General features: G+C 40.8%; 1 protein-coding gene across 5 annotated transcripts; it reads left to right on the plus strand.

Moving 5' to 3' along the window:
* The first annotated feature begins 15,154 nt into the window (after positions 1-15,154).
* On the plus strand, positions 15,155-120,719 carry GLS (glutaminase). Of its 5 annotated transcripts, XM_077830485.1 has the most exons (19): positions 15,400-15,520; positions 15,771-15,857; positions 29,133-29,229; positions 31,659-31,780; positions 40,840-40,969; positions 42,612-42,691; positions 45,677-45,840; positions 54,891-54,949; positions 64,078-64,110; positions 64,394-64,452; positions 66,537-66,603; positions 67,243-67,293; positions 70,701-70,877; positions 71,622-71,753; positions 73,543-73,635; positions 112,041-112,102; positions 115,012-115,088; positions 115,176-115,239; positions 117,430-120,719. In XM_077830485.1, the coding sequence occupies exons 3-19, from the start codon at positions 29,137-29,139 to the stop codon at positions 117,584-117,586; spliced, it is 1,620 nt and encodes a 539-aa protein (XP_077686611.1). In that variant the 5' UTR covers positions 15,400-15,520; positions 15,771-15,857; positions 29,133-29,136; the 3' UTR covers positions 117,587-120,719. The 5 variants fall into 5 exon arrangements, 4 of the variants coding, with proteins under 4 accessions (XP_077686609.1, XP_077686610.1, XP_077686611.1 ...); XM_077830483.1 differs by lacking the exon at positions 15,771-15,857 and having other exon boundaries at positions 15,155-15,520; XR_013347555.1 differs by lacking the exons at positions 15,771-15,857; positions 112,041-112,102; positions 115,012-115,088; positions 115,176-115,239; positions 117,430-120,719 and adding exons at positions 74,805-79,419; positions 79,637-80,319 and having other exon boundaries at positions 15,155-15,520.
* The last annotated feature ends 2,710 nt before the right edge of the window (positions 120,720-123,429 follow it).

The following is a 123,429-nucleotide window of genomic DNA, read 5'->3' on the forward strand; positions in this document are numbered from 1 at the left end:
GTGTGGACTGGTCCAGGCTGAGGTTGATGGTGGGATGGAAATTGTTGAAATCATGGTGGAATTCCTCAAGGGCTTCTTTTTTATGGGTCCAGATGATGAAGATGTCATCAATATAGCGCAAGTAGAGTAGGGGCATTAGGGGACGAGAGCTGAGGAAGCGTTGTCTAAGTCAGCCATAAAAACGTTGGCATACTGTGGGGCCATGCGGGTACCCATAGCAGTGCCGCTGATCTGAAGGTATACATTGTCCCCAAATGTGAAATAGTTATGGGTGAGGACAAAGTCACAAAGTTCAGCCACCAGGTTAGCCGTGACATTATCGGGGATAGTGTTCCTGACGGCTTGTAGTCCATCTTTGTGTGGAATGTTGGTGTAGAGGGCTTCTACATCCGTAGTGGCCAGGATGGTATTTTCAGGAAGATCACCGATGGATTGTAGTTTCCTCAGGAAGTCAGTGGTGTCTCGAAGATAGCTGGGAGTGCTGGTAGTGTAGGGCCGGAGGAGAGAGTCTACATAGCCAGACAATCCTGCTGTCAGGGTGCCAATGCCTGAGATGATGGGACGGCCAGGATTTCCAGGTTTATGGATCTTGGGTAGTAGACAGAATATCCCAGGTCGGTGTTCCAGGGGTATGTCTGTGCGGATTTGATCTTGTGCTTTTTCAGGGAGTTTCTTGAGCAAATTCTGTAGTTTCTTTTGGTAACCCTGAGTGGGATCAGAGGGTAATGGCTTGTAGAAAGTAGTGTTGGAGAGCTGCCGAGCAGCCTCTTGTTCATATTCCGACCTATTCATGATGACAACAGCACCTCCTTTGTCAGCCTTTTTGATTATGATGTCAGAGTTGTTTCTGAGGCTGTGGATGGCATTGTGTTCTGCACGGCTGAGGTTGTGGGGCAAGTGATGCCGCTTTTCCACAATTTCAGCCTGTGCACATCGGCAGAAGCACTCTATGTAGAAGTCCAGTCTGCTGTCTCGGCCTTCAGGAGGAGTCCACCTAGAATCCGTCTTTTGGTAGGGAGGTCTCTGTGGATTAGTATGTTGTTCAGAGGAGTGTTGGAAATATTCCTTGAGTCGGAGATGTAGAAAATAGGATTCTAGGTCACCACAGAACTGTATCGTGTTCGTGGGGGTGGAGGGGCAGAAGGAGAGGTCCCGAGATAGGACAGCTTCTTCTGCTGGGCTAAGAATATAGTTGGATAGATTAACAATATTGCTGGGTGGGTTGAGGGAACCATTGCTGTGGCCCCTTGTGGCGTGTAGTAGTTTAGAAAGTTTAGTGTCCTTTTTCTTTTGTAGAGAAGCAAAGTGTGTGTTGTAAATGGCTTGTCTAGTTTTAGTAAAGTCCAGCCATGAGGAAGTTTATGTGGAAGGTTGTTTTTTTATGAGAGTATCCAGTTTTGAGAGCTCATTCTTAATCTTTCCCTGTTTGCTGTAGAGGATGTTGATCAGGTGATTCCGCAGTTTCTTTGAGAGCGTGTGGCACAAACTGTCAGCATAGTCTGTGTGGTATGTAGATTGTAATGGATTTTTTACCTTCAGTCCTTTTGGTAAGATGTCCATCTGTTTGCATTTGGAGAGGAAGGTGCTGTCTGTCTGTATCTGTACAAGTTTTTTCACGCAGTTGATAGATTTCCACTCCATACGGCTAAATGCAGTGCCTTGCATAATGACAGGTTTCAGAGTAGCAGCCGTGTTAGTCTGTATTCACAAAAAGAAAAGGAGTACTTGTGGCACCTTAGAGACTAACCAATTTATTTGAGCATAAGCTTTCATGAGCTACAGCTCACTTCATTGGATGCATAAAGTGGAAAATGCAGTGAGGATGTTTTGTACACACAGACCATGAAAAAATGGGTGTTTATCACTTCAAAAGGTTTTCTCTCCCCCCACCCCGCTCTCCTGCTGGTAATAGCTTATCTAAAGTGATCACTCTCCTTACAATGTGTATGATAATCACATATCTATTCAAGGGACACCATCACAGGGCCTAATAACATCAGCCACACTATCAGAGGCTCGTTCACCTGCACATCTACCAATGTGATATATGCCATCATGTGCAAGCAATACCCCTCTGCCATGTACATTGGTCAAACTGGACAGTCTCTACGTAAAAGAACAAATGGACACAAATCAGATGTCAAGAATTATAACATTCATAAACCAGTCGGAGAACACTTCAATCTCTCTGGTCACGCGATTACAGACATGAAAGTTGCGATATTACAACAGAAAAACTTCAAAACCAGACTCCAGCGAGAGACTGCTGAATTGGAATTCATTTGCAAATTGGATACAATTAACTTAGGCTTGAATAGAGACTGGGAGTGGTTAAGTCATTATGCAAGGTAACCTATTTCCCCTTGTTTTTTCCTACCCCCCTCAGCCCTCCTCCGTTCCTCAGACGTTCTTGTTAAACTCTGGATTTGTGCTGGAAATGGCCCACCTTGATTATCATACACATTGTAAGGAGAGTGATCACTTTAGATAACCTATTACCAGCAGGAGAGTGGGGTGGGGGGAGAGAAAACCTTTTGCAGCGATAAACAGCCATTTTTTCATGGTCTGTGCGTATAAAACATCCTCACTGCATTTTCCACTTTATGCATCCAATGAAGTGAGCTGTAGCTCACGAAAGCTTATGCTCAAATAAATTGGTTAGTCTCTAAGGTGCCACAAGTACTCCTTTTCTTTCTGCGAATACAAACTAACACGGCTGCTACTCTGAAACCAGTAATGTTATAGTAATGTTATAGGTTATAATTTCATGTATGTAGTTATGAGGCTGAAAATGTATCCTCATGGCTTAAAATAAGCCCAAGCAAAAACTCTCCAAGAGCAGAGAGGCAGTTCACACCTCATCTGGACACGTATGGGACAAACCCTGCCCAGCCTCACAGGAACAAAGGACGCTGGCCTAGGCAGCTACAAAAGGATCTGTTAGCAACAAAAAGATCTGTTAGACTCTTGAGTGAGTCACCCGCCCCCCCACTTTCTTTGGTCCGTTTGGGACTGTGATGAGGTAATGTTCACCTGACTCTGAAGGGGGTGGGGGAGCAAAGCCAACAGGGAAGAAAGGACATGATAAAAGGGAGAGACGTTTGCCAAGCTCTCTCTCTCTTCCACCTACATCTACTGACACCACACCAAGCGACTGAAACGCTGATCAAAGGGGAGAGCCTGGCTGAAGAGCAACTAGCCAGCCTGTGATGAGAAGCATCTAAGTTTGTAAGGGCATCGAAAAAGATAAAATCAGCTTAGAATGCGTTTTGCTTTTATTTCATTTGACCAAATCTGACTTGTTATGCTTTCACTTATAATCACTTAAAATTTATCTTTGTAGTTAATAAATCTGTTTGTTTATTCTACCTGAAGCAGCATGTTTGGTTTGAAGTGTGTCAGAGACGCCCCTTGGCATAACAAGCCTGGTACATATCAATTTCTTTGTTAAATTGACGAATGCGTATAAGCTTGCAGTGTCCAGCGGGCACAACTGGACACTGCAAGATGGAGGTTCCTAGAGTTGTGTCTGGGACTGAAGATATTGGCTAGTGTCATTCGGTTGTAAGTTGCTGGGAACAGCTTACATGCCAGAGGCTGTGCGTGAACAGCCCAGGAGTGGGGGTTCTCACAGCAGAGCAGGGTAAGGCTGATTCCCAGACTCAAGGATTGGAGTGACCTAGCAGACCACTGGTCCAGACAACACCAGAGGGGAACGTCACAGTGATATGTTAAGGGCTATTACAAAGAGGACTGTGATCTATTGTTCTCCATGTCCACTGAAGATAAGACAAGAAATAATCTACGTAATCTGCAGCAAGGGAGATTTAAGTTAGATATTAGAGAAAAATTCTAACTATAAGGGCTATTGGCTTCCAAGGGAGGTTGTGGAACCCCTCACTGGAGATTTTTAGTAACAGGTTAAACAAACATGTCAGGGATCGTCTAGCTATGGTCCTGCCTCAGTGCAGGGGGCTGGACTAGATGACCTTTTAAGGTCTCTTCCAGCCCTACATTTTTATGATCCTATGATCATCATCTTTTGCTACTTCTAAAAGCCATCTTATACCATGCTTTTCATGGCCGTGGCCTAGAGTTACGTGTGTTGGGTTTTTATTTAAAATATTAGTAAATGGTGGTTTCCCATTGACACTGTGCTAGCACCTGTTGTGCTTGACAAGACAAGAGAAAAAACAAAATCTGAGGAAGAAACCAGTTTCATTCTAGAGATTTTACATGCAAACCTTCATATTCTTGCTGGTGATCTTGCGATACTTCTGATGGTCCCTGTGAAATATACCTCTTAAAATTTCAGACTAAGGGCCTTTAGTGTATCCATGACTGTGTGTGAACCCTCTTGTGCTTAATATAGTGAGAGCAAGTAGTGATGGCCTGAAGAGAAGTATGTAGTCTGGGGTAAGGCACTCAGAGTGGGAAGGGAGTCACTACTGCCTGGTGCTATGTGAATCTGAAACCTGAAATTTTATTAAGTGTATTGTTACTGATCTGTACATTTACGCTGTATGTTTACAAACACAGAGGAACTTGCATTCTCTGCTCTCATGACAAATACAGGAAAACACAGAGAAAGAAGAGGTCAGGGGGATTTTTAATGCTGAAAAGAAAGGAAGCAGGGATTTCTTCAAGTGAATCTTAAGAGATCTGATGGTGAAAATAGAGGATAATTGGTAGATGAGGTAGGAGGACTGTTCCCAGTATATGACGTAGAGGAAGGGCACAAAGCTGATAGCAGAAGGAGATAAGGAGAGGAGTAAGGTGAGAGGATTGGGAAGAGCATAAGTAGTAGTAGGAAGACTAGGGGGAAATGAAAGCAGAGATAAGGGGGCAAGATTATGTGCAAGACTTTATAATGTAGATGAGGTGAGAATACCTTGACCTTTAGTATAGCTGTTGTATGGTATGTTTCCTTCCCACAATCTTCAGACTCTAAGATCTGAACAGAAAACAATATTCAGAGGAATGATTAAATGTTTCTGGGAGAACCTATTCCAAACTATTATATACTGCAACATCTCACTTTCTTTCACACATATAGTAAAGGAAGTGATGATGTAGACAAGTCTTTCAACCTCATTTGCTGTTCAGCAGCTGGTTTGCAAAAGAGTGCAGCTGCCACAAAGAGACGTCACCTTGACAATAGAAATCAATGGGGAATTTTGTCAGTGTCTATAGGACCGTATACACGTTTAGCCCTTGTCTACACTAGAGGTGGGATTGATCTAAGTTATGCAACTTCAGCTACGTGAATAACATAGCTGAAGTCGACCTACTTAGATCGACTTACCGTGGTGTCTTCACAGCGGTGAGTCGACTGCTGCCGCTCCCCTGTCGACTCCGCCTGCGCCTCTTGTGGAGCTGGCATATAGGAGTCGACAGGAGAGTGCTTGGGCGGGAGGGGGAGGGGGTCGATTACTAGACTAGACACGATAAATCGATCCCTGCTGGATTGATCACTGCCCGCTGATCTGGCGGGTAGTGTAGACATACCCTTAATGATCAAATGCACATACTGGAAATGTTATCCATGACTGCGACCTTGAAGTGGGAGATCCTGTGGAGAGAATGCAAAAGGGTATAATGCCTCTCTTTCTGAGATATGTCTTGCCTATAGTTAGAATGGTTTAAACAACGGAAAGTTTTTTGATGCTCCTTTAGGGAGCAGAATAACAATGGACAGGAGAATTTCATAGCAGTTGAAATGCCAGTTGATTGGGGAGAAGATAAAGAGCAGGTGAGGCCTTGGTCAGGAGCTTGAGCTGCTGATGAGGGGTGATAGAGATGGTTAAGATAATCTAGGAAGTTCAAACTTTCCACTATAGAAAAGTGTAAAAGAACAATATACCAGAAGAAGCAATGGCCTGTCCAGAAGTGAGAATCTGAGGGTCAGATTCTGCTCTGTTAGAGCAGAGAAAATCCAGAGCTGCTCCACTGAAGCCAGTTACAGGACTCTGGATTTATACTGATGTAACCAAATCAGAATCTGGCTCTGGCTTTCTTGGCCTAATGGAACTGAAATGGCCCTGGAGTTTGCCAGAGACTGAAGAATTTACCCTAACCTTGAAACTAATATACTCATTGGGTATCTTTGAAACGCTGAAACTGTTTCTTGCCTACCAAACATCACAGAGAGTGGGACTCAATAATTGGTTACAGGGAGTATACTGGGTAATTTTAATAAAAACATTAGAATTGAAACTGCTTTGCATTGTTTTATATGAACTAACCTTAGGGCTACATTATACATCTCTAGTGATATTTTAAGTGTGTCTGTCTAGTAATGGGTGAGACCACAGAGGCCTATTTTATAGGCACAGTTTGTCAGGCTAAAACAAGTTTAAATTTGCTTCCAAAAAACTTATATTTTATTTGCAGAGTAACTGGTGTTGATGTGAGTGAGAGTTGTAAGCAATGAGCAAAGATTGTTCTGTTGTTTTGTGTGCTTTGATCATCTAAAACTTTAGGCACATACACAAACAATTTACAAAAATTGCCCTCTTTGTTTTATGTAGTCCTACGGGTGCACTTTGCTATAACAAGGCAAGTAAAACTCCCATTTGAAAGGGGAAGAATAAAATATCAATACCTTATAATAAGGCATTTGTAAGAAATGTTCCTAGAAAGGTCACCTTAACCCAGAACTACCCCCTTCTCCTCAACCACGGCTCAGTGGGACAGCTGAGCATGCCCAAGTCAGGACAGACTGATGAGAAATAGGGCAGACTCACCCCAAACTGTCTCTCTGGTTATTTTATCATTAGATTATACCAAGCCAGTGACAAAAGTGAACTTTTGTATCACCACACTGGTTAACAAGAAGTCAAAAATGCAGTCTCCTTCAACATTCCAACACTGGACTTTATGGTGAGTGGTTCCTGAAAACCAATTTAATCAGAGATAGTGTCCTTCCAATACTAAGGGATCAGCTAATTAGCCAGGTGAATATATAATTCAGATCTTACCCAATAACCATGCTGATGCCAATCCATTAGTAGCTAAAAACTAAAGATTTAAAAAATATAATAAAGAAATAAAAGGGAGTTATTGAATCATTAAATGATCATATACATACAAATTATTTTCACTGTTCATAGATCAGGATTACAACTGTAATAGAATACACTGCTAGCTTACAAAATTCTCTCTGGAATCACCAAACAGATTGGGGGTCATCAGTCCTTGTTTAGAACTTCCTTGTTAGAAGTCCAGTCCAGAGAAATGAAGCAGGAAATGAAGACAAACTAGAGATGTCTTTATATATCCTCTGCCATGTGCTTGGAATTTTACTGTGCGAAACAAAGCCCATAACCCGTTTATGGAAAATTACTGGCCCAAGATGGAGTCCAGGGTCATATGAGCATATCACATGTCCTTACATGGTTTGCTGAGTTACAGGGGTTGGCCATTGGCCCCTCAGTGTCTCAGGCACGCTGAGAGAGAACTATCTGGGCAGGATGAGTTTCTTCTATGGACCTTTGTTAGAGTGAAGTGTTTTTAATGGGCCATCAACACAGAGCTGTCTAGTCTAGGTGGTAATTGTCTTCTCTTTTCCCCCAAAAAGAAGTTAGGTGTGATAGGCTTAAATGTTGTTTGTCCAATCCCATTATCTTCAAGACAAACACAAAAAAAAGAGAAAAAAGAATAGCAAACATAGCACATGCAGCATCTCTTTCTGGGGCTGACTACTTGCAACCTCACTGCAAGAGAAACACAGGCACAGCACGTGGTCTGATTAGCCACTCCAAGACCTGACAAACTTGTTCAAGCATTGGGCTGTTTAGGCCACTGCTTTTTATCTGCGTCTCTGGTCATAGCTCACAGCACTCTTAGAAAACATGCAGTCATGGCTAGCTGAGCCAGACTCTTATTAAACAAAAGGCAAAATGAGAAAGATAAATAGTAAGATGGGGAAGGAAAAGGACACATCAGGGAGGGGGTGACAAAAGGAATGCAATTCTTACATTTCAGGTATTGTGCAATACTTAGCTGAAGCCAGTGGAGGTGGTGATGTCATCTGTTCTCTGACCCTGTCTCAGGGCTGGCCAGGATACTGAAGGTCTACTGCTGTCAAGGTGGATTGTGGTGTTTCAGCCATGATGGGCTTCTTGGGATTCTTTAAATTCACATGTTCTCCGGTGCTTTGTTTCCCTTCCAAAGAGTCTTTTAAGGACCCCCAAAAGGGGGTGATAGATAGAATAGTACATCCTGTGATTATTTTGCCTACTAATTAGACCTAATTTCTGACCCACCATTAATTTCCCATTATTTTCTCCTTTTGTTTACCATTCATCATATCAACACAGTCCTTGGGCATTATCACTAGACCTTTTTGTTAGCTTTAATTCAGTCTGTCTCCCTTTTGTACCTTTTCCTAAACAATTCTATATAATAGTCTGAGCTGGACTTTTGATACCTTGGACAACTTAGCATATAGGCCTCTGAACAACAGTCCTGTCACAAACTCCAGATTTGCTTTGTCTTGAATTTTGATTTGAAATCGACAGACATTGGGAATTTTTATTCTTCTCTCAGTCAGTAGTTTCTGAAAATACATATTCATTTGTAGTTGAAAGCCCATGCTGTTGCTTGAGTATTTCATAAAGGCATCTGAGTTTAAAAAAGGAAGAAGCTGAAAATGGCTGACAGTTTAAGAAATTGGATGGTAACAGACTGCAACTCCCAATGATGATTGAACCTGGTGATATCCTGAACATAAAGAGCCCACTACCAGTGGTTAGCTGTTTCCATCTTTTCAGACATAACAGGCTTCAGATTCCCATACAGAGTAATCCTGGACTCTAATTTCATAGATTCAATATAAACAAAATACTGTACTTAAGAATATCAGAACATAAGAACAGCCATACTGGGTCAGACCAAAGGTCCATCTAGCGCAGTATCCTGTCTTCTGACAGTGGCCAATGCCAGGAGCTTCAGAGGAAATGAACAGACCAGGTAATTGTGATGTTGCACCCCATAATGATTTATAGAAATATGCTTATGAATGTAAATAACTGGACATAACTGGAATATGTTTTATGCTACATGTGCCATGTAACATATCTTTGCAAAGGTTATGTTCTACTGCATGTATTCATCCTATTCATATGCATGTATCATTTTTATAACTGAAGTTATGAGCATTGGCTCTGTGCTTGTATTTAAAGCGTGTGCTGTAGAAAGCACCTAAGGCAAATTTGATCAACATAGTGTGAGGGGGTTATTCAAGTAAATGGAAGTAATTGGCGAACAATGGACCTTGATAAGACGCCAGTCCACATCTGAGCTTTCCTGGGAACGTTCCTGTAGAGAACTAAGTCATTCATGGACGTGTGACTTGCCTATTCCACCATGATTTCAACAATTTCCATCCCACCATCAACCTCAGCCTGGTCCAGTCCACACAAGAGATCCACTTCCTGGACACTACAGTGCTAATAAACAATGGTCACATAAACACCACACTATACTGGAAACCTACTGACCGCTATTGCTACCTACATGCCTCCAGCTTTCACCCTGACCACACCACACGATCCATCGTCTACAGCCAAGCTCTGCGATACAACCGCATTTGCTCCAACCCCTCAGACAGAGACAAACACCTACAAGATCTCTATCAAGCATTCTTACAACTACAATACCCACCTGCGGAAGTGAAGAAACAGATTGATAGAGCCAGAAGAGTTCCCAGAAGTCACCTACTACAGGACAGGCCTAACAAAGAAAATAACAGAACGCCACTAGCCGTCACCTTCAGCCCCCAACTAAAACCCCTCCAACGCATTATTAAGGATCTACAACCTATCCTGAAGGATGACCCAACACTCTCACAAATCTTGGGAGACAGGCCAGTCCTTGCCTACAGACAGCCCCCCAACCTGAAGCAAATACTCACCAACAACCACATACCACACAACAGAACCACTAACCCAGGAACCTATCCTTGCAACAAAGCCCTTTGCCAACTGTGCCCACATATCTATTCAGGGGACACCATCACAGGGCCTAATAACATCAGCCACACTATCGGAGGCTCGTTCACCTGCACATCCACCAATGTGATATATGCCATCATGTGCCAGCAATGCCCCTCTGCCATGTACATTGGTCAAACTGGACAGTCTCTATGAAAAAGAATAAATGGACACAAATCAGATGTCAAGAATTATAACATTCATAAACCAGTCGGAAAACACTTCAATCTCTCTGGTCACGCAATCACAGACATGAAGGTCGCTATCTTACAACAAAAAAACTTCAAATCCAGACTCCAGCGAGAAACTGCTGAATTGGAATTCATTTGCAAATTGGATACTATTAATTTAGGCTTAAATAGAGACTGGGAGTGGCTAAGTCATTATGCAAGGTAGCCTATTTCCCCTTGTTTTTTTCTACCCCCCCCCAGCCCCCCCCGTTCCCCGAACGTGTGGACGTTCTGGTTAAACTTGGATTTATGCTGGAAATGGCCCACCTTGATTATCATGCACATTGTAAGGAGAGTGGTCAGTTTGAATGAGCTATTGCCAGCAGGAGAGTGAGTTTGTGTGTGGGGGCGGGGGGTGAGAAAACCTGGATTTGTGCTGGAAATGGCCCACCTTGATTATCATGCACATTGTAGGGAGAGCGGTCACTTTGGATGAGCTATTACCAGCAGGAGAGTGAGTTTGTGTGTGTATGGGGGTGGGGGGGTGAGAAAACCTGGATTTGTGCTGGAAATGGCCCAACTTGATGATCGCTTTAGATAAGCTATTACCAGCAGGAGAGTGGGGTGGGAGGAGGTATTGTTTCATGGTTTCTGTGTACATAATGTCTTCTGCAGTTTCCACAGTATGCATCCGATGAAGTGAGCTGTAGCTCACAAAAGCTCATGCTCAAATAAATTGGTTAGTCTCTAAGGTGCCACAAGTACTCCTTTTCTTTTGACTTGCCTATGTGACTCCAAAACTCCATCTTGTAGAGGGGATTCTACACAGGGGGAGGGAGGGGTTTAGACCCACAAGGATAAACTATATAAAGCCTTGGGAGACCCCTCCATTTTGTCTTCAGCTGGCTCAAGAGGTAGCCTCTCCACCTCCAAAAGATACCTGAAAGAAACTGGAACAAAGGACAATAACCGCAGAGGTGTGAGTGATTGCTGGACCCAGACTAGAAGGAGGCTAGTCTATAAAAGAAGCTTACTGGAACATCTCTGAGGGTGAGATTTCATCTGTAATCACTTTCTTACTGTATTAAGCTTAGATTTGCATGTTTTATTTTATTTTGCTGGTAATTCACTTTGTTCTATCTGTTATTACTTGGAACCACTTAAATCCTACTTTTTGTATTTAATAAAATCACTTTTTACTTATTAACTAACCCAGAGTGTGTATTAATACCTGGGGAGGGGGCAAACAGCTGTGCATATCTCTCTATCAGTGTTATAGAGGGCGAAAAATTTATGCGTTTACCCTGTATAAGCTTTATACAGGGTAAAAGCGATTTATTTGGGGTTTGGACCCCAGTGGGAGTTGGGTATCTGAGTACTGGAAACAGGAACATTTCTTAAGCTGTTTTCAGTTTAGCCTGCAGCTTTTGGGAGACATGGTTCAGACCTGGGTCTGTGTTTGTAGGAGGCAAGCGTGTCTGGCTCAAACCAGGCAGGGCACTGAAGTCCCAAGCTGCCAGGGAAAATGGGCTTAGGGGTAGTCTCAGCACATCAGTTGGCAGTTCCCAAGGCGTTTCTGTGATCCAACCCATCACAGTAATCATCAAGTGATCCATCCCGTCACCCTTTCCCAGCTTCTGGCAAACAGAGGCTAGGGACACCATCCTGCCCATCCTGGCTAATAGCCATTGATGGACCTATCCTCCATGAATTTATCTAATTCTTTTTTGAACCCTGTTATGGTCTTGGCCTTCACAACAAACTTAACTAAGTACAGTGTCTACATGCTATTTTTGTATTGCTATTTACTGATACTTCCACAATGCAGTGTCTGGTATATTTAGCCATTTGGGTTTATATCAGAGGCAGGCAAACTATGGCCCGCGGGCCACATCCGGCCCGCGGGACCCTCCTGCCCGGCCCCTGAGCTCCTGGCCCCGGAGGCTAGCACCTGGCCCCTCCCCCGCTGTCTCCCCGTCCCCTCCGCACCTCAGCTCACTGCGCTGCCGGTGCAATGCTGTGGGCGGCGCAACTGCAGAGCCCGGCCTGACCCGGTGCTGTGTGCTGCACAGTGGCGGGGCTGGCTCCAGCCGGGTGGCGCAGCTGTAGTGCTGCCAGCCACCGGTGCTCCAGGCAGCACAGTCAGGGGGCAGGGGGGGTTGGATAGAGGGCAGGGGAATTTGAGGGGGTGTGGGCAGGGGGCGGGGCGGTGAGACAGTGGGGAACAGGGGGGTTGAATGGGTGCATGGGTTCCGGGGTGGGGGGCAGTCAGGAATGAGAGGAGGGGTTGGATGGGGCGGCAGGGGGCAGTCAGGGGCAGGCAGTCCAGAGGGGGACAGGGAGCAGGAGGCGGTGGATGGGGCAGGAGTCGTGGAGGGGGCCATCAGGGGACAGGGAGCATGGGGGGTTGGATGGCTTAGGAGTCCCGGGGGGCCATCGGGGGCGAGAAGCAGGTGGGGTTGGATAGGGGTCAGGGGCTGGGCCATACCTAGCTGTTTGGGGAGGCACAGCCTCCCTTAACCAGCCCTCCATACAATTTTGGAAACCCAATGTGGCCCTCAGGCCAAAAAGTTTGCCCACCCCTGGTTTATATACACAACTGGTGACTTCTGTGTAATTACACCTGCTTATACCAGGTCTGAATCTGGATTTTTATGTCCATAAATTTAGAAAAAGTATAACTCCTATTATAACCCATTTACTATTATAAATAAATTCAGAGCTGGTTTAGCATGCAGGAGGATAAAAGTTGTGCTTCAAATAGAATAGATTTTAAGGATGACAGACCAAACATATGCCTGTAGAGATGCAAAGAACTTTACCACTGAGTCTGTAGCTACTATAACTGGATTATTAACCACTTCCTGTACTACTGTTTTCCTTTTAATCAATCTTAATATTTTCATAGAAATTCCTGTATTATGTATATGATCACAGTAAGTATCTAGAAAAAGGCTTACTGAAAAGCACTGAAACCTAACTGAATAATTAAATTAGGTCGTTGACAAAAAATTAGTCCAAAGGCACTCAGTATGTTGTTCTGGTACCATGGTGAGTCTGTAATCCATGTCAATCTATTTGCCAACTATTTTGTCTTCTCTCCTCCATTAGGGGGCAGTACAGTTGATATTTCATGGAAGTCATTTGTACCCATGAAGAAAAGGAGTACTTGTGGCACCTTAGAGACTAACCAATTTATTTGAGCATAAGCTTTCGTGAGCTACAGCTCACTTCATCGGATGCATTCAGTGGAAAATATAGTGTGGAGATTTATATACAGAGAACATGAAACAATGGGTGTTACCATACACACTGTAAGGAGAGTGATCACTTAAGATGAGCTAATACCAGCAGGAGGGTGGGGGGTGAGAAAACCTTTTGCAGTGAAAATCAAGGTGGGCCATTTCCAGCAGTTGACAAGAACATCTGAGGAACAGTGGGGGGAGGGGGGGGAATAAACATAGGGAAATAGTTTTACTTTGTGTAATGACCCATCCACTCCCAGTCTCTATTCAAGCCTAAGCTAATTGTATCCAGTTTGCAAATTCATTCCAATTCAGGAGTCTCTTGTTGGAGTCTGTTTTTGAAGCCTTTTTGTTGAAGAACTGTTACTTTTAGGTCTCTAATCGAGTGACCAGAGAGATTGAAGTGTTCTCCGACTGGTTTCTGAATGTTATAATTCTTGACGTCTGATTTGTGTCCATTTATTCTTTTACGTAGAGACTGTCCAGTTTGACCAACTGCCTCCCCCGCTGGTATTAGCTCATCTTAAGTGATCACTCTCCTTACAGTGTGTATGGTAACACCCACTGTTTCATGTTCTCTATGTATATAAATCTCCCCACTATATTTTCCACTGAATGCATCCAATCAAGTGAGCTGTAGCCCATGAAAGCTTATGCTCAAATAAATTGGTTAGTCTCTAAGGTGCCACAAATCCTCCTTTTCTTTTTGCGAATACAGACTAACACGTCTGCTACTCTGAAACCTGTCATTTGTACCCATGGTAACTTCCATGTGACATTACATAACTCCCTGCTACTTCTAGCGGAGAGAAGCTTCTTGCTTGGCCTTGGCTAAGATCAAGCGTCGTATCCATTTCTAACACGTCGTAAAAGAAACCGGAATAGAAAGTGCTGCAACCAATGTTAGCAGAAAGCCATTAACTCTTTTTATTTCCTCTTCGGTTTACAATGGAAACCTTCCCCCTCTCTTACTGTAAACTTTCCTACGCTGAGCTCTTTGGGGGTGGAAAGGAAGAAGGCTGATTTAGGTGGTAAAGTTTTTGCAATAGAAGCTTTCTGTAGCTCTGCTCTCCCTGGTGCTGCAGCAGCAGCTATCGTTCCAGCTCTGCCCCTCCAAGAAAGGTCTCAAGCCCTGAGTTTTTATGGGTATTTGTGCAGAGGAGAGGCGCTCAGCTCTCCCACCAGTTTCACCCTTCAGCTGTCTGCGAAGGCCCATCTCCCTCCCGGGGGGGAATGGACTGCGCTGTAGCGCTCACGAGGGGGCGAGGGCGGCTGTGAACAGCAGCGGCGGGGCTCGGTACGGCCGCAGTGCGCCCGTCTACGTGGCGACCTGCCCGGGCGTGGGGCCGAGACCCTCCCGCTTTCCCGGGGCTGCTCCCCTTCCGCCCGCAGCTGCAGCTCTCCTCCGTCTACAGCCCCGCTGGTCCCCACGCTGCCCCCGCGGCGCTACCGTCCCCGCAGCCGGCAGCCCCCGCCACCCTCCGCGCTCTGAGGGAGGCTCCTGCCACACCCCTCTTCCTACTCCCCAGCCGGGCCCGGCCGCTCCCCGCTCCCCCCCAGGCTCCGCCGTTGACTTCAACGGAACAACCTCAGACACCAAGTGCGCCACAGCTTCGAGTCCGCTCTCTGAGGGGGCGGGGCGGATTGTGAGTGGCGTCTCCGGCGGCCAATGGGCTGGCAAAGCGCCTGACAGCTAGGCGGCGGGAGCCAACAGGCGCGGGGCGGGGCGAGCGCGGGCGCCTCCGAGCTGGCTCGCGGGCGGCTGGAGCGTAGCACTCGGCGGAGGCAAGCGAGGCGGGAGGATGCGGCTCTGGAGCTCTGCGCTGTTCCGGGAGCTGCTGCGGCTCAGCCAGCCCGGTGGGGCCGGAGGCTCCGTGATCAGGCGACCGCCAGCCCCTTTCGCTGCGGCCGCCTGGGGCGTCGGCTCGCTCCCCAGCCCCGGGCGGCTGTCGCCGCCGCCCCCCGCCCGCAGCGTCTGCACCCGCTCGGAGGGGGCCCTGCAGGAGCCGGGCAAGGGGCCGCCGCTCTCCGCCAGGGCGCCGCCCGCCGACACCGGCAACAACAACAACCACAACGGCGGCCAGGAGCTCGCGGGAGGCGGCGGGGACAAGTGAGTCTCTGGGGCGGGAGGCGGGGGCTGGCGGGCGGCGCCGGGCCGGGCCGGGGCGCTGGCCACGCGGGGAGATGCCGCTGGCGGCGGGCCGTGCCTGCGCTGTGTGGCGGGCCCCGTCTTGCGCGCGGAGCAGAGCGGGGTCACCGCTCGCGGGCCCGGCAGAGAATGAAACAAAATTCACTTAAACACTTTTTTACCATCGTCTTTGTGTATTGACTCCTGTGCGCATCTCTCTCTCTCCCTCAAGGGCGGAAGCAGATAAATGCTGCAGACACGCCGAAAGAAATCTTGCAGTGTCCATCAATATCAAGGAAAAAATCTCAAAATAGTTCTGGTACAGGCTTCTATTCTGAATGTCTGGTGTAAATTTATTTAATTCTAGTATTAAAATAAGATATTTTAATGGATCTTTCTGTACTGAAGTGCAGTGGATTGCATCAGCAAATTTCATCAGGATTCAGCAGATTATGAACATGCTATTTTTAATGGCCTATAAATTATCTGCTGTAATCCGAATGGGGGGAATGTCAGAATCTGTAGTCTGGGGGAAATGGTTGCTGCTATAAACTGGAGACCAGTGATAGTCTTGAACATATTGCCTGCTTGAAGATAGTTGGATATTTTTCTGTAAAAAGCACTGTAGTGCTGTTGAGCAGGAAATACATACATTTCAGTTCAGATAAGACCATAGTAGTAATGCTTTTTTGTTAGAATGGTATTTTGTGTGAACAAAAGTACTAGAAGTAAAGTTATGTACCTTTTGTACTAATTATTAAAGGTAACCTCAGTACTGTCAAGTACAGTATGGTCAGTTCTCTAATGGTGTTCTCAATTACACTGCTATATCTGGTGATTTTTAGCAGTTAACCATTAGATTATCTGATGTCCAACCTATAATTAATAGAAGTAGAATTAATGTGAATGTTGATTATAGATGTTTACATTGATTTCCATGGCGTATGGCTAGAGGAGTAGCTAGGTGGATTGATCGGAATGTGTGTGTTGGTCTCATGGTCCTATGAGGGTGGGGAATTGAAAATGACAGAGAGCAGCCAAAAGCTGATTTCATTAAACTCATTTTCATATCTGAGAGGGCTTAACATTTATCGCTCACTGAGCTAAACGTATTAGCTAGGAAAGGGTTCAAACCACAAAGGGGAGTGGGACTTTCATTATTAAGGTCTAGGGAACAACACATTCATTTAAAAACTTGAGCACCTCACAAATGCCCTGACTGCTGGGAAAAGAAAAGATGCTAAAATGTCTATCTGAAGGACTCCATCTTTCATATCGGCCTTTAGCTTAGGGGTGGGCAAACGTTTTGGCCTGGGGGCCAAATGGGATTTCCAAAATTGTATGGAGGGCTGGTTAGGGGAGGCTGTGTCTCCCCACACAGCCAGGTGTGGCCTGGCCCCCGCCTCCTATCCGACCCCTTCTGCTTCCCACCCTGATGGCCCCCTGGGACTTCTGCCCCATCCACCACCCCCGGACCCTCCACCCCTGACTGCCCCCCGCCGTCCCATCCAACCCCCCATCCCCGGACCCTTGCCCCCATTCAACCCCCCTTTTCCCTGCCCTCGGACCGCCAGATCCCTATCCACACCCCTGACCACCACCCCAATTCCCCTGCACTCTATCCAAGCCCCCCTGCCCCCTTATCGTGCTGCCTGGAGCACTGGTGGCTGGCGGCGCTACAGCCGCACTGCCAAGAGCACCGGGTAAGGCTCTGTGTGTTGCTTCTCTTTCTCCTCAGGCTTTAGCTTATGTGAGGGCAGGTCATCCCCAGTACTGGGTGTATGAAATTTGTGCTAAATTAAACTCCTATTATTCTTATGCACACAATGTGTATGCATAGTATATTTTGTGCACAGGCAAAGTTTGCTATTTGGGTATAGTTTCATGAATGATTGTAAATATAAATTAATAATGTAACATTAATTTCCATGATTGTTAGTCTCTAAGGTGCCACAAGTACCCCTTTTCTTTTTGCGAATACAGACAAACACGGCTGCTACTCTGAAACCTGTCATTAATTTCCATGGTGGTTCTAAATGCAGTTCATAGAATTATTGAACTTTAATGTCAAGATAATATTTCATATTTCAGTGAGAGAAACGTACGCCGTATGGTTACGGATGCAGAAAGGGCAGCATCCTAACTCCCTAATTTGAATTCTTATTCCAAAGTAGTTATATTATTTTACAGACTTCACCTGTATAACCTGTATCAATGCAGTGCAATTTACTAGTGCAAATTGTAAATAATAAAATGTCTAATCACTTTGATATGACTTAAAAAAAAAAAAACCTGTTTGATCACACGTGGGGCTAAAAAATCACAAGCCACATTTTAAAAATCATTCTCACTGTGTTCTTTGAAGCATGGATGTATCTAATAGTCAGTACGTACTTCAAGCTTTAGTGCTTAATGCACAGAGAGTAGTTTCTTAGAATGGCCAGAATTCAAGACAATTACGCAGTGATTTATAAATAAATAACCAGTTTCCAAATACTCTTTTTCCAGCTGAGTAGGCGGTGCTGGAATTATCACAACTTTTCAGCCAAACTGCTCAGTGCTGGATGCTTCTAGTTGGGAATTTCTTAATGCATGATTTCAGAAGATTGATCTATTGCACAAGCATCACAGGCATACCAAGCTCGGCTTTAAATATTTCTATATATAAATAAGCAAAGAATGAGAAATTAAAAAAAAAAAGGGTTTAACTGTTCCATAAAAATTTGTTGAGCCCCAACATATGTAAAGTTTCAGAGTAGCAGCCGTGTTAGTCTGTATTCGCAAAAAGAAAAGGAGTATTTGTGGCATCTTAGAGACGAACAAGGTTTTAGGTAATGTTTATATAGAATGTAGCTCTGTGTAAAGTGCAATATAGAAAATTTTTGTGTGTGTATAATACAAACAATTGTCTCCTGCTCTGATTCTCTTACATGCTGCCTTGGTTGTTTTGAGGATGTGGGCTGAGGTACTGCTAGTCTGTGGATCCCACCAGTCTTTTTTAGGTTATCTGCTGTTACTGAAAAGATAGCAAACTTTTCTTTTTCTTTCCTCATAAAATAAGATCAAGGGGACATTTAATGAAACTAAAGATGACAAATCAAAAACATAAAGAGATGTGCTTTTTCATACAGTATAGCTTGTGGCACTCACTGCTGCACAGTAACGGAGGTGAATAGCTTAGTGGGGTTCAGAAAGAGATTAGGTGCCTACATGGATAACGAGAAAATCCAGAGTTGTTATAGTAGCTATTTAAAACAAATAGTAGTACCCACTGTAGGAGGCAGGACGCTGGACGAGGTGGACCAATTATCTGATCCAGTATAGAACTTTGTTTTACTGAATGGCTCCAGGGTCTGCCTTTACTGCTGCTCATGATTTTGAAATGCACAGCCTTCTGCTCCTGTCAGCTAGTTAGTTCTGTAGCTCAAGTGGGAAAAGTTTGTGGTGCAGTGCTGAAGGTTTAGAATAAGTATGTATGAAGCCTATGTATGAAATTACATATTAAAAAAAAAAAATCATGAAAAGAAAGGTTATTTAGGCCAAGCACTTGAAAGTTTAAAAAATGCCAAATTTATAAGTACCTGTTCAACTTTAATTCTTCCCTTTTGTGCATATATATATATATGTGTTATGGTAGTCTGATTACTCGATCATATTATTTGTTTTCCACACGATCCTTGTCTCATTCAGTTCACAGGATGGATGCACAGGGGGGCAAAATTAAGGTTGAACAACTGTAAATTTGGCGTATTGTAACTTTAGAGTAGTTGACTTTGCAATCTTAATAACTTTGAAATGTAGTTTTTTGTGTATTATATATAATTTTCAATCAAATATCTTTGTACACCAGAAACAGGGGGAACTTCTTTCAGAAATAGAGAAGTTCTGTCATGTTAGAAACATACATAGTTTCTCGGCTTGTTAATTTGTAATTTTTTTCCTGTGATAGACTGAGTGATACTTCTTTTTAGGATTTTGTGTAAATTCCTATTTATAAAATCAGAAAAAATATTTGTGGGAGAAGTGTAGATTTGAGACAACTGGGCTGCATATGAAACAGCTGTAAAATAATTTTTTTAAAATGTCATATTTTTAGGGTACAAGAATCTGCAGAAGTTGTCATGGCTGTTTTAGTCATTCAGTCTACGTCATGGGCCAAAAGCAGTATTTCCAGAACTTCTGTACTTGGCTGTGTCTAGCCTGAATGTACTGAGATGTTTCCTTGAATTCTATTTTCAGCATAATGCACATGATTCTTCCTACCTCTTGTATTTTAGAGCAGGGGAAAGAAAATCTTTTATTGACGTGAGACCACTGTGGCCCTGGTCACTAGAGGGGCCACACTGAGAATACTCAGGGCAAGCTGCAAAGACTAGGGCAGATGATCTGCAAAACTGGTGGTTTGTTCTATAATTAGATTTTACCAACCCAGGGATGAAACAGATTCTGTAATACCTTACTGATTCTCAAGAAGCTAAAATACAGCTCCTCTTAAGCAATCTAGCTTTTGGCTCCCACCCAGACAGCCAAGTCTAACGTAGTGAGCATTACTTAAAATCTTATTCACCATATATGATAGTCTACTAGCCCCAAGAAATCAGACACATTACCCACCAGGTCAATTAATATTTCAGATCTTGCCCAAATACATACATACAGCCAAGTCTTGTTAACTAATCTAAGATTTATTTAAGAAAGAAAAGAATGTTATACATACAGATAAGAATAAAAGCTTTGGGTCAGTTTCATAGCGAGATGACATGCTGCTGATTTGTAAAACTCCTTCCAGAATCAGTTCAATTAGGTTATAGTCCAATAGGCAGTCCATGTGTAGAGTTTGTTCAAATTTTTCCATGAGAATTTGTCGGGGTAGTCCAGGGCACACCTGGAGATCTCAGTCTTGTGACTGGAACTTCCCCTGACAACGTTTAAGCAGATCTTAGATAAAAAAGGATTAGGCCCGAGACCTTCTTTTCAATTCCCAAGCAAGCTGAGAAGCCTCTTGTCATAGCAGGACAGTTGGAAGAATGGGTAATATACACTGTTGCTTTGAAGGAAATCTCCATTTCCTAGGCATACACTGATAACTAGTTGCATTGATTAGCATAAGGCAATTAACATTCAAACGGTTCATAAGTAGTTTACTACAAACGTCAAAGAGAAATAAGGACAATGATATTACACCACAAGTTTCATTTAAATGTTAATATCCCCTTTTGATCTCTGGCTCAATATAATATAGTGATGAACTATCATAAGAACAGAAGTTTAACATCTACAAGATAATTAAATCACATTGTTAAATTTCTAACAGATGTAGGTAAACACAGACAAATACAATTAGTCTAATTCTCTAACAATACAGACCTCTCATGTTTAACATGGCTTTGATAACTATCTACAAGGAATGGCCCCATTTACCATTTCAGTACCTCTTTAATATGTCCTTAAAAGTTGATTTTGGGTCACTTAACCTGCTGGTTGCCCAACCGTCACTGGCTCTGTGCCACAACCACTTTATGCATAAGTTATCTAGGTTCTTTATTTTAAAAATACCAAAACACTGTGAGCAGAGCTGACTTAAAGTCATAGGTAGATCACAATAGCCCTGACCCAGGACACTGGTTTATGATTCTGAAATACAGTAAAATAGTTACTTAGGTTCTCTATTAATGGTGCTTTTATAACTTTCAAGGCCGGTTTACAAGTGATGTGGATGGTTTTAAAGGGTGAGATTAGACTCTAATAATATAGTGTATCTTTACCTAGTTAATTTATTTTCAAATCCAGCCCAGGTTACATAGAAAGTGCCATACAGGAACAGACCAGTGGTTCATTTGATCCAGTATCTGACAGTGGTCAGTACTGAAGGTTCAAGAAACCCAATTATGCAGGTGTATAGGAAAGCCTTTTTCCTAATCCCTGTCAGTTAGAAACTGGCTCATGCCCTCAAATAGCAACTTTTGAACCCTCCCAAAACTCTGGTTTTTGGGGTGTGGTTTTTTAATAATGTCTTTACTGCTACATCTCTCTGGATGTATATACATATTTAGTCCTCTTGAATCCAGCTAATCTCTTAGCATCTATAATATGATGAGGCTACAAGTTTCACAGGCTAATTTTACTTGGCGTGGAAGAGATGTGTGTATCAATTTAAAATTTGCCACCTTTCAGTTGCTGTGAGCTCCTTATTCTTGGATTATGCGAAGGTGAATAGAAGTGATCAATTCATACCAATTTATTTACCTTATTGGTTATTTTATAAACTGTTTTGTCCCCTGTTATCCACTCCCCCTCCAAAGTAAACAGTACCAGTTTTTCATAAGGAAGTTTCTTCATGGCTCTAATCATTGTTTGTCTGGTAGGTAGTGGTAATGACAAGAAAGTTAACACCAGATTAAGGTGGTTGAGCATCCAATGTGAAATGAATTGATGGTCTCAGTCAGTTTCCTAGTGGGTAGGTGTCTATGGGTATGTCTACACTGCAATTAAAAACCTACAGTTGGCCTGTGGCAGCTGACTTCACCTTGGGCCATGGCACAGTTTAATTGCTGTGTAGATGTTCAGGCTCGCGCTGGAGCCTGGGCTCTAGGACCCTGAGCGATTGGAGGGTCCCGGAGCTCAGACTGCAGCCCAAACCCAAACTTCTACACCTCAGTTAAATAGCCCCTTTGCCCAAACCCTTTAGCCCAAGTCAGCTGACACAGGTGAGCCACGGTTGTCTAACTGCAGTGTAGACATACCCTCTAGGACAAAAATCAACAGCGCATTTGACACTTCAGTTTTCTATTTAAAAAAACAATCTATTAATTTTGTGTGAGATTGACTCTTGTGAACAGCCCTGCAGTTCTGTAGGTTGGCTCCATGTTGGGGTAGAGGGGAATAAGGGCAAGGTTGAGGTGGCTGGATCCTCGCTCACATGGTCTGTATGTTCTAGAACCTTTTTGTTAAGTGGTAGTGTGGGGCAACCTCCATTATTCCAGCCCATCGACTAGAACAATATTTGTGAAATCTACTTCAGTCTTTCTTGCCTAAAATTAATTTACACCTACTCTTTTCCTTGTTTTTCAGAATATGGTATAAACCATAAAGCAGGGAATAAATTGGATATTCCACTTTAAGCTAACTATGGCAATAGCATGTTCCCTCCACTTCGGTATCTTAGCTCTATGCAACATATGCTGAATAACACTTTCTTGCTAAGTGTGTTAGTTACCGTGCTAAAATATTGCTTTTAGGTTAAGCAAATGTTATGTACTAACAATATTGAACTGATAAAAAGGGCAACATCTTATTCTACACTTTTAACTGATAAACTTTATTGAAGGGTAGTCTATTTGACAAAGCATTTTCTGTAAATATTGAATAGTAGCCTCATTTGCTTTGGCAGCTGGTGCAAATTTATTGTTAAATATTGGGTCAGTCAGCTTGATTTAACAGCAATGGATGTGAAAGATATGATGGGAATTTAAAAAAAAATCTTCAGTTGTGAAATAAGTGTAAATGTTACAAAAGGTAGGGGTAAGAAATTTACTGTCAAATATTTCAATGTTTAAGGGCATAAATCTGCATTGCTATAAATAGGACAGGTGCAGTTTTCCTGGGTCATAATTATAAAGCTTGTGACAGAGCAGATTCATGGATTTCAGCTCTTTTTGCACGCTATAAAATATTTGTAAGTATATCCATTGCCCAAGTGACAGCAAAGATTGAAATCTCAATTTCAAATTTCCAGAAATCAAATTTTTTTTTGTTAAGGGAAACATTGTATATAATTCAGAAAGTTTATTGGGAAATTTACTGAAACTCTGTAAAGTTTGAAACTCTGTAAAAAGGTCAAAAGTCGATAACACTGGACTTTCGAATGTATATAGTATTGTAACTCCTAAAATATATGAAATAAAAATTGCGTACTTTTGGGTTATTGAAATGTAGAATTACAGCTTTAACAATGTATAACATTTTGAAGTCTAGAAATAGTCTTTTCAGAAGCTAAGTGCTTGGCTTTTATAAAAATGCAAAATGTGGCATGGAAGAAAGTTCTCTAACTTTCCTGGTGTAGTTGCACGTATTTGTCTTTGTTGAGTTGCCAGCCTGTCTGTACACTAGCCAGCATTGCATCATTTAAAATAATGTTAATTTTCTGAAGTGAAAAGAACAGTAAAAGTTCTGTTCGTTTACAAGTCTTCGTCTTTTCTTAGTGCATGAATAAGTACAGTGTTTTTCTCTGATTTATTTAATAGGAAGTCTGATATTTACCACTGGTTTGGGTAGAGGGAAGGAGAATTTAATACGGTATGAGGCCCATCATTAACATTAAGGATAGGATTAAATATATTTAGGTCATTGATTCATTATTAATTTTTAATGAGTAAGCTGAACTACCATTGAAATAGTTTAAGCTAATACTGAATTTAAGTGTGGATCTGCAGAATTTTACTGGTCGACATGGTTTATGTGACGACCAGCAACAATTATTATTGCAGTCTTAGGGTGGGGTCCTGCAAGTCATCTTTAAATATAACTCAGAGAATTCTTGGTAATCTTGTGAAAGAGAGCTTTTATAGCCAGGCAACAATTTTTCAAATTTTTGCTTGTTTATATATTTTGTTTTGTCTGAAGGCTTTCATTTCCAGGAAAGAATATGACTTGCAGAGGTGACATATAGTAACTAATTTGAAGATCATTTTCAAATTACAGTTTATGCACTTATTATTTTTAATGGGTAAATTTAAAACAATAAGACTACTTACCATCCCTTTTTGTAGGTGGCAGTTATCTTTATTTACAGACTCCCAGTAGTAATGCTCTGTTACCTTGTACTAAATTTGTCAAATACCAAAGAGCATTGATTTTAAGTTGACACTAAGTCTAAAAGAAAACTGAAGCACGTACAAGACAACCTATTGTGGGGGGGAAAGGAAAATGATTTGAAGCCCATTGTAACTTTGTTCCTAATAGTTCCGAGATGTAGGTCCGTCAGGTAGAACATCCACAGTCTATTACTGTGCCAGTCCAGAGAGCAGAGTACAGAAAGCTGACTCTAAACCTGAAATTCCTGGCATGCTTTTGGAGGTGACATTGTGAACCTTCAAGAAAAGACTGTTGGTTCTGGTATTTAATCGTCATCTAATTTGGGGAGGAGCTGGGAGGGAAACCAATTTTGTCGTGCTACCTGTTTCTGTTTCAGAACTGATCCTGCAACATTGCATTAAGGGTGGAACATCAGAGAGAAATACCAGTTTAGAGAGGCAAGGAGAACAGGATAAGAGGTGTGCAAAATGAGTTATTTAGAGAAGGTGAATCTGGCTCTTTGATTTACACCCTCATATAATATAAAAATAAGAGGACATTGAATAAAATTTAAAAGCCACAGATTTAAAACTTATAAAGCATTGTGCTTAAAAAAACCAAAAAGTTTCTTCTCTAACTAACTTTTCACAACATGTAATTGATGGCAAGAACTGATTCAGATTGAAAAACTGCTTAGATGTGTATATGAATAATGAAAGCATCCCTAGCTATATTAGGATATCATGCCTAGGCGGTATAATTAAAAAAAGAAAAAAAAGTATATAAACTTGTGCTTACAGGCATGAGCCAACTCCTAGCCGATGGGGCAGGGAATAAACTTCCATAGAGACAAGTTACTTTATAATTATCTACTCCTGAGGGAATTTGGCACCTAAAAGTTATGCGCACAGTATTTTAAAATTCTGCAAATTTTATTTGTCCATAAATAAATAGGCTACAGCAAGGCAGTGGGGAGTACAGGCCACTGGCTGCATTGAAGTGGGAGATCACCCTGAAGCTCCCACCTCCCTCAGTATAGGGACTCTGCAGTGAGGTTGCATCTGACCCCGAGACAGTGCAAGGGCTGGGCCTGTATCAGAAACACCTCAGCACTCTGCCCCTCTGTGCCAGGTGCGCCACGTATGGGTGGGGAGGCTCAGCCCAGCAGGATCCAAGTGTGGAGAGGCTTAGTGTGGGAGATCCAGATGTGGAGTGAGAGGTTTCTATGTGAGGCCATCTGGGTGCGGGCTGCTCAATGGAAGATATGTATGCACAGAGGCTCTGATATTTACTACTGGTTTGGGTAAAGGGAAGGAGAATTTAATACGGTATGAGGCCCATCATTAACATTAAGGATAGGATTAAATATATTTAGGTCATTGATTCATTATTAATTTTTAATGAGTAAGCTGAACTACCATTGAAATAGTTTAAGCTAATACTGAATTTAAGTGTGGATCTGCAGAATTTTACTGGTCGACATGGTTTACGTGACTACCAGCAACAATTATTATTGCAGTCTTAGGGTGGGGTCCTGCAAGTCATCTTTAAATATAACTCAGAGAATTCTTGGTAATCTTGTGAAAGAGAGCTTTCATAGCCAGGCAACAATTTTTCAAATTTTTGCTTTTTTATATATTTGTTTTGTCTGAAGGCTTTCATTTCCAGGAAAGAATATGACTTGCAGAGGTGACATATAGTAACTAATTTGAAGATCATTTTCAAATTACAGTTTATGCACTTATTATTTTTAATGGGTAAATTTAAAACAATAAGACTACTTACCATCCCTTTTTGTAGGTGGCAGTTACCTTTATTTACAGACTCCCAGTAGTAATGCTCTGTTACCTTGTACTAAATTTGTCAAATACCAAAGAGCATTGATTTTAAGTTGACACTAAGTCTAAAAGAAAACTGAAGCACGTACAAGACAACCTATTGTGGGGGGGAAAGGAAAATGATTTGAAGCCCATTGTAACTTTGTTCCTAATAGTTCCGAGATGTAGGTCCGTCAGGTAGAACGTCCACAATCTATTACCGTGTCAGTCCAGAGAGCAGAGTATAGAAAGCTGACTCTAAACCTGAAATTCCTGGCATGCTTTTGGAGGTGACATTGTGAACCTTCAAGAAAAGACTGTTGGTTCTGGTATTTAATCATCATCTAATTTGGGGAGGAGCTGGGAGGGAAACCAATTTTGTCGTGCTACCTGTTTCTGTTTTAGAACTGATCCTGCAACATTGCATTAAGGGTGAAACATCAGAGAGAAATACCAGTTTAGAGAGGCAAGGAGAACAGGATAAGAGGTGTGCAAAATGAGTTATTTAGAGAAGGTGAATCTGGCTCTTTGATTTACACCCTCTTATAATATAAAAATAAGAGGACATTGAATAAAATTTAAAAGCCACAGATTTAAAACTTATAAAGCATTGTGCTTAAAAAAGAACAAAAAGTTTCTTCTCTAACTAACTTTTCACAACATGTAATTGATGGCAAGAACTGATTCAGATTGAAAAACTGCTTAGATGTGTATATGAATAATGAAAGCATCCCTAGCTATATTAGGATATCATGCCTAGGCGGTATAATTAAAAAAAGAAAAAAAAGTATATAAACTTGTGCTTACAGGCATGAGCCAACCCCTAGCAGATGGGGCAGGGAATAAACTTCCATAGAGACAAGTTACATTATAATTATCTACTCCTGAGGGAATTTGGCACCTAAAAGTTATGCGCACAGTATTTTAAAATTCTGCAAATTTTATTTGTCCATAAATAAATAGGCTACAGCAAGGCAGTGGGGAGTACAGGCCACTGGCTGCATTGAAGTGGGAGATCACCCTGAAGCTGAACCTCCCTCAGTATAGGGACTCTGCAGTGAGGTTGCATCTGACCCCGAGACAGTGCAAGGGCTGGGCCTGTATCAGAAACACCTCAGCACTCTGCCCCTCTGTGCCAGGTGCGCCACGTGTGGGTGGGGAGGCTCAGCCCAGCAGGATCCAAGTGTGGAGAGGCTTAGTGTGGGAAATCCAGATGTGAAGTGAGAGGTTTCTGTGTGAGGTCATCTGGGTGCACAGAGGCTCATTAGGGGTGCAGGGGCAATGGGACTGTGCAGGGGATCCAGGTGAAGGTGGTTGGGGAGTGGGGGGCTCGGTGTGGGGAGATGGGGCTCAGTGTGGGGATCCGGGGGCTGGGCGAGCGGGCTTGATGGGGTGGCGGGTCCAAGTGCAGCTGGTTGGGGATCAGTGGGGTGGGGGTCTGGGGGTTGGGGGCTCGTCGGAGCTTTCCAGGTATAGGGGGTAGGGCTTGTCAGGGTGAGGGTTCAATGGGCTTCCTAAACAGGGGAGCTCCAGCTGCTGCCGTGGGGATGCCGGGCTCTTGCTTCCCCCTGCAATTCCCCTTTCCGCTTTTTCTCCATCCCCCGCCCCTCACTCCCACAGTCTCCTCACCTTGCCCTATTTCATCCCCGCTTCTCTTCCCCACTGCCTCTTACCCCTCACCCCTGCTTCCCTCATTTCCTCCCACGCCTTACCCAGCCTCACTGCGGGCACTAAGTGTTGCACAGAATAGAAAACAGGAAGGCTCCCAGCACACAGAAGGGGAGCACGAGTGGGCTAGAACGCGGGAGGCGGCATTCAGCTTCAGAGTCAGCCAAGCCGAGAGACAGCCTCAATCAGCTGGGCAGCTCTGTGCTTGCAGAATGGGATGCGGGGGGCACTGGCATGTAACCCCATGTGTCCCCCCCCCATGCCTCACCTCTGTTTGGGTGGGGGGCAGTCCCCCAAAGACTTTACCCACGGTTCTCTTTTCCCCGCCCGCCCCGTGTATGGCTTCCCTTTGCTTCCCTGCTGTTTTCTCTGTGCGGGAGGGTTTTCTGCGGGTCCGCAGTCTCGCAGAATCCTCTCAGGAGCAGTTATCCTACCACAGGATTTTTGCATCTTCCCCTGAAACTTCTGGCACTAGGCCACTATTGGAGAGAGTGGGTTAGATAGATTGCTGGTCCCAACCAGTATGCTAATTTCTGAGGTTGTGAAAACTGTCTAGCAGTTACTTTTTGTTGTTTTCATATCTCATGCAGTTTAAATATTTTAAACTTCAGATTCATCTTGATGTATGTGTTCAGGGAAAGTGTGAGGTGAAGAAAAGAGCGTAGGTTATGAAAATGTAATGCACATATTTGTTCTTGTGAAAACCAGTATCTTCTTTACAGTTAGGTAGGTAGGTCTTTATGATCTCTAGACAAATTCTGCCCTTCTGCATGTGTAACTCTCGCTGAAGTCAGTGAGAAGTCTGCTTATGATTTCAGGTGTGGAGTTAAGCCTTGTGAACAAAACAAAATTTATGCTTCTTCCTCCCCTTTGTTTCCCTGATATATTGGGCTTTAACTTGACCTTTTTGTCTAGTGATGCAACCTTTTTGTCCATATGCATTCTCATCCTACAGAACCTCATGAACAGTAAGATGTGATGTAGCAGTTTCACAAAGTGATATTAGAATAAATATTTGTATCTCTTCTTTCATTTTTTAGTTTATTGCCATATACAAAACTGATTGTAATACCACTAATGCAAACTATTGTACATCTTAACTACAGTTTTAAAAAAAAATAAAATTAAACATACATGGTGTTTTTTTTAACTATCAGTTTTTTGGTGAAAGTGGAATTAAAATTTTGAAATAACCGTTCTGCAAATGTTTCCAAGTTCTCTAGTAGCAGAATTGGTCTACATTGCTTTTTTTACGTGGATACATTGTAAATAATGCATGTGTACTAACTCTTCTGTGACTTTCTTTTTATTCCTAGTAAGATGAAGCAAGGTCTCTTGCCTAGCTTGGAAGATTTGCTGTTCTATACTATTGCAGAAGGGCAAGAAAAAATTCCAGTTCATAAATTCATTACTGTAAGTTTCAGAGTGGATAAAAATCTGACATACACAACACCTAGATTTTTTAAATTTGAATTCATCTTCCTTTAAAAAAAAATAAATTTTAATTACATTTGTAATTATGACAGCTTGTGTTAAGGCCAAAACGTATTGTAGTAAGATCATATAAATAACAACAACAACAAAATCAAGCAGTACAAGTATACTGACTTTCTAAAGAAAGTCAAACCATTGAACTGGTGGAGGTCACTGGCTAAGCACCTGAAGCCAGAGTATGTTGAAGTCCTTTTGATAGCAAGTAGCTTTTTCTGCAGGTGCAGAGAATATTTTCTTCATTTCTGTTTGTTCATTTCCATTTTATGTAACTATTCAGCTAGTTCATTCAAAGTTCAGAAATAATTGGGAGTTGAAAAAATAGGAAAGCTTGTTCTCTTCCAGTCTGTGAATAAAAATGAGGTGTGAAAGGATGAGCTCTATTAGTTCTAAAGTGTTAAAGGACATGGTGATCAGAAACAGTCAGTTCAGTTCATTAACTGGTATTAATACTTGATTTGTTCAGTAAATCAGTTTTCAGTGTACAAACATGTTTTGATAAACTTTTTTCTAATGTATCCAGCACATTTAAGGTAGTTATTTAACTAGCAAAAACAATTTTGAAGTGCTGTCTTTGTGCCTTTTTAAGTGAATTCGAAATTCCATTTGTCTGCAGCTTGATACTGATCATGAGTTTCACACATTTATTTATTAGATTTTTTTAAATCACCATTTTCTAACATAATAAAAACCATGAAAATTAAGAATCTAAATAAATATACGTGAAGCTATATAATTACTTACATAAATGTGTATAGGTTTCAGAGGGGTAGCTGTGTTAGTCTGTATCAGCAAAAACAATGAGGAGTCCTTGTGGCACCTTAGAGACTAACAAATTTATTTGGTCATAAACTTTTATGGGCTAGAACCCTCTTCATCAGATGCATGGAGGTATAAATATACAGCACATGAAAAGATGTGAGTTGCCTTACCAAGTGCTAATGAGGCCAACTCAATCAAGGTGGATGTGGCCTATTTCCAGCAGTTGACAGAAAGGGTGAATATCAACAGAAGGAAAATTACTTTTTGTAGTTACGCAGCCACTCTCAGTCTTTATTCAGGCCTAATTTGATGGTGTCAAGCTTGCAAATTAATTCCAGTTCTGCAGTTGCTCATTCAAGTCTGTTTTTGAAGTTTTTTTGTTGCAAAATGGCCACTTTTAAGTCTTACTGAGTGTCCAGGGAGATTGAAGTGCTCTGCTACTGATTTTGAATGTGACAGTTCTGGAATTAATTTGCGAACTTGACACCATCAAATTAGGCCTGAATAAAGACTAGGATTGGCTGGGTCATTGCAAAAAGAAATTTTCCTTCTGATACTCTCCCATTCTTGTTAACTGTTGGGAATGGGCCACATCCACCTTGATTAAATTGGCCTCATTAGCACTGACCCACCACTTGGTAAGGTAACTCGCATCTTTTCATGAGCTGTATATTTATACCTGCCTACTATGTTTTCACTACATGCATCTGATGAAGTGGGTTATAGCCCACGGAAGCTTATGTCCAAATAAATTTGTTGGTTTCTAAGTTGCCACAAAGACTCCTCATGGGTGTTTTTTTTTGATAAAATGTATATAGATATGCTGTATCTTCCTGGTTAGTAAAAAGAAGTACCAAATTATATCAGCCTTTCTTTAGGAAAATTACTGAAGTATAAATGCACCAAGATTAAAGTTGATTAAATCAAGGTTTTCTTTCTGATTTAAATCATTATTGAGATTGGTGATTTAAATCCATCTTGGTGCGTTTTCTACTTCCCAAGTTCTGTATAAAAGCTAGTTGGTATTCTGATAATACATTTTATGCTTTAGCAAGCAGCAGTCAGGAATATTAATTTAACTTCTCTGTTACATGGTGGGCAACAACTTCGTGTGACATTCCTTGCTTTTACAGACTTATCACAGACTTTTACAGACTTATCACTGAAGGCACTACAAACAGGGTGAGGCTTTTCATAGTCATTAGACTGCACACAACTTGAAAGGATTCACTTGGAGGATTCTTTGTGTCTATCATTTAAGAATAAATACTATTTTCTTGGGAATAGTCTTTTTGTACACTCAAATTCCCCAAGAATGTGTTATCTTCTCTCCAAGTTATGGCCCATTTAATCAATTCACTGATCTTGTTAAATCTGTGGCGGTCTTTTGAAGCCAGTAGTAGGGTGGCGTGGCAAGAGATTGGGGTTTTGAGCCCGTGTATAATTCAGTGAAATTTTGGTAGGCTGATTTATGTTTCAGTTGGAAGAGGAGAGCAAATAGGGTTAAGCACTAGAGAATTTAATATTATTTCAGTAAAGGTGTATTTTTCATATTTGTAGTAATTCTGACTTCTCCTTTATTGTAATAGGCACTCAAATCTACAGGATTGCGTACATCTGATCCACGGTTGAAAGAGTGCATGGATATGTTAAGACTAACTCTTCAAACGACCTCAGATGGCGTCATGCTGGACAAAGATTTGTTTAAAAAGTAAAATATTTCTGATAATATTGTGATGTGGTTGCTATATTATACAGTACTAAGATCATACGCCTTATTTAAGTCACATTCTGTCATGGAATATATATACTGTGTATAAATCTAATATGTAGTTAAAATGAAAAAGGAGTGAGACACCCATATTTAATTTAACTTACATTAAAATAGTATTTGAGAATGTTTCACTATCTCATGAAATACAGCAGGCTAGGTTCATGTTGTTACTCAAGGAATAAAATCCTGCATCTCTCTTACCTAATTGTTCACAAAATGAAAAAAAGCTGTTGTTCTTAAAATCAGCTACTTTCTGTGCACTAATTAGTGATGCAGAAACTCAACTTATTTTTGAGGGGAAAAAAACACCGGAAACAGTTATAGTATTGTTAAATGTGCAGTAAGATGCAGCAAAGAATTAAGTGTGAATCTACATTTATAAATGAAACTTGTGTGCCTATTCCTGCACTAAAAACTAACCTCTGTGACATGCAGTCATTGGATAGGTTTTTTAAATACCTTTGTATGATACAAGGCCTGCTAAATGATTTGGTTCAATTAAGTGTACATGCATATTTTCTAGTCTTAGTTATGGAAAAGCTTTATACAATAGTACACAGTGTAAGAGTTATAAAATATCTGCAGCAAGTTAGCTAAACAATATCCGTGCCGTTTACAAAGTTCAGTTCATGCCAAGAGCTCTCCTTTCCCCTATTTTCAGTTTATTTTGGATGTTTAAAAAGGAATGTAAACTAGTTTCTATTTAGTTTTTCAGTCTTGGGAATTCTTAAATCTTGAAATGAGATTCTAGGCTTGTGTTAAGAGTAGAGTGTAACTTCTTTTCATTTTTATTCTGTGGCATGGTGATTCTGCAAGCAAAACTAGATCGGATGTAGAAGTTTTTAAAATATACTCTTGAAATTCAACTATTCTGTCAGTGTTGTGTATTTCCTGCTTCTCTTTGTGCTGGGTGGGATACTCCTTGCATTTGTGAAATGTCATTGGGGTCTATAACAGAGCAGGCTGGGGAACAGTAATGTTATTAGCAGTGATAATTCCTCCTCCTTTCTTTCCCCCTAGCTTTGCTAGTTAAAATAAGTGAAATGTTTACTTAGAAGGTTTTTTTGTTTTGGTTTGGTTTGGTTTTTTTTTGAGAATGGGAAGAATTGGGATATAACCTGATCAAAATCACTCATGTCAGAACAACAAAGCATTTCACTTCTAGATCACTCTGTTGAATATGGGATGAATCATTAGGCAGTTGAAACCTACCATGTGAATGGATGAGAAAAATCAGTAGCTTTGTCCAGTTACTAATGCGTGTATGTTCAAGACCAGGTGTCCACTGAAACCGTTTGCAGGTATAGTAATCATATATTAGGTAAGGGTGTGAGATTTGTTGACAACATTTCTCTCCGGGCAGAAACCCTAGTGTAAGGAAGTTATACTGGATAAAAAGTGCTTTTGCTGATATAGCTTATTTCTTTCTGGGAACTGGTATAAGTCATTGACAAAAGAACTCATGCCCGTATAATCTGCTCCTACGCTAGAAGGGTTTGTCTGTATAGCCATAGTGGCAAACCTTTTCTAGCAAAGACAAGATCTCCGTGTCAAAATCAAATGATATCTGTTGGGGCACTTTTAGGTAACTCATTCAAAGGCTGAAGATTGAGCATGGAGACTGAATAATCTCTTGGGTTTGCTCCTCCATGTTAAGACAATGCACGTTGGCAACATAACTTGGGGAAAGCTGGCTTGATTGCTCTTCTGTGCATAAGACTGACTATGCTGAAGATTGGAAAAAACACTAGATTTTCAACACTAAAATAATTTTATGGAAAACTGTAGGAGTTGATAAATTTTTATAACTAAAATCAATTTCTGTTACAGGTTGTCTATACCCCCTGTATTTGCCACGCAACACTGTTTTAGGGGGTGATGAGCTATTTCGTGTAAAAATGTCAAAATTAATACAATATTAAGCTTACACACTTAACTCTCATGAAACAGGAAATGCAAAAGTTAGGGTCCAGCTGACATGCTGACTTCCCCACTGCACAAATGTAATAAATGGTACTGTTGAAACAATATCTATATTTCTGATTTCATGTAACCTGTAACTCTCCAGCTTAAAAATCAAATTCTGTCTGAAAATTTTCCTTGCTGTTAACTTTTAACATCATGGATTACTAGTGAAAAAGGATGAAGGGAATTTAAACATAGCCCAGGAACAACTCTTGTAAATATACTAAGTTTAGCTATTTTTGAGTCCCCGGTTTGGTGGTGGTTGGGGGCATGGGGGGAGAGGAGGTTTCATGGAATATAGGAAATGTTGCTTTTCCCATATGTCTCATGACTCAACAAAACTAGGTATTTTGAAAAACAAAATTGATTCTAGGGTGAAAGGAACATGGAAAATTTCAGCTAAAACAATTCTGGAAAGCTGTGAGGGACTCAAAATGAGATTATGGAAAGTGTTTTTTCCCTTAATTATAGTAGCAGCTGCTGAGCAACAGCTATAATATTGCTATATCTGAATTTAGACACTAATTCTCTTTCAGAGTAGGTGACTTGGATATTTAGCCTTCATATGAAAGAAGTTTTGTCTTTGTCACAAGGCACTTTGTCCCACTTTTATTGACCCGGAGTGACACTCTTTTCAGCCTGATCTCCTCTGATCTGCTGGTAGAAAGCAGCAATTTGGGTATATTCTATTGTAAATGTAAATCTAACAATCTGCAGTCTGGCCTCCAGTGGTCTTTTCTTTTTTCTTTTTCTTTTTTTTTAATGAAACTGATCTTCCTGTTATGTAAATCAAGATAGCAAATTCCTGTGAAATATTCCATTCTAGGCTTAGTCACACTTACCCTTAAATCCTCAAGTTACAAATGTTTTTATTCATTTGGATGGTCTGAAAGCTTTTGTGACAGAAGGTGCATTGGAGTGTTTGGAATGTTCATATTAACATAAAAGTATTTCATTTACCACAAATTATTAAATTTGCATTTGTTTTCCTGAGGTGATTTGTTGCCCAGGCTTTCAGATGTCTCCACTCTCTTTTAAAAGCTTTACTAGAAGAAGTACTACTACTTACATGTACTGGCATAGACAAATACCCCCAAATCTTGTTGAAATTGGTGTTAGTTCAGGTTTGTAACTGTAGCAGGATCAGGACCATATTTTGAATACTTTCCCAGTAGAAAGACTGACAAACAGGCTATGCAAACTCAAAAAGGTAGAGAAGAAAAACACCTTGGAAGAATTGTGAAGATAAGGGATATAGTAGGGAGGATGAAAAATAACCCTGACTTATGCACCCCAGTATTCTGCCTTCCCAAAACTCTACTCCTGGATTGTACTATGGGTGGTGAAATGCCATTTGCAGCCATATGGTGGAAGTTTGGGGAACTCAAGGGGGATCCTGTTTCTTACAGGTTGGATAAAAATTCATTTTTTTGGAGGGGGGGGAATTTTGATTTAAATCAGATTTTTTAATTTGTTTACATTTTAAAAAATCTGTTTAAAATGAAATCTGAACTTAATACAAAAATGTTAAAGCCTAAATTACTTATAATCCCTTAAAACATTTTAAATAAAAACTGAATGTGCTGAATCCGTGAGCCTCTATTAAAAACATGGAATTAAAGGCTGCTTGTCTATATAAAGAGACATGGTTTCCCCTGATTCTTTCTTTTGAGGTCAAGCTTTGTCCTGATTATCAGGGGTGATTGGTATTGTAAATTCTGTATAGTCTTCTTACCTTCCTGAGTTATGTGCATATGTATGCTAGAGTGTCTGTCTAGAAGTTCATACAACAGAATAAAAATAATTATTTTATAATCTCTCAAAAAATAGAAAATGGATGATGGTGCTCCAGTTACTGAGTTTAGGGGTGGCTCTGAGGTGACCTCTCCCTTTTCTCTTTACCGTACACCTGATTGTTGATCAGTATTTTTGCTTACCAAAATCTGCCTGATTTCCACTCATTCTTTATCTTTAGAGCTCGGGGGCTGGAGGGAGGAGTTATTTCAGGCTTCACATATTCTTTACAATTTCTTACCTAGCTGACAGCTAGGAAATAATTTATTCCTCTGATTAGAACTCACTGGACTCAGACTTTGGGTGTGCTGTTTCTGTTGCCATAAGCAAGTTACTTGGTATGGTATAGAGCTACCACTCCCTTTGAGTTATGCACTCCTGATTCTGGGTTCCACATGCACTTGTCTTACAGTGACATGAAAAGAAATAGCCTAAGGTGAAGCGTGGTTCAGATCCACTTGTGGGCCATAACCACATCTTCTCCATCTTGCTTGATCCTGAACTATTGTGCATATGTGCAGCAGCATGAAAATGGCTCATATAGTAATGGGCATGAAATATTTCTCCAATGCATTGGATGCATCCTTAGAAAGTTGAAAAGGACAAATGTTGATATGTGGGGAAAAGGGGATTGACTGTTGGTTCGAGAGGATCTTTTAGAATGAGATTGCATAGTCTTGGTCACTGGAAGAATTTTAAAAAAGGGAAGAATTTACCTCTTTCATAGGGCAATTAATGGGAGTAGGAGATAATGGAGGCTGCAGTGTTTTTACAATTGTTGACTTTGGGGAATAGCTGACCAGTTATCCTCCCACACGATTTCATATGCCTTGCAGGTTGAGGCATTCTCCATCAGCCACTCTCCTCCTAAACACTTGCTTCTATTCATCTGTCTCTCCCTCTGTGGCCCCTGTGACTGTCATCTCTGAGCCCCAAACATGGCTCATACTGCAGATCCCTTTCAAGCTGCGTTCCTCTATGATAGGAGGATCTGGGGCATAAATCATATGTGATTTGTGAGAGAGGTGTTAGTTACAGCAATCTAAGCCTAATATATGCCCCTGAGAAATGTCTGAATTATTCTGAGTAAGCACACTAGGACTGGTGTAAGTCTCTGAGGGGGTGAGTACACAACCTGTTGTATAAACCAGTGGTGCCCAACCTAATTACGCAAGAGGGACACATAAACCTAAGCACAGATGTGTGTGGGCCAGACACATTCTACATATTTTAAGAAGGTTTCAGCTAACAGCAGGAGTCCCAGCATGGGCCTTGTGAAATATTCTGGGGAGCTGTAGATTGGGCACCCCTGGTATGAACCAAACTTCCCTATTACAGAGACAGAAACACCATGTGGAATACAGAGCTCCATGTTTTCTGAATTCTGCCTTGGGATTGTTTGTTCAGGACAGGGGTCGGCAGCCTTTCAGAAGGGGTGTGCCAAGTCTTCATTTCTTCACTCTAATTTAAGGTTTTGTGTGCCAGTCATACATTTTAACATTTTTAGAAGGTCTCTATAAGTAGATATTATGACTAAACTAGTGTTGTATGTAAAGTAAACATGGTTTTTAAAATGTTTAAGAAGCTTCATTTAAAATTAAATTAAAATGCAGATCTTATCAGTTTAGTGCGGTGGTTTTTAACCTGGGATGCACACACCCCCTGGGGGTGTGAGATGCCCTTTCTGGGGATGTGAGATATGAGAGTTTTTTGGGTTTTTTTAGAAGGTAAATCATCGAAAACCCAAATTAAGAACAGGCACATAAGTACAACTACTTGGTTTCATCAAACCTATGTGTGTGTTAACCTTATACATTTTTTAACCATTACTGTAATATACAAAGTTTTTAAGTGTTCAAAATTATAGGGTAATTTTTGATAAGGGCTGCAGAGCTTTGGGCCTAGGCCAGGAGCAGAGCCCTGGGCTGGGTGCAGGTACCCCAAGCCGGCAGGAGGGCTGAGCAGGGCCGGAGGCCCGGACCCCGACAGGCAGGGGGCCGGGCAGCTGGAACCCCAGACCAGCAGCGAGGTGAGCGGGGCCAGCGGTTGGTATCCCGGGGCTGATGGCCGGGACCCCAGCTGGCAAGGGGCCGGTGGCCAGAACCCCAGACCAGTGGCGGGCTGAGCAGGGCCGGCAGACAGAACCCCAGGCTGGCGGACAGAACCCCAGACCAGTAGCGGGCTGAGCGGGGCCGGCGAACAGAACCCCAGACTGGCGGCGGGCTGAGCGGGGCTGGCAGATAGAACGCGGCTGGCAGCAGCATGCCAGTAAAAATCGGCGCACGTGCCACCTTTGGCACGCGTGCCGCAGGTTGCCGACCCCTGGTTCAGGAGCACCTTGAAGCCTTGGGAGACTTCCTGGTACCTCTCATCATCGTGATAGTACAAACCAGTCACAGTGCATCTGAGAATTGAACCCATTGAGTGTGCATATATTTCTTCTGAGTGCCCAGTTGTCTTAACTGTTGTTACTTAATTGATTCCAAAAGGGCAGGGATCCCCTTGATATAGGTAACAACCTCTAAGGGTGACTGGTCATAGAGGTGAAATAGGTCTATGAAAACTACATGAGTATCTACCAAAAAGGGATAGATTGTCATTACGAACTATGTCAGAAGTATGCGCAAATTGACAGGGTAACAAAGTAGGTCCCCTATACAAATTTGGCAGGTTGCAACCAATAAAAACCACTATTTTACGTATCCTTCAGAGAGGGCTGGTTCTATTCTTTTCTAGTCTTTCTCCTTCACTGTTGGAGAGAGGTACCTTCTACTATTTGGAGCAATCTTGTCAGATGAATTTAGGGTGAATTTCACAAAGTGTGAAGTGTCAACATGACTTAAACCTGAACTGGGGCTTCACAGAAAAAGAATGTGTCACAGATTTAAGGGGAGAATAGATTTATTCAATAACCTGCATACAACCTTATTTTGAGCTGTTAGTGATGCTATAGTACAGAATATTTGGGAATATCCTTTTTTTGTTCTTCATTGTTTGTAATTAAATGACATATGTAAGGGATTGCAGAAGACTTCGTTACGGCCTAGCTAGGGAACTTCCACTTTCTCGAGGCCACCCGGTTACTGTAGGACATGGAGAACCAACTCTAACCGGCTTTAGGCCGGTTCTGTCTGCCCTGTATGGCCCTTTGCCAGTTTGCGGAAAGACCCCTGTAGGAAAGCACCTAATTCTATATTCATGAGCTGTTTGTGTGTACTGCTTATTAGGGCTCGCTGGTCACTCCTTCGTCGGACTCCGTCCCAGGCGAAGCTCCGGTGTGCTGGATTCTCTGCCTCCGTGACGGCAACGCTGGGAGTCCCTGTTGTGGGTGTGTCGCTAACCTTCAGTAAAGCCAATAACTCGCTTAGCTGCATGTGGGTCTCGTTTTCCAGAGTACCTCTGCCGGCCTGTGATGCTTCGAACACCTTGGCCCAGAACAACATGTTTCCGGAAATATCACCAGTTAAAATGTTATAATTTTGAACCATAATTTAGTCTTAATTTTTCTGAAGAAATATCACTAAATGATATCAATTGTAGGAAGAATGCGTCTCTTTTCAACAAAATTCTTGCAGCTCTTAACTTGATTTTGTGTGTTAAATTTTTAGTGTGTGCTACGGTTTTAGAGGCTTAAACAGACTGATAGAAAGTGTGCTGATTCTGTATCAGTGTTGCAGTAGTTTCCAACCTTTTTTGTGTTGGACCCACTCCTCATTGGAATAGAACTGTTCCTGCCCCATTCCTCCATATGTCCCCTCATGATATGTCTGACATATTTGTTTCACTTACGTATCTGTTGTCTTGTTCTTGTCTGTTTTCTTGCATACTCTTGTTTTTTCCTTCTTGCAGCATTTCTCAGTTACCTTTCTCTGTTCTGTCATCTTCCCTTTCTTCCAGCTTCCCCCATTTTTGCTTTCATCTTCTTGCACCTAATTTCCACAATTTCCCTGGCCCCATGCATTCCTGGCTCTCAGATTTACCAGAGGGGGTGGTGCTGGGGGAGGAGTGGGGAAGGATCTGTTGGCTGTTGTGGGAACAAGGGAGTAGAGAGGTGTACTCTGGGTGGGTTGGTGGCAGCTTGAAGGGAAGATGTGTAGGTGGCTTTAAAGAAGCATCCAGCTGCTTGCTGTCCCCCAGTTTCAGCATTTATGGAGCACTTATACAGTTTGGGCTAGAGCAGGGGTGGGCAAACTTTTTGGCCCGAGGGCCACATTGGGGTTGCGCAACTGTGTGGAGGGCCGGGTCCGGAACGCTGTGCCTCCCGAAACAGCCTGGCCCCCCATCCACCCCCTCCCACTTCCCACCCCCCTCAGAACTCCCGACCCATCCAACTCCTCCTGCTCCTTGACCCCTGACCGCACCCACCCAGGACCCCCTGGGACCCCACCCCTTAGCCAACCCCCCTCCCCTCCTGCTCCCTGTTCCCTGTCTGCCATGACACCTATCCACACCCCTGCCCCTAACTGCCTCCTGGGACCCCACCCCCTATCCAACTCCCCCTGTCCCCTGACTGCCCCTCATCCAACCCCTCCCCGCCCCCTTACTATGCCGGAGCCAGCCATGCCGCCGCGCTGCCCGACAGGAGCGGCAGGCCAGAGTGCTGGTGGTGCAGTGAGGTCAGGCTGCAGGGGAGGGGGGACAGCAGGGGATGGGGCGGGGGAGAGCCTCCTTGGCCAGGAGCTCAGGGGCCGGGCAGGATGGTCCTGCGGGCTGTAGTTTGCCCACCTCTGGGCTAGAGTATAGCCATTTCCTCACTTTATCCTACTTCCTGACACTTTTTGCAGTTCAATCACCAAACTCATAGAGAGGATCCCTTAGAAGTGGGGCTGAGGGAAAGAGCCAGCCCTGTGGAGCTCGGCGACTCTGAGTATGTGTCAGACTGAATGGAACTTGTGGTCACGTACAATTAGAAATGCAGTGCACCCCTGCAGTTGAAACCTTAAATAAGAAACTAAAATAATTAAAGAATAAAATGGATCAGTATTCAACTGCTGTAAACAATCAATTAAAAATTTCCCTAATACCTTTGTGCAATGGAAGCTTCTTTCTAATAAAGAATATCTTATGCCTGTAAGAATAATTAAGGGCCCAGTCACCCAGTCCTTACTCATGCACATAATGCTGTTTACTTCAGTGAATTACACATAAGCAAGGGCTGGATTGGCCCTTTTTTAGTCTTCTGAGAGAAATAAAAGGCAGCTGGAGTATTTACTTAACATTTTTCTTACATTCCGCAGGTGTGTACAAAGCAATATTGTGTTGCTTACTCAGGCCTTCAGACGAAAGTTCGTCATTCCAGATTTTATGTCGTTTACTTCACACATTGATGAGCTGTATGAAAGTGCTAAAAAACAATCTGGAGGACAGGTAATTTCTTTGTAAGGGGGCATTTTATTTTTTTTGTTTTTCCCTTCAAACAGCTCAGCCTAAAAGAGAGCCACAGTTTGTTAAAAGTGGAGCCAATGGTTTTTATATTATATATTTTAAGAAGACTGTTTTAGGGGTGGGAGGAGATTAGAATCCATTACAGACGTTTTTTGAGTTCTTGCAACCTAGTAATTTTTTTATACTTTTGGTTTAAATTAACCTAAACTGCATTAAATGTAGTATAGTCTCATGCTTTACATGCCTTCATCTGAAAGCATTGCCAAGCTTCTAATGATTTTTGGAAATTAAGCAAACTCTGGGTTTTCTTCTAATTGGAGAGATTTCCTAATAATTTAATAAAGCCATGGAAATACTGTCTTGCAACTGATGGGCTCTGAGCTAACTCATGTCTGTGACCATATAAAAATAATTAGATAGTATATGTTTAAAAAGACTTCCATTTAGTGAGGTAGTGGTAGGGGTTTGTATGCCAGTAGGGGTTTTTACGTCTTGCGATCTGAGTTCAAATTCTGTGTTGGACTAACAAGTGAAAAATTAGTGTTGTTTCCTCATGCTTATTTGTATAAATAACAGAACTGCCATATGTTTGGCATGATTCAACTTACCTGCAAGAGAGCTCTAAGCCTTGGATAATAAATCGTTTAAGGACAGCATCTGAGACACTCTGGCATACCTGTGTGGGGGAAATTGTATATTTATCAATACTGTACTTCTGTTAGCGTACTGCAATTAATCCATTGCTTTCACTAATTTTGTTTACAAGATTTTTTTAAAACTCTGTTTCAAATTAATTATCCTTATAATTGGAAGTTCCTGAATGCATGAAAGTTTGGATGTTAATTACTCCTAGACTAAGCTGAAGGTTGTTGTAGGTCACTGGAAAATACTTTTCTGTAAACTTGCAGTAAGGTTTTGGGTTTGATCTGTGATGATTGGCATGTTAATTTAGTCATTCTCAGCATATCTCACATACAGTATGCTCCTGTTTATCCAAAACCCTATTATCTGAACCTCTCTGTTATCTGAATCCCTTCCTTGTCCCCTCCCCAAAACATCAGCATGCTTGCAACCGTCTGGTGGAACCAACTGGCACCCATGCACTGCTGCTGGTAATGCATATCCCTACCTCCTCGACTCCTCCCCACACCTCCGCTGTGGAGTTGCTCTTCAGCTGGTTGGTGTCATAGCTGTGGCCCTGGATGATGCAGCACCGAGGTGCCCAGCCTCCATGCTGCTTCCTGGGCGGTCCGCAGGACCCAGTGCTGGGTCGTGCATGCACCGAGCAGCTGCAGTAAGCCTGGGTGCAAGAGTCTGCTACCTTATTGTTACTGCATACACGTAGTAATAATGGTAAAGTCTATTCCCTGTACAGCTATTTCTGACTGTAAGGGAGAGCGCTGGTGGGGATTGGTGCAAGAGACTGTCTTCTTGCTTATCTTAACTCCTGATTATCTGAATAAAATCTGTGTCCCCCAAGCTATTCAGAGAAATGGAATATGCTGTATTCCACGGCATAATATCCACACACATTTATGCCTGTTACAGTATGTTGCTTAATAATGAAAATAAACATTTTAACAATATAATGAACTGTATAATTTCATTTCATATTTTTGGGTAGGTTGCTGACTATATTCCACAACTGGCCAAGTTCAGCCCTGATTTGTGGGGAGTGTCACTTTGCACAGTGGATGGACAGAGGTATATTTTTAGCATGTTGAAGATTTTCACTATTGGTGTAACTTGAACTACAGCAACACAACTAATTGTGATGTTATATTGCTCAGTTAAGTTTTATTGGTATTGCCCATACAGTAGAAACCACTTCATTTTATTTGGAGCAGTAGCCACCAGATCTTGTCTTTTGATATTTGGCAGTACAGCATCCGTGGCCGTAGCATTCAGTAGTGATCTTATGAATGAACTTCAGTAATAGCCCAATGACTTTTCAGCTGCAGTAGATGACTTCTGTTCTTCGCAGCTACACAGTGAAGATTGGCTGTAAAGGGGACTTATTTTGGAGGCAATCTTTGATAGGAGCTATCTTTTGAGAAACCCGCTCCACTTCTGAAATCAGAATATATGTATTATGACAAAAGGTCTGGCCTTCCCGTGAGTTAGTATGCCAGTTTTGATGTGTAATATGTTATTCTCTTCTCTCATCCATAGTAATCAAATAACTATTTTCTTAAGGCATACTGTGTGTATAGTAGATGTGTTTTGGAAAACAAAGGGAAAAATCACAAACTCTTGCTCAGTCTGTGCCCAACCCAACCCCATCCCCCCCCCCCCAAGCTTTTGGATCAGCTCTTATTTTGAAGTTTGGGATTGTCCTAATGCTTGGAGAGCTTACTGTGAAGAAGAAGACAGTAGATATAATTAGGGAATTTCAGAATTGATCCTTACTGGAGGATATGAGGATGGGGCTTGACGCCACTTGGCCACTGTTAAGCTGAAAATCATGGGAGGCTTATCTTAAGTGTTCTCTGGCTTCAGAACTGTTGAAACTCCTTCTAGTGCTGTGTACGCTAAGGCTCTGTTAGGCCTCACCTGCATTTAAAACTTACAGCATCATAGCTATGTCAGTTAGGGGTGTGAAAAAACACATTTCCTAGAGGCATATGCTGACAAAACTGCATCTACACTGGGAGGTATGCCAACAGAAGAGGGCATAATTAATGTCATTCAGGGAGGTGGTGGTCCTTTAACGGGAGGAAAAACTCCTTTTGTTAGTGTACTCTGTATGTCCACGCTAAGGGGCTGTGCCAGCATTGGCTCTGTAGTACAGCCTAATAGCTTTAAGTCATGCTCATAGAATCCATGGAGATTTTTCATATCTGTCTTTTGAAAGGAAATGAATACGCAGAGACTGACATAAATTAACAAGACCTATGTTTCACATTTATTAAATGAAAGTTTCTCTCAAGAGCATATACTGGTCTGGATATAACTGTTGCCTGGGTGATCCTCAGTGATTTGGACTGTCCTTTTCTCCAGTAACAAAATGGTTGAATACCACCATTCAGGGATGCTTGAATGTCCGAAAGAACGGAATAATTGACTGTAGCATCATTAGAGCTGTGCCTCGTGGCAGCTGGCCAAGAATGTTGATTTATGGTCATTTCAATATCAACTTAGGTATTTTTATCATTTTAAAATATTTACATACATATGAAGGGGAAAAACGGTAAAGCTGGAAAGCTCTTGTGCTCTCTAAGTCTAGTTATTTCCTTGAAGCAGGAGTGGTAAAAATAAAATCTCCAGACCAAGAGAAATTCAGTTTGCAGCCTCACCTATACTTATTGAACCAAAGATAGGAACACAGCACTGCATTATAAACAGCTTCGTCTTTCAGTTGTGCAGTTATTCTTATTTTAACAAAATAAATATATTAATTCAAACTAATCACACAACAAATATGTTCTGATGAGAATATGGCAATTCAAAATATTTATTAATTTAGTGTGTATTCATGCAGCCTCTGAAATGTAAACTCTAAAGCTTTAACTTTATTTAAAAAATACATATTGCGTATGGGGCCAAAATGTGTTTTGACTTAATTGCAGCAAATAAGAAAAATGAATTGCATGTCTAAGTGCCCCATCCAGCCAGCTGTCCCTTGCACTCCAAAAGGGTGAACCCTCTGGAACAGTGTTGAGGCACACCACAGAGGCAGCTGTAATAGTGTGTTTTCTGTGGCTAGAGAATTTCGGGATCCAGTTCAGTCAAACTGGCAAGCATTGAAATGAAAATACTACACAATTTTTTTGTAAAAGTGATTTACCAATGTTCCAGTTCAGAAGCTTCCTTCACTGGTACATGAATTATATTTTGTTTGTTCTTTGCAGATTAGTTTTAAAATGTTGACTCAAGATATTCCTGTTTGTCATGCTCCTAAGGTTAGGATTTTGCTTTGTTAGGAATATTACAAAATATATTAATGAAAGACCATCAAATATATTGTTAATGCCATCAAAGGGGTTCTGTGAGCTCCATTAAAGGCTTCTTAAAAGAATCTCTTTTTTGCAAATATAACAAAAAAGTGTACTCTTAAAACTCAGCTGACAGACAAGGACTTGATAGGTTTGGAGACCCATATTTTAGGCAGATTCAGACTACTTTTGCTAATCCATCCTTGCTTTTACAAACATTCTGCATTAGTTGTTAAAACCTACTAAGCAATACATTTTATCGAATTTTGTCTTTCATAATCTCATTACAGAGCAGATGTTTGCACTGAGACCCTTTTGAAATGTAAATCTTAATGCTTGAACGCAGGTCTGGAAGCTCAGATCCAAGTTGGATTGCTTTAATTATCTAGACACGAACAGGTGTATCCATTCTGGATGCAGGTTGTAGCTTAGTGACTTGAGCACAGGACTAGGATTCAGGAACTCCTGAGTTTTAGCTCTGACACAGATGCCGCTCTCTAGACTTCAGCAGCTCATTTATTTCGGTTTTCTTATTTATATGGTGATTGCCAGTGTTTGACTTCACTGTTGCCTTTACAGATGTTGAAAAACAAAATATATTGAATTGATCAGAGACTTCTGTTCTTTTAAAATCTAATTTAACAATATTGGTAGTGCAATAAATAATAGTCTGAAGAATTAGTGGAGCAATTAATCTTGGCACAGTGATCAAAAAAGGAAAAATATTAAATAATTTTATCTGTTTCTCTGCTAGGCATTCTGTTGGAGATACCAAAGTCCCCTTTTGTCTTCAGTCCTGTGTAAAGCCTTTGAAATATGCTGTTGCTGTTAATGACCTTGGCACAGAGTATGTTCACAGATATGTTGGTAAAGAGCCTAGTGGATTAAGATTCAACAAACTGTTCCTGAATGAAGATGGTAAGAATTAAATATTTAATAATGAGAATCTTCTACTTCTTGTTTGAGATCAGAATATCATAAAGGAAGATGCTATGTTTGTTTGTTTTGTTTTTTTTCAGTACATCAGATCTCTCACCAAGCCGATTATTAGGTTCAGTGCCCCCAAAATACTTTTCCCCCTGGAATTGTTTCACCCTTTGATTATAACAGTTACCAGTTTTGTCTCACTTCCAGACTTGGCATAGTAAACTTCATTGGGTTTTTTAATTGCCTATGTACAATTTTGTAAACATTAGTTATGGAGATTATTGTAAAGTACCTTTCATAATGTATGTTTTTAAAAAAATATTATGGAATTCGACTCTTTATTTCATTGAGTAAGTGGAGCTGGGTAGCTAGTCTTGCCCTCTGCAAAATGGTTTCTTGATTATAGAATGATGTGTTAAATTGATTGAAAGAAATGTGATTATGAGTCATCCTCTCCATTCTCAGAGAATTTGGTGCTAGTGCCAGATACAAATGCTGGTTGACGTCCAGATAATAGAAGCAGAAGCTGGGACTGGCTCCCCACAGATTCTGTAACACTGAAAAAGTGTTCTGCTTCTGATTCAAAACAAATGTTGTTTGAAATAGTTTTTTTTGTTTCACAAGAGTGTTTTATCTAAAATGATTCTGTATAATATTTTATCTAGACTGCTACTGCATATAATAATACATAACCATAAAAGTGCTGTTTTTTAAAAACAGTGCTAAAATTTTGGAAGGATGACTCATTTAACCTTGGAGGAAACACTGGATTTTTGTCTCTGAAACAAATATTTCTAGTGGATCTTGCTCAGTAAGAGGTCAGACAAAATTTCTGTTGCCATGGTACTGCAATTAATATTTAATAGAATTTGATGATGAAAGATGTAACCCTTTTAAGAACATAGTCTTTGTGTTGAGGAATGTATTTAATTCTTACATTTGTCATACCAAAAGATGAACATGAATTTTCTATTACTGAGATGTGGAAATTAGCATTTTGTTCCATTGTGCATAGTGTTTGGTTTTTTTTGTTTTGTTTGATAGTGTCCACAAATGCTGAGGTGCTGTACAAACATAAAGGAGGAGGAGCGGTCTCTGCCTTGGAAAAACTCCCAATCTAAAAAGTAGGGATGTTACTGAAAATCAGCCAGCTTTATGTTGTATCATCAATTTAACATAGTTCCTATTGCTGTAATGAGGAAAGGCATAGAAGTTACTTTTTTTTCTTTTAATACAGGTTTAGAACAAAAAAAATCCAGTTAAATAAGGAAATTAATTAGTAGTCAGTTCATATTGATATAAATAGTTTAAACAAACTAGCAAAAAGAATTATAGAATAAGAGAATCTGTTTTTTTTAAAATACTCTACTGCATCAAATTAACTGAAAATGTATGGCATGTATATTACAATGTTATTTTTCTGCTGGCTGACATAAAGCTAAGGACAGAGGCAAAATAACAGTAAATTACAGAAGTTTGTCTGTCATAATTGAAATGCAAATCCATAGAACAGATGCTGAAAATCAGGAGCTAGGCAGACAGTGTAGTTGCATAGAAAGAAGGAATATTTTTTTCGTATATAATGTTTAGCTATAAATTAACCCATATGTGTCGTCTGGGTGCAGCAGAGCACCTGGCACACATTTGATCTTTCTTGAACACATGTATTCATCTTAAATGAGCAGGTTTGTAAACAGAAGTTATACGTTGTATCCTTAAGGACTGGGGAGTTTTATATTTCTCCACCTATAATGCTAGTATTAAGAATCCCGCTTAAAAGAGGGACAGGGAAAATTGTAAGTAAAACTGGAAAAAAACAAAAACAAACAAAAACTCTCTAAAAATGAATTGAACAAATTTTTCTAAGGATAAAAATGTCACCATTAAATGTTAAGGTATCTTAGAAACTTCAAGGGCATCAGGCTTGGCTGTGTCCCCTTTGGAAAACGGGCAATATCCTTTTTTCAGAAATAGAAATCTCTCATTTTTAGCTCTGCAGCATTGTGAAATATCCCACAAGCCTTCTCCTAAACCACAGGAATGAATCCAGAACTGACTGTCCATCCTGCATCTCAGACCACTGTAGTTTGTTTTTTTGGGGTGGGGGGGCACATTTCCATGACGCGCACGTGTGGTTTTTTGTTTTTAAACAAACAATTAACCTAGTTGCTTGAAGCAAATCAGGAATTTCAAGTGTTAGAATGTGTCTCTGGACTACATATTAATGGACTGACTGTAGGTGAGATGTTTTTAAGGGACTACTGAATGGCTCTGCAACTTTGTCACTTGTCACTGAGTATATGGGTGTGTATGATATGTACCTATGTAGGCAAGACTCCCGGCACAGTTCAGTCTTTAATTATATACGTCCTTTGCCAATATAAAAGTGACTAATTCTTGGTAGAATTTTGTATGACTTGTTCGTACATTAATGTGCCTTAACTGTGCAAGAGAATGGCGAGAACTGGCTTACCTTTATGCTTGCAGAGGGGATGTCCTTAGCTAAATGTTGAATTGTGCTGGATACTTTGACATCCTTTATTAATCATTATAGCAGGTCAGTACATGAAATTGGTTGGAATTCAGTGCTTTGCATTAGACTCATAGACTTTAAGGTCAGAAGGGACCATCATGATCATCTAGTATGAAATGCTGCACTTTGCTGGCCACAGAACCTCACCACCCACTCCTGTAATAGATCCATAACCTCTGGCTGAGTTACTGAAGTCCTCAAATCGTGATTTAAAGACTTCAAGTTACAGAGAATCCACCATTTATTCTAGTTTAAATCAGCAAGTGACTTGAGCCTTTTGCTGCAGAGGAAGGTGAAACAAATCCTCCCTCACCCCCGCCTGTGTCTCTGCCAATCTGACCTGGCAGAAAATTCCTTCCTGATCCCAAATATGGTGGTCAGTTAGACCCTGAGCATGTGAGCAAGACCCACCAGCCAGACACCTGGGAAAGAATTCTCTGTAGTAATGCAGAGCCTTCCCATCTAGTGTCCCATCATCAGCCATTGGAGATATTTGTTGCTTGAAGTTGCAGATCAGCTATATGCTATTGTAGGCAGTCTCATCATAACATCCCCTCCATAAACTTGTCAAGCTCAGTCTTGAAGCCAGTTAGACTTTTTTTTTCTTTGCCCCCACTGCTCCCCTTGAAAGGTTGTTCCAGAACTTCACTCCTCTGATGGCTAGAAACCTTTGTCTGATTTCAAGCCTAAACTTGTTGATGGCCAGTTTATATCCATTTGTTCTTGTCTGCATTGGCGCATCACTTAAATAACTCTACTTCCTTCATGGTATTTCTCCCTCTGATGTATTTATAGAGAACAATCATATCTCCCCTCAGCCTTCACTTGGTTAGGCTAAACAAGCCAGGCTCTTTGAGTCTCCTGTCATAAGGTAGGGTTTTCTGTTCCTGGAGTCATCCTAGTAGCCCTTCTTTGCACCTGTTCTAGTTCGAATTCCTCTTTCTTAAACATGGGAGACCAGAATTGCACATGATATTCCAGATGAGGTGTCACCAGTGGCTTGTATAATGGTACTAACACTTCCCTGTCTCTACTGGAAGTATGTTGCCTGATGCATCCTACCCTTTTTCATAGAAAAAGAGGACTTGTGGCAGCTTAGAGACTAACCAATTTATTTGAGCATAAGCTTTCGTTATGCATCCGATGAAGTGAGCTGTAGCTCACGAAAGCTTATGCTCAAATAAATTAGTTTGTCTCTAAGGTGCCACAAGTCCTCCTTTTCTTTTTGCGAATACAGACTAACACGTCTGCTACTCTGAAACCTTTTTCATGGGTGCATCACATTGATGTCTCATAGTCATCCTGTAATCAATCAGTACACCCCAGTCTTTCTCCTCCTCTGTCACTTCCAACTCAAATGCCCCCAGCTTATAGAAAAAATTCTTGTTGTTAGTCACTGAGTGCATGACTTTGCACTATTAAATTTCATCCCATTTCTATTACTCTAGTTTACAAGGTTGTCCAGATTATGTTGTATGATTTTCTGGTCCTCGTCTGTATTGGCAATACCTCCGAACTTTGTGTCACTGCAAATTTTATTAGCACACTCCCACTTTCTGTGCCAAGGTCAGTAATAAAAATGTTAAATAAGATTGGTCCCAAGACCAATCCTCCATCATCAGCTTGAATCCTCTTAGAAACTCAACCATAGTTTTCACCTGCATTTCCAAACCTCAGATCTTCTCTTCCATCAGCTCTATCAGGCAGCACTTAATGAAGCTCTTCTCAGGTAACTGCTCCAGGATGTACATTCAGCAACTTCCACATCTGGGCATCTTCATTGTCTCTTCCAATGCTTGGGTCACAGCCACTGTTGTTTCTGTGTCTGTCATCGCCTTCCCACCTAAAGTTCACTGCCCCCTAAGTACCAGGGGCTTGCCTCATCCTGCCTCCTCCAACAGTACTCCCACTCAAACTCCCCTGTTTACAGCTCTGTTTGCTGGATCTTATGGATTGCCATATTAGTGTTCTCTAAACTAGATATTTTTTATCTGTAAGCTCCTCTGCTCCTGTAGCACTTCTTAACATGGTTTTGCTTGCGTGCAGAAATTTCACTGAGGTAGGGAATCCCATGGTAATTTTAGATGTAACAGTTGGCTTATTTTTCCTTTGGTTGAGACATTTTCAAGTGACCTCTAAGACAGAGGTTTGCCAGTTAGACATGATCCGTAGTTTTATATCTAATAGTGTTATATTTTTCTCTGCTAACTTGGGATGCAGCCATGCAATCTTTAATTTATGCATGTGTATAACGTTACTCATGTACATAGTGTTTGTAGGGTTTTATCTTAAATTTTAGAATTAAGATTTCTTCATCATGTTTACTCATCTCATTACTACATAAGAACTAATATAGTGTCATATCCTTGGTATTGTTCCAAGTATGTAAGTGTCTGTAGTCTGAGCCAAAGGCAAAACGATTCAGCTGTTAGGTCTAAAAATTACAATAGTACACCAGCTCAATATTTATACGGCATAATATGCATATACTTTTAATAGGCAGGCAGTATTCCTTATAGTGAAAATTGTACACTACAGGGAACCATGTTAAGTTCTATGGGAGTAGAAGTCTGTATAAAACAAGTTGGGATATTTAATGCTAATCTGATAATCATAAGTAACCTGAAGCATCAATATGATCTTTATTTAAATATAATATAATCTGTATGGATCTGACAATGGCTATGAAGCACACAGAGATAGTGATTCACACAGTAGTGAAGGTAGCTGAATTTTCAATAGTTCAGTATTGAATTTTCTCCATTTTGTCATTTATATCACAACAACTGTTGTTAATGTGGTGTTTTATGTTAATCCACTCTTTAAAAAATCCTGTCCATAATGATGTGAGAACGCTCATATAAGAGAAGACAGTGTAAGTAGCACTCTAACAATAAAAAGCCAAAAAACTCCTTAAATCAAGTCTGTGGAATATACATTTTTTTCATTTCTTCTCCAAACAGTGGCAATTAGATGACTTATTTGGGCTTCCTATTTGCACAGTTTGCGTCTTCAAAAATATTTTGGTGTGTTCTGCTCATAATTCTTTGCATTAATAGAGTACCTTTCATTTAAGTATCTTAAATTGCTTTACAAAAGTGTGTATTATCTCTAATTTACAAATGAGCAAATTATTGCACAGGGAGGATGAGTGAAGTTTTTCCAAGATACGATAAGTCTTTGTATTAGCTAAGATTAGTGTTTTGGTTTCTTAATGCCCTGGTGCTACATACGTGCACATTGGGATGTATGTTTATAACTTAGGGCTTGTCTTCACTACCAGGGAGATTGACGCTGCTGCAATTGATGCAGCCGGTGTCGATTTAGAAGGTCTAGTGAAGATCCACTATATCGACGGCAGAGTGCTCTCCAGTCGACCCTGGTAGTCACTCTTCTCGGAAAGGTGAAGATAAGTTGACCAGAGAACAGGGTGGATAAAAATCAGTGATTTAAAAAAATATTAAAAATTCAATTTTTTTTATTTCAATCGGATTTTTGATAAAATGCTTTTTGAGGGGAAAAAACCTATCTAAAGATAGTTTTAATTAAGCTACATTATAGCTCGAAGATATCTCATCATGGAATAGGGATTATAAATTATAATTCTGTAGTATGAGACAATATATTCATGTAATGCTTAAGAAAAGTTTTGTAAATGAGTTTCAATAGTTCATGGATTAGGGACCCAATCTTACGGGGTTCCAGGGGCTTCTGTATAGATTATTTAGGCTAATCTTTCTATCTACCCAATGGGACTCAGTGCTCAGTCTAGAAGATACCATCAGAGATGCTTAGTTTTGGAGTTCTCAAACTGGGGATTTGTGTCTCCAGAGGTAACATGCTTGTTAACAGCAAAAATGCTTTTAAATAAATAATATATAGAGGTGAGAAATAACAGACCTCAACTGTATTGTCCCTCTGCAAATTTGTGTAAATAGAGTCAATCCCTTACCTCTCTAAAACTACAAAGTTTCAAAAGGTTCAGTGAATAGAAGATTGTTGGGGGCGGAATAGATCTGGACAAGGAGAAGAAGTCTGGAGTTAAATGTGAGAAGCAAGGGACATGTGCTCGTTTTATTAAAATGTATTATGTTTGCTGTTGAAGGAAAAACATCCAGAATACTTAACGTTGTTGTTTTAGTTAAATAAAACAGTTTAAATGTCTGTCTGGTGGTGGTCTTCTAATACAGCGTGGCAAGAAATTCCTCCAAATATTAATGATTAACCTGTTGAATTGGAGATAGTTCATCTCCCAATGACTTCATAAATATCTGCTTCAATTACCTTTGGTAAATGAAATAACAAATCTGTCATTTATTTTCTGATATAGCTGTAAAACTAATCTGAAAAGTTTTCAAAATAAATCACTGTTTAAAAATTTATAGTGTGTACCTTCTAAAAATGAAATCTCTTTCTGAGTTGTAAAGAATATGTATTAAGGTTATAACAGCCAACAAGAATGCACTTTTGTGTAGAAAACCATGATTAGAGTCTTTCTGACTAGTGATTTACATCAAATCCACCCAGCCAGAGAATATCTCCTGTCAGTGCAGCGCAGTGAAGAAGTTATTCACATAGCTGGAGTACCGTAACTTAGGTCGACTTACCCTGGTATGAAGACAAGCCCTTGCTTAACAGGAGCCATACTTATCTGTCAGTTACACCTGTTTGTACTTGGTTAAACACATGTTGTGGACTTTATGGAAAGCTTCTTTTGAAGGCTGAAAGTAAAGGCCTGGCTTGATCCTTGAGAGTCTAGCACTAAATGCTTACATGGGTCCTCTTGCTTCCTGAGTGAAAGGACTGTCTGTAGGACTCTCTGCACTCTTATTCCTGTCTCTTCCCTTGTGCACCTGCCCAAAGGCATAGCATGCCTTTTATGTTTTGGGAAGTGTGACATGTATTTGACCTGAGCTATGATCTTTTCAAATGTACATATATTTATAGTCTGTGCAAGGGTTGACCTTTTTCTTTCTCTACTTGGAGTTTGCAAGCCAAATAGCTAGGGAGTCAACACAAAAAGGGCAGAAGGTCAGCAGAGGAAAAGCAACTGGGAAAACTGGCAGAGAAGAGATGGTGTAATTTGAGTTTACTAGGGGAAAGGTCTGTGTTGCATATGGAGTAATTGTATGGATGTAGGCTTGAGCAGTTATTCCAGCAATGCAACAGTAATGAACCATTAGAATAATAACTTCACCGTTGTACAATATGGTTCTCACTGAGGCTCCATTGTAAATACACATTCCTCCAATAAACAAATGACTCTTCTCCTATGGACTACTTATTTTCCCTTTGGGATGGAGATATTTGATCTGCATGACCATGCTAGAGAAAAGAGAATCCATCATGGATTGAGGGAAAGAAACATGCTTCTTATATGCTGGAATGTAAATATTGTACTTTATACTTTATGCTGAAACATAATATAAAACAAGCCACTAATGAAATTTTAGTTTGTACTGACTTCGCTAGTGCTTTTTATGTAGCCTGTTGTACAATACCCCCAGGGGTACGTGTACTCCTGGTTGAAAACAACTGCCTTACAACTACTTTTTGAGAACCATTTTTTTAATCCATTTTTAGTATGGGCTCCACTGGTTTTGTTTAGTGTTAATTTTTATTAGAATGGCTTAGTATTTGTCTAATTCACGTCAGAAGCCTACGTATGTTATGTCAACTTAGTCTGTATGACACTCGGATTTAAAAATTAAAAAAAATAGGCTTTTGTTCTGTCCAGGGTATTAACATACTCACTTTAGAAACTAGTATCAGTAGTACATAATTTCTCTCATGAAATGTGCTAGTTAGAATAAATTTATATGAGCCTTCCCTGCATGGTTAGTGGGTTTATAAATAGTAGGAAGCTAACTGCATCTGCCTGTTAAGGATTTTAGTTCTCTTACAGCTAACTAAGAGATTCACTAGTAAAATCGACCATGCATGTACACCACTTGGGTTTGACATTTGCTTGGGAGACTTTGGGTTCATACGTGAATTAATGTGTTGTTCATCCACCTATTGTTTCCTAATATAATAGTTAATGTACGGATAATGGATTCATTATTCAGTTAAGACTATAAATATAATTCAGGACAAGTTAGGAATAACCTTTTCACATAACTGTTTCAGAGCACTGTATGTAGTAGAATAGTAACAAATGAAAATGACAAATTCAGAATGTAGAGGCTGCAGTGTTGTAAAGTCAGCTAGTGATGTGTCTCGCTTCATGGACGGAAATATGCTATAGGTTCTAGAGTGATGCATTTGTAAATACAAAAAAAAATGCACTACATATTGCTCAAGTATATAAAGTTGGATTATAGTATTGTAATTTATTATTACAATCAAATTAAACAGCCATAGCTTCAAGAAACTTGTGTATAATTTTTACTCAAATATGTGTTGGCTGACTGATTTTTTTTTTATTTTATTTTTTTATTTTGTTTAAAACAAGTGTGAACTTCAGCCCTAAGGATGTATATATAATTGAAATTTTCTTATTTCACAGACAGGCCTCACAATCCTATGGTGAATGCTGGAGCAATTGTGATCACTTCCTTAATCAAGGTAAAACGTTCACACTTAGTTTTGTTTTGAGTATTGCATTTGAATGTGGAAAATTAGCTTAGCAGTCAGTAGTGTTGTACATTTGATGTGTGTGTATAGATAAGCAGTCTAATTGGAATTTAGTAACTAGTGTACAGAAGCATGCAAACAAGCCGTATAACTTGCAAAGTACGCACTTCAAAACAACGGTAGTACTAAAACTTCCATTAATGAGATTTCTGAAAGAGACCATGATCTGACCCAGAGTCATTCGGTTGAAACACTGTTTACTGCTTCTTCTGTTTAGAATTTTATTTTTACTACTTTACCCATCTAGTTAGCCTCTTGTATGCTGAGTGAAGCAGACAAATAGGTAAGATTGGTACTATCTCATAGAGAGATTGTTTAGTGCAATTTTGTTATGAGAAATGTCATTTAGTTGTCGTCAGAAGCTGAGTACATCCTCAGAAATGCACTAAATCTTCTCTTGCCGAATGAGAAAGAGTCACAAGTGTGCTCCTGGACTTAGTCTCCTATCTTGCATAAAAGTAAAATAGGTTTTTTTTCCTTCTGAGGTAAAATTAGAGTGCTTTACAATTTAGCTGTCATTTATAGGAGCTGCACAACTAAATTCCATGCTCTTATATTAAACTTGCCCATAATTAACCTTCTGTGTAGCGAAATCATTTATTTAGTAATTACTTTGTATTTATTATTACTTTGGACATAAAATGTCCACTTTCTCAAATAAGTGGTTGGAAACTAACAGCTATGCATGTTTCCATGAGTAAACATTAGATTACATAGCAAATATTGCCCTGTTAGGCCATGATCCTGCATAAATGCATGTTTGTTTTTGAAAGGCAGGGTTTTGCCCTTAGTATGGGTGTGCAGGTGTATTGTTAAAGTTGTAAATGTAGATTGTATGCTGACTTACTCAGATCTTGTCTACACTAGACCTTATATCCGTATAACTTTTGTCGCTCAGGGACATGAATAAGCCACCCTCGGAGTGACGTAAGTTATACCGACCTAAGCACCGGTGTAGACACCGCTATGTGAGTGGGAGAGCTTCTCCTGCCAACGTAGCTACCGGTGCTCTTCAGGGCTAGAGTAATTAAGTTGAAGGGAGAGCTCTTTCCCATCGACTTAGAGTGTCTGCACTAGCAGCCCTAAAGCGGTACATCTGCGCTGCTGTAAGTGCTGTACTGCAGATGGAGCCCCAGTGTTAATCATACCATTGCTGCAATACTTAGAATGAAAATCTAGTTTTGTAATGGTGAATTGCTATCTAGAAGTTACTGACTTTTAGTGAATATTTCAGTCCTCCATAGTTTTGATGTGGAAAATTTAAAACTAGATTATGTAATTTTTCCAAGCATGACTTCTTAATTTCTGTTTATATTGTGTTCATTACATCTGGAAACTCATTTAGCCTGTGGTGTATTTCCTAGCTCCTGCCTGCGAAGTGTTAGTTATGAAAGGTTCTTTCTTATTTTTCCATCATGAATTTCTGTTTTATATTAAATAAGGTGTAAAAATTCCTGCTTAAAGACCTTTATCTTTAATAGCTATAGGTGAAAGAAAATGGCCATAAGTAAGACAGGTAAATGTCATGATTTGTTTTTCTAAAGGTTGAGCATTGAAATTCACGTTGGTAATAGTGAGTTTTAAAATCTGCATTTGTCTAAGCTGTCAAAATGTCACTCCTACTATAGTGTCACTTACTGGCCATTGCTCTCTGACAAAAGCACAGTGTGAGACTATTTGGAAGACACCCGTGTAGAGTTCTTGATAAATGGTGTAGTTAAATTGATACAACAAATCTTAATATTAGTGCATGTAACTGTGATATTTGTTTTAAAAGTGCTGTGACATTTTTATAGACCAAATTGCATTGAACTGACATGTTTGGCTGTAGTAACTGCACATCTGATAGACACATACCATACTATCGCTTCATTATTTGTTTTCAGAGTGACAATATCTAGATCCTTTCATGTACTGCTTCCTCTAAAATGCTGTTTAACATTTGAATAACTAATAATAAGTGTTACTTGCGGAAAACTACCGGTATATTTGGGATAAACAGGTACAAAACATTAACTAGTTATATTTTGTGCAGATAACCTATAGTCTGCAATTTAGCTGTCTTACATATGAATTGTGTAGAAAATTTGGATAGACCACTGGCGAACTTAAGTTTGGATATAATCTATATATACAGATTTATCATTATTTTCTTACACACTGCTAGATTAAAACCATATGGTGCCCTCAGTTCACATGCATTCACTATCATTGGGATCCATGGGAATTGCTCATATTTATAGAGGACCATGCATAGCCTTGGGAATCCAGCAGTTAAATGTCTTTTACATTATCTTAAATGTGATCAAATATATGAATCTTATAACATAGTTTTATCAAATGACAGCATGTCAAGAAGTATGGAGAGACTATTGCTATATTTTAAAATTCTGACCAGCTTTTACCTTTTTGGTGAAACTATTACTTCAGTTACACTTAAGAGCTCCTTGATTTGATCTGTTAATTTTCTGAACAATTAAATTAAGGGTATTCTAAATATAAATAAAATACAGTACGCTGGATGTATTAGTTTAAAAAAAAAAAAGTTGAGTGTTGCCTCAAAATTCTTGTGCAAATTATCATTTAATACCTATGGTAGTATGGGTACTCGTGGCACGGAGAAAGTATCTCACGGTGAATTTTTCACTGGACAAAAGTTGTTGCTGACATAAGTATCTTAACACTTTTAAGGGGAAAATTTCTGCCCTTGGGATCACACACAGCACTCTGACTACAGTTGGAGTTATACATATCTTGGAAAAGAATACGAACTTAAATTAATTGCAAAACCCAATTACATATTATTACTTATTTACTGTTAACTTTCATATTGGTTTTTCCTACTAAGCATAACTATGTAATGTACTTTTTAAAAGCTTGCACAACACCAGTAATATACTGGTGTATTTAAAATTTGGTGCCTTAATTTCAGGCTCTATTCTAACTGTACTTACACCCCACATAACTATTTCAGAGATTTAAACCATGTAAAAGTGCTTTAGTTTTGGGGTTCTGAATCTCTTTCCTGCTGCTGACTGGATCTTAATAAAAAGGCTTTTAGACCATTTCCCCTCTCATTTATGATTAGGCAGCCACTTTCCCTTACATGCACAATAATATAACATTATTGTGGTAATTACAGCAATTGTTCACATGGAAAAGAAATTTTAGGAAAGTATTTATTATCATTTTAGCTGTCTTCAGTGAAATACAACACTTTGAAACATGGAGATGCAGCACCATGTAACCAGCCAGTTTTTTGCAAACTACCAATGGTGCATTGTTGGGGAGATATATATTTATCTAGTATAGGTGACCCTGTCAGTATTTGATCTGCTGTTGCCATCTGAGGCCTTGACCCTGATTGTCAAAGCTCCTAATGTGTAAGCATTTATCTATATCAGTGACTGCATCTCCTTTTGTAACGTACCAAGACAGCTGTACTTCTTTAGGAAAACAACACATGGCACCCAGGACAAACCTCATGAGAGCTTGAGAGGAAGAATGGATCTTTCACTAAGGGAGTGGGAGGACAGGATAGCTGTGGAAGGAATTGCCAGAGGAGAAGAAATTGATTCAGAATCTGACCACAGAGTAGGATTGCCAGGTGTCCAGTTTTTGACCAGAACACCCTGTTGAAAAGGGACCCTGGCAATTCTGGTCAGCACCGCTGACTGGGCAGTTGAAAGTCCAGTTGGCTTGTGGCTGACAGGCTCCCTGTCCCAGCTTCTCTCAGCTCCCAGGAAGCAGCTAGTATGTCCCTCTGGCTCCGAGGCATAGGCCGGCCATGGGGGCTCCATGTGCTGTCCCTGCTGCAAGTACTGGCTCCGCATTTCCCATTGTCCAGGAACCGTGGCCAATAGGAGCTGTGGAGACGGTGCCTACGGACAGGGGCAGCACATAGAGCCCCCTGGATGAACCTATGCCTAGGAGCTGGAGGGATATGTCACTGCTTCCTGGTAGCTGCCTTAGGTAAGCGCTGCTCGGAGCCTGCACCCCTCACCCCCTCCTGGGCCCTCTTGCACACTCCGAACTCCTCAGCCCCACCCCACCCCACCCCCATCCCAGAGCCCCCTTGTGCACCCTTGCTCCACCCCAGAGCCCACACCCCTACTGGAGCCCTCACTCCTTCCCACACCCAAGCCCCTGCCGTAGCCCGGTGAAAATGAGCAAGTGACTGAGGGTGGGGGAGGGGGAGCGATGGAGTGAATGGGGGCAGGGCCTCACAGAAGGGGTGGGGCCTCATAGACAGGGCGAAGCCCAGGGCAGGGACAGGGCAAGAGAGTTTAGTTTTCTGTGATTCGAAAGTTGGCAACTGTACCACAGGGCATGTTGCAAGACCCCCTCTGTATTGATAAAGCTTTCCTGCCATAATGGGAAGGACTTAAATGCACAAAATGTAAAAACAAAGACATCTTTAGTAGAAGGTTCCGCAGTTAAGGAAAGGAGAAGAGTTGGATGCTCCATGAAGTGCAGTTCTCTCTTCCAGTTGAAATGGGAAGCATTTAGATACTACAGTAATGAGTGCTATCAAAAGTCCTTGGGGGGGGGGGGGGGGGGAGAGTTGCAAAGGATTATCAGCATAGGGGTAAAAAATAAAGATCAGGATAGAAGTAGTGCATGCACATCCTCAGCTAAACTTAAATAACCTTGCAGAAAGATAAGGTGTGCAATTAAGCTGCTTCAGACACTTTTTTTAAACTAAGCATATAAATTAGTGTCCTCCAGCAGTTTTACATCCTTCATAGTATTCTGACATTACCTTTGTCGTGAAGTGCTGTGACTCACAAAATTAAATGAGATTGCGAGTAAAGAGAAATGACAGTGCCGTGGTCCTGTTGAGTGCCACTACACAACCTTTAGGTTCATAGAAGTTTAAAGATGGTTTTCATACTCCATCTTCATACCACTTGATAGGAAAAGTCCCTGCTTTTCATCCAGTATATCTAATAATATAGGTACATAAGCACATGCCATCTTTTTTCTTAATTTATCTTCTGGTTGTCTGACACTTAAATAGGTGTATGCATATGAATTTGAAAACGTACCAGCGTGATTATAGAAATGCCCAAGATTTTTATTTCCTCTTTTACTTGGGTGTTGGTTCATGCTATTTTACCTCTCGTCTGTTACTCAAACTTGTAGGATTTTTCTTGTTTCTCAGTTCTTTATATTATCTGATTCAGTGATTAGTAAATATTCACATTCTTTTGTCTGTTTTTTATTATGACCTATTACAACTGGAGTAAATTTCACTTAATGTTACACTAGCTGGCATAGAGTCTGTTCTGTAGTGCACAGTGTCCCAAATTATGTAAAGAATTTATAATCTCACACAGTATTCAATACTTACATTAAGGACACAAGAAAAATAGTTTATATATAAACATATATAATTTTAAGTATGTCAGTATTGTTCTTGGTGGATCAAATACTGTCTGACATTGTGCCCCCAAGTATTTCAGAGGTGAAAATGTTATGCTAAGCAGCCAAGACACCAGTTTTCACAGAGCATGCACAGATTAACCAAAAAAAAGGGTGTAAGTACAGAAAGCTAGAATAAAGCCATTAAGAGATAAATTGATGTATTCAAATGCAAAAATTTTGCTGCTGTAATTAAAATAATGTCAATATTTGCGTTTTCTGGGGGCTTTATAAAACGTAATCCTAGCATTCCGCTTTACTGAAATTTGTCAAATAAAGTCTTCACTCAAGGGTGCATTTTTTGAAGATCTAAATAAAATTGTTAGGTATGTTGAAGCATCTTGCTATATTTTTACCACATTGGGTTGCTTTCAAATTAAGAAATTATTTTGATTACATTATGGTCTGGTCAACTACAACTCAAATGTTAATGAAAAGTTGCTTTTCATTAAGTCAGTTTTACATGGGTTTATTATTGCATTCCTTGACAAGTATTTACAGCACTCTGTTTTGCTATGTCAAATACATATGCACTTGTATTCATATGCTCTTCATATTATGGGAACAAAATGCTACCGTCTTACTCAATTATACCAAGTCGGAGAATGTTTATCTTAAAATAAGAACAAACTTCCACAGAATAATTTAATTGCTTTTAGAAAGGAAAAAATAACACCCCCCCCACCCCACCTAAAAACCTCAGCCTATTTAGAAACCACTAAGGTCCTAACATAAATTGACAAGCAAAGAAATTCAAAGTTAGGATTGCGAGCCATAACTTTTTCATTATGTTTAAATAAAAATGCATATGAGTTTTAAGAGCTGCATGTCACAACTTTTGAATTTCCTATCTCTCATCAGATTGTTTGTCTTAGCATTTTAAACTATTGTGTTCATTTATAAATGTTTGTTCATTCATGTGTGTATATACACAACTGCATATACAAAAATATACACACAAGCATGTCTACAATAAGTGTGTATATGTATATATATTTTAATATATGTAATATTAGTGTTTCTGAAGACGTTGCATGGAATATTTCCTTTCATTAGCATTCTAGATAGATGGATTGCTTATGAAGCTTTTAAAAATATCAATTAATTAAAGCCACAAACTGGAAAACCAGGCTAAGTCAAATAAAACTTTAGAGGCCAAAAGCTGCCCTGGCTTTAGTTCTTTAAATTAGCAAAAATATCTTCAATATTTCCATAGAAAGTCAAAGTTAAATTTTAGTATCTATATTTGAACTTCAGTCATAAAATATGTGTTGTCTCTGTGTCCTGTTGATTTAGAAGGTGGGTGGTATGCTTCCTTCGTCTGTAGAAATAAAAAGGGACACTACTGTAGTTATCAACACATAATGGAAATAAAACTTTTTGTTCTTTTTCTGAATTATATTGTGTATATATAGGCTCCGATCATGCAGTCACTTATGCATGTACTTTAAGCATATAAGTAGCCTCATTGACTTCAGTGGGGCTACTTGTATGTTTAAACTTAAGAAAGCATGTGTACAAGATCACGACCTAAGTGTACAGCTGATCAACATGCTTGTTAGTACCTGTATACAGAAGATGCTGTGTAAAAGTGTTTATCTTCCCCCAGTGTGAACTCAGATGGTGCTTACAAAAAGAAAAAGAAAACACTGAATTTTTTAAATGCTGAACGAAAATAGTTAGTACTCATATCTTAATCGTACATCTGACTTTTGCCCATCATGTTTATATTTTGTTAGTAAAATCAGTTTAATAAAGTGTACAGGATTTTTTCACTTGGGCAAGAAAGAACCGAAATACAATGTATTTTTGTTTTTTCACAAAGCATGATCTTTCTCCTCCCTTTTTTTAACAAAAGCATAACTTATTTCATTTTATTTTAAATGTCTAACCCTATGATTATTGATGCAGCATCCCATAACTAATGCTGACCCGATTTCCCAAAAAGATGTTCATTGTGCATTTAAAAGGTTGAAAAGGTTTTTGTGGTTTAAATGTTGTTACATATTTTACAGCATTAGGATCTATGGAATATTTTGACAACTGCAACAGTTCAATGAAGTTGGTAATTTCTTTTTTTAATTATTTTTCATTGAACAGATTTGGCATTACATTTTTAAGGCTTGTATTCTGGTATATTATACAAGACATTTTGATGAAATGTATTGTGAATTTTTTTTAGCATACCTGTTTGTTAGATATTGTCTAGCTAGAGATTATTGGCTCTAAGAGTAAGATTATTGATTAGCTTTTATTTTATAAGCGTAAGGGACCATTGGCACATCATTTTGGCACAGCAGTGTGGTATTCCTTTCAGCTAGGAATCGTACACGTGTGACTGCACATTCTCTTGTAGATGAGTTGATGCGTAGGGCTTCACAGGTTATGTGCAACACCTTAATCCACTTGTAGAGTGGGAAATGAAACTGGCTTTATGCATTTCATTAAGTAAAATGCCGGTACATGCAAAGCTTCCGTTTTTTGTTTTCCCTATACTAAACATAGTGTGAGTAATGTTTCTTGATTTGTTTGAGGTAATATGCTAGCCAAAAATATTTATCTAAATAGAATATCTTCAATACTGAAGTGGTTTATAAAACAAACCTCTGATGTATTGTCTATTAGTTTATACGATGCCAACTGATACGATTTCAGATTTTTAATCCATTGTTTTGTGAACTTTCTCTTAAATTAAAATGAAGCTGCTTGGCTGTTTTGAAAACAAAGTAAAATGCATGAGCTTTTTTTATTTTTTTGGGCCCCCCCCATAAGAATTTATGGCAGGCCAGTTATCAGAAATTGAGATAAGGGCCAATACATCTTTCACTGGCATTTACCAAATTTAAGAAAAAATCCTTTAAAAAAATTGCCTGAGAACTAATTTTAACAAAAACATTGCTAGCAAAATGTTGATGTAGTTTTAGTGTTTTGTCACTTGAGGTTTTAAGATTCTAAAATTGTAGCTTTTTAATAATACCGTATTTTGCTAACCCAAATAATCAGTTTCTTTATATAGGTAGGATACTTACCTTAAATCTGAAATTAAGTGAAGTTATTTTTATAGTAAAGGTAACACTTTATTTTAAGTCGTCCATCTGAATTAAATTTTTAGCATGAACACTAACCATAGGAAACAAATTCAGACTCCAGCCTATAAAGTTTCTGTGCTCAGCGCTAATATAAATTAAGACAAGATCTTTAACCTCTTATGCTTGTAATCCTGTGTTATGTTCATTATAGGAACATTGATCACAATGAATTTGTATGTGTGTCACGTATATTACTATATACTATTCTTTGTCAATATGTTGTGTTGAATAGAGAGCGCTTAAAATAAAGCATACCTTTCTTTCTGATTAAATCCATCCCCTATATACAAGGTATTTGATAAAAACATCTTGTAGCATTCTTTGTATGAATGTTATCTGAGCTATTTACTCTCCTAACTTTTTAATTTTTTATTGTAATTATATTAATATACAAAATGATCGTAGTAATTTATATTTAAATATCTTTATACATTTACGTCTTTATTAGTTATATACAAGTAAAAAAACTAATTATATTAAGTGAACTTCTGACTACAGTTTTTTGTATGTTAACAATTCTTGTAAATATTTTTTCTTTCCTTTCAGCAAGGAGCAAATAATGCAGAAAAATTTGACTATGTAAGTGAATATTAAAAAATTCTGGTGCTGTTTATCATATTTAGAGTTGATGATACAGGGGCTCACATTGTCCTCACGGAATTTTTGCCTTCAAATCGCAGGTGACACTTGAGCTGTTTGAACAGCTATCTGATTTGTAGGTGCAGTTTGGTATTTAGACATCCTAATGACTTTCACTGTATGCCCCAAAACAGTCTCAGTTAAGGCCAGGTTAAAAATTTGGTCTGAGTTATGATGTTATCAGATTTGAAGATTTTGGGATGCTTTTTTTTTTTTTTTATAGATGATGCAGTTTATGAATAATATGGCTGGTAATGAGTATGTTGGATTCAATAATGCCACGTGAGTATTTTTTGTTTTTGTTTGAGGTTTGGTGGTAAAATATCTAGGGTGAAAGCATGGCCCCCTTTAAGTCAGTGGTAAGGCTCCAGTTGACTTCAGTGGAGACAGGATTTCACCCTTTATATTTAAGATCTTACTTCAGTCCTAATATGATTTACATTTTTCTGATTTAAATATATGTTCATTTTTGTGGTACTTAATGTACGACAGTCTCTTTGATAATAGTTTTGATTAAATCTTATGTACAAGTGGTTCCCTCTTAGGTGTTGAGAGTCTTCTCCCTTTGAGTGCTGTTTATGTGGGAACTACAGATCAAAACTGTGTAAGCCTGGCATTCATACCAAAAATGAAACCGCCCACTTTAACATTAGTTGTACCAAAAGGATTATAAATCATTCTTTTACACAGTTGTTATTGCTTGGGTTTTTTATTTATTTATATAATTTTTTTACGATGGGGAAACTCCCCTTATGGAACTCTTAGAATGTAGGGTTCCTGCAGGAAAACTAGGCTTTTCTATTACAACTGCAGGATTTCCACCATTCTGAGGGCTGTGTGAGGCAACACTCCTATGGAAACCATAAGTGTGCTCCATAGTCTTGGGGAATTTTGGATGCTGATTGGTTTGGGTGGAAGAGAGGTGATTGTAATTTACCTGAGTATAGTTGATACAGGAATGCTTACTGTGGCAGCTGATAGCTTTCATTAAGACTTCTTTAACTATGAACATAAATTTAATGGGAGAAGAGTCTCATTGCAAATGTGAGATTGTCCACGTGTTCACCCAGACCTTCTCTGTCCCTGCACCCTGTTCAGACACTCAAACCACCACTTCAGTTACATGCACCGCTAGGCAGCTGCCTACCTGTTGACTTGAGCCTCAACCTGATTCCCTTTTTCTAACTGTCAAATCCCTCTTGATTGTACTTGCATAAATCACAAGGAGGTGTATATTTATTGTATTTCGCTGTCATATGTCCTTCCTTTTCTTTCCTTTTACTGTCTTGCCTCTTTCAGTATTACTTTTAAGAAAAGGGTCTTGTGCTTTTGTTTCAAAATTTACTGGCCTACCTATAAATCAGCTTATATATACTATGTATATTTTATTGGTAACCAGTAAAAGTAGATACTGTTCAACTGTTTAAAGTTCAGTTCTGAGCCTTATTGTGTTAGATTTTGCGCTGATAAAAGCATAGTTATTTACTCTTCTACCAGAGAGAGAATGTTATTGAATTAGAGTAAACTTTAATTAGGACTTAAAATCTATTCACACTGTATTGTCAATTTCTTCAGAATTTAATCTTATATTTTAAAAAATGACACTTAAAGTTCTGTGGTTGCCAGGGTAACCTCCATGTGTGAACCAAGTATAAATTAATGCAGCATCTTTCCAAATCTGCAGAGAGAAGGTGCCTGTGTTGTTGCTCGAGTTTTGCTAAACAGTAGTAGAGTGAATGAAACAAACAACACTGGTCATTTTTACTGTTGATAATTAAGACTGTTTTAGTCACGGGTATTTTTAGTAAAAGCCATGGATGGGTCACAGGCAGTAAACAAAAATTCACGGCCTGTGACCTGTCCATGACTTTTACTATATACCCCTAACTAAAATTTGGGCCCAGAGGGGGAGCTGCAGGTGCAGTGTTGTCTAATGTGCTGTATAAACATAAAACACACTCCTTTCTGAGCAGCATAGTCTAATTTCAAGACAAGACTTGACTTGAATGGGTTTAACGAACAGTGGGTCTTTTCCTGAATTCTTTAATTCATTAGGAATTTTACCATTGGCTTCAGTGGGGGCAAGTTTGGAGCAGTAGGACAGGACGAGGGTAACAGTGTTGAGATGGTGTGATTTACATAGACTAGCTAGTGCACAACTTGGTGAGTCCAGTATTCTTATACCTTTTTTAATGCTTGATTTTTAACAAATACAAAATTGTGCTTTTCATTGCTCTCTGCCGGTTTCTTTTTTGTTGACATCTGCCTTTGCACATAAGTTTAAAAACAAACAAACAAACAAAAAAACCCCTCTCACCATTGTGCTTCGCTACAGTCCAAGTATTTGAAAACTTTTTTCTTTTCAGGTTCCAGTCTGAAAGAGAGAGTGGAGATCGAAATTTTGCAATTGGCTACTACCTGAAAGAAAAGAAGGTTTATCTATCTTTTGTTTGTTGGTTTTGCAAGACTTCTACTGCTCATAATATTGACCTCTGAATTTTTGGCATTATATCTTATAATCTGGGTTTTATTTACATGGTTTAGAATACTGTGTGTGTTTTGTACAAGAGTTTGCAAGTATGTTTGTTTTATACAGTTTGGAGAGAATGTAGACATATATTTAGGTAATCTTACAAAACAGCCCAAATCTCATTTCTGCTTATTAGATTATTGATTCTAAAGTCATGTCCTATAACTTTTTTAAAGATTCAGTACAAGTGACTCTTTTTAAAAAAATTAAAAAATAAAAATGCTCTAGGTGTTTTTAGGTGTTGCCATATATAGTTAAAGATTCTATGCTTCAAGTCGTACATAAAGGTGTTTTAGTAGCTAGAGAGTATTAAGCTGTCTAACAGTTGCAGCTCTTTAAACAGAATGTCATTTAATTTTCCTTAACGTTAAAGTTTTCTCTTTAAATATTTGTATAAGTGTTGGCTAGATTTTAAAATTAAAACTAATGTTTTAAACACTGGCTGGAATTTATTTATTTTTTAAATCTTTTTAGTTTAAAATTGATTTACTGTCTTGATATAATCAACATGTTTAAAAGATTACTTTTACTTCTTTCCCCAGTGTTTTCCAGAAGGCACAGACATGGTTGCTGTATTAGATTTCTACTTTCAGGTGACTGATTCTTATTTAATCTTGAGTATTTATAATGGAATTGAAATAAAGTTTTGAAAGTGGAAGCAGCACAAACTGAATTAATCATAGATATAAAGGAGCCCATTAATACCTAATTTTTTTGAATGAACAGAGAACATTTGATGTATTAAACTCGTAAACTAAATTAAAACTAACTTTTGGGTCTCCGTTGGTTATGTGAATTAGCAAGTTTCTGCTGTGAGAGAATAATATGTATACAAATTTTTAATTTCAAGTTTGAGGGTAGTATTCAAAGTGAGGCAACACTTTTGCACCCCTTCTCTCTCTTGTTTAATTAATTCTTATGAGCCAAACAAGAAACTATATTGTGTAAATAGTCAAATAGCCCATTTTTTGCTTTGCTTTTATCTAAAATAATTGCACTTGTCACGACACAAAAACTTGGCAAGCGCGGGTTTTCCACAGATAATCCACTGACCATTCACGCTGTGCATGCTGTAAACTGTCCACAGACTGACTAGATTTTGCCTTTCTGTCATTTCGTCCCTGTCAAATTTGAAGCACTAACAAGTCAAGAACAATGTTTTGAAAAGGAGCACGTTTCTGGTTCATATTACTCCCTCTTATCTGCTTAACTCTGAGCAGAGTATTTCTAAACATTAGCTTTATCTTAACATTCATGGGTGGGGAAGTGACTCCTGTAGATTCTTGACCTATTGACTATTTCATTTATCTATGATAAGCTGCATCAGCACTGTGAGGCCAATTTAGTGTTTGCCTTTATTACCTCAACTAGACAAGGCCAAACTAATATTCAGGTCAAAGAATTGTTGTTAGTAAACAGTAAAAGTGAGTGCAGAATTGTGGTAACATGTTCTGGATTGCGCTAGCATTTAAGAGCTGTAGTATTTATTATATATTTTGATACATTCTAATATCACATACAGGTTTTTTCTTACAGGACCTAAGTCTCATTCAGTGCACGAAATGGACTGTCCTCCCTTGGTGAACAGCTAATTCCATATTTTGTTTTCTCATTGTTCAGTATGTGGTCCCATACCTTGTTTACTGTACTCTATTCAAAACCTGCTCTGAATGTAGAATTTTTTATTTCATCATGGGCTTTTCTGTGATGCTCATCGTAGCGTCTGAGTGCTTCACAGACATTAATTAATTTATTTTCACAACATCCCTGTGAGATGAGAAGGTATTACCTCATTTTACAAATGGGGAATCAAGGCACCAAGAGATTAAGGTCAAAAGTATCCACTAATTTTAGGTGCCCAATTTGAAAAATCCGGTCCTAGGCATCTCAAAGTGTACTTAGCATTATATAGCAATTGATATATTCAAGCACAGCTCACATTGACTTCTGTTGCAGCTGTGAGTGCTCAGCAGTCTGCAAATCAGACCTTATGGTTTCAGTTCAGGCCTCCAGAAAATGAGGAACACATCATTAGTGACCGCATGTGAAAAGTTTGGTGTGACTTGCCCAGCATCCCATAAGAACTCTGTGCCATACATAGGGATAGAATCCAGTTTTCTACTTCAGTATTCATCTGTGTTAGCCGTGAGACCATCCTTTGTCGTCTTACAAACTACATAGTGTATTCACTACACTCCCTTCCAGTTTGTGCAACAAATGAGGCCACGGTCCTGCAGACAACAGCCTCTTTCACTACACAACCCTGTTTCATCCTCAGAGCAGGTCCATCCTGTGCAGTGAATAAATCTGGTACTGTGGAGAAAATAGTAAGCTATCAAGTAATTAAAGACTGTAGTATAATGCAATAAGGAAGGTAAATTATGTTTACACAAGCAGTCTTAATTTTGTCATTTCCTGTCTATTTTGAATGATTGATTTGATAACCTTAACATCTAACATAGTTTTCAGTGTAATTTCCTAGCTTTTTTTTTAAAGCAAACTGAAATAACAAATTCCATCATGTGACATATTTACTTCCACACAGTTTATAAGTAGGGTTGGAACCTCTAGAACTACTACTCAAACCTCCTGCCACTTAAGCTAACAGAGTAATACTAGTTTGTCATTCTCTGTAGACTAGCTCTAGAGGGAATATGGGACACTTTTGCCAGTGGGTTTCACACATACTTGCTGATAGCAGAAGAATGGTGAGACTCAGGAATCTTGGATTCCATTGTAGGCTCTAGAGGAAGCGTGCTTTAACGGACACAATCTTTTGCTCGTTTCCCACCAAGTGTGTGACCTCCTTCTGCCCTGTGCCCTCCAACCTGTTCTTGTCCCAGTCCTGTCTCTGTCTCACTGCTGGCTTCTTGTCTCAGCTGTTGTCTTCAGCTAGCTGGTTACAGTCTCCGCTTCTCAGGCTTCTCATCCCAGTCTCTTTGCCCAGTCCTCTCCCCAGCCCTCTGTTCATCTGATCTGTCCCCTCCTCTGGCCTCCTTTCACATACCACCTCCCCGCCCACATTCCCAACCCCAGTGGCTCCTAATCTCTCCAGTTCCTCATCCAATCTCAGTGTTTGTCTACTCCCCAGCCTCATCCACTGCAGTTTATCTCAGTTTCTTTGTCCAGCCTGACCCAGTTCTTTCCCTGCACCCTAACTCCTTGCTGCATGTATCTTCCCTTTCCCCTCACCTCCTTCCCATGACCCCATTGGTTCTCATCTCTTTGCCAAGCCTGTCCTAGTTGTCATTCCCCCTGGCACCACCTACTTATCCAGTCTGTCATGTCATTGTGGTGTCTTCTCCACCCCTCCTTAGGTTCTTTTTCAGTCTGTTCTCCCTCACCCGAAATACACACAAACAGTTCTGGTTCTTACCCCCTCTGCATGTGAATCAGGCAGTTTCCTTTTCAGTGCTGCCTGTGTTCAGGAGCTGGTCATTGGGAGCACCGGAGAGACAGGTTCTCTGCTCTCAGCTCAGGTGACCTGACCTAACGTTGCCTGCTGCCCAGAGCTGCAGTTTCAGGGAAAGTCCGGTTCATCTGCCACCTAGAGCATGGTTAACACGGATAGAATTTCTCGGAATTATGCTGCTAAAATCTAATAATTTCCTACTGAGCATGTACAATCTGCATTTTTACAAAGGCTTATAATTTGGCCAAATTTGGACAGATTTTCATGCAGCTCGCACAAGACACATTTCTGAAAAAAGCCATCCGTTGCCAAATTTTAAATAGCTGCCGTAAAGTGTGGGGATGCTAGAGCTTTTCAAAGAAAAGCTCACTAGAATTTTTTAAAATGAGCAAAACAACATTTTCCCCAGAACTTGTTATCAGAAAACAGCCCAACCATTTTGACTGAGACGAAAAAATAATCATTATTCAGTGATACAGATCAACTCATGCAATGACGCTAGTATGTAGACCTGCAGTTGTTCTTTAGCATATTGTATGTACATAGAGATTATACATACAAATAAGAATTATTTTTCCCTTCCATTAGCTGTGTTCTATTGAAGTGACCTGTGAATCGGCTAGTGTGATGGCAGCAACTCTGGCTAATGGTGGCTTTTGTCCAATTACTGGTGAAAGAGTACTGAGCCCTGAATCAGTCCGGAATACCTTGAGTCTAATGCATTCCTGTGGCATGTATGACTTCTCAGGACAGTTTGCCTTCCATGTGAGTAACTGTTGGATGCTAATTGTATCTGGCAAGTGAAACTAATCTAGACTGGCTTTTAAACAAACATTTCAGGATTGACCTTTTTATACTTAAGCTGTTATGTGAATTAATCAGAAGTTGAAAACAACATTTTTTTGAAAATCTGTTACTTACAGCATCGTGAAATTAAGCACTTCAAGGTATTTCAGACAAGTACTGTTTTCAGCCTAAAACATAAGTTGGGCTTCAAAGATATAACTCATCTCTTACAAGAGCAATATCTACATTGCTTATTCAATTTAGTTTTTATCCAAACAAATGTTACAACTGGTGAAATCCTAAATTAGGTGGTAAAATATTGCATGCACGCAGGCACACCCAAGTCGTGTTAAGCTGTCACGGTTAAACAAAAGGGATCTTTGCGCTCATACTATTTTGTAGCACTGTCATTGTTGCAAATTATCAATGACTTGTTGGACATCTGTGTGTATGTTTCACTTCTCTGCTGAGATTATCGGGCCTGGGGTATAGTTCTTGCTGAACCACTAATATGCTGTCTGACCTTAGGCGAGCAATGTGATTGCTGCTCTGTCTCTCCGTGTGCCTTATCTGTCAAGGATAATAATGCTTACCCAACTTAGAAAATATTCTGGGAAGGATCAGCTAAAGTGCTATATAATAATTTTTTGTGTGCTAAGTGTTACAAATAACACAACAGACTAGAATGTTAACATAGTATACTAAGTCTTTAACTTCCTGTAGGTTGGTCTTCCTGCAAAATCTGGAGTTGCTGGTGGCATTCTTCTGGTTGTTCCTAATGTTATGGGTCTGATGTGCTGGTCACCTCCTTTGGACAAAATGGGCAACAGCGTTAAAGGGATTCACTTCTGTCATGTAAGGAAGGCTTCCTCTAACTTTCAATAATTTGTCTTTTGCAACCAACATTTACCTAATTGGTTAGCATGGCTAAGGCCTAACTGAACTTAAATGAAATCCTTAAATTTGTTCATGTACATAATTCCAGTCTGACCTGACCTGAGATTGAAAAGCAGTCTTGTTTTCTGACTTTCGTGGCTGTAATTCAAATTAGGTTCATTATTGGACTATGCAAACCTTTAGAAAACATGGTGAAACCAATCTTGGAAAACATGTTCATGAAAAAATTTAAAGGAATAGTGTCTTGTGACATGAGAATGGCACTGATTTCTTTGATATATTAGAACACAAGATCTCTTCCACCTTAAAGAGGCTTGCTAAAGTCCAAATGTTCTTAACGCTGGCATCAAACAGGGACGTGAGTTTTTCAAAGGTCCAGTCTGTAGCAAAGACAAAGCTAAGGGTGGCTTGTCTGACAGTTGTCTTCTGTATAGAGACATTTTGTATGTGTTATTCACAGAAAGACACTAACAAACTCCACTTCGCTCCAATATGTTAGAATAACAATAATTTCATTTACTTAGCACTGCTTACTGGGGCCTTTGACGGCTAATAATAAAATGGGAATGGTGTTTCTTATATTTTGGCCAATATCATACTTGTATGTTTGGGAAGAAAGAAGATGGGTTGAAAGTCTCCACAGAGAGAACTGTCAGACATCCTTAGCTTTGTCTTTTGCTGCAAACATGACCTTTAAAAAATTGAAGGGCCCTGTTTGGTGCCAGTGTTAAGAATATTTGGACTCTGGCCAACCTCTTTAATTGGTAGAGATCTTGTACAATACTTCATTTCCACAGTAGTAATGAATGGTGACACATCACTGGCCTTCCAAACAGAGAGAGGAACATGGCAGGGATGCCTTCTGCCTCTTTCTCTTCTCTCTACAGCTGGTGGCAGTGCAAATTAAGCGGTACTCAGACAATCAAAGACCTCAACAGAGGATACTACAATATTTAGAGCATTGTGCAACATTTAGAGTACTTCATTCACGTGACTTCTGTATCAGAATAATGCATAACAATCCAAGTTTGCACCTCATTCTGGTGTGTGTGTGCTGGTACATTGTCTCTCTTACTATTTTTATTATGTTTGCCTTTAAGTCCTATATGAAACAATACTTTCCAATTAAAATCAAACTGTTTTTAAAAACAACTCTTTTTAATAAAGAAAGACCTAATCACTGATGTTTTGGCAACCTTCACTTTGCTGCAAAATAAATAACTATAAATGTGTATATATATTATATATAAATAAATTTGTTCTTTAACCTGCAACAGCGTGGAAAAACTACTTGCCATAATACTTGTGATTGGCTTTCCCTACAGTGATTCTAGTTTAATTAAAATCAAATGTTGCAGTGAATCTTCCTTGTTCAGCTCCCTATCACAGGTCTTGTGTTACTGTGATATATAGCACCTCGCAAGTGTTTGTGAAGTGTACATTACAAAACCAAATGCTATCATACCTGTACCGTGAAATATTGGTGTAAGTTAGCTTTCTTTCAAAATACCAGCAATAATTCAGTATTGCAACCAGAAAACATGTCTTTATTACCAATGTATGGAAGGACATTTTATGAAGAGAGTAACAAGAGGCTTTTCTTGTAAGTCAGGAACTTAGCCAAGTAAGTCATATTTGTTGTGAAGCAAAAATATTTAAAGTGTGTGCATTATCAACCTCAGTTGAGAAAATTAATAAACTATGCAGTATACAAAGGATGATGTAGTTTATTTTTGACTGTTTTCAGGATCTGGTTTCTTTGTGCAATTTCCATAATTATGATAACTTGAGGCACTTTGCAAAGAAGCTTGATCCTCGCAGAGAAGGCGGCGATCAGCGGGTAAGCTAAATAAGTTCTTTTAATGACTACTTTGTATAGTTGTCAGCTGGAAAATATAAGGTTCATCTGTAAACATAAAACTGCTCAATGACATGTATTGCATCAAGAATTAAAGATAAGTTAAGCTTATCAGTCTAGTTTCACCAGAGCACAGTTTATTTGTGACAAAGACTGTCATATCTGTGATGAGGCTTAAACAGTTACAAGATTTTGTGTAAGATTCATAATTGCTAAAGACTTCAGCCTTTTTTCTTCTCCCCAGCTAGAGTGGGTGTATGGTATTTTAATATTCAGGATGAATTTCACTATTCTACTTACTTTTTAATAAAAATTTGGCCAACTGGTAGCTTAGTCTTTTTGTTCTGCACTGCTGTGCATGAGATCTGGGGTCACTATTTTTCACATTGATCTCACTGAAATCAGAGATGTAAAATCCGGCTCGAGGAGACATACCCATGCTAGCACTTATCAAGCTAGAGTGCTAAAAATGGAAACGTAGCCGTGGTGGTGGGAGGGGCTAGTGCCTGCTGTCTCAAGTGGGGTCAAACTCAGGGCAGCTAGCCCCTCCTGCTGCTCATGCTGCCGCAGCTGCTCTCCATTTTCAGTACACTACCTCAATCAGAGCTAGTGTGGGAAGGTCTGCTGGAGCTGCTGTTTACATCTCCAGCTCCAAGTGTAGACATACCCGCAGAGAGTTGTAGAGGCAGTGCACTCAGCATTTATGTGTGGCTGGGAAGATAGAGTAAAATGAGGCTATATTAGTGCCCCTTATTGAGGAGTACTGTTTTCAGGCTCTGAAGAGAATCACTCCATTTCTTTTGTACTAAAGGATAGTAGAAGTGTTATGGGTGCTTGAGGGTAGAAGGCAAATAGTGAAAGGTTTTCCTTAAGGATTTTACAGGGATATGGAGGTCTCCCAAAGGGAAGATACAGTAATATGAAAGATGTTTGTTTTTATTTGCATGTACATTTCTCTTTATAACTATCTGATATGGAATTTGAACTTTATGTATAGCTGGAAAACAGACCATAACTATTTGTAATAACATGTCAAGAGGTGGAGATGGGTGGAAGTTCAGGCTTTTGGCATTGATTGCAAATATCAGTAACACGCAGATTTGCTTTCTTCAAGTACACTAATAAATAATGTATGTTGCTTGAACAACTAGCATTCCTTTGGACCATTGGACTATGAAAGTCTCCAGAAAGAACTTGCTTTGAAAGGCACAGTGTGGAAAAAAGTGTCACCTGAGTCAAACGAGGACATCTCCAGAACCATAGTGTATAGAATGGAAGGTCGGGGAGAGCAAAACTAAAGGAATGGGTTATAGTTTCATAAATTTCTTCATTTTAAAAGCCCTCAAGCATCTCTAGATTAAACAACTTCAGTTGTGTTGTTTTCCTTGATATTTTTGGTTTATATATAAACTTTTTTCTTTTAATATTGTGTGAATACTGTATATGCTATACCAAAAATAGAATATTGACATTTTTAAAAAATCTGTCAACCAGCTTTCATGGTTCCTTAAAGTAAATTTACTTTAAACAGAAAAATCTAAATGTTTTAAAAGATAACTCCTTTGATATATTTGAGAATTTATACATTAATTAAAGGAGGACTTTATGGAGCTCTGAGAAGATTTTGTGATGTGTCCTCTTACCAGATCTGGAACATAGAGTAGTGCAAGTATTGTATATCTGGAACATAAAGTAAAACAGTACACCAGAATACAGTAAGATGACGAATCCCTAAATAGGTATACCTGAAAGAGAAACGGTTTGTGAATCTTGACATTGGCACCCGTATCTTTTGTTTCACATACACTTACAAAAGCATAAATAGCATCCCTCTGATACACCATGTTAGCAAACGTAAGCAAAGTAAATTACCAAATCATATTTTTTTTTTAATCAAATCATTTTAAATTAAGCATGTTAATATTCGATTAATAGAAGAGCAAGTGGCTTTTTAGCTTGCAAAGCTGCTCTAATTGCTTAGTTAGCTAAGTTAGGAAGAGAAGGATTTCTTACTGAAGTATTGTGAGTGATCCTCTAGGAGCTGTCCTGCCAGGTATGACTCATAAGTCTGCCTTACTAATAATACTACACTCCACTTTTATTTTAAAGAATGTAAGCAATCTTAGTTTTAGAGGGATAGGTGAAGAGAAAATATATTCAAAGAAAAATTAGAAATGTTTATTACTTTTTAAACAGTTTTAAGTCTTACTGAATGCAAATGAAAGTACTTCAGTTGTTCTGGCTGTGTTGGTCCATGGATATGAGAGACACAAGGTGGTGAAGTAGTATCTTTTATTGGACCAACATCTATTGGTGGAAAGAACAAGCTTTTGAGCGACATAGAGCTCTTTTTCTTCTGCGAGCCCTGCAAAGAGCTCTGTGAAGTTTGAAAGCTTGTTCTTTCCACCAACAGATGCTGGTCCAATAAAAGATAATACATCACCCACCTTGTCTTGCTCTGAATTAATTTTAGCAGTTATAATATCTTTTACCTCTATTATATATGCACCCACACACATACACGTAATATAATTTTATAAGTTAATAGAAATAGTTTCCCCCTCTTTTCTTCGTTTTTTGTTTATCTACTTTGCACCTCTGTGTAGTCCTTCCCTAGTAACAAAATTTCTATCTTTTACCGCAAATTATGAGCATGTTAGTCTCAAATAATGCACTGTTCATACTGTGGAACAGTTTGATCTGGTATGAAATGGTCAGCATAAATCTTAAAAGTAGGGCTGTCAAACAATTTAGAAAAAAATTAATAGTGAGATTTTTAAAAAATTGCGATAATCACCGTTTCAATCTCACTATTAATAGAATCCCATTTATTTGAATATTTTGGGATGTTTTCTACTTTTTCGAATATATTTATTTCAATTACTACACAATACAAAGTGTACAGTGCTTGCTTTATATTTTATTACAAACTTTTCCACGGTAAAAAAGATAAATAGTATTTTTCAATTCCCTTCATACAAGTACTGCGGTGCAATTTCTTTATCATGAAAGTGCAACTTACAAATGTAGAATTATTTTTGTTACATAACTACACTCAAAAACAAAGCAGTGTAAAACTTTCGAGCCTACAAGTCCACTCAGTCCTACTTCTCATTCAGCCAACTGCTAAGACAAATAAGTTTGTTTATATTTACAGGAGATGATGCTGCCTGCTTCTTATTTATGTCATCACTTGAAAGTGAGAATAGGTATTCGCATTGCACTATTGTAGCCAGCATTGCAAGGTACTTATGTGCCAGATATGCTAAACATTCGTATGCCTCTTCGTGCTTCATCAGCATGGAAACACGTCTTCTGGAATGGTGGCCGAAGCATGAAGGGGTATATGAGTGTTTAGCATAATTGAAATCAGTATATTAGAAAATGTAAAAAAACATCCAAAAATATTTATAATAAATTTAAATGCATATTGCGATTATTTTTTAATTGAATTAATTTGTTTTGAATCAATCACTTGAGTTAACTGCAATTAATTGACAGTCCTACTTAGTAGTTCAGACTATGTAGGTGGTGATATACAGGGAAGCCATATTTTCTGAATTCTAGAGGCCAAATGCATAGCCATTTTATGTGTTTCTATTGATGCTGATTTTTCTTGTAAAATTCTTCACTCCCTATATAGTTGACCCCCGTTGCCCTTGTCTCTAGCTGATTATGCTTTGTTCCACGCCCCCTTCCACTTAACCACCATACAAAGACCTAATTTATTGTTAATTCCAAAAATCTGCCCAAATAACTTCAGATCAGATCTCTTTCTAAGAGCTACTGGTTTAGCGTTTACATAAAGGTCTCAAACTACATATGTAATTTTCTTTTGGACAGAAAAGTATGTGTAGGGGGGTGTGTGTGTGTGTGTGTGTGTGTGTCTCTCACACACACACACACACACACTCACACACACACACACAGAGTCTGTATTAAACACCACTCTGAGACATGTAGCGCACGTGCTCACGTAGGCCCCCTAGCATGGGTACAAAATAATAGTGTAGCTGGTGAGTCCTAGCTTAGACTAGTAGAGGAAAGACAGGGTGAAGGGTATGGGTATGTGAGTACATACTCTACTTGCCCAAGCTGTGCCCCCCTGTCTACACTGATATTTTTAGCAATGTAGAGTCCTGCTGCCTCCTTGGTGCCGAAGCGTTTCCCCTCTGCAGGAAAAGACTCCTGCATTGGGGCAGACTGTGGCAGGGAGGAGAGAGTGGGGAAGGCTTGGGCAGTTCCCTGCTGTAGAGCTTTTCCATACCATATGGAAAGGCTCTGCCAGCGCCCGGCTGCTGGAGCTTGCTTCTGCCACAAGGAAATACTTTTAGCAGTGGGGAAGAGCTGAGCCTTTCCCAGCTTTCCCCTTGCCAGAGCATTTTCCTCTACGTAGTGAAAGGCTCTGGCAATGGGGAACTTCTGAAGCTTTTGCTGTCCCACTCCTGGCAGAGCCTGTCACTGAGATGTGTAGCTACACACCACAGTGTGGGCACAGCCTACTTTTTACTGTGGCGTTTAGCTACAACAGATGCTCTGTGTACTGCTGGAAGTGGTGTGTAGTGTAGACATAGCCTGAACTGTTAAAAGGAAGGGATGCGCTCTGAAACAACTTGGGATCTTATAAAACAAGAAAATGCTTAAAGCAAGACGTGCCGTGAATGGTGATGAGGAAACCTATCCTGACTATACCATTTAAGGAATGATTATAGCTAACAAGGACCTGTCTCACAAAAATGTAGAAGTACTGTTTAAGATGTTCTATAAACAAGTATGGTTGCAAGTGAATCCAAGTGATCTTCTTGTAGCAATACATTATATTTTTTATAGTTCTGTTATTGGGGCTATTTGCATTTGAAGCATACGATTATAAATTGCTTAGGCAAACCTTTTCAGAAAATTAACATACAGTGGACTTTGAAATCCTAGTAAAATAATGCAGCAAGTACTGTTAAGTGCACTTCAGAAAAATGGCATAAATTACTGAATGAAAACTCAGCATATAATTTTATCCAAGTTGTTTTGCTTACGTTTTTCCAGGGTTACAGTAAAGTAAGAGTAAGGGAAGGTTAGTTAAGGTCTTTAAATGTCCTTAAAATCAACAGTTTTACATGAATAAGAAAGTTACGGTAAAACAGTAGTCACTGCGATACTGCAAGCAAAACTCTGCATGTGCACACCTCAGATGTGCTCAACTGCTGTATTTGGTTAAGTTGTATTGAACATTCAGAGGGATTGCAGGATGGAGCCTAAGGGTATATCTACACTACCTGCTGGATTGGTGGGCAGCGATCGATCCAGCGGGGATCGATTTTATCGCGTCTAGTCTAGATGCGATAAATTGACCCCCAAGCGCTCTCCCGTCAACTCCTGTACTCCACCACCGCGAGAGGCACAGGCAGTCGATGGGGGAGCGGCAGCAGTTGACTCACCGTAGTGCAAACACCACGGTGAGTAGGTCTAAGTACGTCAACTTCAGCTATGTTATTCATATCGCTGAAGTTATGTAACTTAGATTGATCCCCACCCAGTGTAGACCAGGCCTAAGCATCTGTGCCCTCTAGTGAAAAGAACTCACGTTGCTGAATATTTTTTAAAAAGAAAGTGTACCTGTGTGGGGCAGGGTTTACGTAATATAGCTCTCAGTACATTCTTTGCTGATTTCACATTATTTGGAACTAATTTTAAAACTAGCTGAAGTTGGAGAAATTGTTTCTGCTGGATTCAGATCTTAAAATAGTAACCCACAAAGCTTTAAGTATTTAGGTATGTAAGGTTTCAGAGTAACAGCCGTGTTAGTCTGTCTTTGCAAAAAGAAAAGGAGTACTTGTGGCACCTTAGAGACTAACCAATTTATTTGAGCATGAGCTTTCGTGAGCTACAGCTCACTTGCATCCGATGAAGTGAGCTGTAGCTCACGAAAGCTCATGCTCAAATAAATTGGTTAGTCTCTAAGGTGCCACAAGTACTCCTTTTCTTTTAGGTATGTAAATTATACATGGAGTTTTGAGAAGAGGAGGCAAGTCATAGGTGGTAAATGTGGCAGGATTCAAAACGTACAGGATTCAAAAAGTGATTGGACATTTATATGGATAACAAGAATGTCCAGAGTGTTTTTAAGTTTTGGAAGGGATATAAGCCAACCTCTAACTATTGTGGATAAGTTGGAAACTTTCCTTTGGGCCAGTTTATCCCATAACCTGCCATCTCCACAGTTTCTTGCTCCTCCTCAAAAGCTTCTGTTACTGGCGGCTGTTGGTGATAGGTTACACAACTAGTTGGATCATGGCCTGATCCACTATTGCAATTCCTGTACGCTTACTTGTATGTTTTGTGAATAGGGTCCTAAAGAATGTTGTGGTGGGGCTAATTATTAAATGTTTTTATTGAAGATCTTTCTGAGTATATAAAGGATTTAGTATTCATCTGTGTTATGGCAATACCAGTTCTTGATATTCAAGCATTTGAGCTGTTTTTTTCTTTTGTCAGCATCAGCATTTCATTGGAAATGTAAATACTTTTGTAAACTTCATTTTAGCATTTGTGTTATACCTTTTGGCTCAGTTCTTTAAGTTACTTGTCTTGTTTTCCATTTTTCTTTCACATTGTATGTGTTTATGTATGTTGCTCAGGCTTATTTTTGTATTGTGTAATAAATTTATTTTAAGCCAATTTTATTGTATTTTTTTTTTATCGGTGAAGGATAACTTCCATTCAAGCATATTTTCTGAGACTAAATAAGATAGTGAACATATTCCAGAAACGTCATCCTGGTTTAAAATAGGTATGGTGGATGATGCAAGTTAGTTAAAACAGTAATTGAAAACACTTTAAAGAATCTCTCGACTATGTTTTGTGAAATCATTCTTTTTTCTTTTTGTTAGAAATACGATCTTAGAAGCTTGCAAATAAAAATATTTGTCATGGTTCTTTTCAACTTCCCACACTTTTCTACAAAGCAGAAACTAATATGATAGTGTTTTTACTTTTGCTTAAACATTAGCATCATTGATATCATTTTGGAACTACATGGCTGAGGATAGAATTTAAGTTCAATATTTGGTCTGGCAAAATAATTGGGGAAGTAAGCATGTTGGTTTTGGTGCCAAACTAATAACTGTGGCTATCAATAATCATTTTTTTAAATTAGCAAAGTATAACTTCTGTTAAATCTTATTTATAATGTAGAAAACATTCCATACTTAAGGTTGCCAACTTTCTAATTGCACAAAACCCAGCATGCTTGCCCTTCCCCCTTCCCCAAGGCCTCACCCCTTCTGAGGCCCTGCCCCCACTCACTCCAAACCCCCCCCACCCCTCCCAGGTCGATCGCTCTCCCCAACCTGCACTCACTTTCACTGGGCTGGGGCAGGGGTTGATTGTGGGAGGGGGTGAGGCTCCAGCTGGGGCTGCAGACCCTGGGATAGGGCAAGAAATGAGGGATTCAGGGTGCGGGAGGGGGCTCCAGGCTGGGGCAGGTGGTTGGGGTGCGGGAGGGGATGCGGGCTCAGGGGTGGGGCTGGGGATGAGGGTTTTTTGGGTACAGGAGGGGGCTCCGGGCTGGGGCTGAGGGGTTTGCAGTGAGGGAGGAGGCTCAGGCTGGGATTGGGGTGTGGGAGGAGGTTCAGAGTGCGGCCTCCAGGAGGGAGTTTGACTGCTGAGGGTTGGGGTGTGGCTTCTGGGAGGGAGCACAGGGCTGGGGCAGGAGGTTGGGGTGCAGGAGGGAGTTCCACCCTGAGGCAGTGGGTTGGGGTGGGGGGTCTGTGAGGGAGTTAGGGTGCGGGAGTGGGTTCCGATCTGGGGCAGGGGGTTGGGGCACAGTAGAGGGTTCGGGATGTGGGCTCTAGCCGGGAAGCGCTCACCTCAGGTGGCTCCCAGTCGGTGGTACAGCAGGGCGAAGGCAGGCTCTCTGCCTGCCCTGGCTCCGCACTGCTCCCGTAAACGTCTGGCATGTCCAGCCCCTAGGAGGAGGCATGGCCAGTGGCTCTGGGTGTTGCCCATGCCCGCAGGCACCGACCGCACAGCTCCCATTGGTGGCAGTTCCCGGCCAATGGGAGCTGTGGAGCCAGCGTGGGGGGCAGCATGCAGCACTTCCCTGATCACCCCTGCTGCTAGGGGCCACAGGGACATGCTGACAGTTTCCAGGAGCTGAGCGGAGCCAGGGCAGGCAGGGAGCCTGCCTTAGTCCCGCTATGCCACCAACCGGACTTTTATTGGCCCAGTCAGCAGTACTATCTGGAGCTACCAGGGTCCCTTTTCGACCGGACCTTCTGGTCAAAAACTGGACACCCGGCAATCCTATCCATGCTGCATTTTAACATCTTAAAGGTAGGTGGATTTGGGGTTTAAACAGGTTGGTAGTGATTGTTGCAGCTTTTTGGGGCAATAGCTGGCTTTTGAAAGAGCCCTATGGTTTTGGTATATTCTGCATGCTTTGTAACAAAATTAGTGTTGATGTCAATGGAAGTGCACTCAGAGTGCAGGATATTAAATAGAGATCCTTAATGTGAATGGTTTTGAAACAGGATTTAGTTTTATTCCAAATGAATTTATAAAGTGTAATTACTTATAACATGCTTTGAAAAATATTTTTATAACACAGTGAATAGAAGTGTGCTGGACTTTTTCAAAATATAGACAAAATAAATCCCTGATCAGAAGAGTTTAGTTGTCTTCAATCAGCAAGATGAGGAAAGTTAAAGAAGGGGAGTAGCTGTGGGGCAGGTGAAGGAGTTTACAAATACAATAACTTACTTTGTATGTGCCCCTTGTGTTTTGGGTGGTTTTTTTTAATATGTGCCTTTTTATCTACTAAAGATAATTTTTGATGGACAAAAGGACTGGGTATTGTAAAGTGGAAGCCAGAAAAAAGGGAAGAGTGAAAACGGCTAAATCACCCAAGTATTTACTCATCTGCACTGTAAAATATTATTGCTCACATTATTTCAGGTCTTGATACATACATGTCATTGATTATTAATGCATAGCATACTACTTCAAGAATGAGCTTTATTTAAATGGTAGTGTTCTGCCTGTTTCTCATTAGTATCTGGACTGCTGTAGTTTTTTTTTAATTTGGTTTACATTGGGCAAAACAGTGCAAAGTTTCATCTTTCTTTCGTTGAAAAGTTGAATCCACTATTTAAAAATGTTAATGTTCATCAGAGAGAGCTGTTTTTTTGTAATTATACTTGAGTTTATTATTGGAACGATTTAACATGCATCGTGAATTGTATTTTCAGTACATTTTGTTCTGTTGCTTTGTTTAGGGATCCAGATATCACATACGACATTCCACATTTATGCGAGTTGTTACAATGGCAAGAGGCTGTATAACTCTGGGCCTCGCAGTAGTGATTATGCAGTGCCTAAAGCAGGGTTCTCAAATTCGAATAACCATGAGGGCCACATGAGGACTAGTACATTGGCCCGAGGGCCGCATCACTGACACCCCCTTCTTGCTGCCCCAGCCCCACCCCCACTCCACCCCTTCCATTAGGCCCTGCCCCACCCCTTCCCAACTCCTTCCCCGAAGTCCCCACCCCAACCCCTCAGGGGTTGCAGGGGGTGGGGGGTGTGGCGGGCTCAGGGCAGGGAGTTGAGGTGCAGGAGGAGTGCAGGGTATGGCAGGGGGCTCGGGCAGGGAGTTGGAGTGCAGGGGTGTGTGGGTGCGGCAGGAGGCAGGCAGGGAGTTGGGGTGCGGGGTGCAGGAGCGGTTCAGGGTATGGGCTCCGGCCCTGTGCCGCTTACCTAGAACAGCTCCTGGGTGGCAGTGGTGTGCATCGGGGCCACGGCAGGCTCGCTGCCTGTCTGCCCTGGCCCCATGCCGCTCTGCTCCGCTCCAGGAAGCAGCTGGAACCACGTCGCGGGTGGGGCCACAGGGCTCTGTGTGCTGCTCTTGCTGCTCCTTCAGGTACCTCCCCCGAAGCTCCCATTGACTGCGATTCCCCATTCCCAGCCAATGGGTGCTGCGGGGGGCGGTGCCTGGAAGTCCCCCCCACCCTCCGGGGCCACAGGACATGGTTCCGGCCGCTTCAGGGAGTGGCAGGGGGCCGGGCAGGAGGGGAGGGGCACTTGGCAGGCCATGCGAAAGAACCCCGCAAGCTGCATGCAGCCCACAGGCTGCGTGTTTGAGACCCCTGGCCTAAAGCTTGCTAGCTGCTTTACAAAACAAAAAAGACATCTTTGCCCCAAGAGTCTTGCAATAAAAGATGAAATAACATACCTTCAGATGTGTTGATGAGGTTGGAAATCAGGTAGAAATCTGGTGATTTAAAGTCACCTTACAGTAACTGGTTTCACAGTAACAGCCGTGTTAGTCTGTATTCGCAAAAAGAAAAGGAGTACTTGTGGCACCTTAGAGACTAACAAATTTATTTGAGCATAAGCTTTCGTGAGCTACAGCCTTCATGAAAGCTTATGCTCAAATACATTTGTTAGTCTCTAAGGTGCCACAAGTCCTCCTTTTCTTCTTACAGTAACTGTAGCTCTTTGAAATGTGTTGTCTGTACATATTTCACTTTTGGTGCACATGCGTCATATGTGCATGAGATTGGATTTTTTTTTTTTGGAATAGCCGCGTCCATGAAGCCATGCCTGTGCCCCTCCATGCCTTCTTGGTGCCTATAGCAGAGGGGTGGGGGGGCGGCAGCCCACGCTCAATTCCTTCACCAATAAGATTCCTGAGATTGGGCCTCCAGCGAGTGGGAAGAGAAGGCTGGATGCAGAATTTGTGTGCACAACATGTCTTGAACTACAGTTACTGTAAAGGAATCGTAATTTCTTTGAGTGATTGAGGACACAGATTCCGCTGTTCGTAATTAGCAAGCAGTCATCTGAAAGCTACGAGGCAAGTGAACAAAGGCCTACTTGAAGAGTGCTTGTGGGACCGCCCTGCTGAAGCTTGCATCTAACCTATAGGCTTGCGCCAGGGAATAAGAGGAGATAATGGTGTGGTCTGAACTTCATTTAGAAGCTCTTGAGTATTTCAGAAATGGGGAGATGTGCAAGGCAGGCCACAGAAGCCACCTAGGCACAAGTAGAATTATCTCTAATGTGTCAGGGTGGGTCTTTGTTGGCTAGGGTATAATATGCTGTGACAGTTCTCAGGATCTCAAGGGCTCAGTCACCTTGTTGCCTCCTGCCTCTAGTGAGAAGTAGTCTTGCCTGGAGCGGCTGGGTATTAACTCCCTAACACCACCAGCCTTTCAGCCACTCAGGCCCTCTCCTCTGGGTTATGCCAACCTTGTCTTCACTTTGCAGGTTAACAAGGGGAGCCCCTTCGTGCTAGAGTCCCTTTGAATTGTTCCCCTGTGATATCCAGCCCGATACTAGCCACTCTCAGAAATCCCAGATCCTCTGCTCCCTAAGGAGCAGTGTATCCCAGTTTACCAGTTTTACCTTAAATCATTGTTCTTATAACATGCCCAACACTTGTGAGTACGTACAGTAAAAAAAAAAAAAAGGTGCCTAGGGGAGGAGCCTCTACTATGGACTTGAGAGGGAGCGGGAGGAGAGTAATTTTCCTGCAGCTCAAGAGCCCCTCTCTCTGGTGTGCTCTGCCTTAAATTCAGTACTAAAGGGAGACTACCCAGAGCCAATCATAGCTGTGATTGGGTACTGGTCTGGCAATAGGATCCATCAATGCCATATGGGGGCCAGTGCCAAAGATGTGACCGGTGCTGAAGGCTGTGGTACAGTGGTACACAGGACCATCCTGGCTGAAGCCATGGTGCTTGGTGCTGATGTAGGCAATGCCAAAGTGGGAGTGCACTCCTTGTATTTGAATATGACTATGGGTCCCAACTTTGACTTTGTTGCTGAAGGTTCTGTATGGGACTCCATTTTAAGACTTGACAAAAATCTTAGAGGTTCTCCATCCCCATTCCATCACCGGTGTGGCCAATGTGGAGGGCTTATGTGGGGCACTCCAGGAGCTCAGACTGGTGTCGAGGCTAATCTAAGCACTGGAGGTGCCTGCTACTGATGGTTTCTCAGAGGGTCTGCCCAGAACAGAGGCTGCCTGCATTGATCTCTCAAGGAGAAAGAGCTTCAGCTTTGCGTCCGTGCTCTTGTGTGGTCTGAGAGAAAGATTTACAGATGAAGCAGCATGCCGGCATGTGGCTCTGACCCTTGCATATAATAGGCATCAGGTATGGCTGTCACTGACTGGCATGGCTGTATCACAGGATGGGTGGATTAGAAAACCAGTGACTTGGACTCTGCCATCTTGGATTATATACAGGGGGATATGTACCAGCGAAGGAAAGGAATATAGGAAGAGAAGAAATGCTATAACTACACTAAAATAAGAAAAAGGGTGTTTCGAATGCACTCGAAGGCAGAATCTATAGACAGTCTCATTTTAAAATCAGCAGTCTCAATTTTAGAATCAGCATTCCCTTCTCAAATATATCTAGTCTCATGCTAAAGATACTGTCCCTGATTAACAGCAGTTAATTAAAATACATTAACTGATATGTGCAATGTTACATGAATAGGGGATTTATAATGTACAGATCGTGATCTCTTCAGGGCCAGGAGTATGTCCTATGTGTCCAGAAAGCACCAAGTATATTGTGGGGGCTTGTGTAATCTAAATAATAACCTTCTTGGTTTGTTAGAACCTAACTACAGATTGTGATTTATATTTTGCTCAGTCTAGGTATTCTCATTCAAAATCCGAATATCCTATTATGACTTTCCATTTTTAGTTAAATGAAAACTTACTCCATCATTGCTAAAATTTTCATTCCTTGATGCAAAATAGTTTTACAGCTCATTTGAATCTTTTCAACCAAGAAGTCTATTTTTGTCTGGCCTGATCTGCACACACAGTTGCACCATTTTAACCATATCTATTTAAAATATTAGTTAAATCTGTGTAACTTTGTGTGTGAGTAAGGTCTTATGGAATTAATGGATATGCTTTAAATTATAGGTTCAAACTAAACTAATATGAACCAGGTTTAAATATACATAATTGTGTCAGTGCAGAATTTTTCACCGATTAACTAAATTGGTTTTTAACCAATTGTTAAACCAGTGCAACTTGTGTGTAGGAAGGCCCTAAAATAGATGTGTGTATTAAATGGACCACACAGATTCATGGGAGGCAGAGATAATTGTGCGTGTGGGGGGAGGAATCCAGAGTTAAGAACTTTTAATACCTGAACTGGTCAGGAAAAGGGATGAGGGGGGAGGAATTGCACAATTCTTTTTTTCACTTCAAAATTGTCAAAATCTACTTAACACAGATAAATTTACCTAGAATTAGCAACAAACTGTCACTCCCATCAGTCACAACTGTAAATAATTATGAAAGTGTTTTGTAGGATAGTATAAAAGCTATTGGCCAGCAGTATGAGAAGTGTCACTAGTTAGCGTTTCTGGTTCGAGCCAAACTTTGAGAATTGAGTGAGTGTGCTGTTGGAGACACTAAATTAGAAGTTCAATTTGGTTGCATCCTTCTGACAGTCCCTTTCTGTTGCTTGCTTTGCAGTTACCTTTATAAAATGGAAGAGAGGCATGAATGTGAGCATTTGGGCCCCTCTATAATTAAGTCTTTTTTATTATTAGCTTTGAAATCACTGGGGGTTTTTTATGCAGGTGGAGAAAAACTTGTCGGTTCTATGGTAATAGTATCTGCTTTTTTAAGGTCTTTTTCTTCTCTTTTTTGTATTCTTGAGCTACGTGATACCAAGTATTCAAGAATATAGTGCCTTGTTAGTCTCTAAAGTGCCACAAGTACTCCTTTTCTTTTTTCAAGAATATAGTGTTTCCCTGTATCTTCATTACCTTGAAATGTCATTCTGTGGTACTTCTTGCACATATTCTCTTCAGTCTTCTTCTAATTCCCTTCTCTGATCATCTACAGGAAGTTTCTCAAGCTATAAACAGTGCTAGCTGTAAATTATTGGGAGGTGTTTGCCAATACTTCCTCTGTGAAGACCAGGCTATATATTAACTTTAATTACCTGGTTTTCCTCAATCTAGGAAGGTAAACTATTCCTCCGCGTAAATGTTAAGATACCACCATTCAGTCTCCCTTAGGTGAATTGAACTGTGTTAAAGCTTACCAGTTTTTGACACACTGCATACTACTGAGAGCTGAATTTTCTGCATTTTTCTTAGTCTATTTGGCTCCCAGAGTTCAGTAGAGTCACTTGGAATTGATTCGGTTTTTGTTGTATGTTATAATTTTCATAGTGGCAGAAGTGACCTTGTAAGTCATCTAGAACTTTCTCTGCACATTGAAATCTATATATTTACTGGTGTATAAGAATTGACAAGAGATTGCTTTATTTTTCCCTTCCTGGATGTAGATTTATAGTTATGTATAAGTCTTTAACAGTTAAAATTATTAGTGGTACCCTAGGTAAACAAACTGTGTGCACTTTGTATGCAAGCATTCACCTGGCTTTCCATCTTTATACAATATATTTTCTTAGTTCAGGTAAGTCAACCTGTTCAGCAGGATGTTCCCACACTTTGCCTTGCAGGGCACCAAAGGGTCACACGTCATTTGCATTAAATAAAGCAATCTGGAGACATGGCATATGGCCAGACATATGGAACCCCCGCACTCTGGCCTGTTGGTTCAATATGGAGCACTGCATGCTGAGATCTGTTGCCGCTAAAAGTTGCACTTCTGGGTTGAGGGCCACCTTTAACCACCATTGCACTGAAGCATGATTTCTTTCCTGCAAATAATTTGTTGTATTTCCATTTGACCCTAAATTGGATTTCTGAAAAATTTTGGAGAGATGTTATTGTGAATAAAAGGACATGATCTTTTTTTTTTAATTACATTTTCTATTAAAATATTTGGGTGGTGAATGAAAATATCAACTGGAAATACATTACTTGCTAAGGGAAAGATTAGATCAAGGACCACGTGGAAGCCCTCGTCATTTGAGTAATTATTAACAAAACGATGTGAGCTAAGAACATGGTGCTGAGCAATTAGAAGAGGTAATCGTGCTTGCTTCCTGTTGATGTGATTAGCTAGTCAAAAAAATTTTCCTTGAAGTAGTAGACAACTTCTATATGCACGATTACTCACACAGCGTCAAAAGTATTTATTTTAGGTCTTTTAGCCACTTGTAGACTTGGTTTTGGTTAAAATATGTAGAACATATTGGCCTGCTTTTCTGTATCAATACATTAATGTGCATGGTCAGCATATGAGCATAAATTTTATAAGGCTGTTCATAATCCTTGTTTCTGCTTGTCAGTATTTCTATTTTTAAGAACTTATTTTTCAAAAGATTAGAACTTGCCTAACTGAACCCGTAAGTGTTTGAAGATGACATTTACTATTCTCTGAGTGAGATAAATTATTTAATTTAAAATCAATAGGTTTAATATTCCTAAATTTGGTAGAGAAGGGAAAAATCAAATTTTTTACTAGTTTCATGTGTACGATTTATGTCTCTAGACTTAAACAGAAACGTAAGCTCTTGTGTGAGTGCTTGTCTATCTGTTTTCCACTCTTTTTGTGCTCATGTGCCTGAGTTCACATTCTTTTGGCAGTGTCTGTTGGGCCACACCTGCCCCCCAGATTCCTTTGTATGACCCACATAAGGGCATAAAGGGTGGGGCAACCTCAACTGTCCTTCAGTTCCTTCTTAACGCCTCTGGCTAAGTCGGAAACCCTAGCAGTGTCCGAGTCTCTCACTCACTGTGATATTAATCCTTTTGTAGTGTGAGAAATTAGGGGGTTTTTTTTGAAAAAAAAAACAAACCACTGTTTTTTTTCCCCCATGATTTCTCAGAATTCTGTGGCACTGGGTCCAGCCCTTACAGCAGAGCTGAAGTCTCCTGGATTTAAGAACGGTTCATCTGGTGATGTGATGGTCATAAGCAATGTATCTGTTGAGCCTTGGAGAGGGGCATATTGCTGACAAATGTGGCACTTACAGGTCATTCTCTAAGAGAGTTTTAGGGAAGACTGTCTTGCCTTTTGTGTTCTCTTTGTTGGGGGTATTATGGGCCCCTCTGCAGAATCTCGAGTGTTGGATGCTCAAAAGCTTAAGCAAACCTTTTCAGAAAGTGTTCCTGTGAACTTGGGATCTGCTCAGAGCTCAGGGACTTAAGTCTAGAAGAGGCCATCTTCTAAGACCAGTAAAACATCTGTGGTCCAGGGGAGGAAGATCCACTTCTCCAGCAAGGGGTGCAGATCTCTGTCTCCCTTGCTGGTTCCTAACCAACAAACACCAAAAAAAGGCAGAGATCCCCTTGGTCTGCCTCTTTTAAGGGTAATTCAAGGTCCAAGATGGCTCCAACTGGCACCCTGTCAGGCACCGGTCACCGTGCCTCTGTATGGACTGACTCTGAGCTTCAAGTATTGCCTGGTACCAACAACACTGATACCCAACACTTTTGATAGATTCTGTCTGCCATACAGCCTTTTTCAGTGCTGACAGGTTTTATAGTACTGAGCCATCTGGCTGTCTCAGCGCTATGTGAGTCACCACTCCTTTCAACTACGGGGAAGATAACCTCTTCCGGTCTGGTTTTACCTCTGACTCCAATTAAGACTGCTCCACCTCTGGAAGAGGGAGTCTGTCACCTCTTCCTCCTTGGAGCATAGCAAAGAGGCATCACCAAAACACTCTAGAAGTCCTGATCATTTTGATTCTTTGTGACTTTGCGACGGAATCTAGGGCACACTATTACTCTAGAACTAAGAATTCCGAAAGAGAGCACTCCCCAGGTTGCTCTGCCTCATACCCCTACCATCAGCCTTGTTGCTGTTGGGCACCATGAGGCTTGGAGCCAGCCAGAATGCCAATTTCTGCAGCCCCACCTGGGGTTAGGACTCCTTCCACAAAACAGCAGGAATTGCTCAAAGACCAATTCCCCTGAACAGCTGCAGGAACAGACTGTGCAGAAGAGGATCTGCAGGCTGGTGAACAGATCATACCAGCACCCGTTCCCTCTTCTTCACCTGTTGAGACAGTGGTGGTACCTTTGTCATCATGCACAAAGCCTGATAATAAAACATTTCAACATTTATTATGCCTTATGTTAGACATGCTCAAAATTTCTGGGCAGTTGTCCAGGAGAAATCCCATAGACTCCTGGGAATCTTACAATCATCTTTGCATGGATTGTGATGCCAATAAACAAGGGCCTTATGGGGCAAGCCAAACTCCTCAAGTAGATATAGGTTGATCAGTGATATCAAGTCTCCGTGTTAGGATTTGAACATTTCTGCATACAATCTGTTCCAGGTTGCTAGTAGGGGCTGTGGTCCATAGGATGACTAGACAACTGGGATCACCAAAATTCATGTTCAGAGAAGCAGCCTGAGACTTGACCTTATTTGGCTGCAAAAATTATTCTTCAGCTAGTCTGCAGGTGAGAATTCTCAATTATCAGGCTGCATTGGCAAAATGTTCTAAATTGGGATAGTGTACCTAAATTCATGGACAAACTCCCTCATGACAGCAGGGAGGAATATAATTCTCTTGTCTGAGGCTCAGCTTATGACACATACTTCTTTCCAGGCTGCTCTCAACATTTTGGACACAGCAGTAAGATCTCTGGCCACTCCATTGCTGCGAGGAGGTCCTCTTGACTACAACCATCTGGAGTATCAAAAGAAGAGCAAACAATGAGAGAGTTGCAACAAAGTTGCATTTTGTTTAATAGTAAAACAGACAAAGGCCTGCACTTACTAAAAAATTCTAGGGGAACACTGAGGTCACTAGTACTAGTTCAGTCATAGCATCAGTATGCCTTCAGCCATCTTTGAAACAGTCAGGCAGAACCTAAAAATGAAGTACCAAACAGCAGACTTGTTTTTATACTTGTGTGGTTTCATTGGAGAGCTTGGACAAATCAGCTTCACAAGTGGCATATAGTCCTTTATATTTTTTATAATCAAAATGCTTTATATGAGACTGAGAGTCTCAGTCCTCATTTACAGACTGGAAAGAGGAGTTTTAGTCACTTACCCAAGCAGTGATTCAGTGGCTGAATGAGCTAGAACTGAGTTCTCTTGACTCCTAATCCTGACCTTGAGCCACAGCTAATTTGTATGGTTTTTTTTTTTTTTTCTGGGTTTATTTTTGGCTCATTGAAGTGCGTGCTCCTGCCGTCTGCCTTCCTGGCACTAAGCATTTTAAAACCTAATCAGGAAATCTGGCCTTCTCCAATTTTTAAACTCCTGACTTTAAGCATTGTAAAAGCTTTATCTTCTGACACATTAGGGAAATTTTTTTGTTAAACTTTTCTCTAAGACTGAGAGTTTTTATGGATGGCAGGGATGTACTTGTTAAAGCAGATTTTTAAAACCTGTTTAGGTACTTACTTTATCTTGAATAGCTTTAAAAGAATGTTTACTTCATAGTCCCTCTAGGACAGTGGTCCCCAAACTTTTTTGGTTGTGCCCCCCACCCCCTTTGCCCAGCCTGCACTCCTCTGGGAGTTGGTGCTGGGAGACACAGGCAGAGCCGGAGGCTGTGGGGTGGGCCAGAGCTGCCACTGTGGCCAGGGCCATAATCAGGAACGGAGCTATGGCCTGGGCTGGAGCCAGGGTCAGGAGGGGGGAGGCAGCTGGAGGTGGGGCTGGGTGGCGCCTCCACCCTGCCCTCTGTGCGGGATGGCCCGGGCCCCTCCATGCCCCCTGAGTGTTCCTCTGCACCATTGTACGGGGCTGCGCCCTACAGTTTGGGGACTACTGCTCTAGGACCAGAGGCATCTATTACGAGGGGTGTGTTTTGTTCCAGCTCCAACCTGCTTCATAGCTCCTCCAGGTATTGGGTTCCGGGGGAATGGCGGCCACTCACATTCCCATTTTCTGGCTCCCAGGCCTTTATTATATTTTAAAAATTAAAATAAAATGAAAACACTGTTCCGATAAACTCTACCCTCTTGGGGGGGAGACAAGGCACAGGTGTGGCCCAACAGACACTGCCAAAAGAATGTGAACTCAGGGTACATACAGGATTTTTTTATCGACTTTTGGTGAAAGCATAGTACGTCTGTCCAACAGTCAGTAGGCTGTGTCTGGTGGAGAAGATTCTCCCAAAAATTAGTTTAATTTACATTGAAAATTGTAATCATACACAGACAATGGTTCCCAATGTGACTATATTTAGTGGCCTATAGAGGCACATTCCAGTGCAATATACATGATGTAAAACTATCTCTTGTTTCTATAATAACTTGGTGTTATCCTGTGTTGGGGGCTGAATCTTCTGTAGACTTTATTCCCCTTTCTGGTGGCATTTCTGATGTTTTTGTCCCTTTCTGCCTATTTTATCAATCCAAATTTCTAGAACTAAGACAAAGTAAAAAAAAAAAAAAACCTAGAATCTGATTACTTTGTAATTCAAAGATGTTTTCTGTATTCTGACTCTTAAAACTTCAGGCACTGGAAACATTTCACTGATAGATTATATTCAGATTTATCATAATCAGAAGGTTAGGCCAAAACTTTCAAAAATAGGAAGCTAACGTTAGGCTCCTAAATCCATATTCAGTTTGGGTTTAGAACTTCAATGTAGTTTTTTCTGTTTTAGTATAGATCACTGCACCTGGTCGAGATCTGACATCAGCACATCCTGGGATTTAGAATGTGTGCACTGCTGAAGTATCAGGTTTAAACATGGTGCATTTTATTTATTTATTTATTTTTCAAAACAGGGTAACAGGTGATTTAACTTGGGTGATTGTTTTTCTGCATATTAATTAAATGTCTTTTCATAGGGATTAATTTTTATTTTTAAAATAAAAGTAGCAAAGCGGTGTGATTTAGATCTTGCTACATTTGGAATTTGGTACTTTTGAATTGAGACAGTCCCCTCTCTAGGGCTGATTTGAACTTTCTTCAGCAGCAATTTGACCACTTCCACAGACCATCTATTAAACAGATCCCACTGAGAGCTGAGAATGTAGGGAAACCTTGTATCAGTAAACCTCTCCCCTCAGTGTGACACATTAATCCAGGTTCACTAGACACACTCACCTTCAACAGCTCAGAATCTATTTTTTGAGTTTCAGAGTTAATCCAGCTCAGAGATAGATTAATGATGGCATATCCTGTTAACAATAAGTGCAAAAGCTCAGGAAGTCCAACGGCTGTTGCAACATTCCTGTCTTGGAAACTTGCCCTTAATACAAAGTATTGATGCACACGCACGGTCATTTTGCAGCCTGTACACTTGCACATTGTTTAATATGTCAATTTGATTATGGCAGAGCTGCTAACCAAAAATGACTTTCAACAGGCCAGAGTATGAGCCAAGAGTAGGAGCACAGAAGAGAGATCACTTAGTGCTTTGCCATAGTCAGACAATAAACAGATGCAGAATGTGGCATCTCTACCACGACCTGTAGCCTTGAAATAACTTTTAGCAGACCTTTAACACAAATGTGTGGAAGAAACCGAGGTTGCCGTGGCAATGTCATCCTCTAAAAGCCCACCACTGTTGTTCCAATACTGCAAGAAGACAGATGTGACTGTTTAACTAGGCTGCTACTTTATTAATGTATTTGGAAAGCTATCCCTCAATAACTCTTTCAGTGCTGGTCATCCTTCCTTCTATAGTCTGTGCTATCTGGGAGATCTGTCAGCCGTCCAGCCTTTTAACCCAGCACCAATGCTCAGACCCCATTCCACTCCCCTTGTAGGAGGGATGATGGTATGGGGGAAAGGGGTTGGCCACTTGCTGTACTACCTGACATTAGGAGCTCCAACCACTTTCCTCACTTTCTGTAGGGGATGCTGTCCCCTTATCCTGCTTGCAGTTCAGTTTATCAAGGAACTTGGATCCCCTTTTGAAAAAGTAGCTTCACTGGACACTTGCCAAGTTGCAACAACATGAATTTTACAATCACTGTGTCTCTGGGCTACTGAGAAGAAGGTGGAAAAATCCCACTTTGCCCAGGCCAATTTAGCGGTGTGGGGAAAATTTCCTTCCCAGCCCTGAAGTGACCAGCATGATACCGGCAGGCCCAAAACCCCATCCTGTTTTAATCGCAAAGGGTGAGAGCTCTGGTTCATGGGTGCAGAAGAGCCTCCTGGGCAGGGGGAAGGATTTATAAACCTTCCCCTTGGGTGCATGGGATCTAGTTTGCTTTGGCTGCACCCTTTAATCCAGCCCATCAGGTAAGAACCACCTTTTCCCTTGCTACCCTTCCCCTGCTCAAGCCCACAAGGAAACTGAACTCCCACAAGGGTGGGGGACAGAAGGAGCCCCAGAGCTATTTTCCCCCACTGGTCCAGAGAAAACCTTCCCATTTCTGATGCTTAGCAAGCATTCTTTTAGAACATGTTCCATCACATCCTTAATATGTCATCTGTGTGATCAGCTTCTTTCAGTGGGCATAGGAGGGGGTATGTTCCACCCACAATGGTTCAGGGCCTCTACCGTGGGCCAGAAAATTAAGAGTAAGGAACTGCAATAATTTCAGTTATACTTGAAGGCTGGCTAGTAAATGAATTACATTTACATCACACTGAAGTTCAGACACTGTCAAGATGCTGAGTGACAGGCACATTTAAAGAACATTTGCTTTTTCTGTCACTTTTTGAATATCCTGCAAAAGATTGTAACCACTAAGGTTTTTTTTCAAGTGTCATGGGAAGAGATTATGGAGAGAACAGATCTCCTACGCTAATGTAATCCCATCAGCATGTTGCCTGATCTGTTGGTTAGGTAATATTTAGCCTTTCCAATGTAGCACTGTGTGGGTCGGCAGGGTTCATTTGCCCCAAGATCAGCCACATTATTACAGTTAGTTTGGGAGCAAGGATCCCAGTGCATGCAGGAGACACACTTTCTTTCAGGGAAGACCTTTTGAATTTGCAATAGTTTTTATTTGTACAATCAGCAGTATTACAAACACTACAAAGCAGATGAGGTAGTACAAGCATACAGAGCTACTACTTTGAGTGGTGATCCAATAGGTGCTCTACTCTAGATGTGTCTCTGTCCCTGTGCCTAGGATCAGAGATTTTTGGTAGCCGTGCCCATTTGGGTTGCATATGTGCCCTCCCTGTCTCGCGCCGTACTCCGCCATTGTATAGCGCTGTGCGGCCAAACCGCCCAAACAAGAGATCCCCAGTACGGTCAGTGACTTCAGTACTGACCAGTGCACGGCTGAGTACCTTTAAGGCAGTTGGAGCCTCGGGTACTGTCGCTGCCGTTAAGCCGAAGGACTCTAATAGGGCCGGCTCAGACAGACATCCCTGTTGGGAGAAACGAGCGGAAGCGATAGGCCCAGCCTCCTCTTAAGATAGCACCAACAGAACTGCTCAGACATGCGGCACCAAGTAGATCGGCTCTGCAAAAAATTACAGTGCCGCCTACTGGACACTCAACAAAGCCCAGAGTGGCCACGGCGCCAAACCACCATTTAAACTGTAGCAGCAGCGACAGCACATGCTGCCACGGTACCTATAGCCATTACGGTATTACAGGGAATTTGTGTGTCCAAAGGACTGCCTAGTATCGGAGATGCCTGAGTCTCCGCTTCTGGGTACCGATGTGTTTGCGGTACACATCTCATCCTCCGACGTGCACTCTACTCCACCGCCCAGGACTGTTCCTCCTCCTCTAGTGCTGATGACAATGAGGAGGAGGAAGGCATTTATTCGGTATCAGCACAGGGCTCCTCACCACAACAGGGAGCTACCAGAACTGACCCCTATATTCAGATAAGCTACCACCACACATAGGCATTGACTTCTGCTGGCGCTGGTGGATGCTCGATCCCCCTCTATCCCTGGCCCCGCCCCGACTCCACCCCTGCCTTGCACCCACGGAGTTGGCGCCTAAGCCACCACACCAGACATGATCCACAGGGTTGATATGAACACCCATGGATGTCCCCACCCATGCACTTTCCATCGCAGTTGCCTTCCTGGGACCCATGGACTGTATACGGGCAGCAGTTTTCCAGACCCTACAGTACCCACAAAGAGAGAGTGAGACATTCTCCATCAGCCTTGATAGACAGCCTCCCGATCCTCAAGAGGAAACCTTTGAGGAACAGGAGAAGAGACCAGAAAAAGAAGCCACACCTCCAACCAATATTTCTTCATCTTCTCTTGATGAGGCTGTCATGCCTTCTCTCCCCCCCAATAGCAGCAGATGATTTCAAGCATTTTCAGGAGTTCTTCAAAGAGAAAATTATTCTCTACAAATCCCCATTGAAGAGGTTAAAGAATTTCAGCAGAAGTTGCTTGCTATCCTCCAGACATCGGCATCAGCGAAAATTGCACCTCTCATTAATGAGGCACTGATGGACCCAGCTAAAGCTATCTGGTGGACACCGGCCACAATCCCCCACACTTGCAAAAGGGCAGAGAAAAAGTATTATGTACCCTCTAAAGGCATGGACTTTTTATTTTCTCATCCTCTGCTGAATTAATTTGTTTTCGATGCTGTGAATGAACATGGCAGACAGTACCACACTAAAATGACTCCATATGATAAAGCCTAGAAGCTTTTAGATTTATTTGATCACAAAGCATCTTCATCAGCAACACTGCAGTTTAGAATTGACAGCTATGAAGCCCTTATGGCAAAATGCAGTCATACTAATTATTCAAAATTGAGTGAGTTTATTCATTATATTCCAGCTGATAAAAGAGAACAATTTCAAGCAATCATGGCTGAGGGTCATTTCCTGGTGAGTAAAAAGAAAAGGAGTACTTGTGGCACCTTAGAGACTAACCAATTTATTTGAGCATGAGCTTTCATGAGCTACAGCTCACTTCATCGGATGCATACTGTGGAAACTACAGAAGACATTATATACACAGAGACCATGAAACAATACCTCCTCCCACCCCACTCTCCTGCTGGTAATAGCTTATCTAAAGTGATCATCAAGTTGGTCCATTTCCAGCACAAATCCAGGTTTTCTCACCCTCCGCCCCCCCCCACACAAACTCTCTCCTGCTGGTGATAGCCCATCCAAAGCGACCACTCTCCCTACAATGTGCATGATAATCAAGGTGGGCCATTTCCAGCATAAATCCAAGTTTAACCAGAACGTCGGGGGGGGGGGGGGAAACTAGGGGAAATAGGCTACCTTGCATAATGACTTAGCCACTCCCAGTCTCTATTTAAGCCTAAATTAGTAGTATCCAATTTGCAAATGAATTCCAATTCAGCAGTGTCTCGCTGGAGTCTGGATTTGAAGTTTTTTTGTTGTAAGATAGCGACCTTCATGTCTGTGATTGCGTGACCAGAGAGATTGAAGTGTTCTCCGACTGGTTTATGAATGTTATAATTCTTGACATCTGATTTGTGTCCATTTATTCATTTACGTAGAGATTGTCCAGTTTGACCAATGTACATGGCCAGCAATGCCGCTCTGCCATGTACATTGGTCAAACTGGACAGTCTCTACGTAAAAGAATAAATGGACACAAATCAGATGTCAAGAATTATAACATTCATAAACCAGTCGGAGAACACTTCAATCTCTCTGGTCACGCAATCACAGACATGAAGGTCGCTATCTTAAAACAAAAAAACTTCAAATCCAGACTCCAGCGAGAAACTGCTGAATTGGAATTCATTTGCAAATTGGATACTATTAATTTAGGCTTAAATAGAGACTGGGAGTGGCTAAGTCATTATGCAAGGTAGCCTATTTCCCCTTGTTTTTTTCTACCGCCCCCCCTCCCAACGTTCTGGTTAAACTTAGATTTATGCTGGAAATGGCCCACCTTGATTATCATGCACATTGTAGGGAGAGTGGTCACTTTGGATGGGCTATCACCAGCAGGAGAGTGAGTTTGTGGGGGGGGGGGGGGGGAGGGTGAGAAAACCTGGATTTGTGCTGGAAATGGCCCAACTTGATGATCCCTTTAGATAAGCTATTACCAGCAGGAGAGTGGGGTGGGAGGAGGTATTGTTTCATGGTCTCTGTGTATATAATGTCTTCTGTAGTTTCCACAGTATGCATCCGATGAAGTGAGCTGTAGCTCACGAAAGCTCATGCTCAAAGAAATTGGTTAGTCTCTAAGGTGCCACAAGTACTCCTTTTCTTTTTGCGAATACAGACTAACACGGCTGTTACTCTGATTCCTGGTGAGTGTTGGAGACCCCAGGGCATGGCCACTAGTTAAGTCGAGGGGATGGAAGGCCATAAGGGTCAAGGAAGTCTCCCTGCTGAAGGCCTAAGGGCTTCTTCTCAACCCCCCTTAATAGAATTCAGGCCTGGCTGGTTTAAGTAAGCTCTTTTGCTCTTAAAACAATGTTGCAGCCGCAGATAATGCCTTATAGTGTAAGGTTTGCTGACACCATGTTAAAGATAATAGGAGAGAGAGCTACAAGGCCAGACAGAATGTGCTGGTTGTTTAAGTTGCTAGGAATGCTTGTTAGAGGTTGCAGAAAATAAATATTGTTGGAAGGCAGAGTATTTGTGCAAAGTTTTAATTGGCTGATGTGTAGTGCAGTAGCATTAAGGAATATAAAAGTGTGTGTAATGACCTGCTCTGGTGTGCAGGATTTGAGATTCTATTCTCCCTGTACCTTGTTTGCAGCTGCAAATAAACTTTTCTGCTTCTCCACCCCCTTGTGATTACTGAGTGAAGCACACCGGGTAACGAACCCCTGCTGTTGTTTTGCCTCTCAGCACTGGGTGCTGGCAACATGAGGACTGCATTACAAGCTTCCTTGGATGCGTATGACACAGCTAGTAGCTCGATATCGACAGCAGTGGTCATGCGAAGGGCATCATGGCTTCATCTCTTAGGGTTCTCGAGGGAGGTTCAAGCCACAGTGGAGGATCTCCTTTTTGAGGGGTCAAATTTATTTGCAAATAGGACAGATGAATCCTTCCACTCCTTTAAACATTTGAGGGCAACTCTATGGTCTCGAGGTATTTAGATCCCTATATAAAAGAGAAGGAAGATCTGGTAAATACCACAGTGCACAGAGACTCAGTTTCTCCCTCCTCAAAGACACTATGACCCACAAAGAGAAAGAGACAGAGGGCAGCAAAACATAGACTGCCCCATCACAAATATCAGCGTCTCAGCCATCTACATCAAAGCAATAATTTTGATCAAAGCCCCACGTTACCACCCCTAAAGTCACTTGCTGCAACAGCCTAAGCATTTCCATCAGTTTGGCAACAGCCTTACCCTCTTCTCTCAAATGTGGCAGAATATCATCACAGAGAAGTGGGTCTTAGAAATTATCACCATGTATACTCAATCCACTTTACCACCCTCCCTCTTCAGGGACCTCTCTCGTGAGCACCTTTTACACGAGGAAATGAAAAAACTCCTACAACTAGGTGCAATAGAACTAGTTTCAATCCAACACAAAGGGGAAGGGTTTCTATTCCAAGTATTTTCTGATACAGAAAAAGAGTGGTGGGTGGAGACCCATTCTAGACTCAAGGGCACTCAACAAGTTCATGAAAGTACAACAGTTCAAGATGGTTACTTTCGTAGCAATAATCTCATCACTGGACCAGAGGGATTGGTTCTCAGCCCTTGATCTCCAAGATGCCTATTTTCATATTACCATTAATTGATCACACAGGAGATTCCTCAGGCTCACCTGGGACAGGATCACTTCCAATATAAAGTGCTCCCGTTCAACCTGTCATCTGCACCCAGGGTGTTCTCCAAGGTCCTCGCTGTTGTAGCTGCACACTTCCAAAACCAAAGAATTATTATATTTCCATATTTGGATGATTGTTTGCTCAAAGTTCCTTCTCTAGACAAGGCATTAATAGCTATGCAATCGGCCATGGACCTTTTCTTACAAATAGGCTTTCAAATAAATACTCAGAAATCAGCACTGACAACTTTTAGTTCATAGGGGCCTATCTTGAGGTAGTGGAGGCCAAAGCCTTCCTTCCAGTGCATAGATTCAGCACCTTAGTTGGCTTGGTCTCAACAGTTCAGACCAGTCCATAGGTATCAGCCAAAACCTGCCTACAACTACTGGAGCACATGGCGGTGAGCATCTTTCTCATAACACATGCCAGACTCCACATGCGTTGTCTCCAGGAGTGGCTCAAAAACTACCCAACAGACCCAATTTAAACAAGCTTATCTCAATGCCCTCTACAGACAAAAACTTACTCAACTGGTAGACGGATCTCCACAATGTGTGTGCCAGAGTTCCCTTCATCTAACCACCTCCTTCACTAATACTGATTACAAATGCATCCTTATTAAGATGGGGAGCCCACTTGGATGAGTATACAGTGCAGGGCAAGTGGTCCCCTTCGGAGTCAACGTTACACATCAACCTGCTAGAGCTCAGAGCAGTAAGAAATGCCTGCTCACACTTTTTACCAATAATCAAGAACAAACACCCAAAGATAATGACAGACAACGTCACTTGCATGTTTTACATAACCATGAAGGGGAAGAAAGATCACCTTCCCTTGTGCTGAAGCAGTGAAATTATGGAATTGTTGTATCCAGCACAGGATCCATACCTCAGCTGCTTACCTGCCAGGACTTCAGAACATCACAGCAGACACACTCAGCAGGAAGTTCTCCCAAGAACACAAGTGGGAAATAGATACCACCATTCTACACAGAATATTCATACCCAGGGAACTCCCGTGAATAGACCTCTTTGCCACAGCCGAGAACAGCAAATGCCCACAATTCTGCTCAAGAGCAGGTCAGGTCGTTGATCTCTTGTGGATGCCGTCCTTCTCAAGTGGAACAGACATCTCTTACATGTGTTTCCTCCCATTCAATTAATACCTAAAGCAGGGGTGGCCAATCTGAGCCTGAGAAGGAGCCAGAATTTACCAATGTACATTGCCAAAGAGCCACAATAATATGTCAGCAATCCCCCATCAGCTCCTTCCCCTCCGCTTCTAGCACCTCCCACCCACCAGCAGCCCCGCCGATCAACACCTCCCCCTCCCTCCCCGCACCTCCCAATCAGCTGTTTTGTGGTGTGCAGGAGGCTCTGGGGGCGGGGAGGGGGAAGAAGCGAGGGTACTGCAGGCTCAGGGGAGGGGGCTGGAAGGGGTGGAGTAGAGGCAGAGCCAGGGGATGAGCAGTGAGCACCTCCCAGCACACTGGAAAGTTGGCATCTGTAGCTCCAGCCCCGAAGTCGGTGCCTATACAAGGAGCCGCACATTAACTCCTGAAGAGCCACATGCGGCTCTGGAGCCACAGGTTGGCCACCCCGACCTAAAGTAATACACAAAACTAAAGGAAGAAAAGGCCAAAGTTATTTTGATAGCTCCAACAGGGCGCAGACAGACACAATTCCCTTACTTTTTACAGATGACCCTCCAATCGCTCTTCACCCCATTTCACAACTCCTTTCTCAGGATGTGGGCCAGATCCACCACCTGAATCTGGGAATTCTCTGCCTGAAAGTGTGGCTCCTAAATGGAGGACACAATAAAGTTCTGATAAGTATCAGGAAAACAACCACTCACCACACACACATTCAGAAATGGAAGTAACAAGTACATAGTGTAACAAATATGGTGTTACACTAGACAAGTTACCACTATATTCTCTCCTTTGTCTCTGGTGCTAGGCTATATCCTGGAACTAAAAAAAATCAGGACTATTGTTAAATTCACTGAGAATACATCTCACAGCCATTACAACCTTCCAACGCCAAATAGAAGGGCACTCAGTATTTGCTTATTCCACAACAAAAAGATGTTTCTTAAAGGTATGCAGAACCTTTATCTTCAAATTTGAGATTGCACGGGACCTTAATTTATTTCTATGCTGCCTCATAGGTCCCCCCCTTTTGAACCTATGGCCATTTGCTCACTCCTACACCTCTCTATGAAAACGGCATTTCTAGTGGCCATCATGTCCGCCCCTAGAATGGGAGGAGAGAGGGGCTCTCATGGCATACCCTCTCTTTACCGTTTTCTTCAAGGATTAGGTCACTTTTCAACTGCACTCAAAGTTCCTACCTCGTGTGCCTTCATCCTTTGACTTGAATCAGCCTATCCACCTCCCATCGTTCTTCCTCAATCCTCACAGGGCTAAAAAGGAGGCAATATTGCACACACTGGATGTCAAGACAGCATTAGCCTTCTATTTAGAAAGAACCAAGCCTTTTAGAAAATTTCCAAGACCGTTCCTTTCCGTAGCAGATAGCTCTAAAGGAGCCTCGATATCTAAGCAAAAATTCTTGAAATGGATATCTGATGGTGTCAATTATTGCTGTTGTCAGCACTACTTGCAACCCCCACCGGGGACTTGCACACACTCTACAAGATGGCATTCCACCTCCATAGCTTTCTTGAATGATGTTCTGATCACAGACATTTATAGAGCAGCGACCTGGGTGTCCGTTCACACATTTACAGATCATTATGCTATCACGCATGACTCTGCATCTGATGCGCTGTTTGAATTGACTGTTTCATCATCAACAAGAAATCCAACAGGGGCACTGCTTTACAACCACTTAGAGTGGAGCACGCATATGGATGCTACTCGAAGAGGAGGTTACTCACCTTGAGCAGTAACTGAGGTTCTTTTGAGATGTGTCCCCCTATGGGTGCTCCACTACCTGTCCTCCGTCCCTCTACTTCTGAGTTCTTATATATAGACTCTGTGGTAGAGAAGGAACTGAGGGCAGTTTGGCTGCACAGCACTGTATAACGGCCAAGTACAGCGTGAGACAGGGATAACGTATGTGTGGCCCAAACAGGCACTGCTATCAAAAATCTCTGACCCTAGCGGCAGGGACACAGGCACACCTAGAGTGGAGCACCCCTGAGGGGGGACACATCTCAAAGAACCTCAGTTACTTCACAAGGTGAGTAACTTCCTCTTGCATGCTCACACTATCCTTTGTTGGGGAGCACCGTAGTAGGTAAGATGACCCAAGAGTGGTCCTTGGCCTGACTGGTTCCAGGAAATCTCTCAGGAGTGCATGGGCTGAGATGCCATCTTTTATCATAGATTACACTAACATGTACTATGCTTAATGCTTATTCAGTAGGTGTTTCAACGCCTTTACCTTTTCTGTATTTCCTCACCTTACTAATATTGGGGTGCCCTTCTCCCATAGGTTACTAGGTCTTTTGCTTCAAGTTTATTAGCATATATATCATTTAGTCACCATGATATTCTTTTGGTGGGACATCTGCTGATATTCTTACCTTAAAATATCTAAAGTTCCTCTGGCATTTTGTGGTTACCTGTCAGCAATTTAGCAACAGTTGCTTATGACAAAACTCTGTCTTGTGATCTTGTGACAGTGGGTCATTTATGGGATTAGTTACTTATGTCAAGGTTTTAGGCCTTAGGCCTCTGTTAGTTTGGTTAACCTGTTGTTTTATGGGTTTGAGACTTACAGGCTTTTATATTATTGCCTTAATCTGTACCTATACCTTAATATGCCCATGTATCTATAGCAACATAGCTGGCTGCAAATCGTCACGTGCCCCCCCTTTGATGGGGTGATTGCTAATGAACGGAACTATTTAGGGTCTTACAATATCTCCATATGGAGGCTTAGGAACTGGACATCCTGTTAGTGGCTGTTGTGGATGAATAGGTGCATAGGGATATTCAGGTACCTGGTATATTGGTGCTGGTTGCATGGACGCACATGGCTTCTCAGATTGGGTTACTTGAGGTTGATTGGTCACCTCCTGAAAGGTAATAGAATTCTGAGTGGAGATAACTTGGGGTTGACTTCCCACAGAAGGTGTTTGATATCCTTTGCATGGACCCCTGATTTTACAATGCATACAACACAATACAACAACGATTATTTTGACTGCAATATCTTGCACAAAATCCTTCCCTTTATTCCAGTCTCCATTTAGCTAGCACCTCATCACTTCTGTCCATTAACCTTGTGAACATTTGTCCTGCCTTGGTTACTTCATCACTAGATGTTATTAAGTGTGAATATTTTCTCTCTTTTAATTGCTTCAGTTTTAAATCTAGTGGGGGAATATGAAGCTGGAACATTGGTGTGTTCTTTGCTGGACTAGATCCTGGTATTCTGGATTAGTGGTGATAATGGTTTCATTTTCAAAAACAGGTACGGGACAAATTTCCACGTGCCCAGTTAATATGTGCACCTTTGGATCAAAACAAAATTTTTTAGTTCTGACCTTGTGCTCTGATTGACCAGGATGAAACTTTTGACTGTTACTACATAATATTGGCCATTGTCACAATAGGTCACCCTTTCTGTGGGAAGTTGCCACTTGGCCAGCTTAAGAGTATGGTGATGATGACAATTGATTTTGTAGTTGGTACCCTTCTTCCTGGGCAACACAACAATGTGTCTACCTCAAACACGTTACTTCTGCAGATGTACGAACACCATTTTTCAGAGCAACAGGCAATATATGGAATTTTCCAGGTTTGGGTGCGTTAATGATAGACCACCAGAAAAGGTACATTCATTTGTACCTTATAGATGTTTTCTATGTGACCTGCTGAGTGGATTGCTGCTAATTGGCTAAAAAAAATCTTCATGTGGATTGAACACAGGCAGCGAGTCCCTGAACGAGACATATAAGGATTTTGCCATGATACGATGTTTATTAAATAACACTGGTCACGATCAGGGTGTGGTATCAGCAAATCCACAAGCAGTAACCCAGGGCAGAGGGCTGTCATGGTTGATGGCATCCCACAGGATGATCACCTGGAAAATATTAAAGCCAGTAATAATATTATTTAATGAAAAATGGGTGAAGAGGCTGTAATGCTTTCTAAAGAGCATGGGAGGACTCTCGGAAAAGCAGGACACACAATAATAGATTATAATCTGGATTCAGTGACCCTGCTCAGCCAAGAGCTTCTGATGGAGTTAATCCAGTTTTGAGCTAAATTAATTTTTTCCAAACAGGTTTTTTTCCTGCATGCGCAGCAGCGACATTTCTCTCTCCTATATCATGTGCAGAACTGTTAAGGGATTGAAGAGAGACAGTTAAATTAAGCAAACGCCCTTATTCCTTGGCTGGCACTTCCACAAGCCAGAAATAATTGATTGAGCGACCCAGACAATATCTTGCTGAATTGAACATGATCCACGACCTGGCAGGGCCTGGATCTTTTCTAATGAATAGAGCTCTGCATCATGTGACTCAGGGAAGAGGTGAGCTTGACTGGTGATCATCACAGCCATACCTGATCATGTGTAAGAGAATTATTTATATAAAGTAAACGTTTGTTACATTTCTGTGCTAACTGGTGGTAAATGATTCCCATCATATCACTTGTGTGCAAATATATTTGTTTGCTTTGAGATATCTAATGAAACTTTGAGGTCCTGTTTACACAGTGAAAACAGCAAAACCAGCTACTTTGATAATACAGGAAGTCCCCCTTACTCCAAACATGGTTACAACACCGGTTTCAGAGTAGCAGCCGTGTTAGTCTGTATTCGCAAAAAGAAAAGGAGTACTTGTGGCACCTTAGAGACTAACCAGTTTATTTGAGCGTAAGCTTTCGTGAGCTACAGCTCACTTCATCAGATGCACACACAGTTATTCTAGTGGCGTGGATAGGACCGTTCATTGTTAGCTGTTTCCAACCATGCTCATGTCTTTGACTTGGGGTTGGAAACTTTTACACTATTGAGAAATCTTTCTAATGTGGGAGGCTTGGATTTTTGTTTTCAAATCTGGAATGGGGATTCTTTAATAACCCTTATTGTCTTTATTTAAATGCCAGTAACAATATACCACACAAAGTTAGTGCAGTGGGGAAAGGAGAAAACAAAGAGATGCTTTTTACAACTACTATCTTTGCAGCCTTGTATACATTTACCCATATGAGATCAGTGCTTATCAGTGGGGCTAGACTGATAACTCTAAAAATTAAAGTCCCTTTCTTCACAGGAGGAGTAGTGCACAATTTCCCTGTCTGTTTCCTCTGGGGGAACCACGTCTAGCGATGAGAAAATGCTGTTCAGTCTCCATGCCCATGCAATCCTTAGTGCTTCTAAGACTGCCAGCATGGGTGCCAGTTCCAGTGATTTTTGTGGTGATGGACAGCTGTCTACTAGAAACTGTATTGTGAGCACAAAACTTCCTACTTAGGACAGTGAGGCTGTCAGATCATACCAATCACTATTGAGATGGAACATTGCTCAAAATGCCTTGTTTGCGACATGAAGTGGATGACGAGTGAACCCAGAGGACTGCCAACTAGTTTATGCTTAAATAGCAAGCTACCTTCTTAAATAGTTGACTCTGGTCAAACATTTTAAGAGATTTAAGTCGGTTTAAATGGCTTTAATAAGGATACATGGCTGTAAAGCAGAAAATGGCAAGGGGTTGAACTAGTTTCAGGTCTCAGAGCTAGGAATGACAGATGCTGTGTTCTTGGGGAAGACATTTAACCCCTCTCCCTCAATTTCAAAATGAGGATAATACCTCCTACACAAGTGGGGTTGTGTTCATGGTGGCAAAGAGTTTTTACAATAATACGTCCAACAGCATAACACTTTTGAAAAGCCGGTGTTAACTATGGCCAGAATATTTTTTCATGTTGGCCACTTTTAGCTGATTTTTGGAGCACAGGATAGTTCATATTTTCTGCCCGGAACTTCCTCTGACAGACTCCCCCCTCCCAAAAAAACGGTAACAAACCCCCTTAATTCATGTCAGAATTAGAATACAAAAATAAAATCAGAAAAACTAAGTTGGTACAAACCTGAGTTGGCAGCAGCAGCAGCTTAATACCCATATTTTGTTTTCCAGCACTCTGAAAGGAAATCGATGCAAGCACTAAGAGCCAGTTTACTTTACATTTCTCATCACGTACTGTGTGTCAGAACTCACGTTAGAATGTTAAATGTAACAGTCTGTAGTGTTGCTGTAGCCATGTTGGTCCCAGGATTTTAGAGAGACAAGCTGGGTAAGGTAATATCTTTTATTGGACTAACTTTTTTCTGTTTTTCACAAACAGAAGTTGGTCCACTATAAGATATAACTGTTCCATTTTGGATTCTGCACCGGAGCCGTGTGCTGGTATTTAATCCAAAACATACATTTAACGATCACTCCCTTCTACTTGTCCTTCAGCTGTTTAAATCTCCTTGGCTACGGAGAGTATATAGTAGGGGCTTGCTCCAAAGCCTACTGCAGTTGGTGGAAAGACTCGCCTAGACTTCAGTCGGCTTGGATCAGGCATAAGGTGAATTTCCTATTCTTGTTTTTGAAGATGAAGAGAAAAATGTTTCTACCAATTTGAGTAGCATAAACAGTCAACTTCTGAACATCAGACATATACTATTCCTTATCGTTTGTGTGGCTAGAGTGGTGGCGATTGCTTCTAACCAGATTGACTGGTTTCACTGGCATAAAATGTTTCCCTAAGCAGTTGACTATCAGTTTATGAACCCATTCTACTTATCTCCCACAACATACTGGAGTTTTTGCTCTCATTTATTTTGTGTTGCAACACAATCTTGCTCCTCATATTTCCTTGCCTGCTCCCAAGAACAACGTAAAATATTTGGCTACCTTCTGTATCAAAGTTTTCACTGTTGCAGTAGATGCCATTGTTTCAGGCTAACAATTTCAGAGAGTGCCGGCTGTTCATTTTTAATTTTTAGAATACAAAACTGCTTTGATATCTTCTGAGTTAACTTCCATAAATACAAATCCTCCAACATCTGGCTCTTTTTAGTTACTTTTCACAATACATTTTTGCTGAATTTAATTGCGTTTATCAGACTGATATATGGTGTGTTAACACTAGTTAGATTATTACAATATTTGGATATAACCAAAATTCACAGAAACAGTTCCTTTCTGGAACCTTCTGAAAGGGCTGTGGAAAGTCTCATGTGGAATTCAAGCAATGTCTGGTATTTGTTGAGAGGATTTTCGGTGTTCCTTGAGGTTTAGTAGTTGGATCCATTTATATGCCCATATGTGTGGTTTTCAGCTGCTACTTTTTGAATAATTCCCATGGAAAAGTCCACTCCCTTACTCTTGTTTTGTGAGTCACACACTCATGGTGAGACGTAGGGGTGAGAGATGCTGACAAGCACTGAGAAAAGGAAGGAGCCTCTCTCTCCTACAGAGCCCAGAAACTCCAGAGAGAAGGGTAAGGAATGTCTTCTGCAAAGGTTTGTAGAAGGAGGCCAAATATCTGCGTCCCCACCAACATTGCGTACAGTAGTGAGGAGTGGCGTAGATTTTGTTTAGTGATGTGGGTGATTTACTGAAGGCTGAATTCAGTAAAAGACTTGTGAGCATGAGACCCCTGTTGTGCCTGTATCTCAGACCTCTCATTGCTTTGTCTTATGAACAGAACGTTTTCTCCTAAATTGATATAGTATGGTCAAGACTTCTAGAAGATGTAGAGTCAAAATTATCTGTTGGTCACAGAAATGCAGGAAAATAAATAACTTCTGAATACAAAGTTTTTAACTGGATCTGTAGCCACTCACAATCCTTTGGCTTCATCTTTGCTTAGAAAGTTACATTCTGGATTTTCCAGTTTAATAGCAAAGCAGGAGGAGGAAAACTGTTTAAAGAGGACCTTAAAAATACTTCTGGGAAATGCAAATTAGCCTAGCTCAAATCAAGAGTTTAATTTTCTCTGCACCTATATTACAAGGTGCAGAATGCCCTCAACTCATTCTGAACTGGGAATTGAGAGTGCTCAGCAGCTCACAGTTTTGAGCCCATAATTCTTAAATTTTATACTGTCAGCAATCTAAAGAGTAGGTGGGGGGTTCTTGCAAGCAGTGTAGCAGTTTTCACTCATCTCTGGGGAGAGCCACTTCCTGAATTGCATTCAGATAAAATTAAAAGGTAGTTAAGCTAATTTCCATTTGTTGCCTATATTTCTAAACACAGACTTCAGACAGATACCTGGAAAAGTACAGTGTCATCAACTGTACTTAAAGGGGTCAGTAATGGGGTACAGAACTGTACCCATACCATACCATACCATAGCTCCAGCTCATGTCAGTAGTGGCCATGTTACCATCTAGTAGCTGTCCAGTAGCTTATCTGAAATGAGTTTGGTGGTCTCAGCATAACCCGCAGAGTACATGTCCACATCACAAAGCTAGAACCACCATGCTGTATGGCACTTTCATTGGTCATCTCAGTAAAGAGGTCAGGAATTGAATGGTCATGGAAGTTGAACTACATTTTCATTCGGGGGAGCGACCCCTCCAATAACAAGGCAGGGACACATTAGCAGGATAGTGTGAGGAAGTTGCTGCTGTTTCTCCTGATAAATAGATTACTTCAATCTACCTGTCTTAAGTACTCACATCTCCACAGTATTGTAAGGCACCTTACAATCCTGAATGTCTTTATTCTCAACACCCCTGTGAGGCAAAGCAGGGCTATTCTCCCCATTTTACAGATGGAGAACTGAGGCAAAGAGAGGTTCAGTGACTTGCCCCATGTCACCCAGGAAGTCTCAGGCAGCAAAGAATTAAACCCAGACCTCCCAAGTCTTTGGCTAGTGCTCTAACTATTGGACAGTCTTTCCTCTCAGTCTGGCATTGTTTGTGCGTGTGCTAAAAGAAAAAAACCAAAACAGCATATAGACTAGAAAATGGGTATAATACATTGCAATGAGGCAGTTAATTAATTACAAAACCTTTTCTGTAAGCTGTATATAATAAATAGTGGACTTAAACCCAGGAGTAACTTGACAGCATATGCAGCCTTTCCCCTCTATTTAATTGATCTCTTGGAGAAAAAGGGGAGGTTTTAAAACTCCTGGAGTGACAGTCTGACATTATTTTTTATCGTGGTAGCCAAGTAAACATAAGTAACCAGCTTGAGCTCCAGAGTAACTTGCCATGCTTTGCCCTGCCTGACCATGTTAATGATACAGGTCTATCTGTGCGTGACAGTTGCAGTCAAACACACCACAAGAACAACAAAATATAGCAAGTAGCTTGGCTAATAGCAGAGAGCATGAAACGAATGATAACAAGAACGCGTTCTTGGGGCCCACCCTGCAAATTGGCAGGTGTCCTCACCTCCCACTGAAGTCATTGGGAGTCACAGGCCCTCAGCACCTTGTAAGTCTGGGCCCTAAGTTAATAGACTTTGGATTTTGTCATTTTCTTCACAAAAGGGCAACAGGTGACTTGACCCAGTGCACCTATGACTCTAGGGTAGCCCAAGAAAGTTGTCAGAGTGCTAAAGCCCAGAGACCTTGTGTCAGTGTCCACACAAGGGGGCAAGGCAGGAGGACAGTACGCCAGTGAGTCTGCTAATATTGATTCAAGGTAACCCCACTAGTGTTCATATACTGCTGGACAGTGACTGCCTGCCTTAGTCTTTGTGTTACAGGTTCTGAGGTCACAGCGTATGCTGTAAAGATGTGACTTGTGTATGCCCTTCTCTTTTTTCCATATAGGTTACTGTGCTGCTTTATAACAAATACCTTTATTTGGTACTTGGTAATGTAAAATGATTCCTCGATTCTGGCTTATGAAAGGCACAGATGATGACACAGCACCCCTTAACCTGCTCCCAGTGCCCCAGGACCACGTCCACGCTGTTCGGGGAACAGGTGGAGAGGTTTGGGTGGGCGTGTGTAGAGAATTCCTTCCTTTCTGGTGCACCAAGAAGAATGGTGATTCTGTATTGGTCTGTTACAATGATAGTCTATAAAGGAGGCAGAGCTCAAACCAAACTGAGTGGAAGAGTTTAAGCTTGGGAACCTTGGTGTTGAAGGGCAGTGCAATGTTGCAAATCTCATTGTAAAAGGATAAGACTTGGTATCTCTACCTGGCCATAAATGCTGATGAAACTAACTGTGTGAAATGTGTATTTGGCCCTTATTATCTAGAGCAGCCTTTTTGAAATGTGCCTTTTCTGTCTTGCTTATGCTTATTAGTTTTTCTTTTTATTATTTAACACTGTGAAGCATTCTGGGATGTAGTCTGTAAAAAGCCTCCATAGTATATCAGCTAAAGTGATGGAAAGTATGAGCAACAACAGTGTATTGAAACAGGTGCTGTATGCAGATGTCCTCAGATAGCTTTTCCTTGGAACCCTTCGTGCTGACTGGTGACATCCCCTACTCTTCAAGTCTCTATTCAGCGTAAACGATCAGTCATGATGAATTATGCAAATCATGCAGTGGGTTAGAGAGTGAGTAGTATATAGTGTTACATTTAAAAGAGAAATACAATTTGGCCAACAAAGGAAAATATTTTGAGATTTTTGTCATAGTAAAATACAAATTGGTGATGTTCTACTTTCTAGTGTTTCTATGCATTCAGAGTTGGACCAATAAATTACCTGTGGTGAAGCTGTTTGGAATTCGATCTGACAACGTTTTCAGATTGTACTGCAAATGTACCTAGAGAAATTGTTACATAGCTGACATGTTTGCCAACAATGACCCTACTGTATCTTAGCTTTCTTCCCACAAGTCACCTCAAGAGAAAAAAAAAAAAACTTTTTTCCTTCCCACTTCGCAGGTGAAGTCTGTGATAAATCTCTTGTTTGCTGCCTACACTGGGGATGTATCTGCACTCCGAAGGTAAAACCAATATGGTGTTGGGGAAAGGACATCACTTGTTTCGACTACTATTATACTTTGTTTCTGAACACATGACCATGTTAGGAGACGTTAGACCTGCTTTAATACGCCAAGGTAGCAGGGCCATTTAAACACACGAGGTGTTAAAAGAATGTGCTCTATTGGATCTAGCACTGCTTTTAATGTCTAGTCTTCAGATCCCAACAGAACAAGGAGTTAAGCTTATTGCACAATCAGTCCTTTGTTCTGCATATCAAAACTTCATGTGGATAATATGAAAAATAATGTGTACATCAGGTTATAGTCAGAGGTATAACCATATAAAATGGCACCACGCTGCTTTGATATAAATGGAAAAATCAGTTTGTGTCTCAGTCATGTTATCTTCCTCACAAATTTTTACAGCAATGAAAGAGCAAGCTGGATTCTAGTCTGCCTTGTGAATCAATTCCAGAACTGTGAGCAAAGCTCAAAGTGAGGAATGTTTATTGCTAGTGAGGTAGGAGCCAGATGGAACCCAGCTTGATTTTCAGATCCCACGTATGGTTTTTGTTTGTTTGTTTTGTTTTGTTTGTTTTTTGTAGGGCTGGCAGTATTTAAAAATCCTTTTGCATTTTACACTGAGCAGATTTCACACAAAGTCACTGAGAGAGCAGATAAATGTGGAAGGCTTAATTCTTCACTGTACCTTTGCAAAGCTGGGACAAAGCTAGCAGTGGAGCTGCTGTAGTAGCTTTATACTGGTTAGAGATTCTTCCGACACAGGGGGAATTTTCCATGAAATTTCTCCAGCTGATGTAAGTTCTGTTTGTACTTCACATCCCAAAGTGATCTTAACCAGTCAGAGAATCTGCCTGGAACTAGGGTTTTGGCTGGACTGAGAGAAGTATGTATGCACATAAGTATGCTCCATAGTGGCATTTTAAGAGTGATTTTTCTGACTGGAACCACAGATGAAGATGCCAGGAAGGAAGCCAAATCTCTAGTCTAATCTTAAAGCCAGGTCACTTTGGTGCCTCTTTTATTAAATCTCAGATGAAAATATAATGTACTTTTGATACTGTGACGGGTTCCCCCCGGGGGTGCCATCTGGACCTGGGGTACCACTGAGCCCCTGACCCACCAGCCTGGGCTCCCTTTACACTGTACTGCTGTGACCAGACTGCACTTCCACCAGCACACATACAGGTAGGGAAACACCCAGCTGCAGTTGCATGTAGACGCTGTGCTCAGCCTTGCACGGTTTGGCTCCAACTAGGGAGCTTCCCAGCTACGCAGGCACACACCCCCTTTGGGGTGTAAACCCAAAACTATACCATCTTGCATTGCACAGGGACTGCACTGGGTAAGCTTATGAAATTGGCCCCGTTCCTCAATGTAGAGAGGAATATACAACAGCTTTCTGCCCCAAGTTCTGACTTCCACATACTGGTTTTAGATAAATCAGAAACCAGTTTATTAACTATAAAAGATAGATTTTAAGTGATTATAAGGGCTAGCAAACAGATCAAAGCAGATTACCTAGCAAATAAAAAATGCAAACTAAGCTTAATATATACTACATAGGATGAGAATTTGGTATTCATATCTGATCTAAGTGATGATACAAGCAGGCTGCAGATTCTTAAAGGGCAAGCTGCACTTGCTTACAGCTTGGAATCCCCAGGTATTCCATTCACAGGCTAAAAGTCCAGCAGTTCCCTCAGTTCAATATTTGTTCCTTAGGTGTTTCTAGGAGTCTCTTTAGGTGGGGAGTCAGTGAAGAACCAAGATAATGTTACTCCCTCGCCTTATATAGCTTTTGCATATGGCAGAAACCCTTTGTTTCCAAGCTTAGTTCCCACACCAGTCAGTGGAAATATATTGACATCCCAAGATAGAATCCAGCACCAGGTGACCTGGTGACATGTCGCTGTAGTGTCACAGCAGCCATGACTCAGAGGCAGTGTGCAGCATCCTCAGGAAGGCCCCCAGGTGGGAGATAAGCATCTTCTAATGCCTATTGTTTTCTCTAATGGCCCTTCCCCACCCAACTTTTTAGAATGAAAGCATCTTGTCTAGTGGGTATTCCGCAGGTGTAAACACATTTGTAATACAGGTTTCAGAGTGGTAGCCGTGTTAGTCTGTATCGGCAAAAACAACAAGGAGTCCTTGTGGCACCTTAGAGACTAACAAATTTATTTGGCATAAGCTTTCGTGGGCTAAAACCCACTTCATCAGATGCACGGAGTGAAAAATACAGTAAGCAGTATAAATATTACAGCACATGAAAAGATGGGAGTTGCCTTACCAAGTGGCGGTCAGTGCTAACGAGGCCAATTCAGTTAAGGTGGAAGATGCCTATTCTCAACAATTGGCAAGAAGGGTGAATATCAAGAGAGGGAAAAGTACTTTTGTAGTGCTAACGAGGCCAATGCAATCAAGGTGGACGTAGCTCATTCAGCAGAGGCAAAATTACTTTTTTGTAGTGACCCAGCCACTCCCAGTCTTTATTCAGGCCTAATTTGATGGTGTCCAGTTTGCAAATTAATTCCAATTCTACAGTTTCTCGTTGAAGTCTTTTTGAAGATTTTTTTGTTGAAGAATTGCCACAGATACATAGTCAATACGTACAGGTACATAGTCAATATTCGTAACTTCAGATACAAAAATGATACATGCATACAAGTAGGATAATCATATTCAGCAGATCATAACCTTTCCAAAGACACCTCACTGATCTATCTTGCATAAAATACATAACTGTCATAATCCTATCATAACATCACTATGAACAATATGGGGTACAGTGTCACAGATACCACTTAAATCCTGTCAGAGGGCATTTCATTGTTTTACAGTAGAAGTATGATCACTTCTGTATTTTTGTAATTCTTTCTAAGATTGTCTTTCTGACTTTGGCTTTTCAGATTTGCTTTGTCGGGTATGGATATGGAGCAAAGAGATTATGATTCACGAACAGCATTGCACGTAGCAGCTGCAGAAGGTAATGACTCTTGACAAATAAAATATTATCTATTAATTTAGTGGGCTTAATTTAAAAAGTATATTAAATCCTTCTTTTATTTTATAGGTCATGTGGAAGTAATTAAATTTTTGCTGGAAGCCTGCAAAGTGAATCCTTTCCCCAAAGACAGGTGAGTAGTTGCACTGTTGTATGAAGGAGGGGAGCTCCAGTAACTAATTAGATTGGTGAATCCAACTCTAGTGCGGTCAATTGACCGGAGTCCTTGTTTCCTCTGAAATCTCATTGGATGCTGAAACTAGTGACAAATGGGACCATCTGATCTACCCAGCTAACTTGCAGCTGGTGCTAGAGCTCCCTGGAGCTGTTTCTGCTCATTTGATCTAGCAACACTAATTCCTCCCTTAAAGAAGCAGGAATTTCAGACCTCAGTAGGGAAGACTGAGAAAATAAATCACTGGCTAGAGAATTTTCTTTCAAAATAGGCATCAAAGCAAGAAAAAGGAATTTGTAGTTTGATGTGTGTGTGTGAACATACATGTAGAACACACACGCGGATGTGGGTGTAAGAGGTGTCTCTGTGTGTTCCTGTCCAAAGTAACTAAAACTATTCACAAACTTCAGTGTGAACTTGACCCCATTAAAAAAGGCTGTTTTACTGTTCTGGTGTCCTGAGAGAGGTGCAGTTCACATGGTTTGTTATGTATAATCATTAACTTTGTTTTTAATTTCACCTCCAGTTTTATTATTGTAACTCACAGTGTGGCATTGGAAACCAGAAAAAAATAGGTCAGTGCAAGGTCCCTCACCAAAAGAAAACAAGGCCCGACATCAGTAATGAAACCATGCTCGCCCACTTTCTCTAGCTCTCTTAATCAAGTACATTTGTGTCGTTGTCTCTGCTTCCTTCAGTGTGCGTGTACCTTTCAATGCTTCCCTCCGCAGAACAGTGATTTTGCTATTTAACAGTAAAGCATAGAATTAGCTTTAATTTGATAGTTTATTTCATGCGATGCTGTACAGACTAATATAAGTCTGCTAATGTCTTGTATTATGTGCACAATGTCCTCCTTATGGCACTTATAGGAGTGTCAGAAAGGCAGAGCGTTTTGAGTCGTTTATTGTTACCTGTGATTTTTTGAAGCTTTCCTGTTAAGGTGAGATTTTTACTTTTTGATACTGTCCTTTTCAAAAGGAACTCACAGTGCTACAGAGTTCATACACCACAATTAAAATGTAACCAACGTTGGTGGGAAATCTGCATTGTGTTTACACCTGCTCTAACTACCAGCTTTTCCAGTAAAACCCCTCAGGGGAAGAGTTTGTCCTGTACTAAAAGGACGTCAAAGATCAACACTAGGAAAACACTTCAGTACCAATAATCTGAGGCACGTTTCTGGGGTTGATTTACTTGGTGAAAGGAAGGCAAAAAATAAATACTTTACATTGGCTTTGTTGAAATACTATATTTAGATATCTCTTACTCTCCTGTTTAAGAGGGGAAAATATACAATTGTATGCAATAGCCTTTGCATATTGTTGTTACATTTGAGAGGGTTTAGTGTGGATGATGTGAAAATAGCAGCAGTTACGCTTGTATGTGTGTTTAGCTATGTTTTGTTTAGTCTGACGCTATCCATTAAAGTGCAGTTCTGATATGAAAAATGACTGAAAAAAATCAGTTTTTATTGTCTTTTAGTGATTTCCATGTCAAATGTGTTCAGTTTTCACACTTTCAAGTAAAAAGATTTTGTTTCCAGTGACTAACCGTGCACAATCAGCCTGTGGGCTGAAGATCAAGTTGGGTTCTTCCTTTATGTATTACCAATGGTCATGGTGGATTCTACATCACTGACCATTTTTTAAATTAAGATTGGATGTTTTTCTAGAAGAGATCATCTAGGAATTATGTTGGGGAAGTTTTATGGCCTGTGTTGTATAGAAGGTTACAGTGGTCCCTTCTGACCTTGGACTCTGAATCCCTGGTAATAAAAGTTCTTCATGCCAGATTTTGTCCTTGGTGACACCTGTGAATTCACACTGAAGACAGTGGTGTTACACGGATATGTGACTGGTTGAGCTGAACTTTATTAAACAATTATACTGAAGCACAAGAAGGAATGGAATCCCATTCATTCTCCATTAGTTATTTTGATACTGAAGGGGTAAAAAGTTGTGAAAACATCTGTTGTCAAAAAAGGTTGTGACCCACAGTCCAATTCACTGAAGGTACTTACGTACTCCCTGAGCTTAGTAGATACTGTACGGGCAATTGTTGTCTCAAACATCAAAGTATAATGGAATTCATAGTGGTGGATTTACTTGCTTACTGATTTTGGAAATATTGTGCTCCCTGTTTCAGATGGAATAACACTCCTATGGATGAAGCTTTACATTTTGGACACCATGATGTATTTAAAATTCTTCAAGAATTCCAGATCCAGTACACACCTCCAGAGGATTCCAGCAATGGAAAGGAAAATCAAACAGTTCATAAAAATCTAGATGGCTTACTCTAACCATCTTCAGCTAGATCCCAAGAGTCAACTCACTTACCTATGCTTTTGTGGAAAATGAGTATGAAGAGCGTGTGTATTTCTGTCTGACAGTGGTGTATTTTTTACAGAATATTTCATTTATTTCAGTGTTACAGGAGTTTTCTTCATGATACGCAGCAAACAAACCTAATCGCTCCAAAAAACAAACAAACCCCAAACAACCCCCTGCCCCCCCCCGAGAGTCTCCCTCTGTAATGTGAGCAATATTACCTTGTGTTGCGTATAATTGATGTAAAAGAAGTATTAGCTGTTTATGGCTTGACTGTGCACTACTTAATTTATTTTTGTGTTCTATGTATATCTTCAAACCGTGGTCAGGAATTTTTCTGCTGAATTTGCATTTTTAAACAAATCTCTTACAGTGTGGTTAAGTGGAACCATGCTGTTGCCATGTGCAAGTGTCACTGTGGTTTTGCTAGATTTCAGGAGTTGAGGATGCTGGTGTAGATTTAGCATGAGTGCGTTGAACAAGGATCTGCACTTACCTTTTTTTCCCCCTAAATAATTTCGCATGCAACCTTGTTTAAATCATCACCTTGTCACCTACATCGATCGGTCTATCAGCCCTCACAGAGAGCGTGCCGATCGCAACGCATTGTTCATATTGTTCTGGTCAGTCCTTCAGCCTCCTGTTGGCCAGGTTTGTCAGTAGCACCAGACGCCCGATGAGCATAGCACACCGCAGCCCAGAACCCCTGAGCTCAAGCGATCCACCAGCTTCAACCTCCCATGTAGCTAGGATTAAGGCGTGCGCCATCTTGACCGGTTGTTTACATAGTATAAATCTCAAAATAATATATTGGTGACATTTGTCAATGGTCTGAGCTAATTGTTCTTAGAGATGATTTTTTCAGGGAATCTGTTTTAAGGTTGGTTTGATGACCAAATGGCATAGAGGAATATCACTTGTTTGATGGGTTTTTTTTGAGCTGTTTCTTTCAAATGCCCTTTGTCTAGCCTCTCTCTTCCATATTCAGCTGCTGAAGTGCTTTTCCCTTAGTTGGGAAAAGCAGGTGCTTCCACAGAATGCATTTGTTCCTGACAGGCATACGTGCATCATGGGGGGACTTGTAGGCTGCAAAATAATTCATCTCAGTCTTATGTTTTGTCTTTAGCTGCAACTGCACCAAAAACCTTTTCGGGGGATGTAAGTGTATGAAAGGCAAAATACTAAACCAAATGTTTGAAATGAGTTAGGCTCACAATAAAGAACACTGATGGCGTGAAACAGCTTAAAGAAGCATAAAGCTAATCAAAGCATGAGCAAGGTTGTGGATATGCCAAACTGTGGGTCTAACTCTCTTCTTATGCTGGCATAAATCCTCAAATAGTTTTGTTGAAGCTTCTGAAGTTACACTGGTGTAAAACAGGTAAGAAATCAGAAACAGGGCCACAAATCAAGCATGTGTGTGAACTGTCGCATTTGCACTCTTCACATGGTAGTCTGTGCCCTACGTACGCCAGTTGTTAGAAATCTAAATCCAAATATTTGTTCTATTTTGGGGACCTTTACACTACATCAGCTTCTTGCCCAATGCAACAATATGTCTGATTCCTGACACTACAGTATGAATGAAGTCACCTTTAAAAAAAAAAAAAAATCTCCTGTAGAAGTATCCATTTCACATTTGTTGGAAGTAGGTGATAGTCAAGACTCAGACAGTGGGTGGGAAATGAGACCATTTGTGGGAACTGCACACATCTCAAAGATATGCCAGTAATAATAATTCATCCCTAGATCTCCAGATGCCCACTTTACAGATGGTGAAACTGAAGCATGGAGAAGTCACCCAGCAAGTCAGTGGCAGAGTCAAGGTATGGAACCCTTGTCTCCTGCATCCCTCTCCAGTGCTCTAGCCACCATGCACATCGCCTCCCCTAAGAAAGAGAAATCAAATGGAGGCACTTGATATTCAGCACAAGCAGTGGCCTATCTCATAATAAAGATGCTGTCTTGTAGTAGTTTGAAAGCCTAAACCCCTGAAATCTGATTGGTAAAAATTCTTGCCTGGCATCCATCACTCTCTCTTTCCCCCCCCCCCCCCATCTGATATTACTGCTCTCAAGCTGGTTTTTTGCCTCAAGTCAGTTATTCACCCGAAGGCCTCATGCTTTTTTAACCCTCTCCTTTCATGCCTTGTGTCACAGCCACCCTCCTCCTTAACCAAAAACTGGATGGGATTCCCTTTGAACCCTTCTTGGCCAGATGGGTCACTGTTGAGAGCACAAGGCCCTGGCTCTGCTGCACTCCTACAGAGGATAAAACCAGGCAAACTAAATCCCATGTCTTCTTCTATAGTATTCTTAGACCTACCAAATTGATCCTATGGGAGTCAAATTTCTCAGGTTGGGCTCTGGGGGTACTGATTAGTTCCAGACTATGAGACCCATTCTGTTTGTTAACTGATCAGATTTCTATGTATAGCTCTCTGGTTTGCTAAGAAAATGTATCCTCTGCTGTCTCAGAAAAAATGTCAGTGATTTATTTTGATGTAATTGAAATCAACCAGGTTTACTTTGCTCAAACACTAACATTTCCAAAAGGCAGGTACATGTATTGAGAAGATAAAGGCATTTTAATTAAATAGTTTAGAGATTATGGCTGTCCCTGCACCTAACGTTTTCCTCCACCCTATTAAGAGCTTTTAGCTAGAATTTAGGCACAAACGCATTTTCGCCAGGATAGTTTTAGCATTTTCTCATTGTACCAGGAGATATTATTTTGCAAAGATTTGTGCCCAGTGGAAGCAGTGCATTTATATATGCAATTTATTTATAAATATATGTAGTTCACTGGTTTGGCTGCTCATCATTGCTGGCACTGACATGTAGATTCTAATTTAAATGGCTTTTGTTGTGTTATCAAATGCTGACATCCTTATGCTCCAAAGAGTTTTCTGTGTTCTGTCATATATGTGTTTCTTATGTATCACAGCAGCTAGAAATGGTTATGCTAACTTAATGCTTTATACACGGAAATATTGTGCTGGTCTTAGTGTTAATTATCCCATCTTTTTGTGAAAAATGTGATGTACTGGGCTGATAACTTTTTAGCTACTGAGCTAGAATGTCAATGAGTGTTTTTATTGATGCTGTAGGATCAGCAATTGTGACAGATTGGTGTGACATTATAGATTCCTTACTGTGGGGAATAGACAGTGATGAATGTATTTGCTTTCAGCAATTTCCCGTAAGTAAATCTAAATTTAAAAATACTTGAGCTGTACTGGTTCTGAAAATGAAAGAGATTTATTTTAATGAATAAAATCTAGGTATTGTTGCTTTTTACAGCACAATTAAACAGGAATACCAAAAAACAGATGTTTGAGGGGTTCTTTTATTGGTTAGCTACATCGTTTACCCACCTCTAATACCATCCCAACTGAAGTAGCCAAAGAGAGTGGACTTTGTGGAGCCCTCCATTTTAGGCTGCTTTGATATCCTCCAGTCTCGAGGCTACTTTTGCATTGGGAAGGCCTTGTGACAAGCTTTAATTGTAGCATCAAATCATCAGGAGGCTCCATCTCATGGCCAGTGAATACTGTAGTTTTAAATCTAAAAGCTTGATATAGCAAACAGGAGCTCATTGGCTTTCCCTCACCCAATACAGGTGTCCAGTTGGTGATGGAGAAATGATGCTACAACGGAATACCCAACCTGCTGTGGGCATTCTAACAAGAAGATGACCCTAGTGTTCATATCTTTTTGAAGTGCTGGAGGTCTCCAACATCTATTCTTTAGGAATAGAGGCTGTCGCTGGGATAGGGAAGTAAAGGTCTCTGAATCTGTTGAGTTAGGAATTAGTTGGGATGGTCTGGCTATTGAAATAGTTGAGTACCACAGAGGGCGAAATAGGGATATACATGCATCATTTTGCTCCTGAAGGTTCCTCACAAATTCCAGCCTCAGACGGCAACAGAAAATTGTGGAAGCAATTAAGGGATTCTACTGAAAATCAACATCACCCAGCCCTATACTAAATAGGTCTCATATTGCAGCCAGGAGTGGAGACATACATTGTTGCTGATTTCATGGTTTCAACATGTTGTAGATGGCCTTATGGAGTGCTTGACAGCCCTAAAAAAACCTTTTCTTACGTGACTATGCCATATATGAACCATGAGCCCCGGCTGGGCTATCCACATTCTTAAGGGGTTGCCTCTGTCTGTCTCCCTCCCTCCCCACACCGCATTATTTTACTCCTTGTTGTGTCAAGTTTATATAAGCTTGTAAGTGACTTGGGGCAAGGACAATGTCACTTGTTCTGTACTGTGAGGAGCAGCAGCATAGCACACTGATGGCACTGTGAAATAATTAGCAACAAATAATGTCTTGACTAGCCAGACTGCCACTTTGCTAGCTTACTTGTTTGCCCAGAGACTAGTAGAACATATGGCTAATTCTCTAGCCATAGAAATAACTGACAACCATATAGAGATGAAACTGCCCCAGTGGGCTTACAATCAAATTGAGGCCTCTGTTATGTCAAAAATTCAATTAAATCTCACCAGTCTCAGAGAAACATGATCTCATTAGTAACCATAAAACAATTGCTAAGTGACGCTTCAATTTTTTAACCTGGAAAAGAATAGTTCTGGTATTGTAAAACTTCTTTTTATAACTATCATCCATGCAAAAATTACATGAAGCTAGCTACTGTACATCTACTGGACTCATGAGAAAATTTGACTTTCAGATGTAACTTGAATTCAGAAGGGAAGGTATTATAAGCACCATATACAGATTAACACATCACAATTCTTAGGAACACCCACTTCATTTCACTTGATAAATATATATGTACATTTAGCTACTCTAGTGAGAACGGTAATAAAATTAACCTGTTGATATATTTTGCATTTGTGGTCATTGATTTTTTTTGTTAGCGATATAAAAATAAGGCAAACTGGCACTATTTTGCTACCTAAGCAAATACTCTCAGATCCATTCAACACTGGCATGGAATCATAGGACTGCAAGGGTCCTCCTTGCAGGCAACATGCTAGTCTTTACAGGCACAATGTACTAAATGGATTTACCACTTCCTTTTCATGAAGCAGGCTCAAGCAGCTGATTGTTTTTTAACCTAGCTGAATGGTGGAAATGTAACTTCCCCATCCCTTATAAACTAACTAGCAAAACGCTAAACTCGCAAGCTGCTGAGAGCCAAAGCATTGCAGCTGTTGGAACACTGAGGCAAGAGAATTAGTGATTTTCAGTTTCATGAGGAGTTATGAGTTCATGGTGAGACTTGCACAGAATTCATTGAATTTCAAGAGGCCACCCTCATTAGGGAACTGTGGCTTAATTAGCCTCCAGTGTATTGAGAACAAATCTGCTCCTCTGCTATTAGCAGACTGCCTCTTTCCTCCAAGTACCAATGCTTCCGTGGGCTGTAAGCACTGACTTAACACAGAGTCAATTGTAATTCATCTTTCTTTATCCTACTGCTATTAATAAAGCTGTGTGTCTATGAAGAGACTATGCCCTCTTTCAAATAAGCAATAGTAAAAATGAGAAGTCTTCTAAAATGTGACTTAGTTAATAGTGCTATGCTACAGGAAAAGTGTCCCCCCAAAGAGATTACAGTCAAAATTAGTGCGGGCAGTACAAATGTGTAAAGCAGCAAGGCCTGCAGCTGGTGCATATCCGCATAGCTCCACTGACTTCAGTGGGGCTGTGCTGCAGTCAAGCCCCTTAGGATATGTCGATGCTGCAATTAAAAACCTGTAGCAGGCCTGGGCTAAGGGACTGCTGAATTGCACTGCAGATACTCAGGTTTCTTACTGTAGCAAAGCCACACC

Source organism: Eretmochelys imbricata, chromosome 11 (genome assembly GCF_965152235.1).
Source record: "Eretmochelys imbricata isolate rEreImb1 chromosome 11, rEreImb1.hap1, whole genome shotgun sequence".
Classification (NCBI taxonomy): domain Eukaryota; kingdom Metazoa; phylum Chordata; order Testudines; family Cheloniidae; genus Eretmochelys; species Eretmochelys imbricata.

Coding starts and splice junctions, on each gene's coding strand:
- GLS (XM_077830483.1), top strand. CDS start 15,213: ATGCGGCTCTGGAGCTCTGCGCTGTTCCGGGAGCTGCTGCGGCTCAGC. Junction 15,521..29,132: donor GCGGGAGGCGGCGGGGACAA/GTGAGTCTCTGG, acceptor TTTTATTCCTAG/TAAGATGAAGCAAGGTCTCT. Junction 112,103..115,011: donor GATGTATCTGCACTCCGAAG/GTAAAACCAATA, acceptor TTGGCTTTTCAG/ATTTGCTTTGTCGGGTATGG.